Here is a 144179-nt window from a genome sequence, read left to right as displayed (position 1 = left end):
TCTGACACAATGTTGATGGGTAACCCATGGATTCTCACTATTTCTTTGACGAAAAGAGAAGCTATTTGACTAACATCATTAGTTGTCTTGCATGGCACAAAGTGAGCCATCTTGCTAGATCTCTCCACAACTACATAAACATTATCCATACCTTGTCTTGTTTTGGGTAACCCAACAACAAAATCCATACTTAAACATTCCCATGGCCTAGTAGGAATAGGTAGTGGTTGATAAAGTCTTGCATTTAAAGAAGTTCCCTTGGCTTTTTGACATATGACACAACTTTCCACATACCTCCTAACATCAAGATTCATCATTGGCCAATAATAGAGCCTTGAAACAAGTTCTTGGGTCTTAGTGATCCCAAAATGACCACATAAAGCACCATTATGTTTTTCCTATATCAAATTCTCTCTAATAGAGCCTCTAGGGACACATAATTGATTCCCTTTAAACAAAAGATCATTTTTCAAAGTATATTTAGCATATCTACTATGAAAATGATTCTTTTATTCAACACATACCTTGTAAATCTCTGCAATGTCTTCATCATCACCATATAGATCCTTGAAGTGATCTATTCCCATGCTTTTCAACTGAATTTCTTGAATTGTGAGAGCCCGTCTAGACAATGCATTTGCCACCTTATTTAAGACACCTTTCTTATGCTTGATATTAAAAGTATAAGCTTGTAGGTATTCAACCCACTTCATGTTCTTGCGACTCAACTTCTCTTGTGAATTCAGGAAGCTAAGTGCTTGATTTTCTAAATGCACAATGAATTCCTTTGGGAGCAAATAGTGCCTCCATTTCCTTAAAGCTTGAACCAATGCATACATCTCAAGGTCATATTAAGAATACTTTTTCTTAGCTTTGCTCAACTTTTCTAAATAAAATGCTACTAGCTTTCCCTCTTGGCTTAGAATAGCCCCAATTGCTACATTTCCAGCATTACACTCAATAGTGAAAAGCTTCTCAAAGTTTGGAAATACTAAAATAGGTTGAGTATCTATCTTCTCTTTCAGTAGCTCAAAGCTCTTGTTAGCATGCTCATTCCATACAAACTTAGTTTTCATTCCCCCCTTGATAGTATCTAACATAGGAGCATAGATTGTAGTAAATCACCTTATGAATTTTCTATAGTATAGGTGCAAGACCATGAAAACTCCTTACCTATATTGCTGGCCTTGGAATACGCCAATTTATGATAGCCTCTACTTTGCTTTCATCCATTTTTAGTTTGCCATGTGATAAGACAAACCCATGGTACACTAGCTCTATTTTGATGAACTCACACTTCTCCAAGTTGATCATCAACTTCTCATCATGTGGCTTCTTGAAAACAATGTCAAGATGTTCTAGGTGTTCAGTCCTTATCTTGTTATAGATTAGTATATCATCTAGATACACAACTACAAATTTGCCTATGTATTCTTTGAGAAGTTTATTCATGAGTCTCATGAATGTGGAGGGAGCATTGGATAATCCAAATGGCATGACAAGCCATTCATACAACCCTTCATTGGTCTTGAAGGTTGTTTTCCACTCATCTCCTTCATGTATCCTTGTTTGGTGATAGCCACTCTTTAAGTCTATCTTGCTATAGTACTTGGCTTCGCTTAAACAATCCATTAGGTCTTCAATCCTAAGGATATGAAACCTATACCTTATGGTTATCATATTGATAGCCCTTGAATCAGTGCAAAGCCTCCAAGTTCCTCCTTTCTTAGGTGCAAGTACAATGGGTACAACACATGGACTAATACTCTTTCTAATTAGGCCTTGGTTTAGGAGTTCTTGTATTTGTCTTACTATTTCCTCATTTTGTTAAGAGGTCATCTTGTAGGATGCTTTGTTAGGTAGGGTACCTCCTAGGATAAGGTTTATCCTATGGCTTATGGCTCTTTTATGGGGTAAGGTTGATGGTTTTCCATCACTTACAACACCTTGGTAAGTCTGCAACATTTCTTGAATCTCTTTAGGTAACTCTACCTTCTTAATCTTTTTACCTTCGTCTCCCTCTTTTTGTCTTAACACCGATGCAATGCCTGCACCTTCACTTTCTTCCATGGTTTGTAGGAATTCCTTTTCACCAACCATGAGCACATTAGGCCTTATTGTCTTCACCTCTGCATCTTCTAAGAGTGGCTGAATTTTGAATGTCACATTATCTTTCTTGAAAGTATAGGAATTTTTCACCCCGTTATGCATAGCTTGGCAATCAAATTGCCATGGTCTACCTAGGAGCAAGTGACATGCATCCATCGGTAACACATCAAACAATACCTTGTCCTTATATCTTCCAATTGAGAACTCCACCCAAGCCTACTCATTTACCAAAACATGTTGGCCTTTGTCAACCCATGTGACCTTATAAGGACTAGTGTGGGGTATTCTTGGCATGTTTAACTTTTTGACTACTTCCTCTGACACAATATTATCAGTAGACCCTAATTCAATGATGACTCTACACACTTTTCTCTTATTTTTCACTTTATTCTAAACAAGGACCTCCTTTGACTTGGTACTTCTCTTACTGGCTCTTTTATCAAAGTTCTCCTCATCACGAGGTTCTCTCCTTCTTCTTAATTCAATGGTACCTCATCATGTTTCACTATTGTATTAGACTCATCTTAGATTAGGTTAGTTCTTTTGTCACTCCCTTGTGATGAACCACCTTTCTCTACACATCTATAAGCAGAGTGCCTCATTTGATTGCAGTGGTAGCACTTCATATTGGAAAAGTAATTGCCCCTTCCTCCTTTTCTACCACTCCTTCCTCTACAATTAGAGTTTCTTCCTCTGCCACCTCCACTTGAGCTCCCTTCTTGTTGTTCATTAAATTTTATCTCACCTTGAGCCTTTTAACCTAAACTTCTTCCACCATAGACACCTCTTTGCCCTCTATTATCCTTGCTCTTAGCTTTACCTCTAGAGGTTTCTTGTTTCCTCTTGCTTTTCTCTTCTATCTTCAAGGCCATTTGATAGTAGTGGTGAATGGTTTTTAAGTTTACTAGGCTCATTTCTTCCTGAATAGACCATTTGAGGCCATTCAAGTACCTTGCAAGCTTGATTTTTCATCTTCAACTACCTTGGACCTCAAATGTAATTTTTGAAACTCCTTAATATATGTTTGGACATCCAAATCTTTTTGTCTAAGACTTTGTCTCCTCCTATGAAGTTGAACTTCATAGTCATTAGGAAGGTAGGTCTACTTCACCTCAATTACCATGCCCTTCCATGTAACTATAGGACCTTTTATATCCTTTTCCCTTTTAGTTTTCTCATATTTCCACCAAGTAAGAGCAAAACCTCTTAATCTAGACTTGGCCAACACAACTTTTGTGCCTTAGAGATACCATCACATTCAAAATGCTTCTCAATGCTATTAATCTAGTACAACTAAATCTAGATCCATGTGTCCACTAAATAGTGGCACTCCTTCTAAAGCTTTGTCACTCAATGCTTTTAATGCCTTTAAGAATGGATCTTCAGGATTAACAAGATCAGGTGTTGATGCTTCCTCCTCCAACTCTAATAATTTCTTCTTTGCTTCTTTTTCTTCCTTTAGGTCAATCTTCTCTTTGACCCTATCAGCTTTGTCTTAGACTTCACCCAAGAGTTGCTCCATTTGAGCTAATCTTACTCGTAGTGACTTGTTATCTTCTTCTTGTTCCTCAACCTTCCTGGCTAACTCAATTTTAGTCACCATGGTTATGTCTTCTACTATTCCACCTAGTGTATTTTCTCCCACTGATTTTGTGGGCTGCAACATCCACCACAAGTCTGATCAACTCGGGCTCTAATACCAATATGGTGTGTTTGTTCTGAGGCTTGCTTGCATTACTAATAAGAGACCTAACTTATCTCTTCTAGGAACCTAGTCTCCTCTAGGTCCTAATTGGCTTAGGTGATTAAGTCCAATTCCAACACTTCTCAAAGAGTTCTCAAACCTTGTGCTTAATCTTGAAAGACTAACACCTTTAGATAGTACAATCCCTCACTTAGTGTTTTATTAGAGTCTTAAATGTGTTCTAAACACATATAAGTGGTTAAAAAGATTCTTAGTGGCCATAAATGATGTTGGTTCCTCAGGATATAGAGGTTAGAGGTTCCAAAAAGCAGGATGGAGGCATAATGGCAAAAATGTCAAATGTTATCAAGAAGTTGTCATGACAACATTTGCAATTATTGCAAATGTTGCATGCAACTTGGCTACCTTGGATTCCCTTAAGGATATGGAGTGGTAAATTGAGTTACATGCCTAGAATTATGGATATGGCAGCTAAATATGAGAAGAGACTCAAATCTATAAATTTATGTAGGCATCGTAATAGTTTTGAGTGTGGAATATAGCTTTGGAACAACATTTTCGGTGATTCCTTAAGTTTTAGTAATGACAGTACCTTAAGATGAGTTGAAGGATTCGTTATGATGTTTTTATAGTGTTCTTAGACTAGTTTGGAGAGTTTTTTTTTAATTAGAGTAGGTTTTGAGGGTTGAATAAATTGTTTAAGTTTTGAACATTTTATTGGTTTTGTGCTTACTAGTTTGTACAAATATGGCTCCCCCATGAAATCTAGCCATGGGAAACACTTGAGGGTAGATGGAAAGGCTAGGTGAGTCACTAGTGTACATATTTTTAGGATTAGGATTCATGTAAGTATGGAAATATTTTTTTACTACTAAGCCCTAAGTGAGTAGACAATGTCTGGTTAGAGGCTTTGGATAGGAGAAAGTGAAGATTTATTGCAGGGTAAAGAAGTACAATATAGAAAAAGTATAGTTCCAAGTGGGATGTGAACATATCTTACTATGTTAGAGGGATCCAGGGTTTATCAATCCATTTGAGTGAGTCTTGATCAATTTTTCCATATGAATACAACTAATCCTAAAAACTAGACCTATTAGACCTATTTACCCTAGTTCATAGGAAGCTAGTGTATGGAAGTTGTCAGACCCTAAAACCTACAGAATCCTTTAGAGAATCCAAAAGCGTATCTAAGTTTGGGATTGGTTTTCCAATTTTTTTGGAAAGTTTTGGCAAGGAAAAGGAATTAGTCATTTTCAAGGGCTAGTTGGAACTAGGCCTAATTAGGCTTCCTAGAGACCAAATCTTGAAATTGATAAGGAAATGTCCTAAAGATCTTTCCAAATGAATAAAAAAAGGAAGCAAATGGAATGTTTTCAAGTTGAAGGATATCCCTGCAATGAAGAATTGAGTTTGTGAGCAAGTTGCACTTAGATCTTTCTAAGTGGAGGTGAAGGATTATACTATCTAAAGGTGTTAGTCTTTCAAGGTTAAGCACAAGGGTTGAGAACTCTTTGAGAAGAATTATAATTGGACTTAGTTAATCACCTAAGTCAATTAGGACCTAGAGGAGATTAGGTTCCTAGAAGAGATAACTTAGAACTCTTAGTAGTAGTGCAAGCAAGCCTTGGAACACATACACACCAAAAATGGAGGCTCAAAAAGTGAGATTTGCAAAATCAAGATTGAGGGGACAAGAATTGACTTGGTGGAAGTTTGTGCAAGATGAAAGAGAGAATGAAGGGAAGAAACAAATAGACAATTGGAAGGCTATGATAGCAAAGATAAAGGAGACCTATTTGCCAAAAGATTATGAGATTTAGATTCATAAGTAGAGGTGGAATCTCAAGCAAGGAGATCTTGATGTGGCTACCTACACTGAGGAATTTCAAAAATTGGCTCTAAGGTCAAGGTTACAAGAGATAGAGAGCATCAAGATGGCAAGGTACTTAAATGGCCTTATGTGGTCTATCTAAGATAAAATGAGATTGTCCAGTCTCACCAAACTGAAAAGTTGTTTTTAGATGGCTAGGAAGGTGGAAGACAAATTAAGGAAGAAAGGAGACTCAAGTTCCAAAGGTAGAGGTAGAGGTAAGGATTTCAGAGGTGGTTCTAGTGCGAGGACCAATGAGCAAAGTAGCTATGGAGATTCCAAATGGAATGAACAAGCCAATGAGACCAGTCAAAAGGGAGGCTCTAGTAGAGGCAGAGGATCCAATAATGGTGGCAGAGGTAGATATGGGAATAGAAGTAGAGGCTCACACTTCAGCGATATTAAGTGCTACAACTATGAAAAGTTGGGGCATCCTACCTATAGTTGTCCAGAGAAGGCATCATTATCTTATGGAGAGAAGAAGATCACTTATGTCCAAGAGGAAGACAATCAAAAAATAGGAGAAGTGGACCTTGACATAGAGAAGGGTCGGAACCTCATGTTGAGGAGAGTCTTGGTTAAGGAGCCAATAAAGGAGGAACCCAAACAAAGAAGAGCACTATTTAGAACTACATGCAAGATAATAGGTAAGGTATGCAAAGTGATCATAGACTTAGGGTATACTGACAATGTCTTAACAAAGTTTCCCCATGTGTGTCCTTATAGGGTGACTTGGTTGAACAAAGGGCAGAACATATCAATTAATGAACAAGTATGGGAAGACATCATTATTGGTAAGTACCAAGATAAGATCCTATGTGATGTGCTTCCCATGGATTCTTGTTATTTTTTGTTTGGAAGGCCTTGGTAGTATGATAGGGAGCCAACGCATCATGGGAAGGAGAACAAATACTCTTTCAAGAAGGATGGAGTTACCTATAGGATACATTCAATAGTGGAAGAAGATAAGGTAGAGAAGGTTACTAATAAGACATTATTGATGAGTGGAAAATAATTCCTCAAGGACTTGGAGGAAGGTGAAGGAGTAGGGTATGCTATCATGTTGAAGCCAAAGGAAGAGGAGACATCAGCACAAGCACTTATACCTACAAAGGTACAAAACCTATTGGATCAGTTCAAGGATATAATTTGTGATGGAGCACCACCAACATTACCCCTAAAGAGAGCCATAAGTCATCAAATTGATTTCATATCATGAGCATCACTACTAAACAAAGTTGCATACAAGATGACTCTACAACAGAACAAAGAGATTATAGCACAAGTCCCAAAGTTGCTTGATCTTAGGAAGAGCATTAGTCCATGTGAAGTACTAGTTGTAATAGCACCTAAAAAGGGAGGTAAGTGGAGAATGTGTACTACTCCTAGGGCAATCAATAGAATCAAAATTAGGTATAGATTTCCTATTCCTAGGATAGAGGATCTAATGGACTTTATAGGTGGAGCTAGATAATTTTTTAAAATTGATCTCAAGAGTGGCTATTATCAGATTAGGATAAAGGAGGGTGATGAATGGAAGTCTACATTCAAGACTATTGAGGGTGTCTATTAGTAGTTGGTAATGTAATTTGGCCTTACCAATGCACCAAGTACCTTCATGAGAGTCACGAATGAGGTCTTGAAAGACTATATAGGAGTGTTTGTTGTTGTGTATCTAGATACCATCCTCATCTTTACTAAGAAATAGGAGGACCATATGAAGCACCTAGAAATGGTGTTGATGAAGCTTCAAGAGGAAAATTTAACAGTGAACCTTGAGAAGAGCAAGTTCATGAAGGAGGAGCTACTGTATTTGGGTTTTGTAGTATCCTAAGGAAGTCTAAAAATGGACAAAAGTAAGGTAGAGGCAATCCTAAGTTGAGCTACTCCTAGTTTTGCTACCGAGGTCAGAAGTTTCAATGTCCTAGCACAGTTCTATAGGAAGTTTGTGAGGAAGTTTAGTGATATTTGTGCACCAATGAATGACACTATCAAAGGATGCATGAAGACAAGTTCACATGCACCAAGGCAATAGATGAAAGTTTTGAAAAGTTGAAAAAGGAAGTGGCAACCTAGCTAGTGTTGGTTTTGCCTAGTTTCGAGAAGCCATTTGTGGTGAGTGTGATGCTAGCAACATAGCAATTGGGGCAATTTTGAGCCAAGAGAGCAAGCCTGTGGCATTTTTTAAAGAGAGGTTGAATGGCATTTTTTAAAGAGAGGTTGAATGAAGCCAAGATAAGGTATTTAACATATGATCTAGAACTCTATGCACTTGTTCAAGCTCTTAAGAATTCAAGGCATTACCTATTTCCTAAGGAGTTTGTTGTCTTTACTAACAACCAAGCACTAATTTTTATCAACTCATAGGAGGAGCTTATTTTCAGGCACATTAAATGGATAGAGTTCTTGTAGTCCTACATTTTCACTATTAAATAAAAGAAGGGCATCGATAACAAGGTAGCAAATGCTTTGAGTAGGAGTTTGTTGACAATACAAGAAGTCAAGTTGCAGAGCATAGGTCTAAATGGATTCAAGGACTTATATGAGGAGGACAATAATTTTTAGAAGCCCACAAGGTATGTACTAACTTTGAAAATCACTTCCATGGTGACTTTTCTTAATATAATTTTCAAAATGGGCTATTGTTTAAGGGTCGACAGTTGTGCATCACAAGGGGATATATGAGGGAAAATCTCATACAAGAGAAGCACAATGGGAGAATGAGTGGGAATTTTGGCCTTAACAAGACCTTAGACCTTGTGGAAAGGTTCTACTACTAGCCCAAGATGAAAAGGGATGCAATTAGGTAAGTGGAAGTGTGGTATATGTCAGAAGGCAAAGGGCACTTCATCCAATGCAAGACTCTACCAACCTCTACCCATTCCTAATAGGCCTTGGGAATGCATCAACATGGATTTCATAATGGGATTACCAAGGACTAGGATAGGTTTAGATAGTATATTTGTGGTGGTAGATAGGTTCAACAAGATGAGCCATTTCATCACATGCAAAACAACACATGATGCAAGAAATATAGCCAATTTATTCTTTAAGGAGGTGGTTAGAATATATGGTTTACCAAGAAACATAGTTACTAACAGAGATGTCAAATTTATGGGCATTTTTGGAAGACCCTATGGAAAAGGTTGGGAAAAAACCTAGCTCATAGTTCTACATATCATCTCCAAACAAATGGGTGGATAGAGGTCATCAACAGGGTCCTAGGCAACCTCTTAAAGTGCCTTACCATGGAGTGTGTATAGAATTGGGAGCAAGTCATACCTCAAGAAGAGTTTGCCTACAATGATAGCAAAAATAGGACAATAGGATTAAGTCATTTTCAAGTAGTGTACGTCACTCATCCAAGGGGAATAATGGAATTAAGAGACCTACCAAAACATGACAACATCAGTGGGCATGCTAGTGGCTTTGTTTAGTCTATGAAAGAAGTGCATGGTCAAGTTAAGCAGATCTTGATGGAGGAAAATCAGAAGTTGAAGGAGAAGAAGGATGAGGGGAGAAGAGAGCTACAATTTCAAGTGGGAGAGTTGGTGATGATTTATTTGAACAAAGCTACATTATAGAAGGGAATCCCTAGTAATTTGTAGATGAAGATTGGGCCATGCAAGGTACTAGAGAAATATGAACCCAATGCCTACAAAGTGGACTTACCTAAAGACATGGCTATCTCTATCATCTTCAATGTCAAAGACTTGATACATTAAAAGGGTCCAAAGGTGGATGAAGCAGAGTATTAGGAAGAACTAAGCAAGGATATCTCAGACCTGCAGGTACCTGAAAGGAAGCCAACACAAGTGGAGGGGATATTAGATTCTAGAGTGAAAAAGAGTACAAGAAACAAGGTCTATAAAGAACATCTAGAGAAATGGTTAGATGCACTTAAATCTGAAGAAACTTGGATTTCTAAGATTAATTTCAAGAAACATGGCATCAACAAGGAGTTCCTCTCTTCACAAGTCCCTTAGGCTTCTTCTTGCAGGAGGAGAATGGTGCAGGTGCACCTAGGGGTAAGGTAAAACTCTAAATCAATTTTTGGTTTGTAAATGGTCTAACCAAACATTGAGTGAATAAGGACTCAATTTAAAGTCCCAAAATAGGTTTAAGAGGTGTGGTTAGGTAAGAGTTTAGTGTGAGTCAAGCTTTGACCAATGAAATCCTGATAGGCATAAATTGCTCAAAATTGTTGTACAAGGAAAAACTTGGAAAAATGCCTTAAAAGTGGCTAGATGTCTTCAAAGGAGGTCCTTAGGTGTCTTGGGTTCATTTTATGAGGTTTGAAAATAAACTGGTCAAGTTTGAAGGCTTAGCTTGCAAAATTGCCAAAGTTGTCAAAATTGCTCATTGACAACTTTGCAATTTTTGCAAACTTGTAATAGCAATTTTTGCATAGTGTGAGAAATGTGTGACATAGGTAGTTATGGATCATAACAAAGGGAAAGGTGATGGATAAAACTAATATAAAAACCTTCTGACTTATTTCCAAGGGTTGGACATGTAATTGTACGGACAATGCTTGTGTGAAGGAGAGTTTTGAATAGTCAGAAAACGTAGTTTAAAGGATTGAGTAAAGAAATCAGATTGAATTGCTTAATATTTTGAATGGAGTGATATATTGAGATAATTTTAAAACTCTTTTCATGCTTTTTTTGATCTTGAACATTCATTTTGTAAGGTTCACAAAATTAGTTAAGTTTTGTGTTCCTAATCTCCAGTTTTGAGTAACCAATGTTTGAATGGCTATAGCTTGAGTTTCCATGTTCAAAACACTATGGCCCTTGGAAATAAAGCAGTGTCCCCTATATATTATTTAAATAATTATTTTGGATTTTGTGGTAGTCAAGAAGCTATTTTTACAAGCGAGCCCTAGGCAAGCAAGAAAGGCTTGGCAAGGTGTGGTGAAGGCTTGTAATTGAATTCTAATGAGAACGAAAGATTAACACGTGCCAATCTTGTATGGAAAATGGTAGAGTGGGTTGTTAGGTGTCCATAGACTAGAGGAGAAATTCCAATGCAAGGATTGGAGCATTTGGTAAGAGTTTTGTTGCCATTGCCCATAAAACCCTCAAAATAGGGGTAAAGTGGAATTGTACAGTACAAACACCACAGAGAAATAAGACCTAGAAAATATTTAAGCCTAGGTCAATGGAAACAAATTCCTAAAGAAATAAACAAGACTTGTTAAGATTTTTTATGATTTATTGCCTGTTAGGAGGACTAATAGGGGCTCCTGGGGCTACAAGGGCAGACATGGATAATTGGAGTTGTGGGTATGGTAGACCTACCCAAGGGATGCAAAATGGAGTGAAAACCATCAAGAACCATAGAAAGATGGTGTAGACTTAATTTTGACCCTTTAAATGCATTTGGTGGAATTTTGGCTCACCAGGTCAAAAGATGCATAATTGGGGTTATGGAGCGAGAAGGAGTGAAACTAAGTTGATTGGTGAGTTTCTTGGAGAGAGAAGATTGGAAGTGGATGATCTAGGTTGGGGTTGGGATAGGAACCCTAGTTATGTGAGGAGTAGCCTTGTTAGAGCAAAAAATGTCTAGAGTGAAGAAGCTCCCCATCAATATTCTATGTGGCAAGATGGTCTTTAGCTCAAGGGGTTGATCCCAACATTATAGGATGTTAGATTGTGGTGACTGATCAAGAAAGTACTGTACATACTTCATAAATAGTGGGGTAAAAAAAAAAAAAATTGGAAGTAGCCGACATGGTAGCCGACATATTATGGCCGACATATGGCCAACATGTTATAACCCTAAAGCAGTTTAATACTTGTATAAAAAGGGCTTAGGGTTGGGTATTTTTTATGTGTGGTGATACGAAATTGGTTCTTGCGGCGGTATTGAGCTCTAAGGGATTACGGATTGTAATCAGGTTGTAATCACTGGATTGTAATAAGATCGGACTTGCTGTTTGGTGGACGTAGCCCATGGATTGGGTGAACCACGTTAAATCTTGGTGCCTTGTGTTTATTTCTGTGTGTTCTATTATTTTCTGTTATTGGTTATATTTGCATGTAGTTTTTTATTTCTGTCTGTGGTTTATCCTAACAAGTGGTATCAGAGCAAGGTTGTCTTTCAGTTATCCTCTGCAGGAAAGTCTCACGGTTAAGTGGGAGTCTCACAGTTGAGTGGGAGCAATGGCAGATGAGGGTAAGTTGAGGGTTGACAGGTTTAATGGGCAGAACTTCTAGTTATGGAAGATGCAAATGGAAGACTATTTATATCAGAAGGATTTATGGAAGCCGTTGGAAGGAAAAGCCAAGAATCAGGGAACTATGTCAGAGGCTGAATGGGATCTTTTGGACAGAAAGGCACTCGAAAGCATTCGGTTATGCTTGGCACCATCGGTGGCATTTAATATTACAAAAGTAAAGACGACAGAAGATTTGATGAAAACCCTAGCGACACTGTATGAAAAGCCCTCTGCTTCAAATAAGGTATTTCTCATGAAGCGTTTATTTAATATGAAAATGGCAGAAGGTGGATCTGTTGCAGATCATTTAAATGAGTTTAATACTATTACTAGTCAATTATCTTCTGTAGGTATCAATTTTGATGAAGAAATTAGGGCTCTCTTGATTTTGTGTTCTTTGCCTGAAAGTTGGAATGGCTTGGTAATGGTGGTGAGTAATTTTGTTCCTGGATCTAGTACCCTAAAATATGATGATGTGATCGGTGTTATTTTAAGTGAGGAAACTCGTAGAAAATCCTCAGGTGGATCTACATCAGGAAGTGCTTTAAATGCACAAAGCAGGGGCAGAACGACTGAAAGAGGAAGTAACTCTGGAAATCGTGGGAAATCAAGAGGAAAGTCAAAGGGGAGGAGGTCTCAATCGAGAGGACCAAATGATTGCTGGTACTGTGGGAAACCAGGGCACAAAAAGAAAGATTGCTGGACTCGAAAGAAAAATGAAGGAGATAAATCAGATGGAGACAAAGAGGCAAATGTGGTAAGTAATAAATCCGAAGAGGATGCTTTGCTTCTATCTTTAGAGAGTGTTGATGATTCATGGGTTTTAGATTCTGGTGCTTCTTTTCATGCTACACCTCAGAGAGGTTATTTCATTGATTATGTCCAAGGGGATTTTGGGCTTGTTTATTTGGGGGATAATGAACCCTGTCAGATTGTTGGAAAGGGAAAAATTAAGATTAAGTTGCAGAATGGGAATCATTGGCTACTACATGAGGTAAGACATGTTCCAAAGCTGAGTAGGAATTTAATTTCAGCAGGGCAACTCGGTGATGAGGGTTGTGTAATTACTTTTAATGATAAAAATTGGAAGGTTTCAAAAGGTTCCCTTGTAGTAGCAAAAGGTGTGAAAGTAGGCACCTTATATCTTTGTACAGGTCATATTGTTCCTTCTACTTTGATTGTTTCAGAGAAAAATGAATATTCAGGAACAATTATTGCAGTTGAGCAGGGAGAACAAATAGCTGCTGTAGATTCTGATACAGCGCTGTGGCACAATAGACTTGGGCACATGAGTGAGAAAGGTATGAAAGTACTTCATTCAAGGAAAGTTTTACCAGGTCTAAAATGTGTGAATATGGATTTCTGTGAAAGTTGTGTGTATGGAAAACAAAAGAGAGTGAGTTTTGTAAAGACAGGGAAGGAAAACAAAAAGGAGAAATTAGAGCTTGTGCATACAGATGTATGGGGACCGGCTCAGGTATCTTCCCTTGGTGGCTCTCATTATTATGTTACATTTATTGATGACGCAACTAGAAAAGTATGGGTTTATTTCCTTAGACAGAAATCTGATGTATTTCAAACTTTTAAGAAATGGAAATGCTTGGTTGAAAATGAGACTGGTAAGAAATTAAAATGTCTCAGATCTGATAATGGCGGTGAGTATTGCAGTCATGAATTTGAAGATTATTGCTCCAATAATGGTATTCGTAGACAAAAAACTGTTCCAAGGACTCCACAGGAAAATGGAGTGGCTGAACGCATGAACAGGACTATAATGGAGCGCGCAAGGAGCATGAGGTTGCATGCTGGGTTGCCCTTACACATGTGGGCGGAGGCTGTCAATACTGCAGTATATTTGATTAATAGAGGTCCCTCTACTCCTTTGGGCTGTGGTATTCCAGAGGAAGCATGGACTGGTAAGAAGGTGAGTTATTCTTTTCTCAAGACCTTCGGTTGTGAAGCTTTTGCTCATATAGACTCTGAAAATAGAACCAAGCTAGAAGCGAAATCAAAGAAATGTGTCTTTGTTGGATATGGCATTAATGAATTTGGCTATAGGCTTTGGGTTTTTGAAAATCATAAAATTATAAGAAGCCGGGATGTCATATTCAATGAAAAAGTGTTGTACAAAGATCTGTTGCAGCAACATGAGAAGAAAGAAGATGATTATGTAGTGTTGGATGATACTCCAAAAGCTGATGTTCCAGCCATTCCTCATGATGTGCAACAACTGCAACAACAAATACCACACACACCAGTGAATGTTAGATGGTCAACAAGGCCAATTAAACCTCCACAAAGGTTTTCTCCCTCTTTGTATTCTATTTTACTTACTGATGCTGGTGAACCTGAAAGTTATGATGAAGCTATGCAGGTGGATACTAAGATTCAGTGGGAGTCTGCAATGAAAGATGAAATGGACTCTTTGCTGAAAAATAAGACATGGGATTTGTGCAAGTTGCCTGCAAGTAAAAAGGCTTTACAGAATAAATGGGTTTACAGGTTGAAAGAAGAGGAAGGAGGTAAGAAAAGATTTAAGGCCAGGTTAGTTGTAAAAGGATTTGCACAGAAAAAGGGAATTGATTTTGATGAGATATTTTCTCCTGTTGTTAAAATGACTTCTATTCGTACTGTTTTATTTAAGTCTTGTGGCTACTGAAGATTTGCATTTAGAGCAGATGGATGTTAAAACAGCCTTTCTTCATGGTGATTTGGATGAAGAAATATATATGGCTCAGCCACAGGGTTTTGAGGTCAAAGGTAAGGAGAACTTAGTGTGCAAATTGAAGAAAAGTTTATATGGCCTGAAGCAAGCACCTCGGCAATGGTATCTGAAATTTGACAGTTTTATGCATGAGCATGGATATAACAGGTGTCATTCAGATTACTGTGTTTATTTTAAGAGGTTGGATGATGATAGCTACATTATTTTATGTCTATATGTTGATGATATGCTTATAGCTGGGTCTAACATGCATCATATTAAGGGGCTAAAATGCCAATTAGCACATGCATTTGCTATGAAGGATTTGGGGGCGGCAAAACAAATCCTTGGTATGAAGATTTTCAGAGATAGGAAGAACAGAACATTGACGCTATCTCAAGCTGATTATGTTGAGAAGGTGTTGCAACGTTTCTCTATGGAGAATGCTAAAGCTGTCAGCACACCTTTACCTGGTCATTTGAAATTGACTAAGGAGATGTGTCCCAAGACACAAGAAGAGGAGGATAAGATGTCCAAGGTACCCTATGCTTCAACTGTAGGAAGTTTGATGTATGCTATGGTATGCACTAGGCCAGATATTGCACATGCAGTGGGAGTTGTTAGCAGGTATATGAGTCATCCAGGTTTTGAGCATTGGAATGCTGTCAAGTGGATTCTCAGATATTTGAGAGGAACATCCAATAAGTGTTTACACTTTGGGGGCTCTACTACTGATTTACAGGGCTATGTTGACTCAGATTTGGCTGGGGATATTGATACCAGGCGGAGTACTACAGGTTATGTCTTTACTGTTGGTGGGGCAGCCGTGAGCTGGGTTTCTAGGCTACAGAAGATTAATGCTCTCTCCACTACAGAGGCAGAGTATTTTGCTGCTACAGAGGTAGCCAAAGAGATGATATGGCTTCAGTTCTTCTTGGAAGAATTGGGACATCCTCAGAAGGATAATTATTTGTTCACAGATAGTCAGAGTGCCATTCATCTTGCTAAGAATTCAGCTCTGCATTCTAAGACCAAACACATACAGTTGCGGTACCATTTCATTCGGTCAGTTTTGGAGGATGGACAGTTAAAGCTGGAGAAGATACATACCAATGAAAATCTAGCAGATATGTTGACAAAGGTTGTCACAAGGGAGAAGCTGAACTCCTTTTCAGCTTTAGTTGGTCTTTTAGACTAAATGTGAATTAAAGAACAGCAGAGTCCAGGGTGGTTTGATCCAGTGGGAGCCCCATGCGGATCAGTCTCCAAGTGGGAGATTGTTGTTTAGTGTGGAGCCTGATTAGTCCCCAAGTGGGAGATTGTTAGATTGTGGTGACTGATCAGGAAAGTACTGTACATACTTCATAAATAGTAAAAAAAAAATTTGGAAGTAGCCGACATATTATGGCCGACATATGGCCGACATGTTATAACCCTAAAGCGGTTTAATACTTGTATAAAAAGGGCTTAGGGTTGGGTATTTTTTATGTGTGGTGATACGAAATTGGTTCTTGCGGCGGTATTGAGCTGTAAGGGATTACGGATTGTAATCAGGTTGTAATCACTGGATTGTAATAAGATCAGACTTGCTGTTTGGTGGACGTAGCCCAGGGATTGGGTGAACCACGTTAAATCTTGGTGCCTTGTGTTTATTTCTGTGTGTTCTATTATTTTCTGTTATTGGTTATATTTGCATGTAGTTTTTATTTCTGTCCGTGGTTTATCCTAACATAGGAATGTACAATGACACTCACCTAGATGTGGTTGATCCTCTCACATATGTGTTTTCCTACGATTTTACATTTTCTTTATGACTTCATGTTTTCATGTGGCTTATATTATCCTTGTACGTTTGACTTTAGGGGTGTAAGCCTTAGATTTCATTAGAAACTATGTGGATCATGGTCTTATCTCCTAGCTCAAGGGAGTGGAACATTTATGGCTCCATGAAATTGAGTGGCAAAATATTTATGAGGTATTATTTGTGTCTTATGGATGGCTCTATGTGGATCCCTGTTGAGTAATAGTTGAAGGTTATTTCTTGAATCTTTAATTCATTATGCTACATCTCCTTGGAATATTCTATATAATGTTGTAATGTAAAGTTCATGTGTATATATATCATGAATTAAAAGGTTGTGTAAAAAGGTAAAGGATATCTCTAGGAGAAATGAAGGTTTTATAAACATATTGTATCATTTCAAAAGATGAATGAAGTTATGGCATTGTATATTCCCTCATATATAAATGACGATAATGAAAATATGCATGATGATTAAAATAAACATGTACTCTTCATAGTTATCAAATAAATGGTCAAAGTCATTGGTTAATGTAATATGATTTGGTAAACATGAATAATTAATGGTTTAAATCTATGTTGAGTAAATGCATTTGATTTATAAATCTCATGACATTGGCTCCTATCTTGGAAGGGGTAATGGTAATTAAAGTTGTACATATATTATTTGGGATTAAGAAAAAAATGGTTAGGATTGACTCTCTAAGTGTTAATTTTTCATTTCTATAAGGTTGGATGAATTTGATTAAAAGTAGTCAAGTCTTTTCAAGATCTATGAATAGAGAACAATTGATTAAAACCCTAATTAATAGACAAGGAAATGGGTATCGGGATGGACAATGAATTAAACCACAAGTATACATAAATTGATAGATGGTTTAAATTAAGTTGTAAGGATGAAATGTTAAAAAGGAAATTAAGTGAGCAAAAATTAAGAAATACTCGTTGATTTTGTTGGATGAGAAAATATAACTCTTGAATTTGGATACTAAGAAATATTGTTTAAGAACGATGTTAGGGTACTTGTTAGGAATATTACATCTAACATAAAGTAAACTAGTAAGAAAAAAAAATTCTAAAAAAAATATTCACCAAACTTATGAAATTTTAGACTTGTCCTTCTAGGTTCCCTAGCAGGGCAATACAATGTACTCCAAGGAGTGCTACCGTGCTAAGATATTTTCATAGATTGGTTAGCTTTTAAAGAAAGTTTATCAAAAGTTTTAGTAGCATTTGTGGATCCTTGACTAAACCAATGAGAGGGGATATGAAAGATTTTAAGTGGGCTAGAGGAGTAGATAAGAGTTTTTATTTGTTGAAATAGAAAGTTAAAGAACAACCTTTTTTAGCACTTCCAAGTTTTAATAAGGTTTTGTTGGAATACTTTAGAATAACTAAGAGGGGGTTAAATTAGTTATCCAATGTCTAGATGTAAAAATAAAATTGTTCAATGATTAGTAGACCCGTATCCATAAATCTTATTATGCATGCATCCGTTAGATCGTACAATACTTAAACTTTGTAGGTTATTGTTCTAGGTCAAAACAACTTTGCAGAAATGTAAACATGAAACATAATAGATTTAATAACATATTTGACACAAGGACTTTACATGGAAACCCAATTTTGGAAAAACCACAAGTAACATGCTACCAATTCTCTCTCTTCTAAAGTGATGCCCTATGAAAGGCCAACCTTGTTAAAAGTTACAATAAACACTGTTAAATGTGACCTAGTCAAAGAATTTTAATCACCCTGTTAGGAGTGAGCCTTGTTTGAGGACTTTAGACCATTCTATTAGAATGTCACCCAATTAAAGGATTTACAAATGATTGTTAGGTCAACCTTAATCCAAAGGATTTACCCTAGACTGATACAATGATTAGAAGTAACAATAAGACTTGATCTAATAACAAATTACAATGCACTTGCAGATTATGGATCTTTGTTTTAGTCCTCCATTATGCTTGGCATTCACATACTTTGTCTCTAATAGATTGTTCACCCTTCAAGCATTCATAGTCTTAAGCCTTCTTGCTTTGCATGCCAATAGCAATCTCTCCAGATCAACCACCAAATGAAGCAATACCCTAGACTCTTTGTCTTCCTTAGGTTCTCACACATGACATCCTTTACTTCTGACCACCTCTCTTTATAAATAGATAATTAAGATCTTTTGTTGTTTAACCACAATCATCCATTTTGAAGTTAGGTAGGATACAATTAATCTACCCACTTTTCCATTTGGTTCCTCTAGAAACTTCTTCTACAATCTTCCTTGAATACACCTCAAAACTGTTTACCTTCAATTTTGGGTCACCGGCTCATCATAGTTACTTCCACAACAATTCAAGAAAACAAAATGGTCATCTCAAAATTTTCAAACCTTTGATTTAACTTAAATACTGCCATTTGGCATCAATATGTTATCACTCAGCTTCTATATTGTTCTTCCACTTGGCCAACACTAAAGTTTACTCGATGAAAACTAAAGTTTACTGATGCTCGGCATCAACTAAACTTTACTTGGCATATATTGACAGTCACTCGATTTGCACTATTTTTCTTCTTTTCTTAGCACCACTTATTTTTCACTCGTCGTCCATTGATTTATGCTCGATTTGCACTGATTGCTCGACAAGGCTCAACATACACTTTTCATACTTGATCTTCTTCCAATCTTAACTTGAGTAATCTTTCATTTTAAACTTTAAGTAGATAAACAATACGTTATAGTATCAATGTCTTACTTGGTCTTAGTGCTTCTTTTACATACCAAAAAATTCAACCTTTCTCTAGGTGCTATTATTATCTCCTCTTTTCAAATCCTCTTCATCAATCAACTAAATGATAACTTTTAGACCAAAAAGCAATTGTCTCACCAGTAAGTAGCAAGTTTTACAACATAGACAAAATAATGATTGTTTCATTGCAGGTTCTTCACTTCAAGACAATCTTATATCAACAATTTGTGTTTCAAGTAGATTGTTATGCCAGTGGTACTACAATAGGATTTTTTTGAGCCAAGAAGGTAGACATGTTTCCTATTTTAGTGAGAAGTTAAATGATTTCAAAAGGAAAAATTATGTTTGTGATCAATAATTTTACACTATAGTTCAAGATTTGAAGAGGTGGAGATATTATCTTCTTCCTAGGGAGTTTGCTTTGTATATTGATCATCAAGCATTGTGATATTTGAATAATCTAGGAAAGTTGAATCAAAGGCATTTTAAGTGGGTTGAATTTTTGTAGAGTTACATATTTGTTTTGAAACACAAGAGCAAGAAGTCTAACAAGGTTTTAGATGCTCTTAGCAAGAGATAACTTTTGTTAGCAAAGATGCAAATTAAGGTGGTTGAGTTCAAGGAACTCATGAGTTTGTATCTATGATCTTGATTTTGGTGAAGCTTGGAAAGATTGTACAAAACCCTTTACTCCTGATAGGACATAGTAATTTTATTTCTTCATCCAAGAAGGAATGTTATTAATAGGAATTCAATTGTATATCCCAAGGATCTCTATGAGTGATAATTTCATCAAGAAAAAGAATAGTGAAGGAGTAGCTGGACATTTTGGTAGAGATAAAACTATTTATTTAGTTACTAAGAATTAATATTGACCATAATTGCAATGAGATGTCAAGAAGTTTGTACAATGTTGCAGATTATGTTAGATGGAAAAAGGAGCTAAGCAACAATATAGGGTTGTATTAGCCATTACCTATACTGGAGAAGTTATGGGAGGATGTCAGTGTGGAATTTTTTCTCGGTTTACCATGAACTCAGTAAGGGCACAATTCAATTTTTGTAGTGATTGAAAAGTTTTAAAACATGACACATTTCATTCCCTATAAAAAGACTAGCAATGTTTTCCATGTAGTAATAATATTTTTCTTATAAGTGGTGAGGCTACATGGTCTACCAAAGAGCTAGTTTCAGATTGAGACACTAAGCTTGTTGGGTATTTCTCGCACACATTATAGAAGAAGTTGAAGACAAAATTGAAATGCAACTCATCACATCATCCACTAACTGATGGATAGATAGAGGTGGTGAATAGGAGTTTGGTAAATTTGATGAGATGTTTCTTTGGAGATAAGCCAAAAGCATGGGATTTGATTTTACCACTACAAAAATTTACTTATAATAATTCTATCAACAAGAGCACTAGTAAATCATCACTCCTAATTGTATATGGGATTAGTCCCAAAAATGCTTTTGAATTGAGCAAGTTGGATAACAAAGAGATAAGTAGCGTTGAAGTTGTGAAGTTTATAGAACACTTGAGGATCATCCATGAGGAGGCGGGGAAGCACATCACAAAGATAAATACATAGTATAAGGATATAATAAATGAGAAAAGGAGACATAAGAAAATTTAGGTTGGAGATGAACTCATGGATCATTTAAGGAAGGAGATATTTATAGTAGGTATGTATAATAATTTGGAAATGAAGAAGTTTGTACCATGTAAGATACTAAAGAAGCATGACTCAAGAAATGACTATAAAGTAGAGATTCCCACTAAATTAAAGATTTCATTAATATTTAACATTTTAGATCTGATAGAGTATCATGAAGGAGGCATTAAGATGAGGTCACCAAAATGTAGTGGATTATCCCAACAACTACTTAAGTACAAAAGAGATTGAGGAGATACTAGATAGTCATGTTGGCAAAAGCACATTGAATAGGATGTGGAATGAATATTTGGTAAAATGGAAGGAGTGACCAACTAAAGATTCACCATGCCTGACAAGGGAAGAGGTTAATTATCTTGGTTTTCCTCTAAGGACTTGAGACATGATAGGATCACTTCTCAAATTACCCTAGGTGTCTGATGCAAGAGTATCCTGGGTGTAAGGGCAACCTTGCAAAACCCAAAAATATTTATCTTTCTATTTTTCAAATAAGGGTTGTTTTGGTACATAGCCACTATGTGTGAAAGATTAATATTTTTAGTAAGTTTTTCATGTGATTTTAGAGTGTTCTAATTTCATAGGTGGAGATTCATCCTAGATACATCAGCCTGTCAGATGAGTTTCATTTTCATATCATATGTATTGGTGAAGTTATTGCAAATTTTTGATATGGTTTTTTGGTATAAAAAATTTAGCCTCAATTTTAAAGGCCTAAATGAATCTTAAAAAGGGTCAAACCTCAACTAACCAATACTTTCATAGTGAGCCACTAAAGAACATAAGCTATCATTTCCAAAAAGGAGTTATAATGGCCAAATGGGTCCAAAAGTGGGTCATTTAAAAATATAATTTGTAAATTGTCTTTCCTCCATTATATTTAATAAAGTATACTAAAATAATATAATTCGAGGTTGGTTGGCCTCAAGAGTTAGGACTGAGTGTCTAGAACCTTCCTAGGTAGTGGAAAATGCCTATATAAGGAAGGTTCGTAGGTTGTTAGTGTAGTTCTAAGTAGTGGTTCATATCTTTGTCTCATTGAATATTTTAAGTAAGATGCCCATGTGACATTCTATATTGTATTTTAGTAATCTATAATTCCATAGTTATGGAGATAATAAGAAGTCCATTTTTAGTTCTTGCAAATTTTTTCTTTTCTCTATTTTATTTTGTATGTTTGTGGTATTAAGGGGAGCACCCTTCATCACATCACAATTGTGGAAACCATACAAAGTACGATGTGCTTGAGTAAAGGAGTTTTTCCAAACAAGAAACCCTTCAGGATAACCTGATCAAGTCCCTCTCTCTCTCTCTACCCTTGTATTGCATCCTCATAGAGTACTCAAAATCTCTACTAATCTCTTGTGGAAAATGGTTGACCTATGGTATATGCAAGATCTGGTATACTTCCTATAAGGTGATTGTCATTTCTCCAATAGGTAGACAAAATGAGTGTGTGTCCTCATCCCATCTCTCCATTAATACCAACAAAAAAGCTATACAAAAGCGCATATAAGATAGTTGGGCTACCCATTAGAGATAAGTGTCTCTCATGATATACTTCTTCTCTGCTCCTAACACTCCTTAATGGTCCTCAACATATTTCATCTCATTTGACATGTAGTGCTCTTTCATTGCCAACAGCTCCTATAATGGCAACATAATGGACCCTAATTAGTATATCACACCAAATAACAATATCTCAATATCAATTTTTTATTTTGATCTATCTCATGTAGTTCAACTTCTTAGAAAGAGGTTGACTTCTTGGGACAATGTCAACTTTCACCCTTGGGTATAGGTTAAGTTCTCAGGAATAGGTCAACTTCCTAATCTAGGTATCAAAAATCACTACCTACAACATCCAAAAAAAAATCCTAAATCTATAGAAAGTATGAAAATAGAAGGAAAACATACAGAAATGGTAATGGGTATTGAGGCTAACCTCATCTAGCTCTACACCATCCACCACTTCTTGCTAGACCAACTTCATCCATGTTGGTGATGATTTCTCCTTCCTCGAAATCTTTCACCTTCTTCTCTTTAATCTTCGAGAAAGATCTTCAAATGAGCTTAAATGAAGGTTACTTTTCTTTATGTAAATTCTTAATTAGGTTAATTTTTGAGTTTATTTTAAACATTTAACTTATGATTGTTAGACGTTAATACCTTACTCCAGTCTTTTGATCATGTCTTGATTTTGATAACTTCAATTTGGATGTCGTTACAAGCATTGGAATTGTGATTCAATTACCTTGCTATACAAGCACCTTCGAGGAATTTAGGATTTATCATGAATGACTTTGAAGGTTACTTGTCAACAATATCTTCTATTCAATTTGTTTTGGTAAACGTGATTCTTAGTTTCACCTTTTTCAAATGATCAAAGGGGGGAATATAACTACCTACGAACTTCGTCAACCTTCTTTAGGAAGTACTAGGTGGTTTTAACTATCACTAACATGTGGTTTTGTAGGATGTGGTTACTAATATTTTCTTATAGGAGCTACATGTATGGACTTAGCCATATCCCTTTTCATTTATATATGTTTTTCTTACTTTAGATTTCATATGCATGTAGTGTCACATACCACTAAAGTGGGGGATAAATGTACTATCTTGAATTAGAAGAACTTAAATCTAGGACAATTTATATCCTCATTAGTGTGTTTGCATTATACACTTGCACTTGGAGTGCACACTTCCCTCTTTCTTTTCTCTCTCATAGGTGAAACTATGCTAGGACCTAACACATCCTCCTTGATTTCCCCTTTTTATCACTCAAGGATTGAGGTAGAATCCAATTTATATGAATATTCCTCTTTCTAGGTTCCTTTTTCCATTTCTAATCACAATTTATCAATCCCTAATGCATAGTACACCTAGACCTTCTTCAATCATGAAATCCTTGGTTACAAATCTAAGACTATGGCCTCCTAGACAATAAGTTGGCATAGGTTGACCTCTTCCAAAATAGGTCAACCTATTTTCTAGTGGTTAAGTAGTTTGGGTCTTGGTCCTATTTCAACTTTAAATATGATCCTTGTTCACTGTAATTGGCTCTCGCAAGGGTAATATCAAAAATTTTTGCTATAAAAAGGCATCAATTGCTTCATTTTCATATGGTGAAAGAAAAATAAAAGCATGCATGCACACCCAATCTAATGTAGAGAAATTGCAAGGTGAGAGCTAAGGTATGAATTTAATTCTTTTGTTTTCAAGTGAGATCTTCATCAACAATCTTTCAATTCAAGTATTCAATCCCTAAATGACATAATGGAGATGCAAGGGGATCATGAAGATAGGTAGAGTATTTTAGAATTGGGGGCTTGGTATGCTTTCTATTATATGTTTATATTTGATCTTGTCTGTTCATATTTTTCACACATTTACACTTACATGGTAGTGTCTCACTTATAGAGTAGATTCTTAGTCTTTTCTAGCCCTTAACATTCTCGCCCTACAATATAGGATTCACAAGAACAACATACACATACAATAATATTTCTAATGACTATCCATAAAGGTGGAAATCACCAAAATGGGGGGTTGAATAAGGTAAAACCCTACATAGCCACCTACACACACCAATTATGTAACAAACTGTTAGGTTATTGAAATTGTGACTATAAATTTGGAAAATACTTGTTGAGACATTTCTAAAGAAGTTAGTATGCTAATAGAAACTAAATTTAAATAAAGCTTCTACAAACTAAACAAAATTCATAAACTTCAAGATAGACTAAAATGAACTCTCAATTGAGAATATGAGCCATTAATGGACTCTCTCAATGAGAAGCTCTCTTGTTGAGTGGCTTTGTCTAAATAGATAGGATGTATGCTCAAGCTTATGCTTCAAAAAGGGGTTCAAATGGATTTGGAATTTAGGTGTGAGTGTATGGTTTTGATGTAAAATGGCTTCTCAAAATGGCATTATGACTTTACTTCATGGATTGTGTTATTTTGCAAAGGGGAAGGATCCAATTTATAGGCAAGAGGCTTGAGGGATTGAGGGCTAAGATGCAAGGATGGGAAAAAGCTCATGGAGGGCTCAGATTGCATGAGAAGAGAGCACATGGATTGTGCTTCCTTATAGCCAATCAAGGAGTGACACATGTCACATGGTGAGAGGATGGAGGAAAGGGGAAGGATGAGTCAACAAAGGAGGCTCAAGGGATAAAATCTTCATAAAGACCCTCATAATGACTTGTAAGAGCAATAAAAGGGCTTGTAAGAGTCATTTATGACCTAGTGGACTTCATAAAGTTTTATGGTTGAGATATTTTGAGGGTGATGAGAGCAATTTCGACTTGGACTTGATTAGGAAGGTTTTAAGCTTGTTTAGGCTTGTGCAAATGATTAGAGGATGGATTAGGATGGTTTAGGATTAGCTTAGGGATAGGCAAGTGGATGGCATTTAATGAGGGTGGGTGGAGGAAATATTTGTAAACTTTGGCTTGGGCTAGTAAGTTTTAACCCATGTTTAGGGAATGTGACAAGGTTAGGAGGGGATTAGGATTAGGTTTGAAGACATCTTCTAGAAGAGTCTAGACTTTGGATGAGGATGAAGACTTTCTAGAAGAGTCTAGAACTTCATAGGATAAGATTTTATGAAATAAATAAAGTTTTATTTATTTCAAGGGTTTGGGTTGAGGAGATATTTATTAAAATATTTTTAATAAACATGAGGATTAATATTTAATCTTAATTAAATATTTTGAGTTGGGATTAGGGGTAGGAAATGATGGGATTAGCCTTTAATTAAAATTAAAGAAGGAATAGAAGATTTTGGAAGAGGTTAGTGGTCTTAAGGAAATTGGCCAAGTTTTGGGCAAAAAATAAATTTTTTATTTATTTTGGGTTTTTTGGTCAATTTATTAATTAAATAATTAATAAATAAGGAAATAATGTTTAAATAAGATTTAAACATTTTTGGGAGGGATTCCTTAATTAAATATTTTTAATTAAGATAAAGGGATTTAATGGCATAAAAATTAATTAATTAATTAATTAATTAATGATGATGTCATCAGGGACTTTTTCAAAAAATAAAAATATTTTATTTTCTAAAAGATTTTTAGGTGTCTACATTTTGCCCCTCTTTGATGTGATGTCGCAAGTGGCATGACATCAAAGATAAGAAAATAAGATGCCCAAGGCTAGAGCAGAAGAGGAGAGAATGGACTGTGAGATGCCCCCTCAAGAAGGCGGTGGGGAGAGAAAGCGAGGCTCGACGACTTCTTGAAAAGTACAAGAATCCAAGATGAGCAAGGAGACTCAGATTGGCAAAGAGAAGGGGCTGAATTAGCTCAAACTCTCACTATGGGAGAATGATAAAGGAGAATCAGATGCACAAGAGGAAGCAAGCTTAAGACTTTAGGGAAGGTGGAGGATGAAGGAGCGAAGCGCTATAAAAAGGAATCTAGGATAGGGAGATGGATGAGGGGATTATAAAGTTGATGCAACAGGATTTCAAAGAGTCAGATTGGCGGAAGATGGGTTTCAGAGATCCCTAGGACTAGGATTGTGGATCTCGAAAGATGAGGCTTGGTGGATTGATTTGGATTGGTGGATCCCTAAGACTAAGATTTTGGATCCCTAAAGCTAAGAGTGATGAGTGATTCAAAGAGATACTGATGCATCAGCTGGGGTAGGAGAGACGGTTGCTGGATATGGATGGGAGATAATGGAGATGAAGGAAAACCATTGAAGCTTTTTGAGCGGGGGGACACTTCAAAGAGAAGTACCACCATGTAGTTGAGCACTAGATTTGCTATAGGACTATTGGTTAATTGCCAAGGTTACCAAGAAAATCAAGGCCTTTTCACCAACTATCCAGAGGACTGACGGACTGACTTAAAACAAACACACAAGGATTGCCCCAGCATCACACATGAATCTCGAAAGAATCAAAGTGGAACCGACACTGGGTAACCCACAAGCAGAAAAGAAAACAAGCAAAAGACATGATCAAGACCTTATGCTCTGATTGCCCCATTCGCAGTATACCATGATATGGAAGATCATGGCAACCTTGAGGAGGGAACAAGGAGATTGCTTGGAAAAGATATTTCAAGACCCAACAAGGAAGAGTCCAAATCAAAAGAAAGTGAAAATCCAAAAGAGAACCGTTTGCCAACGAGATGGGTAGGACGAGGTACTAACGGACCAAGATCAGACATGAGGAAAGCTATATCTTGCAAGGACCTATCGGAGAGCACCTAAGCTGCTGGATTTGGATGAGTGATGCGTCTAGCAAGCTGAACTAAGAAAGATAACACTTTGGTGACAGGAAATCTAGCTAAAGGATGCATTGGAATAGCTAACCAAGATGTGCGATGGGTGCAAGATGTTGATCAAGTACGAATTGACATGAACACTGGATAGATACAATGGTACTAAGCTAAAGAGGATGTGCAAGCTGACAGACCAAGATATTTACAAGCGGGCTAATCAAGATATGGTACAAGCTAACAGACCAATGATATGTATGATACAGATGGATAAAAGCTCAAGATGAGAGGATAGCGGGATAGCTCGATTTTGTGTAAGATGCAGAAACTAAGGATGAGGTGATAGCGTAAGATATGGATTTGGAAGGATGCATCCAATGATGATGAGAGATTTTGTGACCAAGGATAGCTAGAGAAGCAGGATGAGATGGCTGGATAGGATGGTAGATAGCTAGGATTATGATGGATATAAAGAGATGACATTGGGTTTGCATGAGGATAGCCTAGAGCTAGATACCAATGACAAGGGAGGATGGACAAGACAAGATCTCCAAGGAATATAGTGCCCCCAATCAGAAGATAACATGCGGAAGGAGGTCTTATGATGGATGTGATAGGATTGAAGCTAGGATGGAAAAAGTTGAAGGGGCTAGGGAGATGGATGATAGCTGAGATGATTGGCTGAAGCTACATAAGATTAGTGGATGGTGTGAGATGGAAGCTGGAGGATGGAGGATAGGTGGATAGATTGGAAGATGGAGTTGGATGTCAAGAGATGACCAAAAGCATGAGGGTGATAGGCTAAGCTGGGGATGGCGAGATTACGCATGACGCTTGTTTGCCAAGTTTTCATCATGGTACTTGTCCAAGGCGCTTGAATTGCCAAGTTTTCACCAGTGGACGCTTTATTTTTCTTTTCTTTTTTGACTTTTTGACTTTGGACTTAGCTGGAATGATTTTGGCTTTCTTCAGCTATTTTGGCTTTTTTGGGATTTTTCACTGGCTGTTGGAATGTTCAATTTTGTTGCTAGCTGTTGGTACACCGAATGTGTGATTTATGCAATAGATCGGATTAGATGGGATTGATGGTAGGAGATGGAGGGATGAAAATGCTGGAAAGGAGCAAGAGATGGGGATGCTTGCAAGAGCAACATTGGCACATGTTGGAACGGGTGTGAAAAGAGCATATGGGGGATAGATGGTAGATGCAGGCGTGATGGAGGATTTGTGGAAGCGTGCTTGGGGATATAGGCACCCAAGATGGAGTTAGGAGATGGGGGACATGAGTCACTAGATGGGGGATTAGCAATGGTGGATGCCATTATGCATTGGGTTTCAACTTTTTTCTTGGGGATCCACATGGTTTTGGATTTTCTTTTCATAGGCTTTTGCATTGTTTTGCATTCTTTGATTGGATTTTGCCTTTTTGAAGTATGTCTTTTAGAATAGACATATGATTGCCTAGGATGTGGATTTTTAGCTTTATGCATTTTGAAGTTGGCATTCACATTGCTGTGGTAAGCTTTGGGAATATGGTTAGGAGAAGCTTTGTGAGATGGAGAGGATATGAAAGAGCATGTAGGGGGATGATGATGGATGATGTGCCCTGATATGTGCCTTTGTTGATCTTGCATAGAAATGGATGGAATAGGATTTTTATGATGGCTGATAGGAGGATGGAGGATGGTAGATTTTGGGACATAGGGACCCAAAATGGATTTAGTGGATGAAGGGGGGATATGGTAGGTTGTTTTGGGTTGCAAAGATGGTGGAGGGGGGATGACATAAGATTTCTTGAAGGAGTGATGGGAGTCTGGCATGGTGGGCTTGGAGATAGGCTTGGTTTGGGGGTGTGGTGTACCAACACCTTTAGATGGTGAGCCTTTGGATACATATCCAAGACCATGAAATCCTAGATTTTTTTGTGAAATAATAGGCTCTCTGATTCCTTGCTCTTGTGGTCCTAAACCTTGACCTTGATAATGCCATCGATTGAGCATTTGAACAAGCTGAGGAAAATTTTTGCTTGCAGAAAATGGTAGAAGTGATTTATTAGGTGTATTGCAATGGGGAGATACTGTTCTTAATTCTTCTGCTGAGAGAGGGCCACCGTGGATGAATGTAAGTGAACCAAGAGGGTAGATTATAGATGGTGGAATAGCTTGGATAGGTGGTAAGATGGAAGCATGGAGCGGGGGAGATGGAAGGATAGGATCTTGATGTAGCTGGTGGGATGACAAGATATCTTGTAGTGGAGGAGATATGGCTTGAGGTTTTGGAGATGGAGGAGATGGTGATTGCACTATGGATGGAAGACATGGTACGATGATATCTTCATTTATGCTTTGGGGGATGTCAAAATGCTTTTGGGCAGGATCTTGATAGGATTGGTTTGGAGTGGATGGTGCGATAGGAGGTGAAGGGATGGATTCTTCAAAGGCAGCGGATGGATAGATGGGAGATTCAGTAGTGGAGATGGGTGAGTAGAAGATGGATGCATAAGGGTCATTATGAGAGATTTGGGAAATGCTTGGAGGCAATGTGGATAGGATTTGGAGGGATTTGACAGGTGGTGGGATTTTGATGCTTGCGGGAAGTGGAAGGATTTTAAGCAATTTGATGGATGGTATGGGGATGATAGCTATGGGAGATGGAGGTGATATTATAGATGGGGAAGCTTCATCACTGACTACTTCACATGGTTGGATTAGATGACATGGCTTATCGACTATTGGAGGCAAATTTTCTTGTATTTCCTCTAGGAGATTCCTTGGAGACTCGTGTGTCAAAGGTGGAGGTGGATTGATAGGAATAGCTAATGGGGGTGGAAGATTGGAAGATTGGTTGATGTGGTGATGGAGGGGAAGCTGGAATATTAGATGGCATGACTAGATAGTTTGGAATAACTCTTGGATTTTGGGGGATGCTTGGGAGAATGTTTCTAAGGCTTTCAATATACCCGTCATAGTCAACAAGATTTTCATCATCATTGGAATAGGAGGTGGCGGGAGCAAGGACAATGCGACCAAACACATCATGCTAGGATTGGTACTTCATGCTTTGATGGTGAGTTTGATGGGGATGGGGTCTTGTATATGGATGAACACGGAAGCTCATGGTTGGATTTGGATTAAGCACAAATTTTGGATTGGATGATGAAAGATTTTCTAGGGAGAGTCAAAGTTGCATGACAGACCTAAGGAGGATTAGCTAGAGATTTTTGGTTGTCTTGTGGGTGGAAGACTTCAAGGGCATGTTGTCAAAAAGTGAGAGTTTTACTTTCCTATGCGCTGGATTGGTGGAGATTGTGTCAACTTAAGGATAGACTAATGATCCTATGGGCATGACACGAGATTGACCACTTGTGGATCCCAACCTTTAGCTCAAGGTGATGAGGGATAACAAGTGACAAAGCTAGATTACCCTAGACAAAGCTCTATCAAAGGGATAACCTTGGTGAGGCTGGTGGATTGGTCGGATTGATTGGATAGCAAATTCTAGTTGAATGACAACAACTCTCTAAAGGCTTGGGTGTGATTTTGGATTGGGTTTCTAGCTGGCTAGGGGGGGATGATTTAGATGGACTTTGGATTTGGGATTGTTCTAAAGCAAGGAACTAGATAGATTCAGTTGCAGCGGGGGAGCTTGGATGATTTTTTGATGAGGTAGTAACTACGCTAAGTATGCCTTGGGCTGGGAGATTTCTTCTTTTTTGGGATTTTGACCAAAGTTGGCAAACATTCATTCAAAATCTATGAACAAATAAGCAGACAAAATTTTGGAGCAAGCACGTCAAACACACCAACATCCTAGGAAGCTTTCTACAAGGATGAAATTTTTTATAGCTAGGGAGTCCTCGATATACGCAAGGTATGTGAGGCCCAAATCCGTAGATGAAACCAAAAAGATGTCACACAGCCGAGAGGAGCGGTAACCCACTTCTCCTCTTTCACTTCTCAAGGGTATAAAGTTCCTTGAGGCTTAGCCCGAGTGACAAAATTTTGATCCCAAGAGAGGTGTCTTTGGATTCACCTCCCGATCTTTATACTCCGCCGGAACACTGGAGTTGAGGTCATCCCAAGGGGTGATGAAATCCCCAAGCAAGCCTCCTAAAAAGTGTAAAAAAAGACCACATACATGATCTTGGGCTTTAAAAGACACGCATTCATTCCAATTGATGATTTAAATTTTGTAAGCTATGATTGAAGACACTTGTGATTATGGCATACAATGTTCATTCCAATTTGACAGCGTCATTAGCATAATGAAAGTCGAGAGATCGTCAACATAAGAAATGCGAGCACCATTGAAAATGTGTCCAAACCATGCAATGTTCATTGATTGTTAGGCATTCAAGATTGAGTGTGAGTTTGTTTTAAGCCCAAAACAAAGGTGTGTGAGATTCAATTTCAAGAACACGCCCGGAGGCCCTCCACATCAAGATTTGTCCAATTTTTATGCCCAAATGAAGTGTGAGTGAGATTAATGTGCATTCAAAGAATTTTCTAACTTAGAAAAACCACTAAAAACCCAAGTGAGTGGAGTTTGATTTGCGTGGAGCACTTAACACCCTCTTAGGTGGACCCATCCCCATACATGGCACTGAGATTGCAACCAATAGTTAAATTGATGGGTGATTAAAGAGGGTGAGTCCAACCACAAACTTACTCAAAGTGTCTTTATTTGTTTTTATAACTTAAAAGATTACAAAAATGTAGATTCTTTTTATGCTCCAAAAGATGATTATTTGATCTATGGCATTCAAGATTGAATTTGTTGTTTTAATCATGCATCCATAAAAAAACAAACTTTGATTTTAATCCATGGCACTCAAGAGTGATTTTAGCAACATGCATTCAAAGACAAGTGATTAAACATTCAAGTTTTTTTCTTTGAACATTCAAGATTGAGATTTTGTGTGTTGTTTTAAGAATTTTGAAGTGCTTTGTTTTAACCTTAGACCATTCAAGATTGTTTTGGACTCAAAAGTGAAAATGACTCTTTGGACTTTGGTTTTCATTCAAGATTTTGTGTTCTAGTTTGTATATTTTAAGCCCCAAAAATGATATTCTTAGATTGTTTTGATGCATGAAAAACCTAAGAAACATTCAAGATTTTGCAACAAGACATTTGTTTGGAACAAATAACAAAGCTTTTTAAGACAATTTTGGCAACCATTTAGGACTCTTAGTTTTCATGAGATTTTTAAAAGAACTTTAAAATATTTGCAAATGAGGTTCATTTTATCCTTGATTGATGCTTTGAGTTTGATTTAGATTTTAGTGTGCACTTAGTGTTGATTTTGAACCTTTTGAAATGGAAACTTGAAGTTCTTTTTAAATTCTCAAAAATGAAGTGTTCCTAACTTTGCATGAATGCATCTAAAACCTTGATGTTGCAAGGATGCAAATGATTGGATTGGTTTAGTTTCATTTGTTAAAAGATTTTTTCTTTTTTGCAATTTTTTTATTTTTTAATGGATTTAAGTATGATTTGGGGGTTCATTTTAAACACTAAAAAAAAGTGTGTATGATTTTGCTTCCTTAAAAAAAATGGCCAAGATCTCCCACAAGAAGAAGAAGAAGAAGTAGATGGAATAAGAAGAATATAGACAAGAAGAGGAAGAAGAATTCCAAGTGCTTTGTCCACCTATAAGCTTGAAAAATCTGCAAACACTATGAGATTGACTATGAGTTCCTTTGTCTTCTTCATGCTCATGTGGACCTACAAAACCAATTTATACAATCTTACCAATCACAAAAACAAGCAAAATTAGCCAAAATTAGCAAATGACATACAAAACTTGACTAAAAAAGCTAATGAAGATGACCCATGCGGGGTCCCACCGGGCGTGCCAAAATGTATATGAGCAATGTTAGTATGCTAATAGAAACTAAATTTAAATAAAGCTTCTACAAACTAAACAAAATTCATAAACTTCAAGATAGACTAAGATGAACTCTTAATTGAGAATGTGAGCCATTAATGGACTCTCTCAATGAGAAGCTCTCTTGTTGAGTGGCTTTGTCTAAATAGATAGGATGTATGCTCAAGCTTATGCTTCAAAAAGGGGTTCAAATGGATTTGGAATTTAGGTGTGAGTGTATGGTTTTGATGTAAAATGGCTTCTCAAAATGGCATTATGATTTTACTTCATGGATTGTGTTATTTTGCAAAGGGGAAGGATCCAATTTATAGGCAAGAGGCTTGAGGGATTGAGGGCTAAGATGCAAGGATGGGAAAAAGCTCATGGAGGGCTCAGATTGCATGAGAAGAGAGCACATGGATTGTGCTTCCTTATAGCCAATCAAGGAGTGACACATGTCACATGGTGAGAGGATGGAGGAAAGGGGAAGGATGAGTCAACAAAGGAGGCTCAAGGGATAAAATCTTCATAAAGACCCTCATAATGACTTGTAAGAGCAATAAAAGGGCTTGTAAGAGTCATTTATGACCTAGTGGACTTCATAAAGTTTTATGGTTGAGATATTTTGAGGGTGATGAGAGCAATTTTGACTTGGACTTGATTAGGAAGGTTTTAAGCTTGTTTAGGCTTGTGCAAATGATTAGAGGATGGATTAGGATGGTTTAGGATTAGCTTAGGGATAGGCAAGTGGATGGCATTTAATGAGGGTGGGTGAAGGAGGAGATATTTGTAAACTTTGGCTTGGGTTAGTAAGTTTTAACCCATGTTTAGGGAATGTGACAAGGTTAGGAGGGGATTAGGATTAGGTTTAAAGACATCTTCTAGAAGAGTCTAGACTTTGGATGAGGATGAAGACTTTCTAGAAGAGTCTAGAACTTCATAGGATAAGATTTTATGAAATAAATAAAGTTTTATTTATTTCAAGGGTTTGGGTTGAGGAGATATTTATTAAAATATTTTTAATAAACATGAGGATTAATATTTAATCTTAATTAAATATTTTGAGTTGGGATTAGAGGTAGGAAATGATGGGATTAGCCTTTAATTAAAATTAAAGAAGGATTAGAAGATTTTGGAAGAGGTTAGTGGTCTTAAGGAAATTGGCCAAGTTTTGGGCAAAAATAAATTTTTTATTTATTTTGGGTTTTTTGGTCAATTTATTAATTAAATAATTAATAAATAAGGAAATAATGTTTAAATAAGATTTAAACATTTTTGGGAGGGATTCCTTAATTAAATATTTTTAATTAAGATAAAGGGATTTAATGGCATAAAAATTAATTAATTGATTAATTAAATAATTAATTAATAAATGATGATGTCATCAGGGATTTTTTCAAAAAATAAAAATACTTTATTTTCTAAAGGATTTTTAGGTGTCTACAGGGTCAACATTGCTACAATGCTCTGAGAACATATCCATCTTCCCATAAAGTGTCTGGACACTTTACCACCAAGTTGACCTATTATTGAAGGTTTGGGAAAAAATGGTACATATGTCTTAAATACATCTATTTAAAAGATAATGAAAATAATAAATTGAAATACTTATTCTAAATTTTAATTAAGATCCTTTTAGAAAGTTTGGTATGTTCCTAATTGAAGCATCATTGGTAATTCATTTGCTAAGTTACTTAAAAAGGGTTGAAAGTATGGACTAAACACTCCTGACACAAAATGGTAGTTAAAGAGAAGCTAAACTACAAGACAAATACTTAAAATGATAAGGAGATCATTTTCCTTGAGTCCTAGCTCCTTCGGGCTCCCTTAAGGCCTCTATCACAACCTTCTTAGGGTTCTCTTAATGAACCTACTTAAGATTAATGAACCTTAAGGCCTCTATCACAACTCTCAACTTTCCATGACCATGGACACCTTCCAGTAGGATGGATCAACTTCATAACTACACCAATCACCTAATTTTAGCACCATTTTACTCATTCCAATCTTGGTTCCCTTACCAATTTTTTGAAATCTCTTGTAATAAGGTTACTAGCCCTTTCAAGCCTAATTATGTCTCATAATGTAGTTTTTGTGAAATAACTTAAAACCTTAAAAAACAAGCCTTCACACTATTACATTTTTTGATACCCTTTTTTAGAGTACTTCAATATTTTTAGGGTTTCAAACCCTCAAGTCGTCCGTACATCCCTTTCCTATAATCATGCTTATGAACAAGGGTTTCAAGCTTTTTTAGTCTATAGTGACTTTTTTTAATATAAAAAATCTATCAATTGGACTCAACATATTGAATCCTTCACAAAACTTGTCCATTAGACTCTACTCTTCACATCCATGCCTTTGGATTTCTTTTTCCAATTCATTAAGCCCTCCATCCATTCACTGTTATTACTCTTTCTTCTAGTTGGGTATTGAGAAACTCGCTTAGGGTAAGATAATAAAACTAGAAAATATGCATATTTTGGTTTCAATTTGCATATTTACACTATGTATAGAGTAATCTACCATATGAAAAGTGGTCATGAAGGTCTCGTGATGGGATGTTATATTGGAGTCATTTTTGTTCCCCTAACTATGTATAGACTAGTGAACTAGTCACAGAGAGAAGAATTTTATTTCACTACGAAAAATAATTGAAATATGCCTACAAATGCACATAGAGTAAGAATATGAAATTACCTAAATATTCATGCCAATAAAATCCTTGAGTCAACCCATTAAGACATAGATGCTCGAGTTGCAAGCAGACTGTGACAAGAACTGCAGTAAAACTGATAGGTTTATTATACAAAATTTGTTCATATGAACTTCCAACCTTGTCTCCAAACCTTGGATGGTCTTAAATAGTTTCAATCTTCGTGTTTGAACTAACCTCCAATTTCTTCTTGATCAACTTGCACTTTTTGTCAAACGTTGCAATGACAACATTGCAAAGTTACAATGTTGTCATTAACAACTTTTTCAAGTCACGAGCCCTTCTAATGAGTGCATAATAGTTAGATAGAAAATTTTAAACCTATCTAGCTTCAGTCCAACCAAATTCACACTTTCAAGGTTAATTAGCCCATTTGACCCATTTTGCACAATAGTGCAACTTATTGTCAACCATTGATAACTTTTTACCACACTTGGCATACTTTTTCCACACACTCTATTAACCCCAAAAATCCACTTGACACACATACGAGACCTATTTGAAATCCTTATTCTTCAATGACATGGCCAGGGTAACTAACAATCCAAAATGAGTTAGGGTTTATCCCAAAACCCTAGGTGCTCCTGCACCATAGACAAAACAACACAATAAGTAGATGAACAAATGAACCATTAGCAGCCATGTCAACACTGTCATAAAAATAAAAATGACGGTGTTAGAAAATATATAAACTACCATGTGGACAAAACATAATGGTTGAAAAATAAACACATTATGGGAAAGAATCCAAGCCCATGTGGAAACATGATGAAAAAACCTATTTAAGTCTTGCAATTAAAAAAAAACTAACATTTTAATAGAGTAGTGAAGTGTTGGATCTCACTAGCTTAGATATGAAACAAGTGGATATATTTCCCCAAAATAAGAATAAGGAACTTACATCTTTTGTAACAATGACATGGTTAAAACAAGGTGTTGATTCATCATAGTGCATGACATAGAGGATATCCATTGGCATTTTGAAAATATTTTAAAGGTGGATAATTTAAACCAACTATTTTTTCCTACTGAAGAGATCCTTCAATTAATATTTACATTAATTTATATATTATTCACAAAAAAGAAAGGAGGATATGAAATCACTCCATGAATGCCATGTTAGATAGTGGCAAGGAAGCCAACTAAAATAGAAACATGGGCAAATTCCAATATAAAATACAAACCAACCAATCACTAAGAAGTTAAATCATTACCTAGAAGAGGTGGTAGATTTATATCATCCTTTCCCTATACATCATGAGGGTTAGTAATGGGGTTGAGAAGGGACCAACCCTCCTCTTTATTATATTCTTCTTCATTATCCTCGTGGCCACATAAATAGAAAAGGAAAGTCAAAGGATCCTCTTAGAAGAGCTAGGTAACCCAAATTTTTTGTTACAACGTAGCCAAAAATAATCACAAATAACAAAGGGATCAACACCACTATAAGGCTAAGTAGAAGTAGAGTCACCTTAGTGCGGTGAATAAGTAGCAATGTTGAAAATCTCCCCCCTACTAGATTTCTATTAAGGGGTTTGGGAAAATAATATATGAGAGTGATGGGAGAAGGAAGTCTAACTACACCATGAACCACAAGATATAGACTACTCACCAAAGGTATAAATATATGATAACTATATAAACCATCTAAAGGGCATTATCCCAATGGTGAAATAATTCAATGTAAGTGAGCTACTTCAAGGGCCACTTTGTTTTCTTGTATCAACAATAAGAGATTACTTCATATACATATTTTAACATATAAAGAATCAATAATAAAAAGAAAGTTGTGATTAAACAACACTGCATTCCTATCTTTCCATTAATAGAATAGAATTTCTATCATTAAAGAATAACATATTCGATTGAATTTGTAGGGAAATTTAGCTAAAATTCCAAAAATATCATCTACCAGAAGAAGAGTTTAGGGTAAAATGACGAAAGAAGTCATGAATCCAAACCCACAACTATTGGGTTGTCCTATAATACCAAACAAGTTGAATAAATATCTTGGGTTGTCTACAAAAAGGATAATGGGGATCTACACTCCCAAATTTCAGAGATGAGATCCCAATGACAAACCTTGGAAAATAATACACAAGGTGAAATGTGCCACTTTAGTCTCGACAATATTAGACTGAAGGGTGAAGCAGTTGTGATACCAAATGTACTAGGTCGAAAACAACTATCATTGCTAGTTTAATGTGGGAACCATAGGAAAGTGGGTAACCAACTAATGAAAGCCCATCATGGGCTTGTAGTTATACCATGTTAAATTGGACACACTCCAATTTAATGAAGGTTTAGCACCTATTTTATGTGAGATCATCAATCTCCTTGCACCTCTCCTTCTTTATTCCCTTTTTTATTGCTTCTCCTATGTGGAATTGGGGCAAAACCTAATAGATTCTCTTTAAATCTCCTATTTTCATGGTGTTAAGCTTGAGGTAGGATCTATCCTCCTAGGTCCTCCCTTCTCTTCATCTATCCACTTGCAATCTACACTTTGTATTGTAACATCTATATCTTAGATTATGTACCTAATTTTGGAGATTTGGGACCTATTTTGATATCCTGAAGGGACCCTGGGTGTTCTAGAATATGGTTGTTATGAATATAGTGTGCCCCTAATTGGGACCTATGTTGGGTCTCCTCTTCGGGTCCCATGTCCAAGTACCTTCAAGGTGTTAATTACTAGGCAAATTGGCTTGCAGGAGTTAGTCAATTCCAAGCTCTATATATACCCTTACATTTTCTCCATTTCTCATCTATCTCATATCATCCACAAATTTTATGATCAAGAATCTACAAGTTCAAGTGCTCTGGCATTGAAGCCTTCAAGTCTTCAAGCATATATTCAAGCATTCCTCCACTAATGATCAAGGATTCAAGCATATAAGAAATTGAAGGAGCTTATCTTCAAGATCTTCTTCAATCCATTCAAGATCCTTTGTTGCATCTTCTAAATCTATTCATCTTTGTCTTCTTGATTCAAATCAATTGGTAAAATAGGTACATTGTATTCAATTTGAGAGATCCAACTATTTTTAGGTGAATTCTTATATTTACTTTACATTGATGATATTTTGATTATTTCAATTCAAGGTTAATTCCTAAACTGGGGTTTGATCAGGACAAACCCCCCATTAAAAACAAAAGTCCTTTCTTATTGTAGGATGCAAATATCAAATCTTCGAACAAGTTATGATTTGAGTACCCTTTATAGCTTTCCTTGCAACTCCAAAATTAAAATTAGCATCACACACAATCAATTAGGCCTACAATTCACACCTTATCATCGATTTTTCCCTTGATCATCCAATTTACCCCTGACATATCATTGAGTGATTTCTAGGTTTTATTTGTTGCATAGTTTATAGCCTAGATACGATGATTTCCATCCATTCTGATTAGTACAACAAGCTTAAAAACTAATTCTAATGGTGTGTTCTCTACCTTCTTTGTCCTTTCAACACATTTACTCATATTGCTCTAGTTTCTTACATTGTCTAGGGTTTTCAAGGACTCAATTATCTTTTTCCTATTCTTCCTAAACCTAGTTTACATTAGTGCTCCTTACTTATTTGTGTTAGCACTAATCTCTCTAGATCTAGTTCTTTAGAATTGGGACTAAAAGGTTTCATCTTCTTGATTTCCCTCCTTCTATTATGCATGTGTCTGTGGTTATGTGATGAACTTACGTTCTATATCCTTGATTTACATTTCCACCACTATAGTAGTTACAAAAGATAATGCACAAAAATGAGCACCAATCTTTCCACCATGATACGATAGAATGAAGGCCAAGTTTAATGAGCATATTTAGAGATTATATTAAGAGCACCAGATTGAGTGTATATCAATCTAGGTGAGTTGGGAAAAACCAAACTTATAAATCTTCCCAAATGTGAAGTTTCATGGTACCATGAGAAAAAGCTCATGGGCAGTATACACACATTACTTTTGGAAACACGAAGCATGAATTTCAAGAACCTGAGCTAAAGGAAATCCTTGGACTTGAATAAGCAGGAGAAACTAAATATTGTGTTAGTTGAATAAATACCATAATGAAAACCAGCCCCATCCTAATAGAGCCATAACTTAATAAATTACCAGGCCTACCAAATACTTATAGCAACAAAAGTGTCTTGAATTTTGATTGCATCTTTCATGATAAAAAAATATCTAAAATGTAACCCCCTTCTAGGTAAGTTTGTGAACTGGGTAGCTTGAAGAAATATAATGCTTACGAATAATTTTATAGGCCTTATTATTGGGAATAACCTAATAACCCAATCACCACACAAGGCAAGGTCTTATTTTAGGGTTAACAAAAGGCCAAGACCTCCACATTTCCTAGGGAGACAATAATACTCCCAGACAACTTTGTAGAAATTGCAATGTTATCCTCTAGGAGCCCAAAAGAATTCTCCCAATAGATTTTCTTACTTATAGTCAGAAAATATAGATAGACACAAACATGAAGGATAATAAAAACAATACAAATATGTAACAACCAAAACTTTTGAAAAAATGTAGAATTACCAGTCAAATAGAGGGGCTTGGCAATCTAGTAGGCAATCTTTTTCTCGAACTAGTCTAAAACTAAATTCTGGAGTTTGACAATGAAACTTTTAAGACAAAGGGATAACCCAAGAATTATTATTTTTATCCATGTTTCAAATCCATTTTTTCACATACTAGAGAACCAAAGAGGGGTAGGAGGGAATGATTGTCTATAACACTAGTTTTTGTGCCACTGAATCACTGACCTAAAATCCTAGCACAAAGTATTGAGGCATTAAAGTGATGCTTGAATATTGTCTTCTTCCTCAATTAGAGTGAGTAATAAGCCATTATATGGATGACCCTTGAAAAATTGAGAAAGTGACTCAATAAAACACAATTCCCTTAACACATCACTAGAAAAGGCAAAGGCTAAAAGATAGGTGAAATCTTCAACAACGCGAACATAAAGAGAAGGGGCTAAGGAGCAACCTTGATGAATGGAAAATTATTTTTGATAAAAAATGTTTTTTGATTAGAGCAATGAGTCCAATCTATACTTTCATATACAAAAATAATATTGTCCGTGATGAACCTAAACTTGATAAAGCAAATATGCTCTGGAAGCACAATTTGTGGGAGAAGAAGGTGAACTTCATGTGTAATGGATTTGACAATAATCTCATAGGAGACATTGATTTGCTAATTGAAAATGTTCCCAGAATCTCTAGCCTTAGGTATGAATCTAGTGTTGTCATTATTTATGAACTTGTCTAAATGTTGAGAATGCAAGGCTTTGAAGTAGACATTATTCAAGACATAACTAACAAAAAGTCATAGGGATTTATAAAATTCATAAGGAAAACCATCATAACCAAGAAATTTGTTATCTACCATGGACAAAATGACTTCTTTGATGTCCTCAATGGTTAAAATTTGGTCACAAAATACATTCTAAGATTCTAAAAGTCGATAAGGGATAATTGCAAGGCAATCCTCAATGGTGTGTTTTTAGTGGAGGAATTTCCCTATATAATGAAAACCTTCTCATAATGTTTAATACAATATTGAAGAATATTCAACACCTCAAAGAGAAACAAAATTCCTTCAATGACTATATTAATGTAAGGAAAGAATGACAAGCTATAAGAGCCAAGAGAATATCTTTAGTAACATGATCTCTCATCTCGATCTAATGAAGTCCAACCTTAATTTGAGTTCCTCCAACATATGATAGTTAGTTATCCATCTTTGATGATGAAGTTAAATAATTCAGATTAGCAAGTCAAGAAAAAAGTGTTCACAGACAAGGTTTGAGTGGCAGTACACATATCTTTGATGTTTGCATCATACGATCATTGATGGTACATGATTAGTTGCTTGCTATAAATGCAAATAAATCATACTATACAAAGAATGGCACCATTCTACCACTTAGTATAGCTAGTTGGTTAAGTGAAATGGGGCTCAAGACTCCAAAGCCATTAAATGTGGCCCATTATGGGCTAATAACAAAATAAGGGTGTATTCAAAACAAAATACATTTGGGAAGATGTATATGAGTTTTCTGCTATTGAATGCAAAACTTGATGGGATAGTCATTCAAAAAAGGTGACCTTAAAAAGATGTAAAATTAGCAGGTCTTGATTTGCCTCAAAGGAGAAGAAAGATTGAGTCAAGATCATGGAACAATCAAGCCTCTTAAAAGTTCTTCCAGAACCAACTGTAAAATTACACCAAGTGTGCCAAACATTGAGGACAATGACAATTAACATTAGGGTCACAAGGGCCTAACATTTTGTGCATGTAAAACCTGACCTTTCTTTCTCCAACTATTCATTGGAAGGTGAAAATTCCTTCCTTATCAAATGCCACCTCAATCATATTACAGTTTCCACACATAAACTAAGTAGTAGGTGGTAATGAGCCAATTATCCATTGACACAAATGAGATCTTTCAACAACATCGTTGAGAGCACATACATTATAGATCCCAAAGAATGCTTGTTAATTACCACAAGTAACTGGACTAATATCTACATGGGATTCTGACCCATGGATAACAATAAAGGAATGTTAATATGGTGAGATGATGGTAACAAAACTTTAACCAACTTTGTGCTCAAAAGCAAAAACTATACCATACGACCAAATAACACAAGTAACTATATCAAACGCCACCTCAACCATATTACAGTTTCCATGCATAAACTAAGTAGTAGGTGGTAATGAGCCAATTATCCATTGACACAAATGAGATCTTTCAACAACATCATTGAGAGCACATACATTAAAGATCCCAAAGAATGCTTGTTAATTAACACAAGTAACTGGACTAATATCTACATGGGATTCTAACCCATGGATAACAATAAAGGAATGTTAACACGGTGAGATGATGGTAACAAAACCTCAACCAACTTTGTGCTCAAAAGCAAAAACTATACCATAGGACCAACTATAAAATTACACCTAGTGTACCAAACATTGAGGACAATGACAATTAACATTACGGTCACAAGGGCTTAACGTTTTGTGCATGTAAAACCTAACCTTTCTTTCTCCAACTGTTCATTGGAAGGTGAAAATTCCTTCCTTATCGAATGCCACCTCAACCATATTATAGTTTCCACGCATAAACTAAGTAGTAGGTGGTAATGAGCCAATTATCCATTGACACAAATGAGATCTTTCAACAACATCATTGAGAGCACATACATTAAAGATCCCAAAGAATGCTTATTAATTAACACAAGTAACTGAACTAATATCTACATGCGATTCTGACCCATGGATAACAATAAAGGAATGTTAACATGGTGAGATGATGGTAACAAAACCTCAACCAACTTTGTGCTCAAAAGCAAAAACTATACCATATGACCAAATAACATGATATCCAATGGTTAACATGAAATATGCAATTTTAGCTTATTAAAGATAAAACACATCAATACAAGAATACTTTAGTCTAGTTTCCCTTGCAAAATACTTCTTGGTGAGGTTAGTTAGACCTTGCGCATTCTATGAGATGTAACTCATGAATCAAATGCTTGCATGACATCCTTGTCCCCAATAGAGGAGATGCTATTTTGTGAGAAATCTAAAGTTGGATACAAGAGCGATGCAATAAAGAGGATTGAGCAAAAACCACCATAGTAGTTTGGGGAGTGCAAACCCACACAAAGTAAGAACAATTCTTAGCTAAATTTCCATCGATAGTAGGTGTTGACAGGTTCAGATAAAGCACTCATTGAGAGAAGCATTGGTCACCAACCTAAATATTAATGGTCTCTTTGAGATCTCAAGAAAAATCAATTTCTCTACAAACCCTTTTTTGGGGATGAGCATGGAAAAACAACTAGGCTCCATGCAAACCACCTTGTCAAGGGTTTGGGCAATAATTTGCAAGAACAATCAAAATGACAAAAGTAGACTAAAAACTCTATCAAGACATGGACTATAATCTTTTTCTCCTCATAAATTGTAATGTCTCATGACCATTACTAGATAATAAATTAGGATGACATAACAAATTAGGGCCCATTCTTAAGGATACCCTCAATATGAGAGGGTTGGAAAAGAGAAACAAAATGGAACTCTTGGTGAGATTCTAGACAACATCAAGTCAAACCTTATGAGAGGCCTAGGCTTTGACAACCCAATCACACAACATGCTTTTAGGAATAACTTGGAAGCCTCCTCACAACATATCCTATCAAATTATACTTTTCTAGCCAATCATAAACACTGGCAAAATCTTAGAAAGCCAAAATAACATGAAGAGAACTAGATGTTGTACCTTGTGAAATACCTTTAAAATGAATTCATGACGCTGTTTGTTTGAAGGTACCATGATCTAAAACTCTAATGCTAACATTGATGAGTAGCACAAAGTTAACCGAAGCTATTAAGAGGCATAAATCATGCAATAAATACAATATGGTAGTGCAATATAGAAGACCATACATATAATACAATGGGAACAAAGCAACCTAAACCATGTGAAAAAACCAAAAAAAACAAGGCTTCATAGTTTAGCGAGCTTGGTTCTTGAAATTCACTATAAAAAGTTTAATAGGAAAAACACTCATTCATTCGTCTTCCAAAATAATCTATCTTAAATAGGGATTTTAAAATATAAAACTCACCATTATAATCCCGACCGAAATCTTCTGGGAATTTTCGGACAAAATACTTAATAATGGTAGAACGTCCAGGACGAGCTAAATTCAAAAAATACACATCATTGCAACGAAGCCACGGACTCTGCAAGGGGAGCTTAAATTCTCTCAGGGGCGGCCATTTGAAAGAAGGAATTCAGTAAGATGCGGCGAGCTGCCGAAAATCCATCAGCAGGAGAGTGAAGAATTTGTAAAATGGCGTCCCACGATCAAGAGATATTGCAGGCAATTACCCGCGTAGCCCTGGCGGGAGATGGCGCTGTGCTGGGGCTGGGGCTTGCAGCCATCGCCATAAGTACTTGTCTCAAGTACAATTCAAGTTCAAAGGCTCTCACCAAAGTACAGGCAACGCCCGTCTCGCGCATTAGAGACTTGAGGACACTTCTATCTGAAGACCAAGGAGCAGAGCAGTTGGTTATTGTGAGAGGGGAGGTTCAGCCCACGACCGTGGTGGAGGGAACTCATGGCGACGGCGTGCTGAGAACTCCTAATTCTGGAGACAAGGCCGTAATTTTCCTGAAATCGCAGACGGTAATTTTGGGCGAGTAGGTCAAATTTTTGCACGTTTTGAAGTTGCGGTTGTCTTGTTGTGATCCTTTTATCTTTTGAAGTGTAGACCACTTGTAGCCCAAATCAAATTAATATTTGTCGTCCTCGGTCGTTTAATTTGATCTGGTCGTTCCTGCTTAGGGGTTGAACTTAAACCTAGAGATTTTAAAGGCCTTTAAGTTTATGTTGGTGCGGATTTTGAACTTGCAGTTTCTGTTGTCATGTCGAATTTGTTGTTTCAGTCGAACATTTTTTAATTTTAGTGTTATTAGATCTAGATTGTTTTTCCATTTCTTTTCACCCTTTTTATGCGTAAATTGTGGGGTTTAAATCTGTAGAGCTGACATTGAAGAGTACACGAACATATTTTAGGTTTTGACGCTGGGTCCGTTAGACTGCTTTCTCGTGGAAGTCATTAGAACTCCTTCATTCATTTTTGTCGTTCAAGATATTACTGTAGTAGAATTTAGAGGCTTCGTTGACCATTTCTTTCGGAAATATTGGAGTTTAAACTTGCTGCCTCTGCCTCGACTGCTCCTTATTTTATCATTTGATTAAAAAATATTTAAAGCTTAAATCACAATAAATCATAAAGGCCTTTATAATCATTTTTTAAAACAAGTTGTAGGAGTTAAACCGGTGGCTCTGTTTATTTGTATGAGTAAATTAGTGGAGCCAGTGATCCATGAATATTTAATTTTCCCTCTTATTTTGTATTCAATTGTATTTGGGAATAAAATCAATAAGTTGTTTTTTCACAGAAAAAATCCAAAAACAAGAGGGAAAGATATCTGTGGAGCTACCTAACATGTTCTCAATAAGCAGTTGCTGTTTATTTTCAGCCCCCACTTTTCCAAAACTTAATTTCAATTCCTAAACAGTAGCTGCTACACTAAAATAAAAAGAGATTCCAATTTATTCTTTTCCTATGATTGAAAATCCTCATGGGAACACTCCAACTGTGTAAATTTTAGTAGAAATAGGGTTAGGGCATGTTCTCATGCGGTTGTGTAGCTTATTTTAGCTAGTAGTGACTGTTCAACCTTTTTAAGAGATATTCTTTTTTATGGAGGGTTCAAACCTGCGAGGCAACCCAGTGAGGCATGAGGCCTGTGAGCTACCGACCAGCGAAGGCCACCACTGAAATGATCTAGGAATCCACAAATGTTTGTGGAGTTGGTGGGCTCATAAATGTTTATTTTTTGCCTATTTTTAAGCAGATACATTAGAATTTGCATTATAATAATTGGTGCACTGAGAAACAATCGAAATAAAATACTAAAAAAAGAGAAAAGCTTATTTGTGGAGGCACATGGTGTTTTGGCAGTATGCAGTCGCTGCTTACTTCCAGCCCCCTTTTTCTCATAGTAATTCCTAAATAGTAGCTGATCCACTAAAATAGCAAATTATCCTAAATTATCCTTTTGTTACAGTTTTAAATTTCCAAAGGAACACTTCAACTACTTAGATTTCAGCAGAACCTCACATGGTGTTTGCTGTAAATTTTAGATGCCCTTTTCACGAATTTTCTGGACAATTTATGGGGTCTGAACTTGTAGCTTCTGACAAATGAATGTTCTGTTGTTTTTTTGAGTAAATTCATTAAAGCTTGACCTGTAACAGAAAATATAGACCTTTTTTTATCAATTTCTTTCATCCAAATTCTGAAGTATAAACTTGTTGCGCTTGATCATTCCACTGGTTCTGTTGTTTGAGTAAAATATTCAAAGCTTAAAATTGAGTAGTTCTTCCACCAGATTATTGTAAATATTGTAGAATGCAAACTTGTTGCATATTATTATTGTGTGTGTTTTGGTTTTTTGAGTAAAATTTTGGCCCTTTAAACAAATTTATTGTGCAGATTGTTTTTTCTGATTTCAATTTGTAGTATTGGAAACACTGTGTGGTCTGTTCTTACGGACTTAGGTTAATGCAAAAAATAAACAGATTATAGATTCTGTAGTATAATAGGAAAATTATGGATGCTGTTTGAAAGTAAGTGCGACCAGTAAAATACTTGACATCATCAGATCATCCATGACACCACAAACCCACAGAGGACACTGTTTCAATTAGTTAGTTATTACATACCAACAGTTGCTCACAAACTTGCAGAGATTAAGATCATAGCTTGTTTCTATGGAATCCAACTAACCAACAACATATGGGAGGACACTTTTGACAGCATCCCCTTAACTCTTTATAAAAAGGAGAGAACCAGAAGACATATAAGCATATAATTAACCCTCCAATAGGCAAGACCATGATTTGTTAATTTGCAGAGTTAGGGTAAAAGAAACAGCCTCGTGCTTGGCAAGTGCACTTCATTATGTCAGAAATTTTATGCCTTCCTTAGCCTTCCACATTGAACCTTTCCTGCTGGGAGGGAGACTTCATAGTCTGAGAGAGAGATCTGCCATCACCACTGAAGGCTGATAGCCTTCTAGTGCACTGCTATGCTGAAGAACACTCTGAATTCAGTTCAGTTCCTTGATCTTAACTAATATATAAGCCTTGAAGGCCCTAAATATTATGAATAGAGGCCAGCTCACAAAAATGGTAACCAATGCGTGGTAATGAGGGGCGTTTGGTGGGATTATCTTTGTCCACGATGTTCTGCAAGCCCATTCTGAACTTTTTCTATAAGTAGAATTTACTCAGTGATTTTGTTACTCTTTATCTCCTGTGATCATAAGCAACTCGATTACAAAAGTTGAAGATACCTCTGAAATATTCTGTTGGCCAACAATTTCTTCTTTGGTCTCATGCACATCCTCCTCTTGGAGAAGGACAGCCTTTGAAGCCGAGTTGATGAGATTTCACTGATAAATGTCATTTGATGAATGCTCAAACCTAGTATTACAGTTTTCATTGTCGAGTATAGCAATTTGATTATTGAAATACAATGTGGTGGCTGTAGCATTGATGGAGGAGAAAGAGCTTGTGATTAAATGAAAACCAACAGCATTTTATCTATGCTCCACATAGTTCCTGAGATGTGGATGTTTTAGGGGATGGGGGTGTGTTTCCGGTACGGGGACGGGTCAAAGCCAAAATTTAGGGGACAGGACCTTAGGGGACGGCGATTAAAAACATAGGGGATTTTTTTATATAGAGAGACAAAATTCAAGTATGCGTATCATAAATTGATAAACCATTCACCATAGACATTTTAGAAGATCAATACATGGAAAATTATCAAATGCCAAATATTAGTTACCTCCATTAATACCTATGTTCCCCGGGGATGCATCCCCCCCCCCCCAAAAAAAAGCCAGCGTCCCCGTCCCCGTCCTAGGGACTTCATTGGGGACTTGTATCTGTCCCCAAATTTTTAACACACAAAAAATTAAAAAAAATTTAATAGAAATGTCATTTTTGCCGTCCCCGTTTGTCGTTCCCCCCATCCCCGAAATTGGCAATTTTTTTTGCCATCCCGAAAACCCGTCCAGTTGTCCCTTGCCGTCCCCGTTTCAGAAACTCGGGGGAACATAGATTAATACATATCACATACATACGCAGTGAAATCAAAATGCCTAAAGTCTTTAAGTATTATGAATGAAATCAGAATGGAATAAAGAGAAGTGCAACTAAAATGGTAAGTAGTAAATAGAAATATTAAATACAATCTTTCCTCACTGCTGCTACTGTTGTTGCTCTATTCTTTTTCCCTCTTAGCAAGTACATCATATTTTAAAATGAATAGAAGAGTTAGTGTTTTAGTGTTTTAATGGATAAATATGGTTTGCACATTTTTATTAGGCCTTTAAGACAACTACGGACCCGCACAAAAGGTAAAATTTATCGTTTTGCCTTTACTCGACCAGCTGGAAAAAGTGGATGGCTAGAAGTTTCGGGGATGGCTAGGGGACGACAAGGCCGTCCCCGGTACTACTGACCATTCCCAAGTTTCTTGCCCATTTTTTTTTGCCGTTTCGGGGATGTTTCCGAATTTGGCAAAAAGGGGACAGCTTTGGGGATGGCAAAAATCCGTCCCCGCTTCCCCGTTTTGTCCCCGGAATGGGTATGAGCCAAAAAGCATAGGGGATGCGTCCCCGTGGAACATAGCATTTTATGGAATTAGGTCAGTAACATAGCTGCTGATAATTTTTCCCAGGCTTTATCTTGAACAAGGCTTGCCTTGTTTGCATATTGATGGAGGATTCTGGGATCCTCCAATCCTTTTAACTGCTTGCCTAAAATAATAGCTTTTAACTGCTCAGTACCCCTGTTCAATAGGAGATTTGCCATCATGTTGCCTTTTTTTAGGCAATGGGAAATGGAGTAATCCTCCAAGTGTTGAGTATTGGGGAGATTATTGAGGTGTTGACATGCAGGTTTTGTCATTGATGTGAACATATGTTCAGGAGTTAGACAGACTCAGATTCTGTGTGTTGATTAGATCAATATGGACAATGTATGACATTCTTAATTATGCGAGCTTGGATATGTGTTGCAGAATGAGTGTAGACGTCATGTCTACGGTCGTAGCTCTTTATGTGATGGTTTGAGTTAGTTACAAATGTTTTGGTGAAGATTGGTTGCAAGCTATTGGCAAAGAAATATGCCAGAGATAGTTGCTGTATTTTGGGTATAAGTTGTTGGCAAGTTGGACTTGAGGTTTGTGAGCATAATGCATGGTAGAAGACTTGGAGTAGTGCACGCTTCGGGATTTGTGGTTCATTTGGTTGATGTTGTGATGATTGCTAGCATGTCGTCTTAATTAGTGCATATTTTGCTAATTGTAATGTTGTTTTCTTTTGCTAAAGGTGGCGTGTATCCCTTACCATTGGTTTATATAATTATTTTTACATTGTGGAAATCCTAGTAGGTTGACCTAATTGCTTGTTTGTAACTTGTATAAAAGAAAGTAATTTCCTTGGTTGAAAAGTGTGGAATGAGAGTATATGTGCGAGCCTTGATGCTAGAGATCAAGGCAAATCTAAAGGATTCTCAACTGCTTTGGTAGAGGTACGAGTAGAATCCATTATCATTCCTACTGCCCTTCATTGGAATTGTAAAGGCAATTGAGTTGTCATTCAATCAGTTCAACAAAGGTGGCTTTAATCTTTACTCTTTCAGACAGTGTGTCTTTTGAAGGTGGCTTTAAACTTCATCTTTGAGCGGTGTGCTATAGGAGTGAGCCTTTTGTTCCCAACAACTCCTAATAGGCTTGGGAACCTTCTAATAGGGGTTCAATCATTTAATAGGGCCAAATATACTAAATGCATTGAATCAACCCCTAATAGGGTCAGGTCTCCTAAAGAAGGATATTTTCATATAAGTGCATTGTTCTCTTGATATGCACTATTATATTCATGGCTAGTGATTTGATTCATGGCTAGTGATTTGATTAAGAAGTTTGAAGTTTATGATTGTTGCACACCAGGGAAGTCCAAAAGTTTTAATGCTTCCTTTCAAAATATTTTTAATTCTTTCTCCTACTTGTTCTAGGAGACTTAGTCTTTTTCCTCCTTTTTCAAGTACATTGATCAGATGTGCTTGGTGCTATATCTCTAGGAGGCCTTTAGATTTTAGGACCATTCACTGTATGTAATGTCCTCATCTTTTTAGCCTCTCAGTGGAGTTTTTAGCTTATCATTCTTCAAAGGCTAAGAGGAGAAACAAGGGAGAAATCAATTAATTATAAGGTTATCAACTATATGACTATTAAAAGATAGTCTTATATTTAATTAATGCTAAAACAACAAAATAAAATGTCTCTAGAAGGATTCACCTCCTCATGTTCCTAGAAGCTTCTCCTTATATTTCTAGAAGCTTCTTGAAGAACCCACCTCCTCATGTCTCTAGAAGCTTCTTGAAGGGTCCACCTCCTCATGTTCCTAGAAGCTTCTCCTTACGTTTCTTGAAGCTTCTTGAAGGACACACCCCCTCATGTCTCTAGAAGCTTCTTGAAAGTTCCACCTCAATGTTCCTAGAAGCTTCTTGAAGGTTCTGCCTCCTCTTGGAGAAAAAGTAAAAATGGGGGGCACAATTAAGATTTTGTTCATCGAGTTCATGACAATTGCTTTGATATGTTCATTTATGGATCCAAGGCTTTCTACAAAGCTACGCCATTAGTCATTGGGAACGATCACTCCCATTGATAAGCATAATTGAGGTGGTGAAAGATTCTCTAAAAGGTTGCAGCTGTTTGGGTGAGAGCCATTCAATCTTTCACATTGGTATAATTATGTTCAAACCTCATTGAGGTCAACTTGGTATGAGAGAGCTTCTAAAGAACATTCCTTTGTAAGTTAAGAGTCTTGGCCATCACTCAATGATTGTAATCGATCATTTTCATTTTCATTCTAATACAATGTTTAGATGTTTTTGAAGACTTTTGCAAGCATTTCTATTGTTACCAATTGAAGTTAAGCATATTAGAAGTAATCTGCAAGATATCCCTTTGTGTAAAGTGTTTGATAAGGTCAAAAACTATGAACTTGGAATAAGAATTATGATGCAGAGCTCTCCCTTAATCAGCAGTAATGATGTGGTGTGGCCTTGCTACACTTTCGAACACTCCAAAATAGAGTCAAGAGAGGGCTCTACACCTTTACAACACACTTGCTCACAAACATGACCTAGGTACCCAAAGTTGCATAACTAGGTCCTAAAGCACAAAATCTCTAAATAATAGGTTCTTGCTTGAACTTGGAACCTATGAGGTTATAGGGGAGTGGAAAGGTTCCTTAGCATCTATCAAACTCAAACTAGTGGGTTTGGTTAGATCATCTTGTTCCCAAAGATCAAAATTTGCAATATTGCCTATTAGGCCTAGGAGCCCCAATTAGCCCTATTAACGAGGAAAAGGGGATTTAGTTTGAAAATGTTCCAAAAGATCCAGAAAATAAATCACATATAATGATACCCTTTTGGACAAAGCTTTAGATTCCAAACTTATTAGGTGAGTTCCTTACCAAAAATGTAGCAACTTCCCACATTTAGACATAATGACTAGGTTTACAAAGGAAGTCCTAACCAGGCAATTGCTCAGGCTACCAGACCAATTGGAATACTTGAAGGGATCAATATGAGACCACAATCCACCAATAGATTGGTTTTATCCACCCCCGAAGTGCTATTGCTACTTCAATTCACTCTAGACATTACCAAGCACATAGAGATGTTTGGCCTAGGGCTTGAGTGCAAAAATAGTAGATCTAATCCAAACTAGGGAATGTCCTAGAAGATAGGAACAAAAGATGATCATGAAGAACACCATTGAAGCATGAAGCTGCAAACATTGCCAAACTGCTGATCTAAAGAACCTCCACTATATATAGAACATGACCAGGTAGAGAAGGCTAAGTTTGAAGAGCTGATCAATCAAGGATGGAAGGTATCTCCATGGCCTCCAAAAAAAGGAATGAAAGAATGTCTATATGGTAAATGATCCATCTCACTGAAATTCATAGGTATCCAACCACTGCAATTGCCTAGTACATAGGATCAAATACTAAATACATAGCTCAGTCCATTGAACCAAGAAAGCAATAGAATCAACATAACCCCCCTATAATGCTGAGAGGTAAGACATGAACATTGAAACTAATGATGTATTTCCCACAGAAAGAAGAACTAGGAACATCAAAATTGCAAAAGAAGTACAAATACCTATAATGAGACGTGTCATCGATACATCATGAGGCTAATGTCGTGGAAGAAACACTCACTTGACAAAGGATGATGACGAATATGGCCAACACGAAACCTCCCAAGGCACATTATAAGTAGTGCGAGTACAACAAAACACAAAGATGTGCAAGATCTTGAAATGCAATAGAATGACACTTTATCTCAGTGCGTTTGCAAAATTACTACAAAAGGATGTCAACAAAGATCAAAAGAGACATAAGGCTGATACAAGATATAATACAACTCATGAAAAATCATCTGAAGCAACAAAATTGATCTCTGGACTTGAAACATTCAAGATATCCACTAGAATGCAATTAAAGCAAAAAACTAAATGGGATGTGCCTGAAGCAGAATCTGAAAAATAGAATGTCTCAAGATGTCTCCCGGAGTGCAAAATAGAACCTTTGACTTTGAATGCATAAATTGACAACGAAACAACATCAAAAATCCAAATGAATTCACCATCACAATGAGCTCGGAATCAGCTTTTTGACGATATCTCGTTTGCGGAAAACAGAGTTTAGATGAGCAAGTTACGACCAAAAAACCATAGGTAGCTAAAAAAGAGTTAGAAGGGCAAAATAAAATCACTGCCTCAGAACCCATGCCAAAATGCCTCGGGAAATGTGTCTGACAACACCATAAATTATATCGGGAAACATGCCAATTCGTACCAGAACTATCTCAGGAAGCATGAAGGGTTCATACCAAAATCGTCTCAAGAAGCATGACGACTACATACCAAGATTGCCTCAAAAATTGCGTCAGTTCTGTTCCAGAAATTGCCTTGATTTCTGTGCAAAACTTTTATTTTTGTACAAAATCCTCAATTAATGTGATAGAAAACCTTGATTTCCGTGCCAAAAAATCATAAAATCATAGCCTTGGGAAACATGCCCAATCTAGGAGCAATATTTTTTTTGCCTCAGATTCCAATTGTGTCCAAATTGGACAAATTTTGTATGAAAATAGGGGTTTTTGGGCGCTCTGAGCTTGACGATGATGTTAGTTTAGGCTCAAAGTGACCCGAAAATCAGTGACCCCCTAGATCCAAAAAAATCATTCTGAAAATCCGAAACCCTCTAAAAAAAATACAGATCTAAAAGCCAAGCCAAACTTCTCGTAAACAGAATAGGGGCATGAAGATTTGGAGCTTTGATACAATGTTGAAGTTGATGAAAACTCAACCCCATAGTACCCAAGAATCACCTGTCACAGAAAGAGAGAAGCAAAAGCAATGGAGGTTGGAAATCCCAAATCCATAGACGAGACATTTTTGATGAGCAAAAAGATAAATTGCTATTAACAAAAGTGAATAAATAAATTGCAAAGAGATCGATCCTTATAAAAGGAGTTCAAAACCCTAACAGGGTTGCATGATGATAATAATTAATAAAAGAATTAATTATTATATGCCCAAAGTTTAGCTTAAGTGAAATAGAGTTAATAAGTGACTTAATAATTAAATCAATATGATTTAATAAGAAAAAAAACTTTATCACTCTAACAAAAACTATCATCAAAGACTATTCGTGCTACAACCTCTTCTTCAGGTTCTTTGAGTAAGGTGAAGCAACCCAATCAACACACATAAACATTTGTTTCAGAGGCAATATTATGTCGATAATACTTTGCAACGTCAAGAACACTGTTGCAAACCTTGTGGTAGCGGGTCTCACCAAATTTTTGTCTTTAGTGATCCTTCTTATCAAACTGAGAACCCATGGGTGATTATAGATATATTTGGTGACTCACCTTGCATCTTCCACAACTTAACTCACCCAACAAGTTTTCCTATGTCCTCCAAAAAAAGGTCAAGGACATGTGCTGCACAAGGTGACCAAAAAAGTGTGGGATGCCTCCCATGGAGGATTCTACCTAAAAGATTAGTAAAAAATCAATAATTAGTTGTAAACTTTCCATATTTACATCAAATCTAAATTGAATAATACCATAGTATTACATTCATGACTCATATTGAACATAAAAAATCAAATTTACCTACTACCACATAGGCTGTTGCATTATCTATGATGACTTGCACCACATTCTCTACTCCCACTTCCATGACAATATTCTCCAACATTAAAGACAATGTGTGTGCATTTTCACTTTATTGGAGGCATCAACAGATTTTCAAAACACCACATCATCTTTGCAAGCAATCTAGAAATTAATAATGGTTCTATTTCCATCTATCCAACCATCAGATAAAATGATGCAACCATATTTCTTCCACTCTTTCTTTTGGTCGTCTATCAATGCTCATGCCCTATTAACTCCATTGTCAAGCAACTTACAAATTTTAGGTGTAATAAAGTGTTAGTAAAAAATAGGAAATAACAATCAAGATTTAAAATACAACAATGAACTCAAGTTGATTTCAATTATTTATAGTTACTAAATAGTAAAATACTAACCTTGCACTCAAATTCTTGAGAAGAGGGCTTGAACCCTTTATCCGATATTGAAATTGCGTTCACCAAATTCAACAAATAGGGACTATTAGCCACATACATTGAGAGATTGTTGAAAAATTAAAAATCAGCTGCTGCAATATTAGTTTGCTTATGCACCTCCTTATTCCATCTAGTGCCCTCTAATGATAGTTGTGATCCAACTATGTTATTGGACACAAAATAACTCTCTATCCTTGATGCGGATGGTGATGAAGAATTAGGTAATGTAGGAGTGGAACCGACAAAAGAGACACTTTGTTTGTGGATCCGCGGGCCACAAAGAGATCCCGCTATGTTCTCAAGTGCTTCTTTTTCTTCTTGAATATCAATAAGAGCTCCTTGAGATTCAACTATGGCTGCCCTCATAGCTAATTTTGCCCTCTCCCTATTAAATTTTTTCTCTTCAACAACTGCAAGTAGGGCATCCACAAACACCCCATTAACCTTAATCGTGATGATGGTTGGAACCTTAACCCCTCTTGGCAGCCAATGCTGGCTGCAAAGGACAGAGACCAACTTCACGCGGGTTGACCTTCCTCTTTCTCAACCCCCCCTTCCCTCCTGCTTGCTTGCCCCCCTTCTCCCCAGGTGGTCTCCCACTCCCTCTTTGTTCTTCTCGCCTTGTGCTCCAATTGGGTTTCTCCTCTCCGTCTGCCTTGTTGTTGGTGGTTGTTCCCTTTGGGTCTCTTCTTTTCTCGTTGGTTCTTTCTTTTAGCTTGGCTCTCTTTGACCATGTGGAGTAGTCTTTTTAGGCGTCGAGGTTCTAGTGGGCGCTGAGCAACAGCCTTAGCTCCTAGGGGTACACTTCTCGTACACCACCTTTTGGTGGGCTTGGGGCATGGGTGTTCTCCTGGGGTCTTGGTCTCTTTTGTTTGTGTTCCCTTCTTGCTTGTTTCTTTCTTTTCATGTCCTCCTTGTCTCTTTTCCTCGTCTTTGTCCCTTTGTGGTGTTCCTATTTTTCAGCTTGGGTTTTCTTGTATATAGTGGCGTTCACATGCATATATGCAGTCTTATATATATTTATATATATATCCACTCTCGCGCATTTATTTCCTGTTTCTTACCTATTTTATTTAGTTTATTCTTTTACTTTCATAGATACCATATATATATATATATATCCACTCCCGCACATATTTATTCCTCATTTATTTTTATTTTTTAGTTGGTTTATTTATTTTTACTTTATATTGATTCTCGTATATATATATTCACATACTCTTTCGCACACACTCATAGTTATATAATAATGCATTGTTTATATATATATATGAATATGTGTGCATTTAAATATATTAATGTATAAATATGCATGTATTCTAATATATATATGTATATGGATGTATTTGAATATTAATATAATTACATACTATACATACATACATATATATATATATATTCGACCCTTTCAATATTTAAACACACACATTGGCACATATAATTTTTTACACACTCCTATTGGTTTGGCCTCTCTTGTATACATTTTGTCGCATAGTTATTAGCTAGAGCGTAATTTCTTCCTCGACCATTGCTTGTCTCTTGCTTATGTATTTCTGATTGTTCTCTTCTTTTTATTCTCGTCATATTGAGTCCTAGTAAAAAATTTTGAGGTACGCTCTTAGTCATTTCATATTTTGTGGTTCCTCTATATTCTTATTTCTTCTCGTGTCTTTTCTCATCATTCTTCCCTTTATTCTTTTGTCGCCTTTATTTATCTTCTAATCTGTCCTCGGGAGTGTTCCCTTATTGGCCCCCTTGTCCTTCTGTCCATCCCCCCCCCTTTTTAATGTTTCTTTTATTTATATTTATATTTTATTTATTTTCTTTCTTCAACCTCGGAGTGTGTGCTATCTTTCTTGGCCTATTCCCTTTATATCTTTCTTGAGTCATCCATTATCTGCAATATACTATATTTTTTGTGCTTCTCTTGCTCTTCATCCTGATGATGGATCACGTAGTGTGATTTGAAACGTTGATGGTAAAAATCTTAACACAATCGAATCCAGAAACATACCAGTACAATATAATGGATTATGGAAATTTGTTCTCTTTAATTGATGAATCTTTTTTCTTCTTCAGTTACCTTGCGACAATGAGTTGAATCGTGTTTGTTTATGCTTGCAAGGTGGTACTTGAAGCGGTTTATGTCTCCAAAATAAGTTTTTCACATGGAATACATATAACCTTCCCAACATCATTTGGAGCTTCATAGGCATATTGCCATGCTTGATCTCTTGCATTTATAGGCCAAGTGCCTATATATCCAGATGGGCACGGAGTTTGTGGCGTATATAAACAAAGTTAGAACTTAGATCTATGAACTAAACAAACTAATCAAACAACTAAGGTTTGTTTTTAAAAAATCTTACATATTCTTCAAAAAAAGTCGTCAAACATAGAGCTGAATGGCTTTCAAATGATTCAAACGTAGAGTTGAAGTGCTTTCAAATGATTTGAATTCATTTACAAGCAACAAGAAAACAATAGAACAACTTTTAAAAGTATAAAAACAATCTCATCAAACCTACCTGGGAAAGAGATTTGTCTCCTAAAACTAGTTGGAATCCTCTTCAAATTCTCTCAAATCTGCCTTGAATTGCTATACCTTGGAACTCTTCTTCTCTCCCTTCTTCAAGCCTTTGGTCGTACTTAAGAAAACTGGTGTTGCAAAACTGATTTTTTTTGGCCTATATTGCTCCTGCTAATGTGCAGCCGAGTTTTCCTTTAAAAGTTGCGAGTTTTTACCAAAATCTCGCCGAAAAATCAGCGAGTTTTTGGACCTGGCGGAGTTTTTGAAATGGTGAGTTTTTAATCCAAATACTCGCCGGCCGAGAAAACTCGACGATTACCTGCTAATTGCAGAGTAATCTGCAAGTGTGCAAACTATGCTTTAAAGCATTGTTATGAATTAGTATAAATTACTGATTTAAACCTTTGATATAAATTTGATATCCCAAACTGCTGTTATAATAGAACAAATAAGCTCATTCTCTCATTGATTAATTCATGGTAATCCCAAGCGACTGTTATCATAAAACAGATAAGCTCGTTCTCTCATTGATTAATTCATATTAGCAAGTCTGAAATTTATTCTACAGCGGGAAGAAATTAAGACATTGATGAGGCATGAAGCTACTCTCCAGTAGCTGTTGCAGCATATACGATTAGAATGTACATCTGAAATCAGCTTCCAGATGACCACTATGCACCAGAATCCCAGATGACTTAAGTTTGAAAGTGAAGTCTTCATTGCATCATCTGATTTGAATGTCATCTTCTCAGCACATCAAAATCTCCTTACACTTCAGAAATATTCTTGGCAAGGCCAACAAATGCCTGAATCTTTGACTGAGTAACAGTATCATGAATCATCTTGTATACAAGGGCTTGAAAGCCTCTACAGCTTTCCACGTGCACACTTAATTGTGCCTGAAGCATACAATATGGTGATGCCCAGGTTTCTGAGAAGCACTACAAGCTTCACAAGCCCTTAACAATTTTTGTGTGATGCCTATAACTTTGTGCCCTCCTTTGTGGATGGTTGGTGGCTAGCTTAGGCTTTTCAAAGGAAACCAGTGACTTCCTCAGGTTATACGTCACCTTCAATCTGCCCTGTCGCTTCTCTTTTCACAAATATACACGGTTCTTCTATTGAGTGGCTAGTCTTTATTTTAAAATGATATTTAAATACTAGTGCAAGTCTTATTTGTCACCAAATTCTCTTTTCTTTTGTCGGCTAGTGCCAATATTCAGCATTGACCTGCAACCCTCTCCTCAAAATCTCTGTGGCTCTCTTTTCAAAGATGCCCTTATTTGTTATTCTGTATGGGCAGCTTGGATTTGTTGAGGGTTCTGCTTTTCCTAAGGTTGACAGGACAATTATGTTGATTACTACAATGTATAGCCACCTCCATTTCGAACTTGGGACTCAGCGAGTTGTGATTTGTTATGCCAAAATTCCAGGATGCCCTTATTAAGCTGAGAGGCTTTCTACAGTTGAAGCATTCGTCAATGTAAACTTTTAAGAGTTCTTGAAAAAATTGATGGTCGTTCAACTTGCAACATCGAAGTGGCAAATCATTCTGAAACACCATTCCAAGTGTGCTGGTAGACGGGTGTAAATGTTATGGAATGGACAGGCTGCCAAAGATGCCAACTGGACTGGCCATTTGAAACGATATTCAAAACTTTTTTTCTCAAGATTGGCTGGGGATTGTTTCTCAATGTGTAAAGCCTTTCTCAGATTTTCTTCTTGATCATGTTTTAAATTTCCTTCAGCTTTTGGCGGAGATTTGTCCGGACTGCATGATGTTCGACTTTTTCTAGTAGTGGGCTGGGAGAGCCACCACCAAATTTGGCCCTGCTTCTATTGTTTTCTGTACATGGGGTTCCGCTTTTACCAGCTGGACTATGCATCCCGTTTTGCAGCAGTATGAGAATAGACTTTTGGCGGAGGATTTGATGGAGGAGCCAAGAGACCACCCCTCGCATGTGATCACATCGAAGCTTTATGAGGCGGCAGCGACTTTAGTCGTCAATAGGGCCCACGAACCAGATGCTATCAGTTCTGCCAAGCGCTGCTTACGTGCTGTAGATGCTTGTGGTGGTTGTCAAAACGTGTGCTGAGCTGGAAGGCAGGTATATTGAATAGTTGAAACGCCATTCAAAATGTGTGCTGTGCTGTGCTGAGCTGGACGGCAGGTATATTTTCATGTACATATTTGAATAGTTGAAACGCCATTCAAGTGTGTTGGCAGACGGGTGTAAATGTTACTGACAGGCTGCCCAAGATGCCAACTGGTCAACAAAACTCCCAACTGCCGCCCCATCTCCCACGACTCCACAATGGAACGACTCCACAACTTAATTAAATTTTATGAATGCATAGAGATTGGGAAACTGTTTAGAATCTCAAAATGGAGCCTTAAACCTGCATAGAAAAAATTTAACCATTTGAAGAATGATTGGGAAATTCCATAGTTGAATTGTGCTTGGAGGAAGACAATTTTATGCCTAAACAAAATTTCAATTTTATATCAGTAAGTGAAGTTCATGCCATGGAAAGCAATTCTATAGTTGATATTATTGGTGTTGTTTTGGCGGTTGATTCATCAAATTTGATATTAACAAAGAATGACACACAAATTGAAAAAAGAACTCTTCAATTGAAAGATAGGTCAGGTTTCATAGTTTTCAGGATAGGGGAAAATGGGCCTCATTTTCGGGATGGCAGGGGACGACAGTAAGTGGTGGATGGGACAGGGAGGGGGCATTGTATAGTATACATATAGAACCTGAAATGTTAGCTATGAAATGATGTTTCTGTAGTACATACCAAAATAAAATTCTCGAATATAGCAAAATTGCAACATGAACTAGAACCACTGAACATTTAACATAGTAACATATTACATACCTAGTAGTAACATTCAAAAGTAAAAAATTCAAATAGAAATTCAAGTACCCATTATAGCGGCGACATGGTTGTGGAATGGTGGAGGTGGGGTACTTGTTGACAATTGGCTAATGAGGATATGTAATTGTTGTCATTTATGGCAACACATGATGTACATGCATATGGGAAACCTCAGAAATAAAGATACTTAGCCTTTGGTATTCAAAAAATTGTTTAAGTATGAATTTGGTATACAACAGTGTATTGTTTTGTTTGTAACTTGTTGCTGACGTCATATTATGACTAGCGAAGTTAGATGGAGATAATATACATGTTGATGATGACTTGTATAACCTAGGAAGTCAATACGGACTGTATGGAAAAGAGATATTTGTGTTTTAATGAAACAAGACAGCGGAATTAAAGGAAAGGAATTATTTTGTTTACAAAATGATTACTTGTCCAATTAGGGCCAACATCCTAGATGTTTACTCTAAGTTGGAAATGTGTGTTATGGTCTTAGCTGACCTAGCAACAATTTGTGTAAAGGCATGGTATTTATGCAAAGGACATCTTGCGACAAGAAGTGTATTTGTGATGTAAGTTGTGTGAATATTGTGATATGCGAACTTACTGTGAAAGCGATATATGCGAAGTTTGTGAAGCTTCGAGATTCAAGATTGAACTAAGAAAGAATCTATATTCTAAAAGTCTAATTACTTGTTTGGGCAGTGAGCTCTTCTTGTAATTGGAACTGCATGTTTAGTTAGTGGGCTCATCTTGCATCTACTGTACTACAACTCCTAACAGGGATTGAAAGTCTCCTAATAGGGACTCCTTATACTGAATTTGCTCATTGACTCCTAACAGGGTCCATCGTCTAACAAGAAATTTATATATCAGTATATTATTTAGTGGGTATCATCCCCACGGGGGTTTTCCCTTGGTCAGGGTTTCTCTAGCTAATAAAATATGGTGTTATGAGTTATCTTTGTGCATGGTTATTGTAAGTGTTCAACATTACTTTATTACTTTGTTATGTATGGTGCGACTAAAGTTTGTAGATTACTGATTCACCCCCCCTCTCAGTAATTCGTATTTCTAACAATTGGTATCAGAGCACAGTTACTCAGAAGAGGCTTAACAACTTGAGTAAGATCCCTATGGATATGGAACGGTTGATAAAGAACCTTGAAGAGGCACTTGAACAAATTGATCTCCTTACTGAAGAAAGAGATAAATTGAAGGATAGAGATTAAGACTCTGAAGTATATATTGGACAATTGAACGAAAAGATTAAACATCTCAAATCCAAGTCTAAATCTATTGAATCTGAAACTAGTGATGATGATTATTCAAAACTGAAGATAGAGTACAAGATCTTGAAGCATGAATTGAAGATTACAAATCTGAAGTTAATTTTTAGGAGTGATTCTAGCAAAGTTGAATCTGATTTGAAGACTGAGAATGCAGATCGTAGAGCAAATCTGGCAAAGAAGACATCTAGTTTGAAACATTGAAAGAAGATCATGAAGAACTTTAGAAATACAATACTATAGTGAAAGGTGAATTAACTTAGTGCAAGCAACAACTTGAGAAACTTTATTCTAGCAGAGAAAAGCTTGATGATTCAATGTCAATACAAAGACCTACTTATGATAAGACTGGTCTTGGTTATCTATATGACATGTCTGTGAAGAAACTTGAGATTAGATTAGATCGAAAAGAAAAAGAAAAATCTGATGATAAGATTGAATCCAGTCAATTTTCTAGATAAACTTAAAGTTGGACAAGACAAGGAAGTTGAAATTTTGGATGAACCAAAGCAAGTGGAATCTCCTAAGGAAACCAGGTATGAATTTAGAGGTAAGTGTTTTTCATGTAATGAAATAGGTCATATGAAAAGAGATTGTACAAATGAGTCATTTAATCATGTTAAGGATTTGTATTGTCATAATTGTTATGGTATGGGTCATAAAGCAATTGATTGTAGTAAACCTAAGTATGATGATGATAGAGGGAATAGTAGAATGTCTAGAAATACTAACCCTATAGATAGAAGAAGATCTTATGAGGAAAGAAGACAGATCGTGTGTTATAAGTATAACAACTTTGGACACATAGCTCGGAATTGTCATGCACCTGATGATCAACAGAATCCTAGTAGCAGAACTCCAATATGTCAGTTACGCAACAACTTCGGACATGCAACAAAGTATTGCAAAATGGATAGAAACTTCAGAGATAGAAGGAACAATGTAAGAAACATCGGAAACAAAAGGAATGATGGGAGACACGTGGGAAATGACAGAGGAATTAAGAGTTACTATTATTACAGAGAGTCAATTCTGTAGAAGAAGATGAAAACTATGTTTTTACAGAGAATTTTGAGGCGCGAAGTTTTGTGGAACATTGTCATGATGAAAGGAGGCTATGGCAAACCTTGGGTAGCCTCTGTAGATCAGATAGAAGATCTTGAGTAGATATTTGATTATAGAATGTAATTGACAGCTTTTTCGTGTTTGCAAAGTACACAATTAATGCAAGTTCAAGTTGAAGGAATAAAATGGAGTACAGACTTGATTACTACTTCATTGCGATTACATCCGAAGCAAAGAGCACTTAGAAGCGACTTGTTAAGGCAATTTCAAAGCAAACCCTATTTTTTGAAAGAGGTATTTTTTATCCGCAAAATTTATTCAATAAAAGTTCATATTTGTTAGAAGCATGGATATGTCTGTAGTTCATAATGTTGAGAGCGAGGACAAACCCAAGTTGAAGATTGTTTCCGTGAAACTCGTAGAATGAAACCCTAATTCAACATTATCCATTATGCTGAACAATGTAGTTTATTTGGAAGATATAAGAAGTTATCTTAACAAGAAGTTTGAATCTATTGGGAGTGAGTATATGAACAAGGATATGGAATTAGTATTTAACCACAATATGACTATGAAGCCTGGATTTGAACATTTGAAGAAACTAGACTTGTTCAAATATCATTTCTACTGTGAATTGGACACAGATGAGTGGACACAGATCATATTAAGTAGGATACATGATGGAAAACTACGGATGGAAGATAGTGTAGTTGATATTTGAGCTGACCTTATTCATGAGGTAACTGGTCTTGTAAAAAAGGTAGTGTACGTATAGGTGAGAAATTGGTTAAAAAGAAAGTTGAGAGTTATACCTAAGTTGTGTACAATGGAAAGGCCATGGTGATCAGCACCATTAAACAAGATAATGTAAGATTCCTGAGTAGAACCATTGCCTACTCCTTATGGGCAAGTTGTAAGATTGATGAATTGTCAGCCGGATTCATCTATGTAGCCTACAAGATATGTGTAGAGAATGAACAAGTGAACCTCAGTTAAATTTTGAGAATGCAACTACTTGAGAACCTAGAAAAGATCAGAAGGATTAAGAATGGTGTGCTTAGATTTTTGTCATTGATTAATCACATACTCTTTCATTGGCTTAAAAGATTTCCATATTTGTCAGTCACAGAGATTATGAGCAGTGATAGATGTACAATGGTGAAGATTAAGACATCTAGCAGATAAGATATTGGATAGTGGGAACTTGATAATGAAGACATTTCAGAATGAAATAAGATAGAGATTCAGAATTGCACCTGCAATCGTAGATAGATTTAAAGATGATGTTTGTATTATGGTGGATACAAATTTTACTTTTATACAAGCAATAAAACATCAGGAAACATTTCTTGATCCCTTAGGTTATGAATTAAGTGATGAAACAGTAGTTGGATACATTGATTTATTGCTGAAATCATAGGACCAAGCTGAATATAAATTTGGAACCTATGATTAGATTGCCTAGTCAACTCGTCAGGCATCCTTGGAGAAGGCATCTCACAAGAAGATAGAGTCAATAATGAAGAAAGCTTTATCAGAGGCCGGTATGACTGAGAGTGAATCACAAGCAATCAGGCAAACCATGAAACAAGGTATATTGAATGTGCAACCTTTGTTAGTGTCTATTGCAGAGACATCTTCGGAACAAAGCATTCCCTATACAGCAGTATCAGATGTGCAACCAAGTGAGCCAAAGAGAAAATTTAAGAGATTAGTGGATGCTGTGACCACAAAGACTAAAAGGGTCAAGCAACAAGCCACTGGACCAGGCAAGAGATAAAAGCCATTGTTGACAATTGTTGAGTCTAGTGAAGAAGAAGAAGTAGTTAAACAAGCAGAGAAGGTAACCACTTCTAAGCAATCAGCAGGAAAAGCTCGGCAATGCTGGAAGCCGAAGATAGAGAAGATAAATTCAGCTATTGCTATTGAAGGCAACTTTGTGCAGATGAACAAATTTTATGATTTGTATAACAACTTTGAGAAAGATTAGATTGATATCTCTACTATGAGATACATTATAGCCAACAATCTGAAATTGAAGGATATTGAAGGCACGGTGAACTAGAAGGTCTATGACAGACTTATTGAGAAGAAGATTTAGAACTTTAGAAGTCTATGCTAAGGACAATATGCAAGACTAATGATGAAGAAGAAGTTAAGAGATTGTTAAACAATCTGGCACCGTACTTGAGGAACAAGGTAAGGCCATTTTTGTTTATGGTGGGTGAGAAAGACAAGTTAAGAAGTGAAACTGTGGCAGCTATAAGTCAGATGATGGCAGAGTCCAAGGCAACATCTTCACCTGCACCCAAAACCTCGGAAGTGTCAGTGAGCGGTGACACAATGCAGATAGATTAGACCAATGTTACCATTAACATTGAGGGTACTAACCCGTTCGAGAATTCAGAACCACCTGAATCTCATTCTGAAGATATAGAAGATAAACTGAGGCAAATTGAAGAAGAGAAGAGGTTATTAGAGGAAGAGAAGAGGAAAGTAGAAGAGGGCAAGCAGAAATTGCTTGAAGATGAGAAGAAAAGAAAAATAGAGAAAGAAAAGAAAAGATTAATTGAAGAAGAAATGAAAAGGAAAACAGAGGAAGACAAGAAGAAGAGATTAGAAGAAGAAGAAAAGAGAGAAAATGAAAGGAAGGAAAGAGAAGAAAGAGAGGAAGAAGAGAGAAGAGTCAAACAGGCAGCCAAGAAGCAAAGGGAAGATGACACTAAACCTTCTAGTTCATCTACTTCGCTTTCACTTGCCAGCATGACAACTGATGATGATGATCTCATCTTTGTCAAAACTCATTCAGAAGAACAATACAATGAAGAGCCTACAGAAAACCTTGATGGAGGTTACTGACAGACTACATAGTACTCTAGCAGTACAACACACCGAGGCAGATCCAGAATAGAGGGCACAAGCAGTGCTAAAGTCATTTGATGAAGAATTTACTAATTTTTTTAGTGTTGCAGAAACAAAGGCATAGATCTCACACGATGCTAACTTGTTTAGCACCATTTGGCAAAATATTAAGAATGATTTGATAAGTCTTGATGGTTGTATCAAGGAACTTCAGAAGTGTCAACAGGATGGGAAGATACTGTACATTAAGTGTACTCTATCTTATAAACTAAGGATATTGATAGTCAGATTAGAGGAAAGATGAGTGAGCTAGAGGCTCTATCTAGCCAACTACAACATCTTGCTAGTAAAATTAATGATTTTGAAGGACAAGTGGCCAATATCCACAATAATATCAGGAAATTGGAACTTCGGAAGGAACAAATTTTGAAGAGAGTATCGGATTTCAGAGAGTCTATTGCTTTGAAAATATCTATGGTAGAGAAACAATTGGAGGAATGTGTCAAGGCCAAGGACACTTATTCTAACTTTTTGTATTCACATCTTAATGCAGTTGAGATTGCATCATATGCCTTATGTGCAATTCTCACCTTTGCTGAATCAGCAAAGGATATATGGGCAAAAGGTATGAGCAATCTTAAGGTAGATTTTGATGATTGCATGAAAATTCTATCAGCCTAAGGCAGAAGGACAACATTTTTGACAGCATTTTTCTGACAGATTTTGACATTCTAACCTTTGTCATTGATGTCAAAGGGGGAGAAAATGCATGAGAAAATTGTAAATCAGGTAAAGAAAAGACAATATTGTACAGTATGAAATCATATTGTAAGGGGGAGCATATGTAAAATGAACAAGTTGTAATAGATGTAATATTACTGTATTATTTTTGTTAAGTTTTTGTCACTTAGTCAATTTTTCCTATTTTGTTGCCATCAATGTCAAAAGGGGAGATTGTTGACAATTGGCTAATGAGGATATGTAATTGTTGTCATTTATGACAACACATGATGTACATGCTTACAGGAAACCTTAGAAATAAAGATACTTAGCTTTTGGTACTCGGAAAATTGTCTAAGTATGAATTTGGTATACAACAATGTATTGTTTTATTTGTAACTGGTTGCTGACATCATATTATGACTAGCGAAGCTAGATGGAGATAGTACACATGTTGATGATGATGTATATAACCTCAAAAGTCAATACGGACTGTACGGAACATAGATATTTGTGTTTGAATGAAGCAGGACAACAAAATTGAAGGAAAGGAATTATTTTGTTTACAAAATAATTATTTGTCCAATTAGGGTCGACATCCTAGAGGTTTACTCTAAGTTGGAAAAGTGTATTATGGTCTTAGTCAACCTAGCAACAATTTGTGTAAAGGCATGGTATTTATGCAACGGACATCTTGCAATAAGAAGTGTATTTGTGATGTAAGTTGTGCGAGTATTGTAATATGCGAACTTACTGTGAAAGCGATATATGTGAAGTTTGTGAAGCTATTTCGAGATCCGAGATCAAACTGAGAAAGAATCTATATTCCAGAAGTCCGGTTACTCGTTTGGGCAGTGATTTATTCTTGTAATTGGAAGTGCATGTTTGGGCAATGGCCTCATCTTGCATCTACTGTATTACAACCCCTAACAAGGTTGGAATCTCCTAACATGGATTTAAAGTCTCCTAATAGGGACTCCTTATATTGAATTTGCTCATTGACTCCTAATAGGATCCATCCTCTAACAAGAAACTCATATATCAGTATAATATCTAGTGGGTATCATCCCCACCGGTGTTTTCCCTTGGCCAGGGTTTTCCTAGTTAACAAAATATGGTTTTATGAGTTATCTTTGTGCATGGTTACTGTTATTGTTCAACATTACTTTATTACTTTGTTATGTATGGTTTATAGTAAGAAATAATATCCAGTTGGCAACTAAAGTTTGTAGATTACTAATTCATCCCCCTATCTTAGTAATTCCTATTTCTAACAGTACTTGGGTTCTCAAGAACCTGGTGTGGGGACGTTTTGGGAACGGGTACTTCAAGGTTTGGGAGGGGGTGCAAGTCCCTTTGTTACACTGGCGTGGACGTTATTAAAATCTTTCATTTCATTTCATTTCATTTCATCCATTAGACTCTTTCCTCCACAAGATCCCCATATGATCTCTAACTATAAATCCTGTCCCAGAAGGGCCAGGGTTCTCTTTAGAAGAACCGTCCAAATTACATTTTACCAACCTTCTTGAGGTCTTTCCCATTGGACAACATCATGCAGCTGGGGAGGGATTAAACCCAAGACACCCATTCACGGGTCAATGCTCCTATATATATATATATATATATATATATATATATATATATATATATGTTAGTTTAAATGCATCTACGAATCACACCTTGTAGGAAATTGAAATGGTAAATAAATTATAATAGAGGAAAAATTATGGTTCGTTACAGTATTGACTGATAATTATTATTATGTATATAAGACTTATCATTATTATGTATATAAGACTTATCATTATTATGTATATAAGACTTATCATTATTGTTAAAATTGTTTCAGTGCTATTATTATTTCTATAAGATGCATTATTTCTACCAGTAGCGAAACATAGCTATCACCTACCAACACGGACATGCCATTGAAGGTGCGACTATTGTAGAGATCAGATCTTCCATCCCAACCCTTGTGCATGATTTGATCCAAGCCTTAACATTCACGGTAAATTGCGAATCACATCTCACAATACCATCAGTAGCACTGGCCCAAGTCGAGTGAGACAACATTCAAGCTTCCATTACATTGTGATTCACAGAAGAGAGTCTCATAATAATTATACTCTTTACAAAAGATGAGAAACACATTATCGCTGATTGGTGACGTGGATGCCACTAGAATATAAAATATTTCTAAGTGTGAAGTTAGGAAGTAAAGTATGTAAGCATAAGAGTGCTAACGAGCAAGATTTTGAGAAAAATGAGTAAAAGGGACTCCATCCTAAAGTATATAAAAAGAAAGAGAACTTGTATATAAGGGGAGTATAAAGGGAGTACACACATTCCCTATTTTGTAGGTCAAGCATGTGTAAAGATCGAATCGATATCTGATGGAAATATATATAAACAAGGAAAGAACCACTTCAGAATATGCAAGCAAATTGCTTCATTCTTGAATGGAGTGAATAGCTTACATAACCTAATCACAAAAGAGGTAAGTGAGAGGTAAGCATTGTTTTCAATTTCTAATATGTGAAACATTAGACATCTTACATATTTTAAAATGAAACATTTAAGGATATAGATAAATATTTATTGTTATTTAAATAAAATTTAAAAAAACTTTGATAATATTTTCCATTGTTAGAAATTAATAAACTTTATTATTTGGAAAATAATTTCACAGAACACTTTATCTAATTTAAGCAATCTTATGAGAAATTTTTTTATTGTTTATGTTTTTGAATATATTTGAAATTAAAATTGTATATATTTTCTATTATGAATTTATAATTACACTTTGATATTTGTAAGTAAAACTTTTAATGTAAGATGAAGGGTAAGTATGAATTTTCATAAATTTTGAGTAATATACTTGGGAAATAGTATAATTGCATTAATTTATTTATTTTCCCAAAATATTTGAATTACTCTTGGGTTACATTATCATCTGATAATGGGTTGAAATTCAAATATTGAAATTATATAGTTATTATCCTTATAGTGAAATTTGGAATAATTATTCCTTTAACACTTTGATTTCAAAGAAGTATTTATTATCCGTGCATGAAAAAATATTTAAAGAGATATTATATTGTTATATCCTTATATGAATTAGGGAAATAATGTGGCGTTATAATATTAATCATTTACTAATTTCCTTTAGTTACCTTTGAAGTGAATTTTATTTTGTCAAAAGGTTTTGAAAAAGTATTTTATTTACTTGAAAAGATGAATTTAATAATCTATTTGAATGGAATATATGTATGTATGTTCAAAGTATAGATTTTATCTATATTTCATTGGAAAGAGCTTATTTCGAGAATTATGTTAGTCTCTCTCTTGCATTTCAATATATACTATAAGAGTTATGTGCCTTGATCTTTTCCTTTGAGAATGTTATTACAGGAAAAAGAGGGAGATTGAGAATTAGAGGGAGAGGGAGAAGACTAAGGATGTTATTTAGTTAATCTTCAGTGATCTCAGTCTTATTGATTAAGAGATAGTAAAACAATGTTAAGATAAGTTTTTCTAGTAATCAATAAAATTTTCCATTGTCAAGAGGACCATGATTCATGCATTGTGATCATGTGATTTTAATGGGCATACCCCTTGTGTACATCATGAGAAACTAATAACTTCTAAATGATGTCACTTGTATTTATAGAAGTTACTGTAAGGAAATGTTAATGAAGTTTTTTAAGAATTCAACTGTCTACGAGTCTCTCCTTGATGAATGAAACTTGACGTGTGAGTTGTAGAGTCATTTATGTGGCACAATCATACTTAATCAAGAGATTGGCATATCATGGACGAGTTTGATAAAATGGAAGGACATGTTCTCCTCTACTATTAAACTAAATAAATGTTTGGACGAAAAGAGCAAGTTGAAACTTATAAAGGAGTTGACATATTTGATACAAAATTGTTCGAACAATATTATAAGAATGAGTGGAAATTTTACATTGTGGGGGGAATAATAGTCAATGTTCCATTCCCACTCGAACCTTATTTAAAGGGAAGATGTTCCATTCATGTGAAGATAAGTATTTGTTGTCTTTGAGTATTACATATATCTACTCATTGTATTCTCTATATGTATTGTAAAAATTCATTTGCCTTGATCTTTTATTTGGTTGAGGAAATTCTTGCAAGAAAAGGTTGGTACTTTACACATGCTACCAAATATTGTGCAGACAAGAATTCGTTAGTCATTTGATGATCAAGATAAAGTGAGGATCTTGAAGTGAATATCTTTAATGATTGAGATTATGAGTATCCTTCTACATTAAGAGGGTGTATGACACTTTTTCAAAGGCAGTGCAGGAACTTAGAAGATTGATACTTAGAGGGAGTCTAGAAATACATATGGGTGACTATATGATGTTGATGGGCCTACTCCTACGTATATCATGAGGGAGTGATTAGTTCGACTGGCAACCTTGGGTAAAGAGAGTTTCTGAGGAAGTAACTAGAGGACCTGACTTCCCAGGATCGATGTTCAGAGGGAGAAGTTTTGAGATACAATCCTTTGTGGATGATATCTTCTCTTTGAGGAGAAGTTCTAAGATAAATTCTTTATAATGCACTCTCCTCTATGAGAGAGAAGTATGAGGTGAAAACCCTTTGTACCACCCTCTGACTGGGTTCATGGTGTTTGCTATTTCTCATATGATATGTAATGAAAGGTGACGATCTTTTGTTGACATATATAAACAAAAGGTAACCATTATAAGATGACAATCTTATAAATGGTAGACCTGTTATCATGGTTCTTTGGGCCGGATTTTGCCGGACACCATGGTAACGAATAAACAAAAGGTAATCTTTGTAAGATGACGATCTTCCAAATGGTATGCTTGTTATCATGAAAATTCTAGAGATTTGTTTTGGACAATCAGAGATCATTGATAAGGAATGCATTATGATTACTCTAGATATTGTTTCAGACAATTAGAGATCATAATATATGTTATGATAGTGTTTATAACATTGTGATTGTAGTTATTTGACAAGTCACTATTTCATAGTGTTAAAGTCAGAGAATATATTGTGTATAGATATCCTTGATACTACTATCGCATAAAATGTTTTTTTTGTCGCTTCTCCCTTGCTAAGGGGGAGTGTTGAAATATAGCATTAATCAAAGTGATTCACTCATTACATTGAGTATTTGTATTCATGGTTTATATGAGCATTGTGTTACATCTCATATTGTTGATAAGTGTATATATGTATATATATAGATGTCTATGTATTCATAAATTACTTAACTAATTGGGCTCTTATGATTAGAAGAGACTATTGTGTTATGAAGTTCTTGAATGTAATTGTTTCACCACTATATGTATCTACAGGACATGACTTTGTTGTAGCCTCTGTTGGATTGATTTTATCGGAGCTACCTCATTGATGATAAATTATCCTTGAGATAAGTATCTTATAAATATAATATATATAATATATGTAATATAATATATATTATGCATTATATCTTATATATATATATATATATAATATATTATATATGTAATATAATATATATTATATATTATGCATTATATATTATTATATAATAATATAATATGCAGACCACATCCATTAACGCTCAACAACCAATTGGTAACCTGTATACAAAAGTATACAGGTTGCCAATCACTCATTGGCAATACAAAAGTATACAGTTTCCCAATCACCCATTGGTAATACAAAAGTATACATGTTACCAATCACCCACTACCATCATCCATTAACGCTCAACAACCAACTCACCCACTATCATCCCTTCTCCCCATCCTCAACATAAACAATTACTTTAGTAAACAAGTACTTTAGTACATCCTCAACATAAACAATTACTGACTGAAAAGGTACTTCTATGCAAAAGGTACTTGTATACAAAAGTATACAGGTTACTTATTTCGTAACACACATACTTATATGGTTAATATATTAATATTATATATATGTTTAAAGGTGAGTTATACATATAGTTATTTATTAACTAAATGGTGATTAACTTTAGAGACATGTCTCCTCTCTCATATTTATATGAGATCCAAATCTGCATTTGGACATCATCAATTACAATGGCCATGATTATACATTTGCAGAAATGATCTTAGTTACTTTAACAGTTTTGTCAATGCATAGGAACAAGTCCTCAGAAAGTATTTATCAGGTTTCTAGTTTTAGTTTTATTGTTGCTGTTGCTGGTGCATTTGCTTAAAGAGTATTTGAGGAAGAGGAACAGTAGCAATTTCCATGATGGCAGTTGGATGATTACTCTGATTTCTGGGCTTCTTGCTTGATATACCTGTATACTGTTTGCAATGCAGCGTTTTTAACAGTATAAGTCACCCTTCATGTTATGTCTAAGATTATTAAACTATCTGATGAATTATAAAATCAATTATTTGTTATTATACTTATATTAGAATTTCAGCGTCTTTTGGATTCTTTATGTGATTTTTAGGTATTTTAAATTTATTTCAATTTGTATTTATAAATTTCAAATGCTAATTTTATTTATTTTAGAGAGATGTTACCTGCTGTCTTGCTTGATATACCTCTATACTGTGCGCATTGAAGTATTTTTTACAATATAAATCACCCTTCATATTATGTCTTTATGATTATTAAACTATCTGATGAATTATGGAATCAATTATTTGTTATTGTACTTATCTTAAAATTTCAGCATCTTTTGGATTCTTTCTGATTTTTAGGTATTTTTGATTTATTTCAATTTGTATTTATAAATTTCAAATGTTAATTTTATTTATTTATTTCCAACCCTGAAAACAGTTTCCCCATCCCAGATCCCTTGATGTCTGCACTTTCAGGAAAAAAATGGCATTCCTGAAACCAGTTCCCGAATTCTAGAACTTGGAGGAATGCTGTAAATAAAAAATAAATTATAATTGATTTTTCTTTGCAATTAAATGCATTTTTGTTGAATTTTCTTTATTACATCATTTTCCATTTTTTTTTCAAAAGAATTTTATTGTATTCAGTTGAATTTTTATAATATAATTTACTTTATTAAATTGCAATCTACTAATTTTAGATGTTTCTACTTAAAATGCGATCTGATTTCTTCTCAAAGACTAGAATTGTCATCTTGTCCTGTCTCACTTTTTCTATGAACTCTGTCAACGTGGAAAGATAAAGTGTAGTTGCTAGCACTTGCCAATTTGATAAACACAGAGGGCAAGGACAAGAAAAACTGCAGGGAAAACTGGAGGTAGTGGAAAGGACTTGAAAATTCAAAGATTTCCTCCATCTCAAATCTTAATTCCAAATTAGTTTTTATTTTCACATCCTTTAATTTTAATGGCACTATTCTTTATTACATTTATTCTTGTGTTCAGACATATTGTACATATGTTATGGATAAGATGAAAGCTTGCAAATGTTGCTGTTCCTGTCTGTGTGAAGAACAATTTTTTCTGTACGCATGTATTTGTGTAACAAAATGTGGTCTTAGCTGTCCTTGTATGTGTCAAAGACATTAGTACTATGTGTCAAAAATACTGTTACATACTGGACTGTAGGTATTTTGTAATATGTTGGAAAAAGTTGTTACAAAATCTGAGTGGAAGATATCATCACGAATGATAAATTATTTAAATTGCTCAAGTGTCTCTATTGTAATCATGATGTGTTTTATTTTTTCCAGTGTTTGTATAATGAATGGAGAGGCCTATTTGGATGGAGCTCAGATTTGCGAGCACTTTTTGGAGGTTCTCTTAAGGAACAAGTCGTATTTTCTATGAGAAAGGTATTGAGCAGAAATTTCCATATTCTTATTTAGTATATGTATGGCAATATTAAGCATATAGCTTAGTTTACTCTGCACCTGTATCTCAGGGATATATACCATGCCCACCTTCATTTTCAATCATATGTGGCACGTCAAAATCCTCTAGCATATATAACTGGCCCACTTGCATCTCTAGGTCTTTGAAAGCCCAAAAGTTGCGAGTTGATATTTAATATTAGGAAAGGCAGAGTGTACATGTGTTACTGAAGTGTGATGAAATTGCTTGATTCAATTTTAGAATGTTGGCTTTAATATCATATTTCTAGCTATCGTGTTAGTGTATCCTAGAAATGTTGGAGTTGTTGAACTTCTACACCTGCATACAGTTTGGGACCCATATATACAGCAGCAAATCTATATTCTTAATATAGCATTTGTTATTGGAAATTTCTGCTAATCAAGGAGGACATTTGTAATGTTAGAAGCCTGGAAATGTTTTTGGTTCATTATAAATATTGAATGATTGCTGAGCAGAAATTCACACAAGTTTAATAAGCATTGAGGTTTTTTAAGTTGGAAACATATGTGAAGTTTTCTGCACCATGACATAGGTACAATTATTATTCTCAAAATGTAATCTTATGTGATATTTTTACAATAGACCTTTTGAAAATCTTATAGGGCAAGAGTATTTGCATGATTTTTCCAACTTCGATGATTTGATATATAATATTTCTTCTGAAGAGAAAAAGCCAAGATTGTGTGCTATAAAAAGTCATGTCAATCTAGAAATATGTGAATACTAATAGTTAATGAACTCCAAAAGATTGTGGTGACGATGGGCTAACAAAAATGACATGGCTCTCAACAAATTGGAGACATGTCCTCATGTCAGAATGAGATGATGCAGTCTAGAAACATGGGAAGGCTAATATATAATAGAACTCCAAAGATTGTGGTGATTGGCTAACAACAATTATTTGGTTATCAGCAAAGAGGAGATGAATTTCCTCAAGGTGATACTAAAAAATTGCAATCTGAGACTCTACAAACCAAGATGATATGTTTGCAAGGTAGGAATCGAAAGTGGCGATGTTTGGAAGAAGATGGATGTCTTGCTACATTGGATCAATGGAGGCCAAAGATTTGGTGATACCAAGCTGATCAAGAACAACAAAAGATGAAGGTTAGTTCTTAATGTGAGGAGTAGGAACTAGTAGATAGCCTTTGATCCATTGGAACATGTAAGATTTATGATATACTCAAGCTTCTCTAAAGTGGGTGTGCAATCTGCATTTGCACTGGGAATGGGGAGACACAAGTTTCTTAATATTTGACTGAAAGTGTGTGGGGACAATCAATGTTGGATATAACACAGTGTCTGGGTCAATATTAGAACAAAACAACTCTAAACATGGTCGATAATGTTAGTCTAGGTTGATCTACCCTCGGGTGTAGCTAGTTCATGGATTAGTCTATACAAATAAGGTAGAAGATAAAGCCACTTGAGATGTGTTAGGACGCTGTTTTGCCAAAACTCATTTTTATCCTTTGTCAGGATGATAGTAATTACCTTCTCAAATGAAAAAAGAAGAGATCAATAATTTTAGCGCAGGTAAAACAGATCAAATGAATTCATTTCATGTTAATAGATTCCATCCCTCTGTCAGGAGGAACCCCATGAGGAATATTGCTAAATACTTTAGCGTGTCTATCAGTATCTTCTGGACATCTAGTGGATGACTCTTTTCTTGTGGCTCTGGTGAAGTTGGCATAATGTGGCACTCTGCCGCCCACTCTATGTCATCATGACGAAAAAGTCTCTGCATTCTCCTCAAGGACACTACTCTGCAACCTCCATCTGAAAGCCCTCTAAGTACCACAGTTCTGCCCTCATGCTGGAATCTCATCTCCAATTTCGCTAGATTGAGTTTGAACTCCACTAGTGAAGCCATCCATGTCATGCCGAGGATGACATCATAATCTCCCATGTCCACAACATAGAACTCATCCTCCAACTCGTAGCCATCTCCAAACCTGATGCGAAGATTAGATATCTTCCGAGTGCATAATAACTTATCACCATTAGCCACCATGACTCTAAACCCATCATGCTCCTCTGTCTGTAACCCTCTCCTGGCTACCAACTGTGCATCTATGAAGTTATGTGTAGCCCCAGTGTCAATAAGAGATATCACTTTCTGCCCTTGGATAGTACCCCTGACCTTAAATGTGATTGCCTTTTGGGCCCCTGTCAAGCGTGCCAACGATCTATCATCCTTAGGAATGTTTCTCTCCTCTATAGTGTTACCCTCATCTGAATCGGAGTGCTGATCCTCCCCTTCTGACTCTGACTCTTCTGCTGAAAAATACTCCATTTGATTTGCCTTAGCCTTGAGAGAACATTTATGAGATAAGTCCCAAGGCTCTCTACAATGGAAGCACAGCTTCTTCTTTCGAAGTTCATTCAAGGTTTCATTGTCTAGTCCTTTTGATCCTTCTTTGGGTTTGCTATACTCTTTCTGAAATGATTTTTTGTCTTTGTCCTTGCGGTAGGAAGAATTTGTTGAATGGTTTTTTCCTTTGTATACCGAAGGGGCTAAATCTCATGCCTTTTTAGTTGCTTCAGCTAACGTGAGTGGATCATGTCCCTTCACCCAACCTCGTAATGGATCAGCAAGACCATCACAAAATAACACCACCAATCTCCTAGGAGAGATATTAGTAACAAGTACAGACAAGCGCTGAAACTCGGCAATGTAAGCATCCACAGAACCTGACTGTTTTAACTGTGCTAGCTCCTTGAAATGTAACTCGGGATCCTTAGTGTCAAATCTCCCAATCAATGTTTCGGTGAATTCCTCATAGGATGTAATCTGATTACGCCCCAAAGTCACCATGCCATGATGCCACCATTCATGTGCAACGCCATCCAAGTGCATAGCCGCATACTTGATAGCCTCCTCCTCAGGCATAGGATTTAGCTGCAAGTATGTATCTACCTTCTGCACCCAAGCTCGTGCAGTCATCTTCCCTGAAGCATCATAATAAGGTAAAAAAAGTTTTCCAACTTTCTTCCTCAGCTCAAAGTTTTGATTCCTCCCTCCTGCTTTAGGCATGTGTCTCATCCTCAAGTCCATATAATCTCTAAGAGAAATATCCGCCTGAAACTCTGGTCCACTAGCCTCCCAGTCCCTCCTGAACTGATCCTGTAACTCGGTAATCTGCGGTTCGTTTACTGGTTGAACCGGATCTCTGGGTGGAAAAGTGGGTAGAAGAGGTCTCGAGCTCGCAGTCCGTGCTGGGCGTGCAACGTGTCTAAAGTTATCAGCCTCATTCCCATTGTTGCCGTGTCCATTATTACCATTAATGTTATTCTCAGGACCATTGTTGTTGCCTTGGCCTTCATGGTTATTGTTTCCCCCGTTGTTATTGTTTCTCTCGTTGTTATTGTTTCTGTTGTTGGCATCACCTGGATTAATATTGACACCCATCTGTCTAGCCATGAGCTGCAACATCATGTCCATTCGCCTATTCTGCTCCTGCTGCATACGCTGCCCCTGCTCTAATGTATCCAGTAACTGTCGGAACAGTACCTCCCCCTGATCTGGACCAGCATTTCTGCCTCCGCCTAATCCTGTATTCCTGTCATCTCGATCACCCATATTATTGTCCTGATCACTGAATATCTCCTCTGTGTCTGTATGGTTGAATTCAATGTCCCCCTGCACGGATGTACTAGACTGTTTGCTTTGCAAGTCTGAAATCCTATTTTGTCTTGCTCTGGTATCGCGGAAATTATAAGACCCCTGTCGCATGCTCAAACATAAATGCTTAGCCTGTGTTTTTTACTTACTTTTTCCCTCTATCCGGCTGTTCCAAATTCCCTATAAGACCTCCACAGGATGGCAGGACTTATAGCTCTGATACCACTGTAATGGGCACCCCTGGATGTCCCAACTAACTAAACCAAATTGCTGAAAGGAATTATGTCAAATAGTTTGCATTCAACTTCTTAAAACCCCTTATAACTCTGGAAATCAAACGTTTATTTGTTTGTTGTGTTTCGTGCATGGAATTGGTATCATACAACATAAACAAGAAAGAAACTACAATAATATGCAAAGTGGAAATGAACTGCTGCTAATAAAATGTTATTTTTCAGAATTCATAAAACCAAATACATGGCAGATTTATCAACTCACTAATTACTTCAACAATATTGTCATAATACTCCAGCCCATGCTTACGAACTTGCTGCTACAATACTTTGTCCTCCAATCAGTCCACTACCTTCATAATACCATTCCCTCCAAGCGGCATAAGCGTCGGACAAGTAGTGAAGAAGATATGAGCAAAATATCAAATCTGCCTGTAGCCGGAAATGCAACTAAACTGCTTGATAATGAAGCCAATAAGAAAGAATTCCAAAGGCCAAACCCCAAAGGAATGACGTCTAGAATGTTACAAGAGAGGATAGACGTCCTCAAATGCCAAGAACAAAGCTGCAACTCACACACCAATTTCTTCTCATATTCAACCTGTCTAATGAAGCTACAAATGCTTCCTTTTATTCTATTCCCACGGGTCCGCTCAACTCATATGGGCAATGTGGGATAAAGATGTGTAATATAAAACATATATTAAAATACCCCTTATGTCTCCCTTGGGTACACATCACCATAAAATAAATATTAAAGTAACACTTTAATATTTTACAATTAAATTAGACATTACTTTAATAAAACTTCAGGCATTAAAATGTATTAGCAATCGGACTCCGAATAATGCGAGTGATAGCTCATCGGAAAGCTCTCACCGAGGAGTATCGAATCCAATCACCAAAATTGACCTGCACTGTGTCCTGCCGACTTACTAAAAATAGTAAGTATGCCTGAAACTGAGTAAATCAACTTCGTTTTGGCCCAAATTGGAAATGACTAGGCCAAAACACTCCAAGATCCCATTAAACCCTTCGTTAGCCCTCGGGACCATGTAGAACAAGGCTAACGCACACACACTTGGTCAACTGCTAAAATGGGGACATTACAGTTATGGAGATCATGATGACACCATAAAGTCGTGAGAGTCACCAAGGACGAATAATTTCTTTTGACTTAACATGGAAAGTGGGAGATGGATAGGTGAAAGATTTAGGCTTCATTTTTAACATCCTTTTAGAGTCTTTCATGGTGGAGGGGCCTCAAATGTTGTTCAAATAATATATATATATATATATATATATATTTTTTTTTTGAAAATTGTAAAGTTGCGTGGTTGTTAGTTGAGGTAAGATGCAACCATATATTTTGTGTACAATGTACTAGTCTCTTGCTCACGTTGATGTAGAGGCTTTGTCCATTGATTGAGTAATTGAGATAACTCTAGAGGTTGACAAGATTTTCATGTTTGTCTTTGCTTGTCACATTTTCTGAGCAATCCTAAGGTAATTCCTGAAGTTGGAAATGCAAAGGTTTCTTTATAAGATTTTTATTTAATGTTTAATTCTAAAATTTTAATTTATAAATTTCAATGTTACATGGGGACACTTTCAACCTAGTGTCCACTTGTTCCATGTGACGACATTTACCCAACGTGGAATCACATGTCCACCAAAGGTCGATCATCCTCTAATGTGCAATAAAGTATGTGCAACAACATGGAGATCTTTAAAGTGATATGTGCACTAAATGTGAATTCAATATATAAAGTGCAATGATTATGCCGATAGGAAAATATAACCCTAAAAACAATATAAAAATGATAGCACAAAAGAGGAAAATAATTGTTGTTGTAGTGTTCAAGTTTGTTCACTTTTACAAACATAAATTTGAAAGTTAAAATTTTTATCAAACGGTAAAGTTTTAATTCTTTTTCCAAGATCCAATAGACTATTATAGATTATATCTATTTCATTTTCACTACAATGACTTCAACACTCTTAGATTCAAATTTGGAAATTTAAATGGATCATCCATTTTCAATCCGATCGTATTTTACCAACTCTCACATTAAAACTTTTCAAATCATCTCTTCACAAATATTCAAATAAAACATCAAAGTAATAAAAAACATCGTTAAAAATTTGGAAGCAATTTATTGATTATTTTATATAGTTTCATTAAATTTTCAATTGTAATTGGGTTTCATTTAGGATATGTTAAAGATGAGGGTTGATCTTATATAATAAAGATGAATGCAACACAATATAAAATAATAACAAAAAAATGATATGTAAAATTTAATAGCAAAATTTAATAAAAAAGATATATTAAACTATATATGAAATATAAAGAAATATAAAATTACATTTTGATAAACATAATTTATAAAAATAGTATAAATAATTTTGATCATTAATTTTATAGATAAAATTAAATATATAATCAAATATGAAATGCAGTAAATTATTTTCTAAGCATATTATTTTATCACATAAAAGTATTTTTTCGTATAAAGTATTATAGATTCTATACAACCTACTATATATATATATATATATAATTTTAGATAATTGATGAATAAATATCTAATATAATCAAGCTGGAAATATGATTTTTTAATAATAATATTTTTTCTTTAATTTAAATTTCTAATAATAATCTAAAATGATAATATAATTTATGTATGATCTTCAAAATGTTTAAAAGCTATTCTTTATTATTAATTTTATAGTATATTTTATTATTATGATTATATCATGTTATTATTGTTATATTATACTATTATATTGTAATAATAATATATTATAATTATATTATTAAAGAATAGCACGTCCTAGATACAATGAGTATTAAGTGGGCTATTCTTACTAATTAAATATAAACTTTTGTTGAATCATAATATTGTACAAAAATTAGATTAAAAAGAGTGTAATTTGATACATACAAACAAATATCTTATACAAAATACATGGAAGGAAACAAGTTAAGATGGGCGAAAACACCCAGTAGTTGAGCTAACTTTGTGCACCTCAAACACCTAAATCATAAATCAGTTTTTACCAATTTTTTTGGTGTATGTAGGTGAGTGAAGTGCTTAAAGCTAAGGTTTCCTGCTATGTTCATGCATCAATAGTTGCACACTAAAAAATGTCAATACTTGTGGCTAAATGTCTCAATAGTCGGCTATTTGTAGATGTGTTTTCATTTTTTGGGCTCTTTTAAAATTAGTAGTTGGGAGTATCTACCACGAAAAAACATTGATGATTGTTGGACTTACTATCTATAATTGGGTCTTTTCCCCTAATCTAATCATTAAAATTCTTTCTACTTATCATACAAATGATGAAATTTTGGAATATATCATCATAGAATGTGATCTAAAATATTTTATATTTATATTGAAACAATTGACTCTTTCTCAAATACAATGTTTATTATTATAATAAAAAAAGTTTACCAGTTTGTATAACAACAAATATTGTTTCTTCAAATGAAATATTTATTTTATGATTGACCATAAAACACCGCTTAAAATACTTATAAAAATAAAATAAAATTGCATTATCTTATTTAAATATAAAGAATAAAAAGAACAAATAATTTGTCTACAATTTTTTTTAACAATTCATGAAATGAAATAAAAGCTTTTTTTGATTAAATTAAAAAATATGTCAGCTCATAATAGTTCTATTTCAATGCTTTTCCTAAAAAGTAAGATAGTCTTTGACTCAGTCAAGAACCATGTATATAGGTCATTGTATATAGATTGGGAAACATAAACGGGTTAGGCACAACTTGCTAATAATATTAATTGTTTGGAAAGCATGTCACATGTTATAAATCCCATTACCCATATTTATTGTTTGAAACAACCAATGTGCAGGTCATTAAATGCAGTTCTCTCAGGTAACTGCATATATACATCCGTCCACCAGATTAATTGCTATAATAGACATAACCAAGAGCAATTGAACCTCTACCACGCCCACGCAAATTGTGACAAATCTATAATCAATTCAATGTAAAGATCAAATGCATTTCAAAAAATGAATAAAATTCGAGTATACCAACGATTTATTAAAAAGAACATTCAATACCCACAAGTAAATTCCAATCCAAAATGATTCCCAGATAGGATCCAATGCAAAAATTCTAGTCAATCAAACAAAAGAAAAATCTTAAAAGAAACAAATTTAATTTTATATAACAGAAAGTTGGTTAGAATATGTACTTTTAAATAATTTATTTTAATTGGTGCAATTTTTCTGATTTTCTGAATCACAATCCCCTTTAATTCATCAAGGAATCTCCCCCTCTCAATGCCATTGACTGGCGGAGGAGACGGCATAAATTATGAACTAAATTTGTTTAAAAAAAACTCAATGTAGGGTCTCAATTACATACAAATCGGGGCAACTACAAGAAACTTTTTTCCTTTCTGTAGGATGGAATAACAGAAGATATCAGGGAAAGAGAATGACGAAAATACTAAGCCAATAACCAAACCACAAAATAATGTTAATGTTGCAGACACGACATCAACCAAAGACAGCATTTGAAATGAAATTTGATAGAAGGAAAATGCAATTATCGATAGCAGAAAATGACCAGAAGCAAGCCTAAGAAAATTCAATTCATACTTTGTTTATAGGCAAAGTCAAAAGAATTTGGAATCTGTACCTCACGATTGCCACAATAATGGAAATATGAAGATCTTAAACAATCACAAAAGTGTTGAAGTTTAGCATCTGTCAAAGTAATCATCAGATTATACGTACCTGTGCATATATATATATATATATATATATCTGAGTTTTATGATTGCCTCCGATTCATATTGGGTTGGCTGATGACACTTGCTGTTACACCGATCAGGGATCAGGTTCTCATCACTGATCTTGCTATGTCTTAACTTCAGGCAAGCATCCGATAATGAATCGGGCTGTATATGATCTTAGACAAAGTCTGATTATAATTACTGTGCATTTTGGATATATATACAATATTTGTATCACACCCGATAAGTATCAGGCTTGTTGTATTGCTGTGTATAACACCCGACAAGTATCGGGCTTGTTATCCTTAACTAATCAGAACTTACAGTATGAGTCATGACCACGTAGGATCATGACTCTACGTGGCCTTTGCTCACGTAGAGTCATGCCCCTACGAGGGCATGTCGGGCATGTCTCTTCTATATGATATATATGCTCACCGAACTTGGAGACAATGCAATACCAAGTACAACAAATTTACAGTCCCAAGATCGTTCTTTAACTTGCAGTTTCAAAGTAGACATTGTCAGCATTGGCCATTGAAGATTAAATCTGAAGATTTATACATCAGCATTAAGAAAGGTAAGACTGTAATTATTTTTACGAGTATTTCTATCAGAGATCCTGTATGCAATAACATATGGTATCAGAGCCATTCTGATAAGAAATTATTACTCAATAATTACAGTCTTTTTGATAAGAAGTAATAATTCAGAAATTGCACATATTTATTTACAAAATTCAGAAAAAGATCTTCAATCTTCTCAAATCAAAATGACAAACCACGTAAGGCTAGAAGATAGGTTGGAAGGGGCAACAAATTTTTCTTCATGGAAAACTCGTGTTATGATTATTTTAAGAGAAATGAAATTAGAAGAATATGTGGAAACAAATAAAGTCATTCCTGACAATGAGCAAGAGAAAACTACATGGAAAAGACATAATAACAAAGCTATGAAAATAATTATAGATTCTATGAAAGATCATATTCTCCCTTCAATCTCAAATCTTAATACAGCATTCAAAATGTTCTCTAAAATTAAGAGTACTAGCAGACTGCTGATATTAAAACAGGATTTGTTATACATTAAAATGAACAATGGAGAATCTATAACGTCATATTTTCTGAGAATATCTGAACTAAAAGGTCAACTTGCGACTATTGGTAATCAAGTTGATGAAAAAGAACTTTCCATGATTGCCCTAAGAGGTCTTCCCATATCTTGGGAAAACTTTATCAGAGGTCTAAGCTCCTAACCTGAGTTTCCTAAGTTTGAATCTCGCAAAAATAGAGTGTACTCAAGAAGAGTCAAGGTTAATTTCTTAGGGGATAATTCTAAACCAAGAGGGAGATATTCAAGCACTTCAAGTAAGTACAAATAAGAAAAGGTCATTTAAACGAAATAAAAGAGGATCAAATAAACCATATAAGAAAAGAGATTGGTCTAAAGTGCGATGTTTTAAATGTGAAAAACTTGGTTACTCACATAATTTCTGTTCTAAACGAAAAAGAATTCAAGCAGCCCTATCAGAGATAAAAGAAGAAAAGAGGAAGTAAAGGAGTTCCATGCATTCTATCTAGCATTATTGAGTGAATTAAACTCAAATAAAAACACATGGATTATTGACAGTGGAGCATCTTGACATATAATAGGCTTCAAATGAAAAATTGAAAACTTCCCAAAATGCACCGCAGAAGAAGTAACCATAGGAGATAACTCCACCCATCCAATCAAGGGAATCAGAACCTGCTCAATTCAACTAAATTCCGGGATCACTCTTAAGTTTGATAATGTATTATATGTACCTGGAATTAGAAGAAACCTTGTCTCTGTATCTGGTCTCTTTGATCAAGGATACTGAATTGCTTTCCAAGAAGACAAAGTTTTGTCTTGGCCTAAAAAGGCTAATATCAAGAAAGCTGTCCCCATTGGAATTAGAGATTGGAGTCTATATAGACTTTGTAACCTTTAGAACTTTGCCCTATGTCATGAAATCTAAGAAAACAGAGATTTGGCATAGAAGACTAGGCCATCTCCATTTTTTGAGCCTTACCATCTATAAGTAAAATTGTAAAAGGCTTACTCAGTCTTAAATCTGACCATGCAGGAGTTTGTAAAGGGTGTGCTCTAGGAAAAAATTCCAAACAGTCCTATCTTAAAAGTGTTCACAAATCAAAATCTATTCTTGAACTTGTTCATACTGACTTGTATGGTCCTATGTGCACACATTCTATAAATGGGTGTCTCTACTATATAATCTTTGTTGATGACTACTCTAGGAGAACTTGGATTTACATTCTAAAATAAAAAGAGTTTAGTGAAGTTCTTTCTAAATTCAAAGAATTCAAAGCCCTAGTAGAAAATCAGTTTGGAGAGAAAATCAAAATTCTTTGATTTGACAATGGAGGTGAATAAATTTTTGATATTTTTAAAGACTTTTGCATTTTTGTTAGGATTAAGAGGGAGTTTTTTGTACCTTATAATCCTCAACAGAATGGAGTTGTAGAATGTAAAAATAGGTCAATCATAGAGTCAGCGAAATCCATGATTCATGATCAAAACTTTCACACTTCATTTTGGGCAGAAGCATCTAACACTGCTGTTTATATTCAAAACCGTTGTCCTCACTCAGTATTGGATAACATTAACTCAATATTGGATAACATTACTCCAGAAGAAGTTTTTACAGGAATCAAACTAGACCTTAGCCATCTCAGGATATTTGGATGTCCACTCTATGTTCACATTCCTAAAGAGAAAAGAACAAAGCTAGAACCGTCCGGGAAGAAAGGAGTTCTCATCAGTTACAGTGAAAATTCCAAAGGTTATAAAATCTATATTCCAGGACAGAAAACAATTGAGATCAGTAGAGATGTTAAATTTGAAGAAGACATTGCCTTCAATTTGTCTAAATACAATGATGAATCAATCTTAGAACATATCTCAGACTCAAGCAAAGGTCACCCTGCAGAGAATGAGAGGGAATATAATTCTGAACCTTCTACATCAAATCCCAAAGAAGTTGAAAATAACAACAATAAGAAGAGACCACTTTGGTCCAGAAAGTTTATAGAGGAAAATTATATTGTAACCTAATGAAGTGTTAAAAGAAAGCAAGAAGACAAGAACTCACTCTTGTTATGTTGCCCTAATAACAAAATTTAACAAAACAAAATATTCTAACTCTACAGATGCATTAGCAAGCCAACCTTGGAAAGAGGCCATGATTGAAGAATACAATTCTATATTGAAGAATGATGTATGGGATGTCGTACCTCGACCTAAAGACAAATCAATAGTCTCTTCCAGATGGCTTTTCAAAATCAAGCATGCACCTGATAGTAGTATTGAGAAATACAAGGCAAGGTTTTTGGCACGCGAATTCTCTCTAAAGGAAGGTATAGATTATGAGGAAACTTTCGCTCTAGTTGCAAGATACACATCTATCAGAACCATCCTAGCTATCGCTGCATCAAAAGGGTGGATCAGATATCGGAATCTGGCAATCACGATTATTGATGTGCCCTTGTCTGTTCTATGATAGAAAATTCTCTGGCTTCGGTTACACCTTTCTTTACACGTGATTGATGGATCTTTTGATATTCGATACCTTTCCCTCGAAATCCTTGTCTTCGACTAGATATGAATGCTAATGCTCCATTTATGCTTCTGAGCCTTCGTGTAGTAATGAGGAAGCCGACAAATAAGAATATACCAAATTGTTTGAATCTGTTCAACTGCGATGAATATTTGGCCAGACCATAACGTGTCTCTTGCATGACCTTCAACTCTGATTCACGATCTCCAAATTAACTTGTTTGTAATCTTCCATTAAGTTAGAAATATCTTTGACGAAAGGAATATTGAATTGCCACTTGAACTTTTAATTCAAAATCTTCTAACTACATATGTTTCAAACTTTGATGCCTTCTCCAATGTACACAACTCGTATTTAAGATATCAAATTCGGGTAAGTTCCCGTGAATTGCTTTATAACAAAATAGTTATTATTTAATAAATCTCTTTATTAATTAATTTATATTAGTCAATGATTTTGAGACTAATATAAAATAATTAATAGGAAATAATTAATTTATTATTTGACTTTAAAAGTCATTGAGGGACATTACAAATCTCCCCTCCCTCATGTTGCTTGTCCACAAGCAATTGAAGGTTTGGATGTTGGAGCACTTGTGTGCCTTCCCATGTCACATCATCTATTGGGAATTTTTTCCACTGTATAAGGTATTCTTTGATGGAGTGATTCCGCAAATGCCTTTCATGAATATCTAGAACCTTCTCAGGTATGGTTTCCAACTTCCCTTCTGAATCCAACGGAGCTAATTCTTTAGATACTAACACCCGTTTGCCTAAAACCTTTTTGAGGCAGGAGACATGGAAAACATTATGAATTCGACTACCCTCAGGTAAGTTTAATTCATAAGTCACTGCTCCAATTTTCTTGACAATTTGATAGGGTCCATAGAAATGGGGTTTCAGTTTTTCAGCTCCACTACGTTTGAGTGAAGATTGTCGATATGGTTGTAGCTTGAGATACACCAACTCACCTTCATCAAAATTGCATTTTGTATGTTTCTTGTTTGAATAGAGTTTCTGTTGATTTTGTGCAAATTGTAAGTTTTTCTTGAGGGCTTTTAAAATATCCTGATTTCCGTGAAGCCAATTTTGAGCTTTGGGTACATTACTATGGGCAAAAGCAAGATCAACAAAAGATACAACATCGTATCCATATAAAGCCTTGAATGGAGTGTTGTAGCAATATTCCCCTAAATATAACCATCAGATCTAAACCTTTTGATGCCCCACCACATAATTGCGAAGATAGCCTTCGATCCATTTGTTCACAATTTTCGTTGGCTCATCTGTTTGTGAATGATAACTAGTGTTGTGGTTCAAATTTGTACCTGTTAATTTGAACAATTCTTCCCAAAAGTTGCTCAGGAATCTACTGTCTCCATCGCTAATGATGTTCTTTGGCAAACCATGTAAGCGGAATACTTCTTTGAAAATTAATTCGGCAATTTGAATGGATGTGAATTTTGTGGTAATAGCAAATAAATGGGCAAATTTTGTCAGTCTATCAACTACAACAAAAATACAAGCTATACCTTGCACACGGGGTAATCCAGTAATAAAATCCATGGATATACTTTCTCATTTTTGTACTGGAATGGGTAAGGGCTGAAGTAATCCGATTGGATATGAATGTTTGACTTTAATTTGCTAGCATGTGATACATTCCTTCACATATTGTAAAACATCATTTTTGAGCCCTTTCCATGTGAACCGTTCACGGATTTGCCTGTAAGTCTTAAAATAACCAGGATGTCCTGCCAAAGGTAAATCATGAAGTGCTTGCATAATTTTCAATTTTAATTTAGATCCTGGTACAAGGAAAATTCTATCTTTATAATAAATGATCTCATTTATAACCTTGTGTCTTTCATCCTAAATATTCCCATCCAAAATGTCACAAGCAAACGTATTTTTAGAATATTCTACTTATAGCAGGGATTTCCAATCAGCTGTTACGCCCGAAATAGTTTTTATTTCAGGTTTCTTGGATAATGCATCAGCAACCACATTGTTCTTACCTTTAACATGTTCAATCTCAAAATCATAAGCGTGGACTTTACTAACCCACTTCTGCTGCCTGTTATTCAAATCTTTTTGGTTCAAGAAATATCTCAAACTTTTATTGTCAGTTTTAACTACAAATCTGCCACCAGCTAAATATTGCTGAAATTTAGCCAATGCATGCATAATTGCCAACATTTCCTTGTCATATATTGAATACAATCTTTCAGCATTATTGAGTTTCCCACTTTCATAAGTGATAGGATGCATATTCTGCATTAGAACTGCCCCTATTCCTTCATCAGAAGCATCACATTCTAAAACAAATGGCTGTTTGAAATCCGGAAGTGCAAGAATTGGACAAGAACTCATTATCTCTTTAAGTTTGTTAAACACTTGTTGTGCTTCTTCAGTCCATCTGAATGCCCCCTTTTTGGTAAGATCTGTTAGTGGTGCTCCGAGTTGTGAAAATCCTCTAACAAACCTCCTGTAATAATTGCATAGACCAAAGAAACCTTGTAGATTTGAAAGATTTCGTGGAGGTGGCCAATCCAAAATGGCTCTAATCTTCTCCTGATGTACTTGCACACCTTGAGCATTGATCATATACCCCAAATATAAAATCTCTGTCGTACCAAATTCACATTTAGAGGCATTTAAATAAAGAGACTGCGTTTCCATTATGCCCAAAATCTCGTCAATATGCTGCAGATGATCCTCCCAAGTCTTGTTGTATATCAGTATATCATCAAAAAAAGCTAACAAAAACTTCCTTAGTTGTTTATTAAATATATGATTCATACAAGATCAAAATGTTGCTGGAGCATTTGTTATCCAAATGACATGACTAGAAATTCATAATGACCATAGTGGCAACGGAATGCAGTTGTATGAATATCCTCTTCTCGTAATTTAATCTAATGGTATCCGAATCTTAAATCAGTTTTAGAAAAATATGGAACACCATGTAATTCATCTAACAATTCATCAATGCGGGGAATCAGATACCTATTTTTTATGGTTTTTTAATTGAGAGCACAGTAATCGATACACATGCAAAGAGTCCCATCTTTCTTTTTGACCAGCACTATTGATGAGGCAAATGGACTCAAATTGGCCTGATATGTCCCATATGTATTAACTCCTTAATGGCCTTCTCTATTTCATCTTTGAATGCCATAGGATGTCTGTAGGGAGTAGTAATGACTGGCTTTGCCCCTTCTTCCAGCTCAATAGTATGTTCAAACCCTCTATCTATAGGAACTCCTGGAGGTATATCACTCAAAACCAGACTATGAGAATCTAAAATTTGTAATAAATCATCTTGATAATGTTTAGATTCAAAACCTGTTGTCTTAATAGATATAAGGAATTGTGCTAACCACGCTACATTACCATGATGGAAAATGACTTCCATTCTGTTAGCAGATACAACCTGTGGACCTCCGTTCATCATTCCTCTAAGGATTACCTTTTTCCCATTAATTTTGAAAGAAAATTCCAGACGTTTGAAACTCCGTGAATATTTATCCAAGGTTACCAACCATTGAATGCCCAACATAACATTAGAGTTAGCCAAATCAACCTCATAAAAATCATTTGTTACTGTATAATTACCGAGAGTAATACTTAATTTTGGAACCTTATGCGTGCTTACTAAATTAGTAACACCTGCTACTCGGACACCAAAACCTTCATGTTTCACTGTATGTAAGCCACGTTTCTTAACAAGAGCCATGTCGATGAAATTATGTGTAGCCCCACTATTTATCATAACAATGACATGTTGCCCTTGTAAAACTCCTCTTACTCTAAAAATATTAAAATGCGGAGTCACTGTCATTGTTGCTATTTCACCCTTTCCTGGTAGCGCTTCTTGAACCTGTCCTGTAGCTTTAAGATCTTGTTCCTGATTTGGATCTATGTTTTCCTCATCTTCATTATTTGACACTACTTTAATGTAATGAATTTTTCCTTTTTTCAGACATCTACGACCTGGTGCCCAAGATCCTTTACAATTGAAACACAATTTTTTCCTTCTGAGTTCATCATGTTCTTCCTTTTCTAATTTGTTTCTAGGTGGTGTGTTGTTTGGGAGAGGGTTTTTATCAAAATCTAGCTTAAAGGATGACCCTTTGCTAAATATTTTTCCTTTAGAAGGGGGTTCTAGTTCTCTAGTTCTTTTGATGGCTGATTGCAAGGACAGCAGATTTAAGGATTTAACCCACCCTTTAATGGTATCGGATAACCCATCTATAAACATTGTTTTCTGCCTCTCAGTGATTTCTGTTACTAACACTACTATTGTTTCTAACTCAGATATATATTGTTCCACCAAACCTGTTTGTCTAAGCAAAGTCAAATCTTTGAAATGGAGTTCAGGATCCTTAGAATCAAACCTATCAATAAGACTTTCTGTGAAAACAACATAAGTGTTAATCTGATTATGATCTAATGTAAGCTGCCCATGATGCCACCATTCATGGGCAATTCCCTCCAAATGTAATGCTGCATATTTGATGTCTTCATCCTACATCATTGGGTTTAATTGTAAATATGTGTCAAGTTTTTGTACCCAGGCTCTGGTCGTGGTTTTACTTGACCCATCAAAATAAGGAAGGGACATTTTACCAATCTTCCTTTGTAATTCATTATTATAACCCCTTTGCCCCTTATTCTTATGTTTCATTTTGACATCCAAATATTCTCTAAAAGTTATTGATGCTTTGAATTCATCACCTGCTTGTACCCAATCTTGATAGACCTCTTCCTAGAGTTTCCTAAGGGTCCGTTTGGTTCTTGGAAGATGACAGGAATTGGCTTTTTCAAAACTCGGATTTGAAAATTTGTGCGTTTGTTTCAAAATTTGCAAAATGGAATTAGCATACGAGACTTCCAATTTTGCCTCAAAACCAGGTTTTCCAACTTCCTAAAAAAAGTAGGAATTGAAAATCAAAACCTGGTTTTGTTTTTTAAGGAGTGTAAAAACAATAGATTGGACTACTTTTTGAAATTCGCCTTCCACTCCAAGCTTATGTGTTTTCACACGCATCTTTCGAGTGAAACAAACGGTTTCAGTAAAATCCCAAATATTGGAATGAAGATATACAAAACCTTGATTTGGCCAAACCAAGGTTTGTAGAAATCCGGGTTTTTTGAATTCCACGAACCAAACGGACCCTAATGGTAGGTTCTCTTTTAGGCTATGGATTTCTGGGAGTAAAGGTTGGCATGAAGGGTCTTGCTGAAGTTGAACTCTTAGGTAGTCCATTTACTGATTGATTTTCTTGTTCACCCATTTCCCTTGCATTATTCTAATTTTTGGTTCCTATTATTGTTCATGAATTGTGTCATCAAGTTTGCCATATGATTTACATTATTTTGCATATCTTTTTGACTCCTAAGTAGTGCATTTATGAGATCCCTAGTGTCATCTGCATCTCCCATATTGGTTTCAAAAATTATTTCCTCGTGTGATTCAGTATGACTGTCTTCAATGTCAACTTGTGTAGAGGAATTTGAAGATTCTAGCAATCTATTTTGTCCGACTTTGATATTGTGCAAATTATAATTTCCGTTTGGCACAAGTTTGTTTGTACCCACAGGCTGGCAGGACTGAATGCTTTGATACCACTGTAAAATTCTGAGTATCTAAAATAGTTCTGTATACTAAAGACCTATAGAAATTTCCAACACAAATGCAATTTCTTTATTTCCTCAGAACTTGTTAAATACAATAAACATAACCAAGCCGACAGGGAATAACAAATATTCCATAATAGATTCATACACACAGAATATAGGCTTTCAATCCAGCAGTAACAAAAGCATAGAAATATTTTGACAGGAAATATTGTACTTAAATGCCTTTCCTGATTAATTACAGATTTATAAAATAATTGTAGTACAAGCTTGGCACCTGTATAGACACATTGATTCCCGTAGAACAGAATTGTGCTCCTTCCAATATCCTCCCCTTGCCATGGATGGGAATAGACCAATCAGTTGTCTGAATCAATGTCTTTGAATGTACCACTGATGATTAACTAAACTCCTAGATCAAATATCAGAATCTGGCAATCACGATTATTGATGTGCCCTTGTCTGTTCTATGATAGAAAATTCTATGGCTTCGGTTACACCTTTCTTTTCATGTGATTAATGGATCTTTTGATATTCGATATTGTTCCCTCAAAATCCTTGTCTTCAATTAAATATGAATGCCAATGTTCCAGTTATGCTTCTGAGCCTTCATGCGGTAACGAGGAAGCCGACAAATAAGAATATACCAAACTGTTTGAATTTGTTCAACTGTGATGAATATTTGGCTGGACTAGAACGTGTCTCTTGCGTGACCTTCAACTTCGATTCACGATCTCCAAATTAACTTGTTTGTAAGCTTCCACTAGTTCAGAATATATATGACGAAAGGAATATTGAATTGCCACCTTAACTTTTAATTCAAAATCTTCCAACTTCATATGTTTCAAACTATGATGCCTTCTCCAATGTACACAACCCGTATTTAAGATATCGAATTCTGGTATGTTCCCGTGAACTGCTTTATAACAAAATAGTTATTATTTTAATAAATCTCTTTATTAATTAATATATATTAGTTAATAAATTTGAGACTGATATAAAATACTTAATAGGAAGTAATTAATTTATTATTTGACTTTAAAAGTCATTGAGGGACATTACATAGACAAGAACAAATTCACCAATCAACAATCAAACAAATAGTGCAAGATAGAAAGAGTGGGTAGAGCAAGAGAGAGAGGGAGGGTCACAAAGGAACAAAACTACACAAAAAACTGAAAAAAGAGCAATAAGGGGAACCAAGAGAGCATCATGTTTACCATATGGGATAAATAGTTTAATGCATACAGACAATAGACAAGAACATGTAACACATCAGTACTCCTTTTATTATTCGCATATATGCCGAAGAGATTACATAGTGCTTCTAATGATGATTACAACCACGATCCAAAGTCCATTCCGGACATTGTACATATACCATTCTGAAGGGGTGACTCAACCGTCGTGCCCATTCGGATACTAATCTACCCGTTGGCTATTTTATAATTTTACCGACATCATCCCCCTGAAAAAGAGAAGTTGTCTCTTGACGACAATTACAAAATATCCGAGACATATTAACAAAACGGGATACATTAATAGATTAATTATAACAAGATAGATATGTTTTTGTCACACCACTTTCACATTCGTTCTGTGCTTGCATCAAACTGGTCTCCAAAATACGTTGCATCTGTAGCGTTTGTTAACACAATACTATTTTCTTAGCTGACCTTGATAGCCACCCGTGTCGCTTTCTCTGCTTCCAACTCCTGGGTACATTGAGCCAAGTGTCGCGGTATTGTCTTCAATTGGATGACCAACTCATCTCGAGCTCTCTACGCATCCACCAAGACAACCTTACATCTAACACCTACTTCGAGTGCCTCAAAACGTATCACCCCTCTCGAAAGGCTTTCTCTGTTGTTTTCTCCATCTTTGGTACACATACACTCCATGCTTGCAACAGCTCCAGGTTTCATCAACTGGTCATACTTCCCACGACTGATGACTGCACTGACTGGGGGTCTAGGGGGCATCGCCCCCAGCGAGGTCAAGGGGTAGTGCCAAGACCAAATCAACACCATCAAACTCACACAAAACTCTATGGAACACACCATTTTTGTGATTTTCTTCCGATTCCACACTCTTTCTGGCAACTGCTTATGTTTTACTACCTGTTTATGTCTTTCCCTTCCCTTGGGCATCATGCATTATTCATTCTAATTTCTTTTTCGTCATTTTTTATTTATTTATAGTTTTGCTCCTTTCTCTATTTCTTTTTGCTGTATGGCTACATCCTCTGCATCATTTACCTATGCTGTAGCTTTTTACTGTGTTGTGTATGGACGTTTTTAATTGTTGTAGGGCCATATGGCCTCCCTCACTTCCTCTTGCATTAATTGTAAGGTGTGACAACCTGCTTTTGGATGCATTTTCCCTTCAAGGTCGTATGGTGGTGTTTTAAACTGATGTCCTGCTGTTTAGCAAATGTTATGCTCGTACGGTGGTGTATTTTAACTTCTCTTGTCCATGCAGTGATTGGTATATTATCCCTGTGCCCTTCTATATGGTGCCTGTGTATCCCTTTCTTGAATCCGTACTGCACACGCAAGATAACATTGGGAATTCGTACGGTGTAATGTCCTTGCCTTGAATTGCTGTACGGTGTATTGTCTCCTTCTGGTTCCGTTAAATTGCCGTACGATTTATGGAGGTATTGAAGAAGCCGTATGGTGTCGTCCTTGACTTGCTACCGTATGGGGGTACAATAAGGAAGGTATTAATTATTGTACAATTTAATCCTGTTCCTATTCTACTATACGGTGTCCATCATATGCTATATATTGCCGTACAGTGATCATTAGCTTGTTGAAGTTTCCGTACGGTGATCTTTAATAACTTTTTTTTTTGAAACTACTGCTCCTCATTGTTTGTTGACGGGTGAACAGGTTTGGCATGGTATATTTTTAATTTTGAACCATTCATTGTTTCTAGAATTTCCTACCCATCCAATATCCATAGTTTTATTGCTTCGCTATCGCCCACTTCCCGTATTTGGTACGGTCCGATCCATTTGACTCTGAACTTTTAGAGTTTGATTTTGTTCCGCCCATTATACTTTAATACAAACTGGCCCGGTTGAAATTTATTCAATTTTAAACGCTTCTCATGCCATACCTTCCGTCTGTTTTGTTTAATTTCCGTGGCCCATTGTGCCTGTAATCGTTGTTTATCAAGTTTATTTAAATTACATGATCTCTCCCTCAAGTTTTCCATATTGCCCAACTTGTTCTCGAAACTCAGTACCATGAATTCCGTCGGCTGCCACTCCTTGCCGTCAATAGTTGTATTCTCGATTTTAGAATCTTCACTTCGTACTGCTGAAGTTTTTATTAAACCCTTTCTCTTTGTTTCTTGTGCATATTGTATGATGTGTTTTCCTTGCTGCCAACCCTTTCTACTATATCCGTAGTTCGACGCAACATTTTCTTTCTGCGCGGTCTGTTTATTGTGTACCGTACGGTGGAATCTTTCCTTTTCTGGGTTCGTACTGTATGTTCTTCCCTTCAGCTTTTGTCATAAATGCCTTTCCTTCTTTCGCTTCTCTGTATTCCTTCGGACATTCATTTCCCTCTTCTTTCTCACCTACGTCAACCCTTAACATATTACAGCTCGGAAAGAGTTCCTAATCCTCCATTTGCTAGTAGAAAAGGCCGTTCACTGAATCCAAATCATCGTCCGTCGATCCACCTTCTAACCGTAGGACTTCTTCCTCATTGGGTTCCAATCATTGCTTTCCTTCATCCTCTTCTTCGGAATCAGATGATACGAATTCTTCATCCACCATTTGTGTGTGTAAATCAATAATGAATTTTCGTCCTTTGCTCTCCATTGATAGTGTATTTTTCTTCCAATCATGCTTAACCTTTGCTTGTACGAGCCATCCTCGGCCCAGAATGGAGTCATATCCTTTCTTTAGCAGGATGACGACGAAATCGAGTAGGAATGACTATGTTCCAATAGTCACTAGTTGTGGCATTAGGACGTTGAGAGGTTTAATGCTGTTTTGGTCCGTTGTTAGTAATTGGAACGTAGGTGGCCACAGTGTCGGTTGGCCCAACTTCTTCCAAGTATCTTCTGATAGGATGCTTACCCCTGAACCTCCGTCCACAATTGTGTTTGAAAGGACCGTTCCTAATATACCTATCTCTACGACTGTCGGATGTCATCCGGATCTGAGGGATAACAGCATTGGGTCCGCTACATTTGCTCTGTTTTCCTTTTCCCTTCCATGTTCTCCTGGTAGTTGAGTAGTCGAGGCTATGTTCGTGAGTGCTATCTGTAGTTGAGGCATTGTGAGGATCAGATCATTTAACTTGATTGGTATTTCAGTTTGTAATATCTGTCATATGATGTTTTGTTCTACGCAGTTCCTCATTGAGGTACTGGTAGTGTCCTTCAATTGTGGTTTGTCTGCCTGCATTGCTTTCGCAATTTTTGCCCGTGCTTCTTCCAATCTCTTCTTTTCTTCCGTCAGGTCGGGGTACAGTTTTTCTTGTTTACGGGTGATTGCCAATACTTCTTCGTCCATGCCGATGCTGATCAAATTCACTCCTGATTTCGGGCACTTGGCATCTTCATGATCTTTAGGACCGCACCATCTGCATAACAACTTTAGTGTATTCGCTGATGTACAGTTTCGTGCAAAGTGGCCGCACAAATTGCATGCTCGGCATTGAACCATCGGGCATCTGTTTGCATCGTATTGAATTCGGTTGCGGCCCCCATTATTATTGTTGGTATTGTTGTTTTGCCTTATATTATTTCTATACCCACCCGAAGTGGCATCATCATTGTTGGTGTTTCCGCTCCCTCCTGACGCGGAAGCCTCCTGTGTGAGGAGCACTTGTTGATGCCCTCTTGTTTTCATATTGAAGGGGCATTCTTTTGTGGAATGTCCCATAATTTGACAGATATTGCAAAACTTGTTTTTTGCACAGTATCCCTTTGTGTGACCTTCTGTCTTACATTCCGTACACCATAGCTCGTTTCTTTTTGTCTCTTTCTGCATATTCTTAAATTCCTTCATCATTTTGATCATATCCTTTTGGAGAGCTCGGACCTTCTTGCTGTCCTTTTCATCACCACTGCTATCTTCTTCTGAAGATGCGTCATCTGAGTCGGATGAGCTACTTTTCTTCTTCTTTTTCGTTTTCTGTTTACTTTCTAAGTCCATCGCCCGATTGTATGCTTCGGTGTATGATGATGGTGGCACAATCTTCATTTTCTTCCTTAACTCCGAGCATAGTCCTTCAATGAACCATCTCTTTTTCAACCCATCTGCCGGCTTATTTTCCATTTTATTTACTAATTCTTTTAGTTTTCTGGCATAGATATAGACTGTTTCTTATTTCCCTTGCTTTGTGGTGTAGATTTTTGCTACGATCTCATTGTCGTCTTGCAGCAATTGAAATTTGGTAATAAACTCCTTTTTAACTCTTGCCCATGTAGTTAATTTTTGGGGATAAGCATCGGCAAACCAATCAATTGCTACACCTCTTAGGGTTGCTGAAAATTGTCAGACGCATTCATTTGTGTCGGTTACGCCATTCGCCGTCCAAATTGTTTCGCATGTCTTACAGTGTCTAATTGGATCGGCCATTCCATCACCATCAAACTTTGGCAATTTTTCTTTTGGTCTAGCCATTACTATTCGAGTTGGAGGTACTTGTGTGCCTGCGTTGTTTTGCACAACCGCATTGTTCTGCTCAGCCGCCTTGTTCTACACACCTGCACTGTTTTGGACAGTCGTCTTGTTTCTTACAGCCGCGTTACTTGGTGGAAAAGGATCCTCCTCAAGCGAAGTTGTCCCTTTCGAAAGTGTATCGCAGACGAAGAGTTCGCTTCATGCTCGTGCTCCCTCGGCTCTCTGAGTTGTGTGAGTTAATTCCCTTTCGTCTAGATTCTCTTCCCTTAGTGTATTCAGGTTAAGGAATTCCTCTCTTGTTTCTTCCACCAAATTCAACCTCTGTCGAGTCTCTTTTAACAATTCCTTGGTGCTTCGATGTCTGTCAGCAATCTGTTGAAACCTCCGTCTACATTTGGCCTGTTGTGCCAAAATTAAATTCCCTTGTGCGGTGTGTTTTTCATCTTTTCCCTTTAGCTTATTGTTATTTTTGTTTAGTTGATTCGGCATTAGTCTTCATTCCTCTGCCGTCGATCCGGGTCCATCGGGCAACGACGTCAAATGTTTACTGAATGGGGTAAATAGTTTAATGCAATCAAACAATAGACAAGAACATGTAATTATTCACATATATACCAAAGAGATTACATAGTGTTTCCAATGATGATTACAACTACGATCCAAAGTCCATTTCAGAGGGTGTACATATACCATTCCGAAGGGGTGACTCAACCGTCACGCCCATTCGGATACTAATCTATCCGTCAGCTATTTTATAACTTCACCAACAACATGCTAATCTACCTATCGACTATTTTATAATTTTACCGGCAACACATCAAGGATGGTGGGGTCTGTCGAGCGTGCCAAAACGTAGGCTGTCAAGTGTATCAAGCAGGGGGCAACAAGAATGGCTAAATGACCACCCATCATCACAGTTGAGGTCAATGGGGATGGTAGCTAATGACAATGGCCTCTTTCAGCCTCCTCTTGAAATAATTGTCCTCCTTGGACAAAATTTTAACATTCTCCAAACAAATATGATATTTGGTAGAAGATGAGTGCTTTGCTAGGGCAGATTTTTGCACCCTCTCATGCTTGATGTCAGCACTGTGCTCCCGGATCCTAGTGATAATAGAGCGACTTGTTTCACCTATATAGGGCATGCCACATGAGGACTCAATCTTATAGACTCAAGAGTCTAGAAGAGAGTTATGGGAATCCTTGAGCGGGGGGATACAATTTCTTAACTTTAAAAGGGGTTTGAAGGCAACACAAAGGCCCTTTTTGGTTAAGATTTTGCCAATTTTTTGGGAGATGCCCTCCACAAAAGGAAGAGAGACATTAAGTGGAGACGAGTTTAAGGAATTCTTATGATTACCGCAAGAAAGATAAGAGGATTTGGCTTGGTTAAGAGCCTTAGAGATTTGCTTATGTGAGTACCCATTGACCTTGAAAACTTGACGTAGATGGTCAAGTTCTTGGGGTAAGTTTTCTACATTGCAAATTCTATAGGCTCTAAGGGAAAGAGTCTCGAGGATACCAACTTTATGGGAAGGGTGGTGGCGGGATGAAGTTTTACATATTAATAAAAAATATGTTAAAAAAATTATATATTAAATAAAATGTCTTAGTTTCATAGATTGTGCCTATAGCTTTTTATATTTTGATGTTTGAGACATCCGTCCTTTTTAACATTTCAGGATGACTAGGTGATGCCTGAAATGTTCACTACCCATCCCTGAAATGAAAAAGGAGTCCCCTACGTATTTTGATGATTTTTTGTCATTATGAATGAAGGATTTAAATGATGCTCATGAGACCAATGATGTATGGGAGCATGTGTCAAAAACCCTTCAACTAACTCCATATTCCTTTCTTGATCTGATCTCCTGCTATGACTTTTGATGATACAATTAGCAGTCTGCGTCATCTTATCCTCATTAAATACATCAGGCATGCTTATGCCCACCTCCAAGATGACTCCGTCGTGGGCCCGAATGTTTGCATACGCCATGCACTCAATGAGACAGTGTCATTCAGTTTCAAGAACCCCTTTTTGGCAAGACCTGCAGATCCTCTCCCATTCTTCTTTAAGTCTTTTCCATCTACTCATCTCGCATCTAAGATGATGTGAACCAGTCCTCGGGTGAGTTGCTATCACCCTAGCCATACTATTAATAGTAGGCCCAAGATAAGCTTGATAACCATGCCCCTTGATAGGGTTGAACACTTCAATTGAATGTGTCTTTTTCCACCCCACGTTATGAGATCACATGATAGTTTTGAATTTTCCCACGACAAACTTCTTTATTTCCACATTGGTGGTTGAACAATCTTGCAACATGATGTTCCATGTGCTCAACCACTTTATCTTTTGTTTCGTCCAAGTCTTCTTCCTACGAGCCAAGCTCTCATTCATTGCAATTTTGGGTCAACGTTGGTTATTCACATTTTCTAGTTTCTTCAAATAGCTTATTAATTGAGTTATTGTTGTTGCCTCTAATGGATGCATACCGGCTTCCGCTAAAAGAATTTCATACAATACTGAGGCCTTGACTTTGATATTGCCAGTGATTAAGTGTTTTTGAATCCTCTCTAATTGTCTCCACCCACACTTTGTCATGCTGCCCCTGAACCTCGCACCCAAAAAGGACAACCGGTGTGACCAATAGATCAAAGAAAGTTTTCTTGGTCTTCCAATCCGAAAGCTCGACATTTCTACAGATGTTTTGTAGCATATAGGATGCTATCAACCCTCCTTGAATCCTTTTCGCTCTGCAAGTCTCCTAATTGAGCCTATATTGGAAGTCAATCCCCAAATATTTGTACTCCTCACAATTTCTAATGGGCTGCTTTTAAAAAGAGACTCCAAATGCTCCTCCTTCCTTTTCAAAGAAGATATCATGATCTTTGTCTTGGTAATGTTCACTTACATCCCTACTTCCTAATAAACGCGCTCCAAAGCCTTTAAATGATACTTTAGTCCCTCAACTGTTTTTGATATTAAGATTAGTTCATCATCATAAAGAAGAAAATTCCCCACATACTCAATTAATTCAACCTCCTCACTATCGATTTTATCTAGCCATGATTCTAGTTTATCAATATATAAGTCAAACAACGTGGGGTACAATAGACGCCCTTGCTTCACACCAATGTCACTGCCGAGACACTCAGACATCGCCTCTTTTATTTTGATTTTGGCTCTGTCCTTCTCATAAATTCTATGCACTACTGCTCTATACACATCTAGAATGCCTAATTCTTCCATTCTTTTCCAAAGCTTATCTCTGGGCACTGTATGAAATACTTTCTTGAAGTCCACAAAACAACAAGAAGCTACTCACCCTTGGCTGTCCCAAATTTTCTCAATTAAATGCCGAAGAGTGACACACTAGTCAATAGTAGAGTGTCTGCGTTTGAAATCGACTTGCTCTATTTCTCTTTTTCCTTCCCCTTCCGCCCAACTGCTGATGCTATGTTCAATCATGCTTCCTGGTTGGATAGTATAATGACTTTGTAACTAAGGATTAGACATCCTTCTTATAATGACTCTGCATCTCAGTAGTGCCAAATATCATACTAGAATAACACAGTGAACTCATTAAATTATTGACTAGTATATGCTCTAATCCCTCTGATATGCCATTGTATCTATGCAACATAAATGCTCAAAGAAATACTAAGCTATGGAATGAAATAACAATCTAACCTAGTACTCAATAATAATGCTACAAGCATGAAACTGAACTATTTACTTATGCTGCAGGAAAAACCAACAATTTTGTTACCATATGGTTGTAGGAGCAACAAAGTTCTAAAATGCTTCTGTTCTATTAAAACGGAAGATTGATTTTCTACCTAGCTATGAACTAAGTTCACCTCCCACGTGGGCACCCATGAAAGAATGAATGAATAACAACTCAGAGATTAAGAACTGTAAATATCATTTCATTCATGGGCAACACATAAGTACATATTGTAACGACAAAATTGTATTTATCACTACTGCTGGATTACAAGAGAATTCCTCACAGAAAAACTTAGGAATCTAAACTCTAGCATATTTATAACATCAACATAAAACAAAACTCCCTAAATCCAGGATCCTTTAATTGCTAGGATAGACAATATTCAAGATACAACAACATCATTTAATACAGGAACAGGTTGTGCTCAATTTGCACATGAATTCAGGAGTTCATGGCTTGTAGATCTACTCCATAATGATTGATAAATTGCTTTGACTCAGCCTGTAATAATAACTGCTGATAACTGAAAAGTCATGGGATCATTATGAATTCAAAACAGTCAAGCAACTTCTTATCAACACTTTGTCTGTTGATGCTGACTCTTTCTTCCATTGCTGACTCTGCATTTCCCTGCAAAAGATTAGTGTGCACATGCAAAAATCGCAATACATATCGAAGATAAAATTCATAATAAGTTTTTCTCATACTAGCTTTGTTCTTATCACATGGCTATAGGAAGAACTACCCAATCAATGCAAGATAGAAAGGTACATCATTCCATCCTATGTAACCATATAATATATATAGTGTATTTATCCAATCTTAGAAATGTCAAAGTGCACACACATATAATAGTATAACTATAAGCAGTCTGAATAAGTTCATAAAAAACTCATTAAGTTCCGAAGTCTTAGCCATAAAAACATATAAAAATATGAACCAAATAGACCTTAAATTGGCCTCATCATCTACTCCCAACTTTGCTTTTTGCTGGTCCCCCAGCAAACATGAAGTTCTTAACCTTGGCCGTCGTTCTGTAATCTGCAGCAGTTTTCTCTCTTGTACCTCCTTCTGTAAAGCTCCAGTAAAAACCCTGTTTTTGTGTATTTTTCCCATCTTCTTACCTCTCCTACCATACTATAATCATCTAGATTTTTGGCATTGGGTAGCAAAGGAGAAATAAGCATGGGTGGCTAGAAGGTGAGAGGAATCCAGAAACTCTGACTAATGTTATGTACCAAGGGGCTCTTCTGTTAGCCATGATAAAATTAAGGGGTGAAAGTGGCTCCTTGTTTCTAAGATCCTCAGTCATACTAGCCCATCTCCACTGTATTGTTTTTATAGCCTCAGGCAAGTCAGTCTCAGCTATCTTAACATATTCATCAAATGCTGCATCTCTAAGGGGATAAATGGTACGACAATTTTTAACCAGTAATAATAGCATGTCTTAGGACCTCTAGCTTCATGGCTTAGAAACAGGAGGATTTCTTCCTCTGAGGAGATAAATTGCACGACAATTTTTAACCAGTCATAATAGTATGTCTTAGGACCTCTAGCTTCATGCCTTAGAAACAGGGGGATTTCTTTCTCTAATTCCTTATAAGACTTAGCTTGTGCTTCCCTACTTACTTTGTTTTTTATCCATGACATCAGGGCTCTTAAATGAATATTCCCAACATACAACAAGGGATTCCATTCTCTATTGTTAGGCACTGCAAAGTTATGAAGAAAAAGCTCACACAACAAATTATGTATGGCTGCAAGAGAACTATGGAAAGCTTGAGAAAATTCAAGGGGTTCAACCAAGGATCGAGATTTATCCCTCATTACACAAGTCATTTGATTATTCAGGAACTGTTCTTTCAGGAACAGTGCATAAACGAGAGATGGAGAATGACAACTCATGAGTTCAGGTATCATTGAAGTTACCTTGGTAAGTTTTGTTTGCAACTGCTCTACTTCTTCCTCCTTCTCCAAAAGATCCTGATAATGACTATCAATGGTTTGATTCAACCTCTTCTATTGCTGTTTCCACTGTTCTTGTTCCAGAGTTAACTGATTGAACAGCTGAGAAATAGCAGAGAGTAGTGATATGGAATGAGAGGCACCTGACATGGTATTCTTGCTACGGTTTCCTCTTGCTGTATTTGGAACAGTAATCTCATTATTAATTGGAATGCTAACCTCTGGGGAGTATGTCTCTACTACTCAAGTCTTCTTAGGTTTGTCAAACTGCTGAGGAGCTGAAGCTAGCGCATCTAAACCTTGTTTAAGTATTTGTTCTACCACTTCATTCACGAAACTCATGTCAACCCCAATATCTTCTTCAGAAAACTTTCTTCTTGATGCTATAGGAGGTGATTCTTGGATATCTTCTTCTATAGGGAAGTTTCCTTTTGACACATTGTTATTTTCTGAGTTCATAGGGTCATTAAATATCTGGGGTTCCTGTGAAGATGAACCCTTCCTCTGAAACGTAAATTTCTGTTCATCAGAACTAGAATCATCTTCAATTATTATCCATTCTTCACCCTTTTCATCTACAGAGGTTTGCTCTGTTTCAATCTCAGGTGGTGAGTCTGCCAAATTTTGTTGATGACTACTAGGTTCATTTATCCCTTGCTCAAGTGACTCAGAAGATTCAAGATTAATTGTTGACCTGGTTTGTGGTTCATTTGTAGACAAATTTTGTTTCTCCCTATGGCTTCCCCTTACTGGTGTTTCTTTTGTTTTTACAAGCTTTTTTTGCTTTTTGGAAACGGGTGAGGCAACAGGAACGTTTTCCTTCGTCTTTTGACAAGAAATGGAGGGCATTTCTCTTTCGTCTTGCTCCTTTCTCACAGAAGCTCTAGTTTTTTGCAGACGAGGGTGTAGTCTTTTCTTCAAAAAACTTGACTTTCTTCTTGCCTTTAGCCTGGTCTGACCCAAACGTAGAGGCTCCAGGAGAATTCTCAGGGTTTTTATGCCTAGAACTTCTAGAACTCTCAGAGGAAGACGCTGATTCCATTTCTTCGATTATCTTTCTACCTCGTGTTCAGCGCCAACCTGTTTTCCTACTCTCTGCCCTATAGGACTTAGGGTTTGTTTTTCATATTCTCCTAAAAGAAAATTTTCCCATGACATGTCTGTTTGTTACCTTAATACCTTTTCCACTATTAGCTTAATCAATGTTAAGCTTACCTCTTTTTACGAGTGAAGCCCTGTTCTTTAGGATATCGAATAGGAAGTTGGAAACATTCATTGACCAGTTGTCATGGTGTAAGCAACTTAGAAACTTGAAATGAACAAAATGCAGAAATGTTTGCCGCCCTTCACAAGTAAAATATTTTATGATATATGTCACACAATCCCTGTAGGGGTTTGGCAATGACAATCTGTTTGAACCTTGTTTCTTGTCAACGTCCAATGGTGGGTTTGTATGCATGTAAACTGAGCTCTAGTAGTTGTGAGATCAATTTTTTTTTGAAAACTCTTCCGCTTCTTGTGGGAATCCCATGACTTATGCTACAATTTCTTCAGCGAATGACACCCTTATCTCCTAAACCATAGCTTCACTGTTCCTCAATGTGCCAAAAAACTAAGTAGCCACTTCATCATCCCAGCTGGTAACCTTCTTAACGTTGTCAAGCCAACCCCTAGCTTGAAAATGCGGCCTGCATGCTTGATCCCCCAATAAGACATTATGAATTGTAGGTTCATGATGAACCAAACCTCCTCCTATCCTCTCAAAGTACAAAAACACACGCAAGACAAAAAAATCGCAGGAACAAATGAAATTCAACGTCACACAAGGGATTGTAGCAGAAAAAATTTAAAACATGCAGACGACAAAGGCAATAATCTTAGGAGAGTGAAAAAGGCTCTTGGAGTTAAGTTGTTAATATCATGAGATCATTTCTCATAGTTATCTCCTCAGCTTTCACATACCAGCCACCTTAGCAAATAATGTCCGAAATAAATAATTCTTTAGAGCTGTCACATCATACGTAAAACTGGATGTGGCAAGATTTGCGAAGATTTGGAAAGAATAGCATAAAACAACAATGAAAATCACATAAAACAAAAGAATAATATCTTTCCCCGCTAGCTTAATTCAGTAATTGGTCCCGCAATTGCACATGTGACGAGCGCTGCTAAAAATAATTAAAAAAAAATAATGAAATATATACTTGGATGGTATGTACGAACCTGGCAATGTGCTGACGACAGCAAAAAGTTGACATCCGTTGGTGGAAAATGATGAGGTGGAAAAGTGGAAAGATGGAAAGAGAGGAAATTGTGAGGTGGAAATACATAATTTATTATGGAGATTTACTTTCAGCAAGAAAGTATTTATTGCGAAATGATTTGAACTCTAAAGAGAAGAACGATCATGAGCAGAAGGCTCAAGTCCAGATGCTACAGGAGTTTCTTCATCAGCTCCAGATTGAAACTGCTGCAGGAACTGTTGTTTGCTTTGAGGGTTATGATAGAGCTTAAGTCTTTGTCCATTTACGAGCAACTTGAAACGCATAGGACAACAATTGACAACTGAAAGACACCATTGGGAAAAACAACAACAATATTATAAGGTCCCAACCACCTTGTTTGAAATTTCCTAAGGGTATGTTGATATCTAGAATCATAAAGAAAGGCCCAATCACCAATTGCAAACTGTTTATTCTTTATAAATTTATCATGCCACTGTTTCATTTGTTGTTGCACCATCTCCGTATTATGCAAGGCAGATTTCCTCCATTCATCTAATCCATTTAGTGTTAAAATTTGCTCCCTTTGGGCAGTAGTAAGATCCAAATCTAATTCCAGTGCTGTCCTTAAAGTTCTATACTCAAATACCACAAGCATCATTGCGGACTTACCGTAAAGAAGTTGAAAAGGAGTGAATCTGGTGGTGGTTTTCCATGTATTCTTGTAGGCCCATAGTGCTTTAGGAAGTTTTGTTGCCCAATCCTCTTTATGAACTAACACTGTTTTGGTAAGGATTGTTTCAAGCTCCTTTTAGTTACCTCGACTTGGCCATTGGCTTGTGGATGGTAGGGAGAAGATTTTCCATGCCTAATTTTATATTCCTCCATCAAAGCAGTGATAAGATTTGAATTGAATTGAGCAGCTTGGTCAGATACTAATTCTCTAGGAACACCAAATCTAGTGAAAATGGATTCATATAAAAATTTAGCAACATTGTTATCCTAGGGTGCTTCATAGGCTTGGCTTCTGCACATTTGGTGACATAATCAGTACAAACCAGAATATAAGATTTACCTTGTAAGTAGGTTCAATAGGTCCAACAAAGTGAATCCCCCATTTATTAAAGGGTGTTACAACAACCTGTGGTTGCATGGACATCTCATCTGATTTAGTAGGCCTTCCCATTCGTTGGCATTTATCACATTTCTTGGTCTACCTAGCTGCATTCTTGTGAAGTGTTCGCCATTGGTATCTTGTGGTCAATATTTTGAAAGTTGTTCTTTTGATGGCAAAATGACCTCCACATGGTTCATCATGACATGCTCGAAGGATATCATATGTTTCATCTTCTCTTACACATCTACACATCACTTGCTCAAGACAAGCGTAGAACATAAATCCAACAGTCCAAGAAAAATTGAAACTTTTCTTTGTTAACAATTTCCTTTGCTTTGGAGAAAAGTGAACTGGAATTCTCCCTGTGGTTAGATAATTTGCAATGTCAGCATACCATGGATTTTGTGTTGATAGTAGAAAATGATGCTCATTTGGAAAATTGTCATCAATGGCTGCAGGATCCTCAGGAACATGTAAACGAGATAGGAAGTCAGCTACCACATTGACTTTTCCAGGTTTGCCACAATAGTGATATCAAATTCTTGCATTAGCAGCAACCATCTAGCTAGTCTGCCTGATATGGTAGGTTTATTCATGAAGTATTTAATAGTTGAATGGTCAGTATGGACAAATATCTTATAACCAGTAATATAATGCCTGAACTTATTCAATGCATAAATAACTATAAGCAATTCCTTTTCTGTCACAGTATAATTGAATTTTGCTCCTTGTAAATTTTTACTGATGAAATAAATGGCATGCTTTACTCCTTTCTGTCCTAACATTGCTCCTATTGCATAGTCGGAAGCATTTGTGTGTATGAAATGACAATCCCCAATTGGGACCTCTCAATATTGTTGTTGTTGTGAGAACCTCTTTAAGCTGCAGGAAAGACTTGTCACAATTAGAGTCCCAAGAGAACTCAGAGTCCTTTTTCAATAAGTAGTAGAGAGGTGTGGCGATTTGACCGAAATCCTTGATAAATCGTCTATAATAACCAGCATGTCCAAGAAAGCTTGTCACATCCTTCTGCTTCTCAGGAGTAGGCAAAGTAGTGATTAGCTCAATTTTTGTTGGATCTACTTGAATGCCTCGTGATGAAATGAAATGACCCAATACAACACCTTCCATTATCATGAAACATCTCACTATTTAGAGAAATATTGTAGTCTTGGTATCATTTGAGGACCTTTTCAAATCGATTTAAGCTTCTTCAAAAGTGGTCCCATAGGTAGTGAAATCATCCATGTATATTTCCATGCATTCAACAGATATGCCAAAAAAAAATACTGATAACAGCTCTTTGGAATGTAGCTGGTGCATTACACAAGCCAAAAGGTAAGACTTAGTATGCAAAGGTTCCCCATGGGTATGTGAAAGTAGTTTTCTCCTGGTCTTATTGGGCTATTTGGATCTAATTATAGCCACTAAAACCGTTTCGGAAAGAGAAATATTTTTTGCCAACTAAATTATCAAGGACTTGATCAATAAATGGCAATGGAAAATGGTCTTTTTTAGTGACTAAATTCAGCTCACTATAATCTACACAAACTCTCCATTTATAGCCTCTCTTTGGCACTATAACTAAGGGGGAATCCCACTGACTATCAGAGATTGGGTAGATAAAACTAGCATTAACAATTTCTGCAATTCAATTTTGACTGTCTCTTAAGACAAGATTAACCCTTCTTTAAGGTTGTCTCATAGGCTTATATTCTGGGCTAATGTAAATCCTATTAGTACAAAGCTTAGGATCCAAGCCCTTCATGTTTGTATAATCCTAGGCAAATGCTTGTTGATTCTTCTGTAGCAACTTTAGTATACTTTTTTGATGTGAAGGGGACATGGCACTACTAATATTTAGTTCTTTTCGTGGGCTAACCTCAATCCTAATTACTTTTTCTCTCATGGATGGTTGAGCAATTGGAGTTGAATGCATCTAATGTGGTAATGAATGAAGGAATTGGGAGGATGTTGAGTATTGAGGCACATTTGGAGGCGACAAAATAGTTTCCAAGGTATAGTCCTGTTGTGAACACAATTGAGAATTGGCTTCATATTCATTTGTGCCAATGGATGAGATAACATCATCATCTTTTTGAGGGTTTACAAATGGTTATCTAGTTATTGTCATAAGCTGATGAGTGAATTAATTTTTGGTTCATCATCTCCTAAATCAGGCCAAACTGCTTGGTCATCTTGTAACAAAAGCTGACCAGGAGAGTATAGGGTCAAGTTCTTAGTATGCATCCCATTAGATATTGTCATCTTCCTAGACCTACAAGCTATATAAGTATTTGTAGTCGCTAACCATGGTCTCCCTAGGATGAGAGGATACCCATCCATATTGGCTTTTGGAGAAAGGACAACAAAGTCTATAGGATATTCCCAAGAGTTTAGTGAAACTGTAACATCCTCTGCCCAACCCATCTGGTTTAATAGTAGAACTATTAGCAGGCTGTAAAATGGTTGGTGTTTCTCTAAGGCCAATAATATGCAAGTGAGACAAGACTGCCTTTGTTATTACATTGATAGATGCACCTAAATCAACCAAGGCATTTTGTACTTGAATTCCATGAATAGTGACAGTAACTACAGGACTTCCTGGATCAGAATATTTAGGTACTGCTAAATCTTCTAACATAAAGTCAGACAATTGTCTTTAGACATGAATAGTTTTAGGATCTTTCCTCTTTCTCCTTGCTTGTTTTATGCAAGCTTCTTTAATGGTCTTAGTATAAACAGGAACTTCTTTTATAGCATCTAGTAATGGTATCTTCATGGTCATATGCTTCAGCTGATGAAGCAAATCCATTACAGCTTGGTTTTGTATAGGCACAATTGGGTCTACTAGTCTTTAGGAAATGAGGGATCTTTTGCTGCAAGAGAAGCTTGTGGTGTGGGCTCTTTTGCCTTTTCAGCAGAAGGATCTTCAACCTCTGTGATTATAGGACCTTGAGGTGAAGCAATGGTGGATCCTGACCTTAAATGGATGTCATTCAGAGAGATAGCATAGCTTTTTTGTTGAGTTGGTGGCTTGCTATTATGAGGATTAGGATTGGGTTGAGCTGGGAGTTGGGTTTGCTTAGTTGAATTGTTATTGGTTATAGGAGGAGGCATTAAGGCCTATTGCTGAGGAGGTGGCATTAAGGCTTGCTGATTGAGTTGATTAGACCATTGTTGAGTTTGCTGCCAACCTTGCTGAGGTTGTTGCCAATTGTTATTCCCACTAAAACCTTGAGGACCTATATTTTGATAACTTTTCCATTGACTATTGTTACCATAATTTTGCAGATGGTCTTGTGGCATACCTGTTCTTTGGGCTCATGGCCTGCGTTGAGCAACATAGAGCACCTCTCCATTTTCATCAATAGCTTTGAATTCAGTAGGCATTGGCTGTGGCTCCAAACTTGCAACAGTCTTGCATTTGCAGTTCCTCTTCCTTTCTCTGCAATGTAGACAATATTCAGCTAACATATTTTCAGCTTCTTCCTTCTTCCTTCTTCCTTGCATGCTGTCCAATTGAGTGGCAACATCATAAATGATGTCCTGTTTGAAATCAGATAGAAGCTTGGACAACTCCACCTTAGATACTCCTGAACCATTAGTCTTACTAGGCATGACCCTAAGTCTCCTACCTTTCTTCATAGTAGCTCTTGAGTAATTCAAGTTCCTTTGAGTTATGTCTCCTCCCGCGATAGGGTCTAAAGTCTCTATACTTGCATAATTTACACCTTTTAGAAACAAATGTTTCTATGATTCTTCATTCAATTGGTGTTGGGTATTGTGGTGCAAGTTAAACATAAACCTTGAGACATAGTCCTCCAAGGTCTCATCCTCTTTCTATGACATTTTGAAGATGTCATCTCCCTTCATATCATGACCCCTACAATACTTCTTGTATTTGAAAAGAAATATATTCTTCATTGCATCCCAATGTCTTACAACATTGGCACCTAATCCCATGAACTATCTTAGAGCAACCTCTTTAAGAGTAGATGGAAACAACTTCAGTTTGTGGGCATTTGTCATATAATCATAGCTCATACAGAGGATATCAAATTCAAAAAGGAAGGTTTTAGGGTCTTCAATGATAAGGCCATAAAACTTGTGAAGCGTTGATGCAGGTATGTTTTTTAGATTATTGGTATCATGCAAATCAGGGATGGGGAAAGGAAATGTAGGTTGAGCCATCCTTGGTGGGGGAACTAGTTGTTGGAGTTGATAAATAACAAGAGCTAATGGATTGTCTTGATACTCAGGTTTAGCAAAAAGATCATTCAGGTGTAGTGACTCTTCAGATTGTGGAGGTAACTGTAATGGTTGGTCAGTATAATGACTCTGTAACTAAGGATTGGACATCCTTCTTATAATGACTTTGCATCTTAGCAGTGCCAAATATCATATTAGAATAACACACTGAACTCATTAAATTATTGGTCGTGGACGTAAACTTGAAATGATGCCCACAAAGTATATGCTCTAATCCATCTGATATGTCATTGTATCCATGCAACATAAATGCTGAAAGAAATAGTAAGCTAAGGAATGAAATAACAATCGAACCTAGTACTCAGAAATAATACTACACGCATAAAATTGAACTATTTACTTATGCTGTAGGAAACAACCGACAGTTCTGTTACCATATGGTTGTAGGAGCAACAGAGTTCTAAAATGCTTCTATTCTATTAAAACGGAAGACTGATTTTCTACCTAGCTATGAACTTAAGTTCACCTCCCGCGTGGGCCCTCACGAAAGAAAGAATGAATAGCAACTTAGAGATTAAGAACTGTAAATATCATTTCATTCATGAGCAACACATAAGTACATATTGTAACAACAGAATTGTATTTATCACTACTGCTGGATTACAAGAGAATTCCTCGTAGAAAAACCAACTTAGGAATCTAAACTCCAGCTTATTTATAACATCAACATAAAACAAAACTCCCTAAATCTAGGATCCTCCAATCAATGGAAGATAGAAAGATACATCATTCCATTCTATGTAACCATATAATATATATAGGATATTCATCCAATCTTAGAAATGTCAAAGTGCACACACATATAATAGTATCATTTTAAACAGTCTGAATAAGTTCATAAAAAACTCATAAAATTCCCAAGTCTTAGCTATAAAAACATATAAAAATATGAACCAAATTGGCCTTAAATTGGGCTCATCATTTCCAAAAGGTTTTCCGAAAAAGGGCTAAATCATAATAGTGCGATAATTAGATGGGTTGTTAATATCCCTACTTCTAAATAAATGGATAACCACACTAGTAGTCCAACCCTCTGGAAAATCATTTTGAATGACCTTCTTAAAGATCCCTTTTATATGAAGAGCAACGAAATCCACTCCCCACTTCAGAAATTCAGCTTGAAGCCCATCAATGTCACTTGCCTTACCATTTGGTAACTTCTTTATTCCTAGTTTGATATTGTCCACCGTGAATAGTTCCAAAGGAGTGATCACAATGGGAGGGGAGTCCTTCTCATTTGTCTGCTTAGAAAGTGACTTTGTGTATTCTAGCCATTGAGCATCTGTGGTACTATTTTCATTTTTCTATTTCCTTTGTTGCAGTTCTTTCCAAAAGTCTTTGGGATTGTGTTTGCTCAAAGACACTTACTCCTCCTGCTTTGCATTCACACATTCTCTTTTCTTGATTGAACCAGCTCGGTATATTTTTTTCTTGTCTTGTATACTTTTATTTTTCTGTTTTATAAGTCTCTTCACCACCTTGCACTCTTCATCATACCAAGGGTTAGCCGGCAAGGTATTTGCTACCCTCGTTTTACTGCAAGGTCTCTTACATGCCTTTAACGCCTATTTAAAAAAAAATAGAAAAGAAAAACACTATTTTTTAAGAAACAAAGACTTGCCTCAAAAAATATAAAAAACAGGCTACAAGCACAATTTTATGAAACTAAGCCATTTTATATAACATATATTTAGTATTTCTTATTTAGTATACAAAATTTGATATATATCTTTATTTAAATTAAATTTTAAACATATTTAATCACGATTTTGTTTTTGTAGAATTTTTTCTCGTGCCAAAATTCATTTGGGTTTTATCGTCCGCAAACACTAATTTGAACATGGTGGGCTCCCCACATTACCACTTTGGCAAAAAGAAACAAAAGACACTATTTTTAATTCTTTTTAAACCAAAGCGGCAATGTGGAAAGCCTACAATGTTCAAATTTGTGTTTGTGGACGATAAAACTCAAATGAAGTTTGGCACGGGAAAAAATTCTACTAAAACAGTCGTGAGTAAATATGTTTAAAATTTAATTTAAATAAAAAATATCAAATTTAATATACTAAATAAGAAATATTAAAATTATAAATGTAATATTTAATTTAATTTTTTGGATATTCATCATAATAAACTTTTTATGTATCAAATAAATATATGCTAAATAAAATGGCTTACTTTCATAAAATGGCCTGTTGCCTGTTATATGCTGATGTTTGAGACTTCTAGATACATGTTTGAGACATTTGATTTGGATATTTATATTGATAGGCCATGGTTTTTATGTTTGGGATTTTTGGTTTTAATGTTGTTATATTGATTTATACTGCTGCCATTTTCTTTCATGTTGTTATACTACTGTTGTAACTTGTGAATCCATGATTTATTTGCATACTGTCTTCTTATCATCAATTATTGATAAATCTCTCTTTCCTTCTCTATATCTATAATATCTTAATATAATTTGAAAAATACAGACACACACACACACACATTATAAATTTGTATACAGCTGTTCTCTACTGTCCCCTATTTTTTACATTTTGGGAAACGTCCTAGAAATGCTTCCTAACCATCCCCCGTCCCCATTCCCAATATGGCGTGGAACATAGACTACAATGTAATTATGTAAGCAAGTTCCACATTACTATCATCAAATGACAAAAAGTAATGTTGACTTAATGATGCCTATTCAATTAAGTTTTCCTATTCAATTAAGTTTTCCTTTCAAGGACAACCACTTGAGGCAGTTATTTGTTTGATAAATGAAATTCAATGATTTTATGCGCTGCTTACAGATTACAGTATATAAAACCATAATATATATATGAAATTAAAGTTTTAACGACCATCAATTAAAGGTAAAGAAAAACGAGCTCAATTTAGCAAGAACCTAGGATAATAAGAATAATCTAATAATCTCCCCTAATGGTCATTCTATTAACTACCTTGCAGAAGACAATACATTCTTGTAGTCACAAATGCTTCACAACATTTTACTGCTACAGAGACCCTCCCTGGATTTGCAGAATATCAATGACCAAACAAACAATTAAAGAAAATTGATAATAAAGCGCAAATGACCACAAAGTAAAGTCTAAGGTTCTCAAAGACTGAGCTAAATTTAGCAAGAACCTAGATGGTTAAAATAATCTAATAGAAATCACATTTTTACATATTTTTATTTTGTTTTCTAAAATATTCCCTAGGTTCTTTTGACACTTTACACATGAACATACTCCTTACTGGTTAACTCTGTTCACCTCTTAACACTGCAGGTGGTAGTTAGATATTATGCCTTAAAATGAGCATTTTCTAGTTTCAATATTATTGGATAGCAATATTTTATTTTGAATGTCATCTAAACTGTTTCCTTCATGTTTCTTATTTGATTATATATTCAAATTTGAGCCCATCAAATTGCTGTAGAGTTGATTGTTATACCAGCCATTTCTCAAACCATTCTTATTTATACAGGGTAAATAGGATATGTTTATTAGGATTGCTATTGCTCTTTCTTTCCCTATGTTAGTTTTGTCAGAAAAATACATATTTTGCAATGATTTCATGAATATCTTTTTTGTTTGCACATCTCATATTTTGAGATTTCAATGTGCACATGCTTCATGCACATCTATTGTGGAATGAATTTGGTATATTCTCCACAATAAGTAATACTGGCTTGTTGCAGGTTCCATTTGTTTTAATTGAAAGTGAAGGGCGACAAAAATTTAGCCATGTCCATATCAATCTGGATGATTCAAGTCATCCACTGCCGCTTACAACTGTTTATCGTCATCTGCAACCAGTAGATGCAACTCCATATACAGTTTTTCAAGCCATTTTTGGTCGCGGGTACCCGGTTTGTAACTTTACAGAGCCTTGAGATTGATTTATGATTGAAGTTTATAATAAATATAGCTAAACATTTTAGAATCTGGACTTCCATTTCTAAATTACATTTATAATTGCTGGCAATCAAATTCATTTATAGAATTGCTTTTTAATGCCATTTCATTTGTTATTTACACTTACATGCCCAATTTTGTTGTTGTTGGATCTGACTATTTCAAGCATTATGTGGAGTTAAGGTTGGTCTTCTGGATGAAGAAAAGATTCTTGCGCCTGGTAGACAGATCACTGCAATTGGCCATCTGCACTTAACCGAGAATGGGCAACCTGGTATCAAGTCGTGCAAGTCGCTACCATATTTCTTGTAAGCATATAAACTATTAAAAATGAGGATTATATCATTATCACTATTTTATATGAATTTGCTTTGTTGTTAGGTGAACCAGTGTTCTATTTGGTCAGTTTATTCATTGGGTCTGATTATATTTGTTTTGCTGTGCTCAGGACCTATCTCACAAAGGATCAACTGGTGGAAGAGCTAGCCATTGGAAACACTGTTCTATTTTGGGGTGGCATTGCCATTAGTACTGTAGCAATTGGAGTTCTAGCTTATGCTGTGTTCAGGTATTTCAGAAATGTAGTTTCATTATTTTTTTGATCAATAATAGGCTTGCGCCTATTTTTATTAATATAAAAGTGTATTTACAAGTTTTTACCCTGTTCAAAGTGTGGGCACTAGGGGAAAGAGAACGGGGAAGAAAACCCCTAGACTGGCCTCGGACCAAGGTCCTGTACAAGGGGAGGGAGACCTCCAGTACATATGACGAGGGCATACCCTTGGGTTACATTCAAGATTTGCAATCAATTTTCTTTTCAAAGCATAGCCATGATTACTAGTTAGTATCTTTGTTTCGAAGCACCAGCTCATGAGATATGTTAAGCTGGACCTGAGGTCTATTTGCTAAAGGACATCAAGAGAAAATTAACACCAGAAATAAAATACAGAGAGAAGAAACATGGTTACTAGGAAATTCCAATGCAGGAATGTAATCTGCATGTCCATCTCTGTAGTGAGTATTTCTGCATCCCCTTATTTATTTACTCAGCCTTCCTAATTAATGGGCATCTCAATCCCTATTATGGTGCATGTATCTTTGGATCACTTGGTAACTATGTAGACAGTCAAAGGCACATTGAAGCCAAAAATGGGAAAAAGATTGTGATTAATTAGGAAATGCTGCTACTCGCAATTTTTTCCTGCTTAAAGCAGTGTTTTTTTCGAAATTGTTGACCACAATTTTGTCTGTTTTTTTTGAAGAATGTCCAAGTGGCTTTAGAATCATGAAAAAATATATTGGCTGATTTTGAATGCTTTTAATGTACCCACAATTTTTCTTTTGTTGGGGTTTCTTGGGCAATATAAAATTGTTCGAAGGATTTTTTGAATGCTCTTAAGCATTTCAAAGAAACATTTTGGATGATGTGATTAGGGCTGTTTTTCTGACGTTATCTGTTATTTTTCACCCAACTTCAAGTTTGGCAACAAAAGACAACAGATAGTACATTTCCAAAGTAGTCACAAACCTCTTTCAAGTTACAGCAATGTTTACTAACCAAGCCTTGTTCCTAATTTTCAAATGCCACGGCATATTTTGAGTTGTACTTATGCATCTTGTCAAACTAATGATCAATGCTCCTATGATCAATGCAGTATAATATTGATACATCTTCCATAATATTATGCATATATAATTAGGAACTACAACCAAAGCCTCCTGAATGATCTCTGAAGTATCTTGACTATAGGCTCTATAAAGCTCCATAACACCTGATTGAGTCCTTTAACCACTCTGCTAACCTACAAGAACCCCTGCTTATAGGCTAACCTTTACAATAGTCTGAATTGCCTAAGGAAGGGACATTACATCTCTGGAATGAATTTGCACCTTTATAGCTTGGAGGTTTGCACCACTTATAATTTTTTCACTTTTTCGGCAAACTCATAAACAACATCGATATAACTTTTGGTCTATCAGTTAACCGTCAAACATTTGTAACAGATATAAATAGGAAAGCCTAGAAACATCAACACAAAGGACACCAAAATTTATGTGGAAACCAAATTTGGGGAAACCACAGAAAAGCTACTTCTCATGAAATCAAAAGGCTCACTACTGGTTATTATCATTGCGAGTTGACTCACTGTCTGTCGGGCTAACTACCCTAAATATGAAAATGGCTAACTGCCAGTACAAGATTCATTGATTAAGGATGAGCCGATAGAATTGCATCTCACTATGCATGAAATAGTTCCAGTTCATAGCACACAGATCACTGACAACAAAAGATCCAAAGCTGATCCCCTCTTAGTATGCATCTTTTAAAAATTATAAAAATTATATATATACATATTTATGAAGCCTAGAAGCATAAGTTAAAATTAGAATGTCACATAGTATCATAAAATCATATGATTTAAACATGAAAGCACCGTAAGCTTCAAACATAGCATCATGAATCATAATCATACCATCATATATTTCAAGCACAAACAAACTCTTGCTCAATCACCTATTTTCTCTTGCTCAAGACAAAATAACCTATTTGCACACCACAAATGAGTGTTAGAAGCCAACATAAGCCATTTACATTCACTTTTTAGGCTTGTGGAAGTCAAAAACTTATATATTGTTAAAAAACTGACTTAAATGTCATTCGTGGGGCAAAATTCGCTCTTGTTCGCTGGAAATTTGATCTGGATGTCACAATTTTCCTGGAATTCGATTAGGGTTGATGCTGGTTCGAACCAAGTCTCCAAAAATTGAACCCTGCCCGTATTTCTGTGGCATTGGACCTGAACCATGTACTGGTTTGAACCAATATGTGGTCCGGAGGGCAAAGTGGCGAACCCGGGTAACTAAGGTGTACACCAATCCTTTGCAAGAATATATAAGGCATTCTTATGACAATACTGTTGGACGGTTTTGTCATTGATGTCAACCAGCTGGTGTTCAAGTTTGTGTCAACTTTTGAAGTTTCAATCTAAGGTACTTGACCTGCTTGGTTGTTTGGACTACCAGTGTGTATACTTGACAGAGTTTGATATGAGCTGGGTGCTCACGTGCTTGCTTGTCCATGTCAATTTACATCCTTTGCTGTGTCAGCGCTTGAGTCCTCACTCTAAATTGATTTGTGCCTAATGGATTTGTGACTCCTTGTTTCGTCATTGATGTCAACCAGCTGGTGTTCAAGTTTGTGTCAACTTTTGAAGTTTCAATCTAAGGTTCTTGACCCGCTTCAGCTGCTTGGTTGTTTGGACTACCTGTGTATATACTTGACGGAGTTTGATATGAGCTGGGTGCTCATGTGCTTACTTGCCCACATCAATTTACATCCTTTGCTGTGTCAGCCGCTGAGTCCTCACTCTAAATTGATTTGTGACTCCTTGTGTAAGTGCTATATGTTTTGACATGCCTTGCTGTTTGGTTCTGGATTTTTACTAAGTTTTGAACGCTTCCTTGCATATAGAAAGACGCTTCTGTTGATTGTATAACAGCTGTCTTCTGTTGATGAACACTAAATGCTGCACTATCAGTTAATGGTGCCCGTGCCAATATTGTCAGGTGTAACTGAAAATTTTTGCAGTATGAAGAAGTCTGATGGAATATGGAGTTAATGGTGTTGCAGATGGAACACACGTTTTCTTTTTGAACACGATGACAGCAGTTCATTCTGGCATAGACGGATAACATCAGTGGCTTGGCGGGGAAAAAGAAATGAGGAAGAAATGTATAATTGAATGAGCAGGTTGCCAAATGACAATTTGAAACTCTTCCTACTGAAAAGATGGCCAATTACCATTTGAGCAAGAAACAAAAAGTTCAGGCCATGTGCCAGTAAAATTGTTCATCTGCCTCAGACCAGAAACAAAAAGTCCAGACATTAATTAGGCTTGTAGGTTTTTTTTATTTAACACAAGTTTATTTTTAATTTATTTTCTTCCTCTAGAGAATTCAATCCCTTTAAGGTTCTTATTCAACATTAATCAAATGACCACTTTTTATATTCAACCTTATCTCACTAATACATGGGGTCCTTTTATTACTTTATTAATTTATTATAGAGTTACACTATTAATCACTTTATTTTATTCTATTTTATTTAATTAAATATTAAAGACATTTATTTATTTTTATTTTAATCCCATCACGTGGCCATTCCAAACAAAAAAATGATGATGCATTTGCCATCTTTGTGATGTCTAAAAATAGTAGGTGAACCGCTAGTCCTCCCCTAAAATTTATGGAGCCTCTCTAAAAATTAGGAACTACAACCAAAGCCTCCAGAATGATCCCAGAAGTATCTTGGTATCCTGATTATAGGCTCTTTAAAGCTCCATAACCCCTGGTGGAGTCCTTTAACCACTCTGCTAACCTACAAGAACCCCTAATTATAGGCTAATTTTTACAGTAGTCTGAATTGCCTAAGGATGGGACATTACATCTCTCGAATGAATTTGCACCTTTATAGCTTTTGGAGATTTCTGTGACATTATAAAAACTTTTATTTTTTCGGTAAACTCATAAACAACATCAATATAACTTTTGATCTATCAGTTAACCATAGCAAACATTTATATTAGATATAAACAGGAAAGCCCAGAAACTCCAACACAGAGAACACCACAATCTATGTGGAAACCCAATTTGGGGAAACTGCGGAGAAGCTAATTCTCATTGTTTTGAATACCAGGTAAGGTGATTTTTTACAAAGGCTCTCTACTGTTTTTTATCATGCAAGTTGACTCAGTCTGTCGGGCTAACTTCCCCAAATATGAAAATGGCCAACTGTAAATACAAGATTCAATGATAAAGGATGAGCCGATAAAATTGCATCTCACTATGCATGAAACAGTTCCAGTTGATAGCACACAGATTACTGACAACAAAAGATCCAAGGCTGATCCTCTGTTAGTATACACCAATTCTTTGCAACAATATATAAGGCCTTCTTATGAAAATACTGTTGAATGGTTTCGTCATTGATGTCAACCAGCTGGTGTTCAAGTTTGTGTCAACTTTTGAAGTTTCAATCTAAGATGCTTGGCCTCCTTCAGCTGCTTGGTTGTTTGGACTACTGTTTATATTTGACGGAGTTTGATATGAGCTGGCTGCTTATGTGCTTACTTGTCCACATCAGTTTACATCCTTCACTGTGTCAGCCGTTGAGTCCTCACCCAAAGGATTTGTGCCTAATGGATTTGTGACTCCTTGTGTAAGTGCCGTGTGTTCTGACATGCCTTGCTGTTTGGTTCTCGGTTTTCACTTCAGTTTTGGACGCTTCCTTACATATAGAAAGATGCTTCTGTTGATTGTATAACAGCTGTCGTGTTCTTGTTTGGAATTTGCTAAGGCGCTTCTGTTGATGCATAACAAATGCTGCAATATCAGTTAAGGGTGCCAGTGCAAATATTGTCAGGTGCAGTTAAAAAAATTCACAGTATGAAGAAGCCTGACGGAATATGAAGTTAACTGTGTTGCAGATGGAACAAGCATTTTTCTTTTAAAACATAATGGCAATAGTTCATTCTGGCATAGAAGGATAATATCAGTGGCTTGGCAGTGAGACAGTAATTAGGAAGAAGTGTATACGTGAATGAGCAAGTTGCCAAATGACAACATGAAACTCTTCCTACTGAAAAGACGGTCGATTATCATTTGAGTAAGAAACAGAAAGTTCAGGCTATTTAGACAGTAAGATTGTTCATATGCCTCAGAACATATACATGGGGGTGGTAGTGAGTTTTGAAATGTAATGTATTTTTATCTCTCCAAAATACACAAAGAATATCAAAGCATCCTGTGATTCAGTGGGATAGCGTTGACAGAAATTAAACTTGTAAAAGTGTGTGAAAATGATAACAAAAGGTGGGTAACTGTAGGCAACGAGTCAAGTATTTTTGGGCAATGATTCCTTGTATCATACAGGGTTGTCCAAATTAGTTTGCAGATCTTATTTATGTTCTTCAAAAGGGTGTGAAAAAGATCGTGTGAGAAAATTTTGTTTTGAAGACTGAGGTTTTTAGACAGACTCTGGTTTTACTGCATTCATATATACAGTTGGTAAGAAAAAAGCACAATATCTAGTAGGAAAAGTTTTTTTTGAAACTGATGATGCAGGCTTTGGTGTTTTTAATTAACATTCTTGACTGTCTTTTGGAGTATGAAACAGTAGATAAAAATGAGTATGTCAAGCTGCTAAATACACGGCATGTTTAGAACGATTGTGTGTTCTTGGAAGACATAAAAGGGTGACTTGTGAAGTGGGACAGGGTGGAAATCATGTGTTTCTCCAGGGCCGAAAGATTGAGGATTGAGTGTTCTTATGAGGATTGCACTGAACGAAGTCGAGTCTGTTCATTATTATTGAAATCTGGGTTCACTTACTTCGAAGTGAACATGGTAATTGAATACACAACCAGACCTTTTTTTGTAGAAATCTGATGTTTGGGTGGGCGTTCTCACTGGATTGGGTTTCAACGAGATAAATTTGTGTTTCTCTGTCTCAATTCTCCTTAACCTGTTGCATTTTATTTTAAAATACTGAGTAGGTCTGTCCTGTGTTAACATGAGTGCTTTAGATGGTTTTGCTGCAAATCGTGCTCCTCTTTTTGATGGTACAAACTATGCCTTTTGCAGAGTTCGTGCGAAAACCTACATTATGTCTCTTGGATTTGACATGTATATGAGTGTGGTCAATTGATATACTATCCTAGCTCAACCCCCTACTAATGCTGATGCTGAAAGGGCACTTCTATGTAGTCTCTCTGAATCTGACTTTGTCAAAATTATGCACTGTGATTCAGCGAAAGAAGTTTGGGATAAGTTCTTCAATGCTTATCATGGTGATGATAAAGTCAAAAAGGCAAAAGCACAAACGCATAGAATGATTTTTGAAGGTATTCACTTAAAGGAAGATGAGAGTGTTGCCGTTTACTCCCTAAGAGATGATGAAGTTGTGAATGCTTTAAAAGGACTTGGTGAGACAATTAATAAAAAAACCACCGTTCAAAAGATCCTACTCACTCTACGTTTAAAGTTTAATGCCAAAGTCTCTGTTGTTGTAGAAACACCAGATTTGGATACTTTTACCATGGATAAGCTGCACGGTATCCTGACTGCATATAAATTGCGTACCATTGTTGAAGGATCATCGAAAAGGGAAACTGCTTTCAAAGCTATGAAAAGTGCAAAAGAGTGTTAAGGTTGTAGCTTCGGTCAGATTGATTCGATCTGAGATACATTTTGTTATTGATAAATCATCATTTCTTATATAAACTTACCCATGTTAAATATACATATATTGTTATACATATTATTATTTTTGTTAATATATTATTAATTAATGATGATTAAACCATAGGGAAATGACTTCTCATATTTATATGAGATCCAAATCTGCATCTACACATCTATAACATTGGCAATGTTAGTACATTTGCAGAATACGTACGATCCATGTTGCTCAACATGGTATCAGAGCCAACTGCAAATGTAAGAATAGATATGAAAAGAAGAGCTGATGAATGGTATTTGGATGAATAATATTCATATGCAGAAATTCTAAAACATGTATAAACTAATATCTTAAAATATGACTTATGGTACCAAGGAGTTCAGAGTCGATGTCATCCTGATGAGTAGATTCATCATTTTTCTTTTGCGAGAAATTGACATAATTTTTACAAACTGGAAGTTCCAATATTCTTATTGATATTTTAAACGGGAGCAGTTATTTCCGTGCCTACACAATATCGATGAGGCCAGTTTATTGAAGAATTTTGACAGCAAGAACTTTTAATCATGGCTAGAGAATAATTCCTTCACAAGAGTCTGTTAGTGGGAGACGATAACCTTGGTATTATAGATTGTCCCTGTACGCCTGTACGATTCAGCATGAGCCACCTAGTATTCTCATAGCTGTGCATAGATTGCTGGTGACAGTTTGGCGACGGCTGGAAGCAGACTTTTGTTCATTGCAGGTATGAGAAATACAGATACGAAGAGTAGGCGAAATTATCAAATTATTGCAAATTAATCACAACATCAGTGAAGATATTGGTTTTGAATTACTGATTCATAGTTCTATGATGTTGCTTTAAAATTCTAGATGGTTCAAGATCCTTTATGTTTGTGAGATTGATTGTTGGAGTTGGAATAAGAGAAAATTAATGTAAATGACGGAACATTGAAAGTATGATGCTGTTAGAAGTTCTGATTAACAGGTTGTTTGAATGTTTAAGGATATTTGTTAGAATAATATCTTGCCTCAATTTGTGATCTGCTGACTGAGAATGGTGTCAAAGTTATACAGATTTTAAAGAGTTCTGGTTGCTATGAAAGGGAATGAAATCGTTGAGGCAGTATGTGTATAGGGAGCAGTACGCAATGGTCAGCTAAAGAAGCAGTTACACCCGAGCCGATGAATGGAGTAGTTATGCACAATTACAGGCAGATCAGAGTAGAAATGGCTTACTAAGAGTAAATGTAACATGTACAACCAGTAGATCAACATTGAGAAGATAACCAATAAATCAGTGAAAGTAACTAACACAACCATCCACACAAGGAGCGATACCGAGTATAAGAAGAGACTGAATCATATAAGATGATATGAAAGGAAGAGCAATAAATAATTATTTTATTTGCAAATGTGGACTACACCAAGACAAGTTTTACACACCTTCATTGATTGGGTAAAACCTATGCTCCATGGAGTTTCCGGGATGGGGACGTTTTAGGGAACAAGGACATGTTTCCGATATGGGGACGGTTCGAAGCCAAAATTTAGGGGATGGGACCTTAAGAGACAACGATTAAAAACATAGGGGATTTTTTTATATAGAGAGACAAAATTCAAGTATGCATATCATAACATTGATAAACCATTCACCATAGACATTTTAGAAGATCAATACATGGAAAATTATCAAATGACAAATATTAAGTACCTCCATTATAACATATCACATGCATACGTAGTAAAATCAAAATACCTAAAGTCTCCAAGTATTATGCATGAAATCAGAATGGAATAAAGAGAAGTGCAACTAATATAGTAAGTAGTAAATAGAAATACTAAATGCAATCTTTCCTCACTGTTGCTACTACTATTGCTCTATGTTTTTTCCCTGTTAGCAAGTACATCATATCTTAAAATGAGTAGAAGAGTTAGTGTTTTACTGTTTTAATGGACAAATATGGTTTGCACATTTTTATTATGTCTTAAAGACAATTATAGACCCACACAAAAAGTAAAATTTATTGTTTTTCTTTTACCCGACTAGCTAGAAAAAAGGGGACGGCTAGAAGTTTTGGGGACGGCTAGGGGACAACAAAGCCGTCCCCAGTACTGCTGGCCGTCCCCAAGTTTCCTACCCAATTTCTTTGCCGTTTCGGGGACGTTTCCAAATTTGGAAAAAAGGGGACAGCTTTGGGGACGACAAATATCCGTCCCTGCGTCCCCGTTTTGTCCTCGGGACGGGAACGAGCCAAAAAGCATGGGTGACGCGTCCCCGTGGAACACAGGGTAAAACAAGAAAAGATGAATCATATTACATGATGGATGTGAGGTATTTAAAGGGGAACAAATTACCATTAATAACACCTTCCCGCCTTGGCATAACAAACAAAACATATCTACCACTCAACATATCAGGAATATTATAAAATAAGAATAAGAAACTTGGATAGGGAATGACCCGCTTATTACAATATATTCTTACCAAAGGTGACATGGATTAGAAGATATGTAGTTTGACTGACCACCACCATTCGATGTAGATACATGGGTGAAATATAACAGAGGCACTCAATATATATATATATATATATATATATATATATATATATATATATATATATTGAAGCGACATCTTCAATTTCCTACAGTGGCACTAGTATTGACTTAAAATATTTGTCATCCAAGATAGTGATTTTTAGACTGAGCAGTAAGTATTAATATTAATTTTAGGAAGCAACATAATCATCATATGGTCAACATCAACAACTCAAAACATCGGTTAAAGCCTAGATGATTAAGTTGAATGGGGAATATTTAACATCAAATATTGCAATGCATATATGAGATATCCAGTCTACACATTAGCAGGAACAATTGTCAAGAGATGTGGCTCAGTGAACAAAGAGGCACATCCTTCCTTAATTGAAAGATATATAAGACACGAAAGACCACCACTCCATCAAATATTTTAAAATCAAGAAAATTGAAAATTTGGTGTATGATATGGATTTTGAACTAGGAATACATGAATACCATGCTATCCTTGGGTGTAAACTACTTGTGTTCACATATTCATATCTCTACAATAGTTCTATAAGCAAGTAGAGTTGACAAATTTTTTCCACATTGATGAATATTCTCAGAGATAGAAATAAGGACAAATAGAGGAGAAACCAATGATAGAGGAATACATGAATACCATGCTATCCTTGGGTGCAAACTACTTGTATTCACATATTTATATCTCTACAACAGTTCTATAAGCAAGTAGAGTTGACACATTTTTTCCACATTGATGAATATTCTCAGAGATAGAAATAAGGACAAATAGAGGAGAAACCATTGACCATTAATTATCATGGAAGTGATCTACATACTAAAACAATCCATTTAGCAAGAAAGAACACTTGACGAAATCCATACTAATAATAGAGGAATTACTGCATAGGCAAATATTAGACAAACAAAGTCCAAAAGTATTACAAATAAGTCTTTTGAGATGCCATCATGTTTGGAGTAATCCCACTCAATCAAACAATTGACCTCGTCTACAAACCAAGTCACGATACAATGAGGAGAACATTTCCCAGAATGATATCTTCGCATTTGGAAATAAATTATGAATTCGATATTTGGTCTCTATGGATACCGACACCCTTATATTTAATGAATGGGGCCTCTTAAAGTATTGTTACTACATTAAACAAAGATCTTGAAGATAATTTTAATTGTTAAGTGCTACAAATGGTTCACATCGTTTGGATATGGTTCATCATAGGATAATGATAACATCAATTGAATTTGTCAAGTATTACTTTTCATGCATCATCAAGAAAGAGGATGTCAGGTCATAATTCAAGAGGAAATTACACTATGGTATAGGAAGATGTTGAAAAATGCAATCATAATACATATGCATTTGAGACTCAATATTTTGATTGAATAAATATTCTTCTTGACAATTGTTGATGTACAATACATGAGCACATTAAGTAAAATGATTTTCATCATAAAAGGACCTTAGGATGTTTTGTTCCTCTAAAACTCAAGGTGATTTAGAATAAGGACTTAGAGCTTATTTCGGCGGTATCGATGTCTTGATGTTATGGGATACAAATTTCCTTTCTTTTTGTAAAATTGATTGTATCACTTATTGAGAAAGAAAGAATGAGTTAGAACTTGAGTAGCAAAGGGAGAGTACAAGCTTATGTAGCGATGTGACTACTAAAACTCCATGTTGGTCTTCATTGGATTCAACACTACAAAATGAAATGAGTGGGAATTTTACATTGTGAGGGGGATTAATAACCAATGTTTCATTCCCACAAGTTCCATTCTCAAATATCCATTCTCAAATATCTATGGACCCTCTTCGAGTTCCAACTCAAATATCTATGAGGGTCCATAGATATTAATATCCATTCTCAAATATCTATGGACCCTCATGTGTAGATAAGTATCCTTATCTTTTACATTTATCTACTCATTGCAGTCTCTCTCCTATTTGTAATTCTATACATGCTACATGAGTTATTTGCCTTGATTTTTTTTCTTTATGTATAGGGATGATCTTGCGAGAAAAGAAGGCTTGTACATTACATATGTAATCAAATATTGTGCAGGCTCAATCTTATGGTAGTAACTCGGAAGAAGTTGTGATCTAGAATTTATTAGTCATCTGATGATCTGGCTTGTTAAAGTGAGGCTCAAGAAGCAAATATCTTTGATGAATGAGATTATGAGTATCCTTCCATATCAAGAGGGAGTTCAATACTTTTTCAGAGACAACCTTATACGAGGTGCTCAAAAGATTGATACTTAGACGGAGTCTAACATTCATGTGTATGACTACATGATTGTGATGGGCCTACTCATGTGTACATCACAAGGAAGTAATAACTCGTCACCTGAAGGTTGAAAGATAAATATCGGACTCAGAGGGGGTCTGACAGGCATCCTTGGGTGAAGAGAGTCTCAAAGGGAGTAACTACAGGACTTGACTTCCCAAGATCATTGTTCAGAGGGAGAATCTTTGAGGTGCAGTCCTTTGTGAATGATATCTTCTCTATGAGGAAGAAGTTCTAAGTGAAATTCATTGTAATGTATTCTTCTTTGTGAGAGAGAATTGAGATGAAGGTGACGATTTTATAAATGGTAGACTTGTTATCATGACCAACTTCATTAAGTTGTTGTCACAAAGTGTTGGAAGTCATGATAACATACGTATTGATGGAGCCCTAATTTATAAAATTAAAACCTCCATTTATGTACACTTTTTAAGCCATATCACTATCAATTTTATCTTTTAGATCATTAGCCTTGTAGCTATTAGGATAGATTTTTATCTGATTGATATATTATCCTCCTATATTTCCAAGTTACATTTCTAAACTTCTCACATCATTTGTCTTATGTATATCCAGTCCATAGTTATTTCTTAGGAAACGATAAATACCATTTTGGAAATCAACCCATTAACTCATGAACCATAACTCGTGTGGTAGCTGTGTAGTATTTGTAGACAAGCGCAATATGGATAAATTGCAAATCATGGCAGGGGGTGTGGTTGATGTATAAGGAAGTTAGCTTGAACATATATACAACAATAGAAATGGAGAATGTACAAGGATATATGGTGGAGTTGATTCAATTTGCCTGCATACAGGAGTTACACAACACGGAAACAAATAACATGTACACAAAGGGACCAATTCCAATAGCAACGTTGATGGCAAGATAATGAAAATATATGAGTTAGAAGTAAATAAAGGAGGCATCAGGTTTATAAGTTCTAGTTTATTCTGGAACAATTTGATGAGTGATTTACACTAAATGATTGTCTCTGTAAACAAAATAACAACGAAAATATGGCAGCCCACATGTCTGAACAATAAAATAGAAAAATAGCGTGTGGAAATGCCACAAAATATCATTGGGCGGAGAAGGATAAACCCATGGATTCACTTGATTTGATGATTCAGTTGCAAACCATGAATGGTGGAGTATACATGGAACCCAACAGAAAAAATTCGAAGTTCAGAACAGGCCCATAAATTTGGGGAATTTTTGACAAATCATTTATAGAATTAATACTGAATTGAATCATGTGGATAAAGAATGAAATAAAGACACCGCAGGAAATATAAGGCATGACAGAGTAGGCTCCATTCACCACATCGCTGATTAATGGAAGAAGGAAGCTTTAAATACGCTGCATATGAGTAAAAGATGTTTGAATAAAGACTCATGGCAGGTGTCGAGGGAAAAGACTTTCATATTAATTATTGTGTATCTCCAAGAATTTGGTTAATGACTAGTTTAAGAAAATTACTTAAGTTTCAAAGGGCGTGATTTATTTATATAGGGAAGTCACATTTCATTAAATATGCAAGATATAAATGGGGATGTATTCATTTCAAACAAGATTCAAGATTCGGAACATTCATATTCTACAAAAAGTATTCTATATTATTTGTAAGGAGGGATAAGGAGCTCAATATTTATGATGTAAATTTAATTATTTTATTTTAATAATAAATTAAAGTCTTGTTTATTTTTAAATGGCATGGAGATTTAAACTGCAGATGAATCGTCCTTTGCAATTACTTTTTGGAATACTGTATACAATTTAAATGTCGGATAAGTGGACATGGTCATTTAGCATTTTAAATTTGATCATTACAGATATTGTAAAATATTAAATTGTGTCCAGTTTGTCTCCCTACCAAAGGAGTAAAAATTCAATCTGGACTAATTTAAGATTGCAAAAATAGTTGATCTGTCGCATTTGGATAATTTAAATTGTTGGCAGTATAAAGTGCGTAGAACATTATAAAGTTGTACATGAAAATTCACTGAAGTTGACTCTATTGCCCGGATAAGCAAAGGCATTCGTCTTTTTATTATTGATGTCAGTAAATCTATAACTTCCTTCCTACAAGCATCAAATTAATTATTATTCAATTATACAAAACATCCAACCATTATTCAGTATTTAGTTTCATTTTGATCGAGTTCAAGGACCTTGCCAACCGAAGAACTCCAAAGCTTAAATTTGCTATAGAAAAGCCTTGAACTAGGCAGTCAGTGTTTGAGGAAAAGGTCTACATGCCTAGGTGTAGCGAACCCTGAAGTGTAGGGGAATCAAGGTGATTCTCGTTTGTTGGCCAGAACTGATTGAGAGGTCCTATTGGAGAAGTGGCAAGCTCTTGGATTTCCAATCTGCGGTTTTGGGCACCAACACGGATCATGATCAGACTTCATTAAGTTGTTGTCCCGGTGATGTGACAACCAATCTTGCTTCACCCCCAAGCTCTCTCTAAGGGTCTCCTTTGGTCATACACTTGACCAAATAGGGCTTCTACTCACCCTATGCTCTTTAGGACTCTAACCAAGTAGATCCTAAACCTTTCAATTGGTACACGTCAACCAAGTAGAACAATCTTGCTTGCTAATTCTCCTTAAACACAAATAACCCCAAATGATCATTAGACTTCCCAAATGGGTGGATAGTCATCTAGGAATGTACTTGGACTCCCCATAAGATCCTCAACCAAAATCAATCAAGAAAACCTATTCGAGTTCCAACTCTTAAGCAAAAATACATTCAAATGTTTGAAATAGGGCTACAAGAATTAGCCCTCCAAATGCAGAAAAAACCCAATTATCTTGCAAAACTTCTTTACAAGGAACCCAACAAACCACCATTCCACGTACCCTTTTCAGAGACCTTAAGGATTTTGGGGGTCTAGGGTTCCCAAATTGTCCGTACTAAGGCTCCCTTAGGACTCCCACCAAGGCTTCCCATTTGGTTTGGGGTTACTCCACAACACCTAACATAATCCAATCTTAGGTTGAAGTATCAGCAACGTTCAAACACTCCCATTCCACTTGCTCTGCTCTGTGATCCCTAACCAAGTAATCAGGACTTGCCTAGGGCATCACTTCAAATATACCTCCTCAGCTTTCGAGGGCCCCATCTCCATTGTACACAATGTACATGGAGTCATGTTCCAAATCCCAAAAGACGGTATAGGTACTACGGTGGGAAGTGGCCCTATGACCCCATTTGTGCAGGCAACTTGATTCAGAACAGCAGACTGATAGGAAACAAAATATTTATTTCAAGCACTCTAAACCTTACAAAATGAAGAACTAAAGCTGTACAAAATCCTGAATCTATCCACTCTAACACCTCCAAAACAAAAGGTTCCAAATCTAATCCATCTACAGGCCAAATCCACACAAAAGCTTAAAACTGTTAAAGAAAACTTGCTGCTCAGTCCATACAATGCAAAAATCAACTTCACCAACCCCTTGAATAGGTTGAGAATGGCCTCATATAGGCGTGTCACCCATGCTCCTAGCTGTTTCAGACAGTTATAACACCTTCTAGACAAAGTTACTTGAAATGCAAGAAAGGTTGTCAATGTTGTCATTGACAACATTAACAACAATTGAGCAACTTTTACATCTTATGGAGTTGAGTCCTCAAACTTGCTCCAAAAGTCATGAAACCTTGTATAATGTCCAAACAGGACTTAAAACACCTAAATATGGCCTTAGAACCTCTATTTGACCATTCTACCCCTTCTAGACCTCAAACCACCTATGTTGGCCTAGTGAGCAACTTTGACCTATCTAGGATTGACAAACCTAACACCTTGCCTTCTTAGGACTACATGAGTTCCTTTATTCACCTAGTGGTGTGGCTAGCACCATTACAAGCCAAAATCCCAAAGGGAGTCCTAGGTCTTCCTTAACCCACCTAGGTACCCCTGCATCACCCAAAGTGCTGGAGATCATGATACTTATCATGATAGAGACCATGACATTGTGATTTCTTGTTAAGTTGTTGTCCTGGAGTGCTGAAAATCAGATAACTCATATCCTTCTAGGATATAACATATTCTTTTAGTAGGCATCAAAGATTTGATGCCAGTGCACATACCAAAAGAATATACGTATGATGAATATCATATGATTGATATTTCTTGGTGAATCATACTTCAGATTATATTGAAAGATAACATCTAAGTTGATGGATTTATGTTGATATCCTTAAATATGCCATTCCAGGAATATCATACTGAGATGATATCTCTTCATATAAGAGGATAATGTGTTCGACAAATCCTCCCTAGCTAAGAGGGAGTGTGAAGGTTGTAGCTTCAGTCAGATTGATTTAATCTGAGATACATTATTGTTATTGATAAATCATCATTTCTTATATATATTTATCCATGTTAAATATATATTATAGTATGTAATATATATATATATATATATATATAATGATGTGAGATATAATATATATAGATATATACCAAAAATACTACTAAGAGAAATTAATATAATAATGAATTAAATATATTATATGTAGTTACATAACTCATTATCATTGTAAGGTGTCTCCCCTTGCCTCATCCTCAATATAAATGCAAAAGAGATCGCTGCGTTTGAAAAACACAAAAATCACAAGTAAATATTCAATGCACGAATCTAACAATACACATGATCCGAAACGTTGATGCTAAAAAAAACATACACAATCAAATCTAGAAACAAGTTTATATTTCAAATGGATTGTGGAAATCTGATAAGATTAATACACATATAGCTGAGAGGGCATTGGCTGAGAATTTTACCACAATAATAATAAAAAACTGCGAAAACTAAAATGATTAAACACAAAAAAAAAAAGAAGAAGATTTTTTTTGGAAAATTGTTCTATGTTTGCAGAATATAGGCATGTTTATAATTGATTTTAACTGAAATAGTTTGCCGGACGCAATGGTGATGTCCAATCTGTTAAATTTTGCACCTGTAAGTTTGTAACTGAATCAAGCCAAGATTGTACTTCTTGAGAAGAGGTCTTTACACCTTGAGAGCTCTAATGCCATGTTAGTGTTTTAGGTGACTCTAAAATTCCCCCAAGGTCAAATGAAAGACCAAGATAACTTTCATAAGAAATTGGCAAGACAATTGCATTAAGATGCAAGAATTATATTATTGATAATGAGCATTAGTGGATTACATGGACACGATTGATTGAGTCCAATGGATTTTAATGGATTTATTGGACATAATAGGCCTCCTTATATAGGAAAGGTGATAAGAGACAATGATAAGGAGAAGATAATCTATCACCTACACAAGGTGGAATCACATGTCGCCCGAAGGTGGCTCATCTTCCATTATGCAATGAAGTATGTACAACGATGAGGATGATAATGTGATATGTGCACTAAAGTTGGATTTAGACAACACCTATCACCACCTAGAGTGGAATTCTCCTACACCATTTGCTTGATTAAAGTGCAAACTCCTGGATGTCTCAATGACAAACTACTATGCAATGCAGTATCCTAAGTAAGCTAAAGTAAAGTGTAATCAGTGAATAAATAATTACACAACCTCAAATAGCCAGGACAGGTTGTGGAAAATGACATTGTTGAAGGTGTGCTGAATCCTGAAATTTGGCTAAGCCTGAAATGTTTTAAAAACTCCCAAAATCTAGAATCTGCATTTTAACTCATATGAAGCTGACACCTATCTCAACCATACTGATGTCAAACCTCTCAATGGGCTCTTTACTTGGAACAATCGAAGGGTTGGAAATGATGCTATCTCCAAATGCTTGGACAAGTTCCTTGTTTCTTGCTTTTGGAATTTTGGCTCTCTTTCGCTCTCTTCTGAAATTCTTGATTGGAGAGGTTCTGACCATTGGCCTATTAAGCTCACAGCTAATTATGTTGTTGTCCCCAAGAAGCCTCCCTTTAAGTGCCAGCTGATGTGGCTTCGAGACTCTTCTCTTCATGACTTAATGGCTCATTGGTGGAGATAGGGAGGCCTTGCCTATGGCACTGCTATGTTCTCCTCTAAAAAACTTACAATATGTTAAAAGGAAGTTGAAGCATTGGAACAGGAATTGTTTTGGTAATCTCCATATTATGAAGAAGAGGGCTTAGGATCGTCTTGATGTTATTACTAGGCAGATTCGGGATCTGGGTTTTTCAAAAGCTCTTGGCATTGCAGAATCCCGAGCTTCTACTGATTTCACTGAGTGGGATCTTAGAGAAGAAATTTATTGGAAATAGAAGGCTCGAGTTGACTGGCTTCAGGAAGGGGACAAGAACACTGCATTTTTCCATAAATTTGTGCAGGCTCGACGTAACAGGAGTTACATTTCTTCTCTTGTTACTTCTGATGGGACATGTCTGACTTCTTCTCAAGCTGTTTCCAGGGAAGCTATTTAGTTTTACTTTGCTCTCTTTTCAGCTGATTTACCTCCAGCAGAGATTGAGGAGAATACTATCTTGTCCTGTATTCCCTCTGTTGTGATCACGGAGATGAATGATTCTCTTATGAGGCAGATTGCGTCTCTCCCTTTGACTTACTTGGGGGTCCCTATTGTGGCGGGTAGACAGCCTAGGCTTTTTTGGCAAAGCTTGCTTGACAAACTTCGACAAAGGATCAATCATTGGACTCACAGGTGGCTCTCTATTGTTGGTAGGGTGACACTCCTTCAATCTGTAATTCAGGCTCTTCCCATATACATAAGCATGGTTCAGGCTGCTCCAGTGTATTTTCTTAAGGAATTTCATGCCCTCTCTCGCCAATTTCTTTGGAGTGGTAATTTGCAACATACAAAATCGAGCCTCATCAATTGGGATATTGTTTGCAGGCCAAAAAAGGAAGGAGGCCTTGGCCTTCAGTTTGCTATCTTGTGCAATCAAGCTCTTGTTGCCGAGCTCTATTGGCGTTGGTGTATTAGTCAGTCTTAGCTTTGGGCCCGTGTCTTGTCCCACAAGTATTTACGTGGTGTTGAACCTTTAGATATTTCCAAGTTTTCTCTTGAGGGAAGAGGCTCTATGGTGTGGAATACCCTCAAGATTGGTGCTCACTTGGTGAAGAGAAGTTTATTTTGGATCTGCAACAGAGGCACTGAGGCTCTATTTTGGATTGATTCTTGGAATGGGCATCCTCCTCTCCTATCCTCTCATTCTCACTTGCAGGCTCTTTGTGGTTCTTTCCTTTCTGCTGGATGGAATAAGGTGGTTCATGATAAAGAGGCTTTTAACTTGGGCCTTGCTGTGGGTTATAGATGGAAAAATTCTTCTGATTGGCCACTGGGTGGCTCACTGGGAGATCGGTTCAAACTATCTTAGATATTGGCTTCTAGGGAGTGCAGCTCGTTGCAGGAACCTGATGTTTTAGCTTGGGGAGGTGCTTCTTCTGGCAAGTATTCTGTGTCTTTTGGGTACCTTGCGCTGAAAAAGCAACTTTTTGGCGAGGTGGAGGTCTCTTGGTGGAAGAAAGTTTGGAATAGTTTTTCCTGGCCTAAGTGTAACTTTTTCCTCTGGATTCTGGTTTACAATCGTTGTCTTACTTGGGATAATCTCTGCAAGCGAGGCTTCCAGGGGCCTTCCATCTCTGTTCTCTGCCGCAATAGTGAAGAGACTGTATCTCACCTTTTTTTCTAGTGCCCCTTTGCCAAACAGATTTGACACTTCTGGTGGAGTGTGTGGGGATGCACACGCTGGCATGTTTCCTCTTTGTCTAAATTTTGGGACCGTTTGGGCCATTCCCCATCCAAGACTTCTTTTCTTCAGGTTGCGTGGACTATCGGCCCTTCCCTTATTTTATGGCATGTTTGGCTTGAGAGGAATAGGAGGATCTTTCATGATTTGCAGCTTGAGATCAGGCACTTGTGGGGGAAAATTGTTAATTCTCTTCAGGAAACACTCCTACCTAAATGTGACATCGGTGGGGGTTTGGATCCTACTGATGCTGGTATTTACTCTCGCCTATCCTTTCCTCTTCAGGGTTGCACTCCCTCGGTCCCCGACACCCACTGTGGGAATAGAGCTAAGCAACACTCTTTGCGTGTTAATCGTTAGGGACATTGGTCTCTTCCTGAGGCAGACACTCTTAAAATCAACACTGATGGTTCTTCTCGGGGAAATCTTGGTCCAGCTGGTATTGGGGGAGTTGGGCGTGATAGTTCTGGTGATATTTAGTTTCTGTTTTCTGTATACAAGGGTTACCATACTAATAACCTCATGGAAGCCCTGGCTATCTTGGTTGCAGTGGAACAGTGTTGTCAACGTGGCTGGAAAAGAATCATCTGTGAGACTAACTCGCAGGTGGTTGTGAACTTATTGCATAATAGGAACCTTGTGCCAGTGGATTGGCATTTGGCTCTGGTTATTCAGCAGATCATCCAGTTATGAAATTCTCTGGATTCTGTGTTTTTTATGCATATCCTTTGTGAGTGGAATGGTGTGGCTGATTGTCTGGCTAAATGGGCCTCTGAGCAGGGGCCGGCTTGGAATATTCTTGATCATAGGATGCTTCCCCTTGATTTATCTCAGATGCTGGTTCACCTTGTGGACCAGGATAAAGCTATGTAGTTCTCTTTGTTTCTTGTGTTGTTCAGCTCTCTTTGATATTCAATAAAATTTTTACCCCTCTTTTAGTGTCAAATGTTATATTTGTGTAAATCCTTCCCCCTTTGAGATGAAAAAATGACTAAATTTTTTTTCAAATAAGAAATGAGCTTAACAAATGACATTGTTTTTTCTTTTAGAGGCTGAAACAATGCTCCATAATGCTGTAAATGCAAACTGGTATCACAAAATGATGTTTTAGGGTGGTTAACCTCTGATTTCGCCTCATGGGCGAGTGTTTTTGAACAGCTCACTGAGTTTTTGCTAAAAACTCAACACCCTTGATCTTGCGGGTTTTTCTCAAGAAAACTCCCTAAGCTAAACCTGTTGAGTTTGTAATATTCAGCGATTAAACTACGTGTTTTCCATCTATGATCGAGATATTAGAAACGCTTGGCAGAACATTGTAAACGTAGCAATCACTAGGAACCAATAGACAACTCCATGCAATGCTGACCACCAAAAGTATACAAGTGTACCAGAACATTTAAGTCATGAGTAGAACCAAGTATACCTGCCATGGAACAAGAAAACTGTCCATACTGAACCTGGCTTGTGCATAACTGAAACCTCTGATGCATTACAAACAACCAACTTGTGCAATACCAAACATATCAAGGACCAACACGAGCAACAACTCAATGAGTCTAACTAGTTCCACATTGTAACTTCATACTTATTTAGCGTGCTTGGTGTAGTAAATTATTTACAACAGTCGCTTTGTTGGAAGCAATTTAAATTCTTGAAAATCCTTTTGCAAATTTCCTACATATTTTGGTTGACTGGACCAATATATGTTTACCTATCAATTACCACATCTTTGAAGGTATGATAGAGCTTGCAGTGTTTATTGGATCTTTAAATCAATCTCCTATAAGTTGTGGCTGCTTTAAAATGATCATTGATAGTTTGGAAACAAAGTAATTACAAAGGAGATGGAGGCCCCTTAAATAAGCAAAATTGCAATCATGATGTTTCTAAAAGAAACAATTGTAAATTGAAAGCAGAAAAAGGAGCTAAACTGTTATGACCAAGTTTACCACAAAAGTGACGTGATGTTCTTCTTGAAACTCCCGTCAAATTTTCTGAGTGGACCTCACCTTTGACTTTGTTCTTGGAAGAAAAGCACCTGTTCCACACCAGCCATTCCTCTGCTTCAACCAAACTATTGTAGATGCAAACACGATTAAAGCAGAGATTATAAGAATCATTCAAAATAGATCATAGTTCTTCAATTGATTAAATTGCTGAAAGTCAACATACCAATTACAAATATTCTGAAAGTGCTACAGATCTGATTTTTCTGCTTGTACAACAGCCAGTTAAATTTTCTCCAAATGCACAATTGCTGTCCAGGCAGTGTCAAGCCATGTCTGAGTAGAGTTTGATGGCAATAACTCGAAGGAGGTGACGGCTATCTGAAGTTGCTTATAAATATTGATAATTGCTGTGCAAGTAATGCGGATTTGCAATCTGATTCTTTATGTCTGCCCTTCAATATGACCAATCCACTAATAACACCAAAGAATGATGCCAATTTGTTCAATGATGAATTCACCCTCCAAGAAATGTTGGTTTTTTCGTCCAGTCTTCCAATCTTCAAGAAGTTTTTGTTTCTAGAAGTCCTGATCTGCTGCTCAAACTCTTACTTAGAGCTCAAACCCAATTATCTGTTGTAAAAATGAATGCCTGAATACTGAATTGAAACCTCCCAAATGTTCTTTTGTTCACTTCAAACCCTTATCGACCTTTAGGGTTTCTGTTTGAGTTAATTAAGTTTATTTTACAAACTTATTTCTCCTCATCAAGATTGAATCCCTTACGACTCCTTTATTGAAAATATTAAGTTGCTTTTAAAACAACTTAATTTAAGCCTTCCTTGGTATCATGTCCCACAGTGTTCAACCTATTTTTTCATTTTACTTGATCAAACTTAAAAATAATATAAAGTAACTTCATTAGATTTTTATGTTATTAATTTTTTTAGAGATTAAACTCATAACTCAGTGTTCCATATTGCTAAAATCATCGGGACTACAAATTGAAAGTTGGTTGCTGCCGCCAGCTGAAGGGTGATGTCTAAAATAGCAGTACTGCTAGTCCCCTCCAAGAAGTAGGACCCTTTTCGAAAATTTAGGAAACTGTCTCAAACCATTCAAAATGACTCAGAATTCCTTCCAAACAATAGCCCAGTTTCCTTCTAGAAAATAGGGATCCTCCTAAAAAATAGGAGACTGCATCTGCATAGCTATAAAAATTCATAAATCCTTGTTAGGCTCCACTAACCTCTGTTGGGTTCCCTAACCACTCTGTTGACCTACGGTAACCCCTGATTATAGGCCAACCTTTTCTTTAGTCTGAACTGCCTAAGGAAGGGACATTATACTTGTGCTTTGTTAAAAGCTCGAGATGAACTTCAGTGATCTTCCTTACAAATTCCATTAAAACAACTCTTATTATTGCACCTCTTGGGGAGAAGGAATGATGCCTTGTATGTTTGTCGTACAAGTAAAGAAATCAACGCATATAGACAATGAACACGAACAGCAGAATTATATTCGCATATGCCAGAACATACATTAGGCTTCATAATATTCACAATAGTAGATGAATAATGATTTACACTGATCCTAGACGGGATATAAATACTACTGCCGAACCTTCCCGAAGGAGTCCGTCGGCCACAACATTACATCCGCTACAAACTATTTACTCGTCAGCTACAAAATACAAAACACCGACGACAGTCAATCTGTCAGCTACAGAAACACCGCCAGACCCATCCAGTCGGCTAACATTGTAGAAGCCAAAGATTGTGACATATGTAGTCCTGGAGATCTGAATAAAGTTATAAACCAAGATCCACAAACCTTAATGACATAGCTTCTTGGGATATTCTATACACATCTATCAGATGATTGATAATAGCATATTGGAAAGCATCATTAACTTTTTTCAAGGTCTTTACTTCTTCCTTGACCTCTAGCTGATGAAAGAATTTTCATATCTTATTTTTCCCTGGGGCTTCTCCTTTGATTCGATGAATTGTTAATCTTGGGAAGTTTCCCACTCTAGATGCGAAGTAGACAATGTATGATGACATGCAAAATTTATTTGTATTGACCACTGTGGTCAATTGGGTATGGATTTGGTTTGAGACAATTTGTCCCCAGTCCAAGTAGGTGTCATCTTTTTAAATGAGGTTAGTGAAGTGTTACATTCATGTTCATATGGTCCTTTCCAAAAGCCATGCTCAGTAGTGTGATTAAATCTGCAACTTCTGATATTAAGTACGCCCTGGTAAGTTTGGTAGGAATCTTGGCTACTGACGTCGTCTCCATTTTGAGCCAATGTTTAATGAGATGTTTTGGATTAACTTTCACATTTGTCCCATGAGATATTATGGCTTTTTCTTCACAAATTGGACTGTTTTACCTTTGGAGAGGAAAGTGAAAGGATGTTTTAATCATAGCAACAGTTAAATCAAGAATCTCAATTCTTTAAGGATCGTAGCACTTCCTACTTCTGTAATAATCCTTTAATAATCGAATTACTGCTTGCAAACTGATTTGATAATGAATAATAGATTCAACCATATTGTATATCAATTACTTTTACCAAAGATTATAGTAGGCTGCCTGCCTTTTGAATTAAACTCAAATTCTGATTTCTTTGATTGTCCGACTTTTTGATGTCAGATCAAATATTGTTTCCAAACCATTAGATCTTTAGATCTCTTATTCTCATTCTCATGCCATTTTTCCATCCTTTCCCAAGAGTAAGCCCATCCTATATGTATTCCCCCAAAATGGGTCGAAGAGCCACTTGCGCAAGAGAGACAATCCACCTGAGTGACATGTCCCTCCATAAATTATTTCGTTTCAAACCCACCAATACCTCCCTTGCAATTCTGAATCACTGCCCTTGTGTTACTGGAGCTAGATCAAAGGCAGTGTTTCATTAATAACAAGGGCTGTGATCTGAATGTTATTCTCTTCAACCCTGCGACTTACCGTTCATTCAGTGGCTCCAGCATTATTAAATGCAATCTATGATTTTTTTTTCAGTTTGGGGCATGGCAATTTGAGACATAATGTTGTGCAATAGTTTAAATCAACTCCAGGCACTGCAGTGCTAGTGGGGAAGAAGCCACATGGGCCAAACATGAGTTGGCTATTTTGTTGGCTTTGGGAGTAGGATTTTCTCCGATAGTATCTCGCTTGAAGGCATTATAATCAATGTTCCATATTTCTGTATTTGTTATGTTCATTACCTTGAAAGTGAGAATACCTTTGGTACCCCTTGGAATTTGTATTTCATGGTTAGAGGAAACCTGTCAATGTTAGTTTTTGCTACTTACATTTTTCTCTTTTCTAGGATGATGACTTCTAAAACCCTCTGATCTACTTCTCAGACATTACAGAAATTTAAAATACCTAAAAAACACAAAGAGCAACCTTTAGAAATCTCTTATAAACATTAAAATTCTCTTATTTTGTTAAATCTTAAACATTTTAAATATTTATCTATGTTACCCGGGGACGCATTTCCACCCTTAAACCTGAAGTTTCGGAAATGGGGACGGTTTCGGGGACGGGGGGACAGCAGGGGACGTTTCCCAGACGTCCCCACTTGGAGAAGAAAACAGGAAACGCGTCCCCGAAACTTTGGAAACGGTCAACGAGTTTCCGAACCACGTTGACCGTTTCGGGGACTGTTTTTCCGTTTCCTAACATCCCGGGGACTGCTTAAAAGGTTTCCTATTAAAATTTATTAAACTCAAAAAAACCATTAAAAAAATGATTTTCCAGTCATCTGCAGGCCCGGACATGTAGAAGTCAATTTTTTTATAAAATATATTATAAAATGAATGATTAGGGGCAACTATCATACCATCTTTGTTTTCATTTTGAAGCTCAGGATGATAGTGATAGTGACTTTGATATGGATGATTAGGGGCAGCTGCCTTAGTATCTTTTGTTTTCATTTTGACTTAGATGTTTCAGACTTGGAGTGATCTGTCTTGACATTATAATATTATATGATCATTGATACACTATAGTTGATACTTCAAAAGTTTAAAACTTTAAAGTTTGAGTTTTTATCTATTCAATGTTTCCATTTTATTGAGAGTTGATGTTTTTCATTCTCTTATTTGACTCATTTCATTATGTGCTAATGGTATCTTAAGTACTTAAATGATGATTGAAAATGATGCTATTTAGAATTTTCTACGATGATTCGATTAGATGCTGATTGCTATGCTCTATGATCATTGATGAATCATTATTTGATGAATGAAATTGATAATTTTAAACTATGTTGCTATGATGAATGTAGAATTGATGAATATATTTGAAAATTCAGATAAAATTCAGATATATATATATATATATATAGCCGTCCCCTGTTTCGGCAAAAAAAAAAACCGTCCCCCTGTCCCCTCGTCCCGGAAACTTGGGGTAACATAGATATTTATGTTTAACAGGACATCAAAGTTCAAATCATGATTTGCAATGATTGGGGAGGAGGAACCCAGGAGGACCAGGGATTTTGGGACCGAGACAAATATTCTATCAGGATGTGAAGTTTCGAATGTATATGACTTAACAAGTGGTGGGAGTTGGGATCTCAAGAGGGTTAAGGACATACAAATATATGATGGGGGCCTGATTGAGACCAGAAATCCAGAAAGTCCTTTGGCAAGCATTTGGTGTCAAGAGTTTGGGAGGAACAAGGACATTGGGACATCAGTCGAAAATCTCAACAAGACCCAAAATTCCATTGACTACGAGCACAAGAGTTTGGATGAGGAGCAGAATTTCTGAAAGATTTTGGTCAAGATGACCTTATCCAAAAGTCTATTCAGAGCATGAGATCCCAAAAGGAACTGGTTTTAACAAAAACATAGGGAACACGAGCTTTCGAATTTTGGTCATTTTATTACAAGGTCTCTGCAGGTCTAGATTTTGATAGATACAAACCATAAATATTTCGAAATATTTTAATCAATTTTGAAAATCTTAGGGCCAACTTGATTTTAAAGAACTAGGGGTTGATCCAAAATATTTACCTAAACCCTAGACCTTAGCTAAACCTAACTAGACTGCAAAACAAGAAGCAAGAAGGAAGAAATACAGGAACAGAAAGGAAAATAGAAAACAGGAAATCAAACCCAAACAAAGAAAGAATGAGAAGATACCTGGAAACCACGAACAGGCTGAGAAGAAAGCAGGATGAACTCCACTAAATGAAACTCATAAAGTGCAATATAATTCTTTCAAATTCGGATGTATGGAAACCCATCTTGATTGAGCTAGATGCCGACAATTAGGGGATCAAAGTCGCACTGAAAATTCCAATTTTGGGGTCCAATAATGATGAGATTTGAGGTAAAACAAATTAAAATACCTCCACCACTAAACCCAAAAGTATTGTCATAAATGAGTGAGAGTTCTGTGAGATTCCTTACTTTGGACTCCAGTTCCATGGACTTCGAACCTTCTGGAGACTTAAGTCTGAAGAGGAAAGGAAGTCAGGAATGGGGATGTGGCACCCAAAACTCCACCCATAGACAAGTTAAAAAAAAATTAAAAATTAAAAATAAATCTGAAAGGGGTGGGAACTTGATCCCGAGGGGAGAAGGAAACCCGGACCCAAATACAAAAGAGGCTTAAAACACAATGCAGAAGATTAAAAAACAAATCATAAAGTGAATGGAAAGACAAAGGAGTAAAGAAAAAGGAAATTGAAGAAAAGAGCAGAAAAGAAATACACAATAAACAAGAAAATTAAAGGGGTCCCCGTTTACTAATGTTGAAGCGTGATGTGTGTATGTAGGGCATAATAGCACTGAGAAGAATGGATAAATAATTAGAACTTCCGTCTTTTCAAACAGATACCATCACGAGTGTTACATCATTGCTATTGAAATTTGTCTGATATTGGTACAAGCTTTAAGTTAGTGTGCATATATCCTTGTCAATATCCATTCACCGTGAGTATTCATCAATTTTCTACTTTGAAACATGCATTTCTGGAGATTTTCTGAGCCCGTTTAAGTTCTTTGATGTTTGTATGATTTTTCTCTGTTGCTGCTGAAACATATTTGGTGTTAAGCTCTGTTATTCCTTGTGACCTTCAATAGTCCGCTGTCATAATGTAGGAAAAAATAGTTATGATCAACTCAGCGCTTAATTAAAATGGTTAACTCTTTCTATCTTTTTGCAGGAATTGGCGCAGATTTATAGAGTTCTGGAAACGTCGGAGGCAGGCTCAGCTACCGAGGGTAGAACCGAATATCTCAAATGGAGCTGACGATGAGTCTGGTGAGGTTCCAGATGGAGAATTATGCGTTGTTTGTTTGATGAGACGGCGAAGATGTGCTTTTATTCCTTGTGGTCATCTTGTTTGTTGTTCAAGGTGTGCTCAGCTAGTGCAGCGTGATTCTGATCCAAAGTGTCCTGTATGCAGACAGACTGTACATAATTCAGTGCGGATATATGATTCTTGAAACATGCTTTTTGTATGGTTAAATTTGTCAGGTGTAGCTACCATCCGTTATTCATAGTAAATACAATTTTCATCTGTGATTATTTCATTTCATACCATTGAACTTAACAATTCCATGCCTCCACACAGTTCTGCAAATGCAATCACGCAACTCTAAATTTTATCTTTCTAGAATTTTGTGCTGCAGCAGGCAAGCTTATCTTCCTCAAGAGTTGTCAGGATGAACTTTATTCTATTGTATATCATTTGGTACGGACAAATATTTTTTCGGCAAGGTGAATCGAAAATAGTTTTTTGAGCACTTTGAAATATTGAAACTGTTTATCTGCATCCTTGCCTACTTTCTATGGAGTCACTTTGGATTTAATTGATGTTCACAACTTCACGACCAATAACAACTTTACTATCCGGCGGATGGGGTATGTTCGTGTCGACGTTTTCAATTTTTTCATCCGGCAAGAAGTTTAGGGCATCCTAAAATTATGTCGTGAATCTCAACTGGTATGATACTTAAGCCATAAAATGATACCACTCGGCCAACTCAGATTGTACAGCTATTATTATTTAAAGACTAGATCCTATAACTATTAACTATTCGAGGAAAGTGAAGCATAAATTCTCAATAGTTAATATTTTTAATGTTTAGACAATTTTATGGTAAGAATTGTAAGGGTTGGTATGGTACAACAGTAAAATGAAAAACACAATAAATTTTCCATAGGTTTTGATTACGATCGATCATTATACAATAAATTTCCCATAGGTTTTGACTACTAGTAATCGTTTGGAACAGCCAACAAGTCACAATTGTGGAAGATTTGGAGGCGTAATTTTTTTGGGGTAACATTTGAAATATGTTCTCATAGTTGACAAAAAAGTAGTTGACAAAAAAGTTGAAGACATGCAATTTCTAGAGGTACTCAAAGGTATAGTTTTTAGATACAACTTGAAGATAATGTTGTCAGCAGGAGTAAACAAAACACAATTGTGGAAGATTTGGAGGTGTTTTTTTTTTTTTTTGGG

General features: G+C 36.2%; 1 protein-coding gene across 1 annotated transcript; it reads left to right on the top strand.

Annotated features, from left to right (window-relative positions):
• Positions 1 to 44299: 44299 nt before the first annotated feature.
• Positions 44300 to 143457, top strand: SPL2 (E3 Ubiquitin ligase family protein). Its single transcript, XM_089815359.1, has 6 exons — positions 44300 to 44865; positions 74032 to 74133; positions 114731 to 114901; positions 115131 to 115255; positions 115396 to 115515; positions 142875 to 143457. The coding sequence occupies exons 1-6, from the start codon at positions 44530 to 44532 to the stop codon at positions 143155 to 143157; spliced, it is 1137 nt and encodes a 378-aa protein (XP_089671485.1). The 5' UTR covers positions 44300 to 44529; the 3' UTR covers positions 143158 to 143457.
• The last annotated feature ends 722 nt before the right edge of the window (positions 143458 to 144179 follow it).

Source organism: Cupressus sempervirens, chromosome 2 (assembly GCF_028749045.1).
Source record: "Cupressus sempervirens isolate cs-2001-9-10 chromosome 2, ASM2874904v1, whole genome shotgun sequence".
NCBI classification, from domain to species: domain Eukaryota; kingdom Viridiplantae; phylum Streptophyta; class Pinopsida; order Cupressales; family Cupressaceae; genus Cupressus; species Cupressus sempervirens.
Note: the sequence above shows the minus strand (reverse complement) of the source record. Positions and strands in the feature narration are given on the sequence as shown.

What these genes read in the sequence shown, in the direction of transcription:
- SPL2 (XM_089815359.1), top strand. Translation starts at nt 44,530, where the DNA reads ATGGCGTCCCACGATCAAGAGATATTGCAGGCAATTACCCGCGTAGCC. An exon ending in TCGTATTTTCTATGAGAAAG is followed by an intron (nt 74,134 to 114,730) that starts GTATTGAGCAGA and finishes GGCTTGTTGCAG; the next exon opens with GTTCCATTTGTTTTAATTGA. An exon ending in CTAGCTTATGCTGTGTTCAG is followed by an intron (nt 115,516 to 142,874) that starts GTATTTCAGAAA and finishes ATCTTTTTGCAG; the next exon opens with GAATTGGCGCAGATTTATAG.